We start from the raw sequence: 108,395 nt of genomic DNA, 5'->3' as shown, positions 1-108,395 counted from the left end.
GGATGCTTTCAGGGCGCGTTCAGTGAAACTCGCACCATTTTCGCAAGCAAGTTCAGTCAGTTTTGTTTGCGATTGCGTGCAGTTGTTCAGTTTTTTCTGCGCGGGTGCAATGCGTTTTGATGCGTTTTTCACGCGCATGATAAAAAACTAAGGTTTACAAACAACATCTCTTAGCAACCATCAGTGAAAAACGCATCGCACCCGCACTTGCTTCCGGATGCAATGCGTTTTTCACTGAAGCCCCATTCACTTCTATGGGGCCAGGGCTTCGTGAAAAACGCTGAATATAGAACATGCTGCATTTTTCAGCAGAACTGATGCGTGAAAAAAACCGCTCATGTACACAGACCCATTGAAATGAATGGGTCCGGATTCAGTGCGGGTGCTATGCGTTTACGTCACGCATTGCACCCACGTGGAAAACTCTCTCGTGTGAAAGGGGCCTAAAAGTAATAATGTGATATATAAGAAGGGAGGTACGCCTTAAAGGCCTCTTTCACACAGGTGTCTTGTGTGAGGGCCGGATAGGATGTGGGTGCGTTGCCGGAAAATGCACAATTTTTCCGGCGAGTGCAAAGCGTTTTAATGCATTTTGCACGTGCGTGAGAAAAATTGGCATGTTTGGTACCCAGTCCCGAACCTGGACTTCTTCACAGAAGTTCGGGTTTGGGATCGGTGTTGTGTAGATGGTTATAAGGGAAAATGATAGCATTCTGAATACAGAATGCTCAGTAAATTAGGGATGGAAGGGTTAAAAAAACAAAATAAAACTCACCTCATCCACTTGTTTGCGAAGCCCGGCTCGTCTTCTTTCTTCTTCTTTGAGAACCTGGGAGAAAAGGACCTTTGGTGACGTCACTGCGCTCATCACATGGTCCATCAAATGGTCCATCACCATGTGATGAGCGCAGTGACGTCACCAAAGGTCCTTTTCTTTCAGGTCTTGAAAGAAGAAGAAAGAAGAGAAGCCGGGCTTCACGAAACAAGTGGATGAGGTGAGTTTATTTTTATTTTATTTTTTATTTTTTAACCCCTCCAGCCCTAATTTACTTAGCATTCTCTATTAAGAATGCTATTATTTTCCCTTATAACCATGTTATAAGAGAAAATAATGAAGATGGGGTCCCCATCCCGATCGTCACCTAGCAACCGTGCCTGAAAATCACACCACATCCACATTTCTATGGGGCCTACGTTGCGTGAAAAACGCACAATATAGAGCTTGCCCAAGCATGCCACTCATATCCGTCATGTCTTGGCTACAGCAATGAGATGCCATATATTGCACCAGGACACGTCATGAGACCTCTGAAATTGTACACAGGCACGTCATCACTGCAGTCAGGAAAACAAAGCCCGGCGGGGGTTCAGGATGGCGAGTATAGTATAGCTTTTATTTTATTTTTATTTTAATTTTTTATTATTATTATTATTATTCCAATAGCATCCCCGTAAAAATGGACAACCCCTTTAATGTGAAGTGCACCAATCTCCAATACCTTACGGAGCTTTGGATATTTGCCCATACGAGGCTGTTGTAGCCGGACTGTTAGCTCTGCTGACTAATGTAAACCGTAACAAGCCGAGTCTGTTGTAAACAGCTGCCTGCATTCTGCAAGGCTTCTCCTGCAGGAGATTGCTGGTGTACTCCCATGACTAATAATAAGTGTTTCTGACAGTGGCGTACATAGAGAAGTAAGAATTGAAGAAATCCCAGCTGCTGTGTCTTTGTGAATAAGCCTCTTTTTATTTTCTCAAAGTAGAATGTCCTACAACCAGGACCGGTTTCGGCATACAAGCCTTTCTCAACAAATACATCCAAAACAGGAAAAATCAAGCTATATATAACATATAATACCGCCTATCTAGGGACGTCTCCACCCATTCTAATGTGTGGTATTCAATTAATGATCAATCAAACTAATTAAACAAGGTGAAACAAAGTAACATCTTGAAACAAAGTAACATATAACTAAAATTTATATTCTACCTTATTGCAGAATCTAAACATCCATATTTATTCATATTTCCATCATAAGGCAGAGGTCTAGAAAAAAATGCATAAAAGTGTATATCAATCATCTATAATAAATATATTAAATCTGTTCACAACAATCTTATAAATGTATAACCTCATAGTCTCTGTTTAGACCCCTTGGATGCAGCGTATCTAAGGTGTGTATCCAAAAGGCCTCTCTTCTAAGGAGTAGTCTTTTGATATCACCTCCTCTTCTAGGTCTCTTTATTTGTTCCAACACTTGAAACCGCAGTTGTGCAACTGTATGTTTAAATTTTTCAAAATGATATGGAACCGGTAACATGAGTTTTTTTGTCCTTATATCGGATTTATGCTTACTGATACGATCCCTCACTGCCTGCATTGTCTCGCCCACATACAAAAGGCCACAAGGACATTTAATTAAGTATATCACATTTGCTGAGTCACAGGTAAAAAAAACCTTTTACTCCAAAGCTTTTCCCAGTATGTGGATGATAAAATGAAGGGCCCTTAATTATATGTGAGCACTGTAGACAATGCAGGCAGGGGGAAGTACCCATCCGTGGCGTGGATATCCGTTGTTGTTTCAGTATAGCTTTAGTACTACCTAAATCTGCTTGTACTATTTTGTCACGATAACTAAAATTCTTTTTATTACAAATCAAAGGTTTTTTTTTTGAATTCCTCAACCTGCGGATACGATTTATTCAACAAATGCCAATGTTTCCTGACAATATTGTCAATGCCCACATTAAATGGATGGTGTTTATGTATCAAAGCTATTCTAGACATATTGGCCCGATCTTTTAGTGCCCTATCAGCCTGTATCCCTTCCCTAGCTTCATTAAGAACCGTCAGTGGATAACCACGTTCCAAAAATCTTTCTGTCATTTCTGCTATTCTTATGTTTTGCGTAATAGGGTCTGAAACTATTCGTTTTACCCTTTGATATTGCGATCTAGGAATCGCTTTTTTTAAGGACACAGGGTGGGCACTCTTAAAATGGAGAAGACTATTTCTATCAGTATCCTTGCGATAAATATCAGTGGACAAATGACCACCAGGGTCCTTAACGACCATAGTGTCTAGGAAACTCACCATATTGGTGTCACTAGTAACTGTAAAATGCAAACCATCAACAGCAGAATTGAGATGTTCCATGAAACTGGATAGGGTCTCACGCGGCCCCGCCCATATGCAAAAAATATCATCGACAAATCTTTTCCAAATGATAACATTTTTTTGAAATAATTCATTATTGTATACATTATTTTCTTCAAATGTCGACATAAATATATTTGCATAGGGCGGAGCCACGTTCGACCCCATCGCGGTGCCACGCCTCTGTAGGTAAAATGTATCCATAAATAAAAAATAATTTTCATACAGGACAAGATGTAATAAATCAAGAAAAAATTCTTGTTCTAATGTCGTATAATTGGTTCCATTCAATATAGTTGAAACAGCTTGTATACCCTCCTGATGACTAATGGAGGTATACAAACTGACAACATCAATGGTCACCAGGAGGCTATCAGGGGGAACTGGACCTATTTCAGCGATAATTTTAAGAAAATGTGATGTGTCCCATAAAAAGGATTTTGTAGATTTTACCAAAGGAGTTAAAACCTTTTCTAGGACAACCGCTGTGACTCAGCAAATGTGATATACTTAATTAAATGTCCTTGTGGCCTTTTGTATGTGGGCGAGACAATGCAGGCAGTGAGGGATCGTATCAGTAAGCATAAATCCGATATAAGGACAAAAAAACTCATGTTACCGGTTCCATATCATTTTGAAAAATTTAAACATACAGTTGCACAACTGCGGTTTCAAGTGTTGGAACAAATAAAGAGACCTAGAAGAGGAGGTGATATCAAAAGACTACTCCTTAGAAGAGAGGCCTTTTGGATACACACCTTAGATACGCTGCATCCAAGGGGTCTAAACAGAGACTATGAGGTTATACATTTATAAGATTGTTGTGAACAGATTTAATATATTTATTATAGATGATTGATATACACTTTTATGCATTTTTTTCTAGACCTCTGCCTTATGATGGAAATATGAATAAATATGGATGTTTAGATTCTGCAATAAGGTAGAATATAAATTTTAGTTATATGTTACTTTGTTTCAAGATGTTACTTTGTTTCACCTTGTTTAATTAGTTTGATTGATCATTAATTGAATACCACACATTAGAATGGGTGGAGACGTCCCTAGATAGGCGGTATTATATGTTATATATAGCTTGATTTTTCCTGTTTTGGATGTATTTGTTGAGAAAGGCTTGTATGCCGAAACCGGTCCTGGTTGTAGGACATTCTACTTTGAGAAAATAAAAAGAGGCTTATTCACAAAGACACAGCAGCTGGGATTTCTTCAATTCTGATATATTGGAGGTTGCTCCTCTCCCGTGCAGCGTGCAACACAAAGGTGAAGTGCTGACCCATTTTCTTTTTCTACATAGAGAAGTAAGGGCCCCATAGGACCAAACCAGGCCCCCCACACCGGACAGAAGGGTTTCCACCTGAACCTCTTTCAATGACCCTTGCCTCATTTGCTAAAAGTTGTTCCTTTGGAGCAGGCATGCTCAACCTGCGGCCCTCCAGCTGTTGTAAAACTACAACTCCCAGCATGCCCGAACAGTCTACAGCTATCAGCCTACAGCAGGGCATTGTGGGAGTTGTAGTTTTCCAACAGCTGGAGGGCCGCAGGTTGAGCATGCCTGCTGTAGGCTGTTCGGGCATGCTGAGAGTTGTAGTTTTGCAACAGCTGGAGGGCCGCAGGTTGAGCATGGCTGCTGTAGGCTGTTCGGGCATGCTGAGAGTTGTAGTTTTGCAACAGCTGGAGGGCCGCAGGTTGAGCATGGCTGCTTTAGAGGGTAGAGTCCTGACCAAGTTTTCACCCCACAGTAGAAGAGGAGATAATCCCAACTGGGCCCCCTCTCGCCCTGGGCCCTATAGCAGTCGCATGGTCTGCCGCTATGGTAGTTACGCCCCTGGTTTCTGATTATAACACTTCATTAGGGAATGGCTATTTAAAGACACTTGGTCCAGAATAAAAAAACTGATCATACAAGCTACTTGTACAGAGGCGGTTCCCATAGGTGGAAACGTTGGCAATCACTTAGTAATATAAAGTATGGAACAATATTGTTTTTTTCAAAACAGCATAATATATTCTATACATAATTATACCTAAAAGAATAAAAAAAAAAACACAAGACTAAGGCCCCTTTCACACGGGCGAGTTTTCCGCGCGGGTGCAGTGCGTGAGGTGAACGCATTGCACCCGCACTGAATCCGGACCCATTCATTTCTATGGGGCTGTGCACATGAGCGGTGATTTTCCAGCATCACTTGTGCGTTGCGTGAAAATCGCAGCAAGCTCTATTTTGTGCGTTTTTCACACAACGCAGGCCCCATAGAAGTGAAAGGGGTTGTGTGAAAATCGCAAGCATCCGCAAGCAAGTGCGGATGCGGTGCGATTTTCACGCACTTTTGCTAGGAGACGATCGGGATGGGGACCCGATCATTATTATTTTCCCTTATAACATGGTTATTAGGAAAAATAATAGCATTCTGAATACAGAATGCATAGTAAAATAGCGCTGGAGGGGTTAAAAAAAATATTAAAATAATTTAACTTTCCTTAATCCACTTGTTTGCGCAGCCGGCAAATGCATTGCAAGAACGGATGCGTCTGTCCGTTTGTCATACGGACAAACGGATCCATTACGATTTTTTATCACATTTTTACCAGCATTTTGAATGCCGGATCCGGTACTAATACATTCCTATGTAAATTGCATTCAGGCAAGTGTCCAGTTTTTTTGGCGGGAGATAAAACCATAGCATGCTGCGATTTTATCTTTGGCCTGATCAGTCAAAAAGACTGAACTGAAGACATCCTGATGCAAACTGAATGGATTGCTCTCCATTCAGAATGCATGTGGATAAAACTGATCAGTTCTTTTCCGGTATAGAACCCCTGTGATGGAACTCAATGCCGGAAAAGAAAAATCCTAGTGTGAAAGTACCCTTACACAATGCGGAGTTTCAGTGTGATGCAGCTTCAGCCTGTCTCTCCTGCCTCCTGCTTGTGATAGGTTTCTCCCAAGCAAGGAAGGGGTAGAAGGCAAGATGCATCTCATTGAAATACACTGGAGTTTCTGCACACAGATAGTATAGACATTGTAGGGACTATTATATCACTGCACTCCTGGTCCCTTAGATTAGGGACTCTTTGCATGGAGGCAGGGCCGTCTTTACCAAGGGGCAAAAGGGGAAGCTGCCCCAGGGCCAGTTGCTCCTGGGGGGCCCAAGGCAGCTGCCTCTTGAGCCCTGCTAGCCACTGCCCCGGGTGTCAGGCTGTCAGCTACACAGGGGGTGCTGCCATGCTTTGCCTGCCGGTGTTCTGCCAGATTTCTATAGCTTGTCGAAAGTCTATAGCGGAAGTGACGTGGTGCGAAGCATTCCTGCTGCCTCCACTGGAGTAGTTCGCACACCGCGCGTGCGCAGACTTAAGGTTATAGATTTCTTAAGGTGACAGTCATCTCCATTAATCTACATTAATTTGTAACCTCGCGGGCTCGCTTCGCTCGCCACGCATCGGGCTCGGCCTCGCTGCGCTCGGCATTTAGTAAAACTAACTCTATGCCGCCATTGATGGTAAAGAAAGAGATGGATAGTCTCTTTCTTTACCATCCATTTCCTTCTTTACTATCAATGGCGGCATAGAGTTAGTTTTACTAAATGCCGAGCGCAGCGAGGCCGAGCCCGATGCGTGGCGAGCGAAGCGCGCCCGCGAGGGTACAAATTCATGTAGATGCTGTATTTTACTGGAGGTGACTGTCACTTTAAGGTGATGATTCGGATGATTTGCGGAAGTGCGCTTGTGCGCTTGCGCAGCGCACCACGTCACTTCCGCTATAGACTTTCGGCAAGCTATAGAAATCTGGCAGAACAGCGACACTGAGTCCAGGCATCGTACTGTGTTAGAGCTGTGATCTAGGACCTTAGATGACATCATCACCATGTGACCAGTAACCTAGCAATATTACTGGTCACATGGCTATGAGGTCATCACAGGTCCTACCAGGAGTGTTTCAGAAGTTAACTGTGGAGCTTTTTTGTGTGAAGATTACATCAGAAAAAGTTGACAGGGGCTGTTATGTTAATATACTGTAAACTACTGTATAGTGGGGTGCTGTATACTGTGTGGGGGACTGTATACTGTGGGGGGCTGTATACTGTGTGTGGGGGGCTGTATACTGTGTGTGGGGGGCTGTATACTGTGTGTGGGGGGCTGTATACTGTGTGTGGGGGGCTGTATACTGTGTGTGGGGGGCTGTATACTGTGTGTGGGGCCTGTATACTGTGGGGGGGCCTGTATACTGTGGGGGGGCCTGTATACTGTGGGGGGCCTGTATACTGTGGGGGGCTGTATATTGTGGAGTGCTATACTGCTGTACTGTATACTGTGGTGGTCTGTATACTGTGGGTGCTGTATAGTGTGGAGTGCTATACTGCTGTACTGTATAGTGTGGGGGCTGTATCGTGTATAGTTTGGGGTGCTGTATACAGTGAGGTGCTATACTGTGAGGTGTTGTATACTGTGGTGTGCTGTATACTGTGGGCTGCTATACTGCTCTGCTATATACTGTGGGGTACTGTATACTATAGGGTGCTATACTGCATACTGTGGGGTGCTGGGGTGCACTGTAACACTAGGGTGAGCCGAGCCCTGGTCTCCTTCATGCAGAGCGGTGCCCACTTCAGCCTGAGCCCAGCTGCCCAGAGCTCTGATCCTGAGCCGCTGGAGTCTTCAGAACTGGAAGTATTTACAGTCATTCACTGGACTCTACCAGATGTGTGGATTTTTTGTGTGTGTGTTGTGGTGGAGGGCGTGATTGCCTGCTAAGGTGTGGGAAGGCGGGACCCAGGGGGCCCAAATAAATTTTTGCCCAGGGTCCAATCAATATTAAAGACGGCCCTGCATGGAGGGACATGGAGATAAACAAACAGGGTAGCCTAGGGTTGGGAGGGGCTCCACAGCCCCCAGGTAGGATTTGATCGCTGATTATAAGAAATCATTCACACGGGAGAGACTGGCATCTTGTCTACACAGGAGAGCAGGTTCTGGACCGGTAGTCAGCTTGTTATCACATGGTCCAGATGCCCATAATGAAATGGTTCGAAATGTATGGATGCAACTGGGATGACACAAATTCCACTGCTCGAACATTGCTGGTGATCATTATCCCCCCCCCCCCCACAAAAAAAACACAAAAAAACACAAAAAAATAAATAAAAATAAATTTAATACGGAAAAGAAATTCAATACACGTGTCCTGGCTTTTCATGAGCAGTCTTCATTACATGGGGCGGATGCTGATTATTGGGGGAAGTTTCACATCGAGAGCAAAAAAAACACAAATGAAACAACTCTCGAAGCCAGAACATCTGCAGTCACAAGTGGATGCAAAATACATAACTCACCTGGTGTTTGTGCGAACTCAAATGTGAAAAGGCTGAAATGAAGGGTTAACGTGGACATGTGTCTTCCGTTTTAGAGGAGGCAGCCAGTTTACGGCTGTGGTCTGCCAGTCTTCTGACGTCTAGGAGTTATTAGCACTCGTGACAACACTTCTTGTCCTGAATTCTATCACTTTTAGGGTCCATTCACACGTCCGCATGAATGAGTCCGCAATTTTACGGAACAGGTGCGGACCCATTCATTTCAAAGGGGCCGCAAAAGATGCGGACAGCATACCGTGTGCTGTCCGCATCCGTAGTTGTGTTCCGCAACCCGTGCAAAAAAGATAGAGTATGGCCTCATGCACACGACCATTCAGTTTTTTCACGGTCCGCAAATCGCGGACCCCCGCCCGTGTGCCTTCCGCAATTTGTGGAACGGAATGGGCGGCCAATTGTAGAAATGCCTATATTTGTCCGCAAAACGGACAAGAATAGGACATGCTATATTTTTTTTGCGGGGCCACGGAACGGAGCAACCGCATCTTTTGCGGCCCCATTGAAGTTAATAGGTCCGCATCCGAGCCGCAAAAACTGCGGCTCGGTTGCGGACCAAAACAACGGTCGTGTGCATGAGTCTTATGTCTGCAGCCACGGACAAGAATAGGCATTTCTATCACAGGGCTGGCCATGTGCGGTCCGCAAAATGCAGAATGCACATAGCCGGTGTCTGTGTTTTGCGAATCCGTAATTTGGTCAGGAGGTCTGAAGAGGCGAGGGTATCCTCGAACTGCGTGTGTGACCACAGGTTGTATGAGACGAGAACAAGGTGCACTGTCTACATAACTCGTGACGCAGTTCAAGTGAAACATTCCCCGTGTTGCCATATGTAAGATGTGTAGAGGTCAGCACAACGCGTCTGAGGTCGTCTCGCTGCTCTGTTATCGGCGGCGCGGCTCTTTACTTCCTCTGTCGCGCCCATTACTGCACTTGGAGCTGTTGTTTGTATGTGAAGTGTAATCTCTGTGCCGCCTGTTGCACTATGCGAGCTCTCAGAGGACTCTCCGGGGACGGCTCTGCAATACTTTACATAACTGTCGTCAGCACCTGCTAGTGAAATCGGACGCCAAATCCACGCAATGGCTTCTTCTTTTATGTTTAACCCTATGTGCAAAAAGGTCTACAGTATACAATACATATGTTTTCAAAAAGTTCATTCTGTAAGTCCCAGCCAGCCAGGCATTTCTCCTTCAGTGGCAATGTGGTATTAAAGAGCATCTGTCAGCAGTTTTGTTGCTATGACACCGGCTGACCTGTTACAGCTGAAGACATCTGTGTTGGTCCCATGTTCATATGTGCCTCATTGCTGAGAAATATGATGTTTTATTATATGCAAATGAGCCTCTAGGAGCAACGTTGCCGTTACAGCAGTTGCAGAGAGAGCAGAGCCTCTAGGAGTAATGGTAACGCCCCCGTTGCTCCTAGAGGCTCATTTGCATATATATTTGCTGAGCAGAGGAACCTACCACCATGATGCTCATATGCCCCTAACACATTTACCAAATTATTTCTTGGACCACAGGACAAGTATGGTTGATCAGCCTCAGATGGGATTCTCCACTATACTGGGTAACATTATATTTTGTACCCTGAGTAAGGGGTTGGTGCAGTGGCGGCACTATTATCTGACTGTGGATGCTGTGGGTTCATGCACACGATGGTATAATGGCTCCATACACACTCCTATTTCCCATGAAGCTATGTCTAGGTTTGCCATGTACCATTGGTTACCATAGGAGGTGTTCTTCCCTGGAACCACTGCTTCTAGGGGAGAATACCTCTGTAATACAGCACCATGTGGCGGCACATGTAGGGGTCTCCATACAACCTTGATGCACATGAACATTTTGACTACGATGGTACTTTCCAACATTGTGTTGAAATTTGAAGCATGCATCATTTCTCATATCTGGTGTACGTTTTTGTTACTTTAAAGGGGTTCTCCTGCCTCTGGGACCAATGAAGTGAATGGGATGGGCTGCAGTACCAGATCCATCCAAACAATGGAGGGGATCGGCTAACATATGCATCTGGGTCAGTACATAGCTGATGCAGTTGTGTCTACTCAACACACACCAAGCAGCCATACATTCCTGTACACGGTGAGGCCGGGGCATGTTACCTGCACAGAGGACGTAGGCAGCCCGACAGCGCCACTCTGCATGCAGATCCCACCAGCTGGCCACACCAGGTAGGGGCACTCCATTATCTTGCGGCACCTCTCAAGGGGTGGGACGTATTAGGCAGCGAGTGAACATAGATAAGTGTGAGGATCTGAGCGACTCTGACAAAGGGCCAAATTGTGATCTCTAGATGAGTGGGTCAGAGGTCCTGTGGGGTGTTCCCAGTACGCAGCAGTTAGTACCTACCAAAACTGGTCCAAGGAAGGACAACCAGTGAAGCGGTGCCAGGGACACGAGCACCTAAGGCTCACTGATCAGGGAGCGATGATTTGTCCACATGGTCTTTTCCCAGCTACTACTGCTGAAGAGGTTAAGGGGTATAGGAGATAACTACTAGAACGGGGACCCTATAACCCGTGGTGCCCCACGAAATGAATGGAGCGGCCAATTGGGTATGCACTCTGCTGCTCCATTCATGTCTATGAGAGTTCTGGAGATAGCGGAATACAGCACTTCCAAATATATGATTTAGGCCTCATACACACGACCGTATTTTGTGGTCCGCAAATTGCAGACCCCGTCTATGTTGCATCCGCATTTTTTGCAGACTCATTGACTTCAATAGGTCCGTGGTCTGCATTTTGCAACCAAGTATAAGACATAGGGGGTCATTTACTAAGCTGAAATAAGCCTAAATTAGGCATATTTCAGGCGCAGATGGTGGCGCGTTGCACCGCTATCTGTGACTTTGCTCCACTGACGCCAGTTCTAAACTTGTGGGCGCGGTGCAGGCGAGCGGCAGGCCCGTTTCATTCACCGTTTTCTACACCGTGTGTCCGCATTTTGCGGACGAATGACCTCTGTTTGTGTTCCGTATGTCTTACGTTTTTTACGGTCCGCAAAAAACGGAAGGAAAAAAAAAGAGAGAGAGAAAAAAAAATGAATTATTGAAGCCTTCAATAATACGGAAACGGATGCGCAAAAAACGGATGACATACGGAAACCATTCCGTATGTCATCCGCAATTTGCCGATTCATTGACTTGAATGGGGCTGCGGACCGATCTGTACGGACAATAGTAGTACAAGCTTCATATAGAAATGCGGAAACACGGATGCGGACAACATACTGAACGTTGTCCGCACATTTTATTCACCCATAGGAATGAATGGATACGCATCTAATACGCAAAATGCGGATCGGACGCGGATAAAATACGGTCGTGTGAATGTACCCTTAGAAGTGGAGCGGGATATGGCGAAGTTATGGAGAGGCCTTCTATGGGGCTTTAGTAGGACCGGCCGGCATCTAAAGCGCGGTCTTAATAAATGTGCCCCATATTCTTTTTGCGGATGCAGAAAGCAAATGGATAATACGTGTGCTTTCTGCATCTGTATGTCCGTTCCGCAAAAATAATATATTCACAAAATGCAGACCACAGACGCCACCAAAAAAAAAACGCAGACGGCAAATGGACTGCATCCATATTTTGAGGATCTGTGATTAGCGGACCGCAGAACGGATACGGCCGTGTGCATGAACCCTTATTGCGCAAGCAAAAGTAACAATAGGGTGAAGTGTGTATCGCTGGCATGTGGCATATATGGGGCGCTCGTGGCTACCAGATAAGGGGTCTCATAGAGAATTAGGATAAACGCTTGTAACCAACTCCAGTCCCGCTAATCGAGGAGCAGGCACATGGACCCTGTAGACATCAGTTCTGTCCTTGATGCTGCTGGGTGCACTGGAGGAGATCTGGGGCCCTCGCCAGGCATGCTGATACTGGCCAAGGTCAAGCACGATACTGCCAAATTTTGGCAATACAAACGCCTTTGTGTACATTTTCTTTAACCCCTTAATGCTAGATTGCGGAAGTTTTAACCCCATGCTATACGTGTTGTAAGGGATCGCTCTCTCTAAGGGGGTAGCAATCACAGACTTCCCCTCTGACAACAGGGTTCAGGTCCAAAAGGTGTTTTATTTTGGCACTTCAGCACCAACACACACATAAACACCTGCGCGTCTGGGCTCTACCTAATACACGCGTTATCTCTACCTCACCTATAGAGCGCCGTTCACACGGGATTAGAATCGACTTCCTCAGCCATATACGGTCCAACAGCCTCCAGGCTGTGACCACACCAGCACCCTTGGGGGGAGATGGTCCAGAAGTCTTCCCGACCCTTTTTCCGTAGGCGTCGCTGGGCCCCCTAAACTTCAGGCTTTACAAAGTCTCGTGGCCCCTCAGCCCTCCTGGCAGAGACCACACAGAGGCTTCCTCAGTAGGGATGAGCGAATTGACTTTGGATGAAACATCCGAAGTTGATTTGCATAAAACTTTGTTTTAACACTGTACGCAGTGAGCGCTCTGTACAGTATTAGAATGTATTGGTTCCGATGAGCCGAAGTTATTACTTCACGAATTCTCGGGAGACTTTGCATAATAACTTCATAAATTGATTTATACTGTAAAAAAACATTTCCCGAGCTCGGGTTCGGTTCCAAATTCGATTCGCTCATCCCTAATTATAATGTATTTTGTACAGCATGGTGTAGGGATTATACTGTATATTACACAGCATGGTGTAGGGATTATACTGTATATTACACAGCATGGTGCAGGGATTATACTGTATATTACACAGCATGGTGTAGGGATTATACTGTATATTACACAGCATGGTGTAGGGATTATACTGTATATTACACAGCATGGTGTAGGGATTATACTGTATATTACACAGCATGGTGTAGGGATTATACTGTATATTACACAGCATGGTGCAGGGATTATACTGTATATTACACAGCATGGTGCAGGGATTATACTGTATATTACACAGCATGGTGCAGGGATTATACTGTATATTACACAGCATGGTGTAGGGATTATACTGTATATTACACAACATGGTGCAGGGATTATACTGTATATTACACAGCATGGTGTAGGGATTATACTGTATATTACACAGTATGGTGCAGGGATTATACTGTATATTACACAGCATGGTGTAGGGATTATACTGTATATTACACAGCATGGTGTAGGGATTATACTGTATATTACACAGCATGGTGCAGGGATTATACTGTATATTACACAGCATGGTGCAGGGATTATACTGTATATTACACAGCATGGTGCAGGGAAATGTTATTGTATATTACACAGCATGGTGCAGGGATTATACTGTATATTACACAGTATGGTGTAGGGATTATACTGTATATTACACAGTATGGTGTAGGGATTATACTGTATATTACACAGCATGATGCAGGGATTATACTGTATATTACACAGCATGGTGCAGGGATTATACTGTATATTACACAGCATGGTGTAGGGATTATACTGTATATTACACAACATGGTGCAGGGATTATACTGTATATTACACAGCATGGTGTAGGGATTATACTGTATATTACACAGCATGGTGCAGGGGTTATACTGTATATTACACTGCATGGTGTAGGGATTATACTGTATATTACACAGCATGGTGTAAGGATTATACTGTATATTACACAGCATGGTGTAGGGATTATACTGTATATTACACAGCATGGTGTAGGGATTATACTGTATATTACACAGCATGGTGTAGGGATTATACTGTATATTACACAGCATGGTGCAGGGATTATACTGTATATTACACAGCATGGTGTAGGGATTATACTGTATATTACAAAGCATGGTGCAGGGATTATACTGTATATTACACAGCATGGTGCAGGAAAATGTTATTGTATATTACACAGCATGGTGTAGGGATTATACTGTATATTACACAGCATGGTGCATGGATTATACTGTATATTACACAGTATGGTGTAGAGATTATACTGTATATTACACAGCATGATGTAGGGATTATACTGTATATTACACAGCATGGTGCAGGGATTATATTGTATATTACACAGCATGGTGTAGGGATTATACTGTATATTACACAGCATGGTGCAGGGGTTATACTGTATATTACACAGCATGGTGTAGGGATTATACTGTATATTACACAACATGGTGTAGGGATTATAGTGTATATTACACAACATGGTGCAGGGATTATACTGTATATTACACAGCATGGTGTAGGGATTATACTCTATTGTACGGGATGGTGGAGGGGTTACACTGTATGCTCTTTAATGTGACAATTATCTTAGGTTTTCCTATCGCCCACCTAAGATGGCCGTTCCCGCTCAGCAGCTGCCAAGGTTTAGAGGGAACACTGCTCACGATAGGTCGTCAGTATCTGATCCACGGAGGTACAACTCCCAGCATCTCCGCTGATCAGCTGTTTGAAGAGGCTTCCAGCTGTTTGATGTATATCTAAGCTGGAATTCCCTTAACTTGATTTCTAGTACAGTTTTAGAGTTGCACTAAAGCTTTAAGAGTTTTTCCACATTCTTTCTGTGTAGAGCTGCCTCCTGATTTATGCAGTATAAAATACCTAAGCACTCTGCATTCCTTGCAGCTCTCTAGAGGTCAGAGCACTGTAAATAACCAAATCCAACATGGCCGCTCAACAGAGTATAGAGGCCCTCCGCCCAACTGCGCATGCGCCAGGAGCGCTACCCTCCGGAATTTTCCGCGTTGTTGTTTTTTCTTGCATCAGCTAGGCCCCGCCCACTGGCAAATCTCTCCGCGCTGGTTGGTACACGTGTGGCCACGGGACCTCAGAGCGGCCAATCCCCGCCAGCCACACACTGTTTTGGTTACTAGAGCGTGGCTATAAAAGGCGGGGAGCGTCCGCGTCGCGTCCACTGTCTGTCTGTCTCTCTGAGCTCGCGGTGTAAACTGCCTGTTCGGGACGTTGTGGCCGGAAGTGGCGTGTCCTTGATCCGGGATGGCGGACGGAGAAGTGACATTGTTAATCCGTAGTCCTAGCTTAACGCAGGAGGAGCGGGAGGTGAAAGCCCAGCGTAGCTTCACCGTCCGGGACCTGAAGTCGCTGCTGCGGCGGGAGTTGCCTGGACATCCGGTAAGAACTGGACTCAACCCAACGGGCTCGGCCTCTGCTTACATCATACTGCTGGGTCTATGGAGGGACTGTAAGTCCCAGCGTGCCCTGAGGACTGCCCCCTCTAAGTATGCTGCTGTTCCCCGGTGTCAGCCAGGCTGCCTGTGGTCTGGGGCCCCTGTGTCCCGCAGATCTCCACGGTAGGTGGCCTCCAGGAGCAGTATGAGCAGTGCTTTCAGTGACTGCACGCAGAGGAATGCCCGGACTGTACAGGGTAGCATTCCTCCGCATGAGAGCTGTAAACAAGAGCGTCCCTGTTGACTGACAGCAAGCGGAGATCTTGAAAGTTATAGGAGTTTAAAGTAACTATTTATTATGCATTTATTTCTATTTAATGGTTGTTGTTAAGCATTTTTGCTAGTAATTCCGAGCAGATAGATCCGCTCCCTTTTGGCTGCTTTAAGGCCATGTTCACATTTAGCCAATTTGTGATATTCTAGCCCTTTATATGTGAATGGGGTTTTTAAAGCCGGTTGATGTGCAAAAAGCTACAGGGTCCCCCCCCCCCCCCTTATGTAGGTGGCAGAGGGAGCGGTGTAAGTATACCGGGGGTGATGGTCATGCAGGTGGTGTGACCAAGACCAAGAGATCTAACTTTTAAGAGTTTTCTGGGAGTGATAACTTTTAAGGGAAGGCCCCTATTCTGCATTGCTTCCCGAAAGATTCCTAGTTGCCTGCTCGCCGTGTCACGTCACCCCTGAAGACTGTCACTGGCCGCAGCGGCTGGACCCTCCGGAGGGCAACAAGCTGGGGTGCGGGTGGAATGGGGGGCAGCGAGTAGGTATGTAGGACTCTAGGGGCGTCCCAGGAAACCCATTTCATCCCCTAGGTGGAGGCCCTTGTCGTCAGTGTCCTGGACTCTGCACTGAACACTTTCCCAACCACTTCCCTCTGCTTTGAGCGACAGCCGTCTGGTCCAGTCAGGAGACTGCTAGGCCTGTTGCACAAAGCAAAGGTGAGAACACGGGGACCTGCTACATGGCCCCTACGAGCACAGCGCTTGGGGGATTTAAGGGGTACTCCCATCTGGGACATTGATGGCATATTGCAAGGTGTGGGTCCCACTCTGGGACCTCCAAAGGGTAAGGAACAGCAGTGTATGGGCAGCCGCTCTCCGATCACCACTATGGGAGTTCCGAAAAAGCCATGCACTGGCTGGTATTTCTGGTAGTCCTATGTCGGTGAGTGGAGAGATGGCCGCACTGCACCGCTGCTCTCCTTTCACTTTGGGGGGGGGGGGCTCCCAATATTAAGCATATCCAAATTTGCATATTGCAGTCGAGTGAATAATGGCTGCAGCACTGATATTTATGGCCACGAAAATCCCAAGGATAAATCTTACTTTGGGGGCAGCCCCTGAGGCTGAGTGTCTGTTAGATCTCAGATTGCTGGTAGATCCTGTGATATGGATGGTTCAGCCCTGAGACCATGCGTCTGGTAGACCTCATAGACTTTCAGTTTATTGGTAGATCCTGCGATCTGAATGGTGTCAACCCTGATACCATGGGTCTGGTAGACCTCAGTTTATTGGTAGATCCTGTGATCTGGATGGTTCAGCCCTGAGACCATGCGTCTGGTAGACCTCATAGACTTTCAGTTTATTGGTAGATCCTGCGATCTGGATGGTGTCAACCCTGATACCATGGGTCTGGTAGACCTCAGTTTATTGGTAGATCCTGTGATCTGGATGGCGTCAGCCCTGAGACCATGGGTCTGATGGACCTCAGTTTATTGGTAGATCCTGTGATCTGGATGGTGTCAGCCCTGAGACCATGGGTCTGGTAGACCTCAGTTTATTGGTAGATCCTGTGATCTGGATGGCGTCATCTCTTGGAGAAGTTCAGTGCGGTTACAGAGCTTAGGATGATGCAATACTTTCCACTAACCTCATCTGCTGGAGCTCGGATGTAAGCCTGTGGGATGATCAGATCAAGACGTTTGCACGTTCAAAGGAGTGTTCTCTGCTGTAATGAAGAGAACCTTTAATGGCCTCCACTCAACGGTCTCCATTGGAGACTTTTGGCTCATCAAAATCCCTAAATTGTTAAAACAAAGGGATGGGATATTGTTTTCAAAATCATGTCCGGTGGTTGCCATTGGTCGGTGGGATTCCTGCCAAGGACCCCCTTGCAGATTCGTGGCATAGTGAGAATAATCACTGGTTAGAGGATCCTGGTTCTCCTGAATGGCTGGGGTCCTGGAGCTGGGTCAATCACCTTTCAGGCCTACCATGTAGATGTTTCATTATGGTTTATGGTGTGGAAAAAAAACTTTTTAAAAGCTGACCCGTCTCTTGATAAATTGATAACATCTGTTCTTTCTCTGCAGATGGAACAAGAACAGAGGCTGATCTACTCTGGAAAGCTGCTGCCGGACCACCTGAAACTGTACGAGGTCCTGTCCAAGGTAACATCTGCTGACCGGCCAGTGGTTTGCTCCATGGCCGTTTTTGGCTTTATTTGAGCAATGTTTGCTTTGTCAACTAGGTTACTGTATGCTTTTATTTTTTGCTCTGCAGGAATCCCGCCACGTATTGCATCTTGTTTGCTCTATTAGAAGTGCTCTGCACAATCAGGTATAGTTTGACTTCTTTCATATATTAACCCTGTTTTTTTACACAAGTTTTATAAAAAACCTTTTTTTTAAGGATCTTTCTGTTGCTAACTGTATACTTTAAAGGGTATCCGTCAGCAGTTTTGACCCTGCAAAACTGATAACAGCGCTAGGTAGGGGCTGGTGACAGCTGGTTAAACATCTTTTTAATTAAAGCTTTTATTAGCAGCAGCAGCGAGGTCAAAAGTCTTTAGGGTATTGCTAGAGCATATTTTGGTCTGAAGAATCTGAAGGAATTCTCAGTATGTGGTTTTGCGCATTGATTTCACCCTGAAATTCTTCACATTTTTTTTTAAATGTCTCATTGAATGTTTTGCTTCTACTGTGTATGCTGTGGAGTTATTGCACCAGTCATCCATGGCCTCTGCCTGGCGCAGTCAGCAGTTTTTGGTAGTGCTTGTGGGAGTGTTGCCTTCAGACCTTACTGTCCATGGCCTCTGCCTGGTGCAGTCAGCAGCTTTTGGTGGTACTTGTTGGGAGCAGTGCGTTAAGACCAACTGTTCATGCCCCTGCCTAGCGCCGTCAGAAGTTTTGCCCTGTGAGAACTGCTGACAGTGTCTATGGACGCACATGCTCATTGTTGACACAATGCCAATAGTTGGCTGCTCAGATATGCAGACACCCACCTTCTCAAACCATGAATCGGTCTCTCCCCCTTAAAAATGTATTTTAGTATGGTCACATTGGAATCCCCTTTATACAATGTCGGGGTTTGGTTTCAGATGACATTGGGGTGTAACAGGCTGGTTAGTCCTGATACCCAAAAATTACTTTTCCATGTGTTCCTAAAACCATATAAAGCAGCACTTTGTCCGCACAAAATTACGAAGGGTTACACCAGTTTATGTAAAATCCATAAGCCACGTTGAGTGCCGTGGCCACAAGGACAGTTCTCTAATTGACTGCGCAATTATTCCCAGGCTCAAGAAAGCAAACCACAGCCTGCAGCCGGAACAACCAGTGCACCGAACGTTGCCCCGCAGACAGATGGCGTCAGGCAGAGGAATCTCCCACAGAGTCCTCCGGCAGTGCACACTGACACGCCCAGGTACTCGGGTCACCCGTGACGCACGTTACTAGTCATCCAGCGAGCACTTTAACATATGACTGTACATTCTCTTACACAAGATTACATTGGTTCTATTTCTCTTACAGGTCTGACAGCGTGAATCCCGCCGTCTCCCCGTACTCCGTATACAGCCCTCAGCAGATCCTATGGCTGCAGCAGATGTATGCCAGGCAGTACTACATGCAATAGTAAGTTTGCGTATTCTTCAGCATTCTTGTTTGAAAGGCAGCCGTATGCTCCTATACAAATAGAACGTTCCCCTTACTTTGTTCATTAGCTATGCTGCTGCCGCCGCGACAGCCTCCAGTTCTCCATCCCAGAGAAGACAGGAGATACCAGTTATGCCACCCGCTGCTCCAGACCCTCTGCCTCATCCTTTCCCAGCTGCCAACCAGGCCCCCAATCCAGAAGCTCCTGCTCCAGTCAATCCAGTGGCCAACCAGAACCTGCGCATGAACGCTCAAGGAGGCCTGGTTGAGGAAGAAGATGACGTAAACAGAGACTGGCTGGACTGGGTGTACACAGCTGCCCGCTTCTCCATCTTCCTCAGTATCCTCTACTTCTACTCCAGCCTGAGCCGATTCATGATGGTCCTGGGTGCCATGATCCTCATGTACCTGTGAGTATCTTGTGTGGCTTATCTGCCAAAGCATTTATAGACGTTACAACTGAACATCAAAACCGGTACCGTTTTTTGGGGGAAGCTTGTGTGTTGCAAGTCGCCTTCCTTGTCACTCAGGTGGCATGCCCTGTGTTGGCACACTCATACTAAAGACGTGCTATGCTGTGAAGTGTGCTGCCAGCTATAGAAAACGATCTGTTCTCATTGAGTAGGGATGTGGTCATGGAGGTTCCTAAAGTGTCTGAAAGGCCATGGACTGCAGTACAAGTCCATCCTCGGCTCTGCGGACACTTGGAACCTCTTCATTCTATCTTGTGACTGGGTATGGGCATGAGGCAGGGATTTATAAAGGCTTCTATGCCAGTTTTCATGCATAGAAAAGTTGTAGGGTTTTTTTGCACAAAAAAGTTTAAGCCAGTGGGAGAGGGTGTTTTCTGGTACTTTGGGATTGATGGACCGTGCATGTCTGATATGTCAAAGACCCTGCACCCCTGCCAATCAGATGTTCTGCAGTAGATCCTGTGCTGGGACTACGCGGCTCTGTGTGGTGGCCGGAGCTGGTGACTGAAGTGCTGCTCCCATTCACTTCAGCTTCATCCGCTATACAATGGATGGAGCGGTGAAGCTGCTGATCGAATGGGGGGTCATCCTCTCCCACCAGTCAGAAATTTATGCCCGATCCAGAGTATAGGCCTTACCAGGGACTATTGGCAGGAGTTGACATTTTTATACATTGGGGTACATTTAGGCATGCCCCCCTAAAAAAGTTGATTACAAGCTATGGGTTTAAAATGTGCACCACATGTCAGTTCGGCACGTTCTTCCCCCTGCCACATGTGGATGTTGTCTACTTTGCTGCTATTATAATATGCTGCAGATTTCCAGCCCGCCAATCCTGCAGCATATCCCCAGAGTGAACATACCCATGGAGGAACGGAGTGGACAGGACAATTGCTGGCAGAGGCCGAACTGTTTTATACATAATCGACCAGTCTGTGCAAAAACAAGGTCCTGGAATCTCTGAAGTGTAATATTAGATATTGATTGAATTTCTTTTTTAGTCACACGGCAGGATGGTTTCCCTTCAGACAGAGACCCCCACAAGAAGTTGCAGCCCCTGCCCAACAACCTCTCCCAAATCAACAGGATCCAAACAACAACTTGCAGGTGAGCTTGGATCTACAGCATCTATCGTTAAAGGGGTTTTCCTGAGATTTTAATACTGATGACCTGTTCTCTGGATGATCACTATCTGGTCTGTGGCCGTCTGACACTGGGACCCCCGCTGATCAGCTGGTTGAGAAGGCAGTAGCGCCACAGCCTTCTCTCACCTTTTCCTCGGCCAGTGACGACTGGGGTGGTCAGAGGTCTGGTTTTAGGCCAGTCAGCTTTCTGATCCCCTGTCTGGCGCTGGGCCTGGACAGACGCAGGGAGGTCCTTTTTAACAGCTCATGCTCAGGTAGCAGCACTGTACTGTCTAAGTGTGAGCTGAGGGATAGTCGCCCTCCCTTCCTCCCTCCTGCAGCTAACACTAAGTTCGTGCTGAATTTCCTTTTTATTCAATATGTTGGCTGCGCGGCTGGGGGCATGACCTGAGTCAGGGCACGGCCTGGCAGATCCAGGGGCAGGGTTGTAATGTCCAGCTTTTGAGGTCATGGTCTGAGTGGTCACCCTAGTGACATGTTAATCAGTCATATGGCCCTAGGTGCAGTTCAGCTCCATTCAAGTAAATGGGGCTGAGATACCAATCATATCTGCTATACAATGTATGGCCTTGTGCTTGGTGAGCTGCGAGCAGGCAGCGTTACTGCGGGCATCAGTGCCTAATCAAAACTGGCAGGGGTCGTGTGTGTCAAAATCTTGGAAAACCCTTTTAAATGGATATTCTTATCTCGGACATTTATGCCTTAGAGTACTTTCACACTAGCGTTATTCTTTTCTGGCACGAGTTCCGTCCTAGGTGCCCAATACCGGATAATAACTGATCCGTTTTATCCTAATGCATTCTGAATGGAGAGCAATCTGTTCAGGATGTCTTCAGGTCAGTCTTTTTGCCTTTTCAGGACTGAGATAAAACTACAGTATTATCTCCGTCCAAAATTCCAGACCACTTGCCGGAATGTCGGATCCTGCATTCTTTTTCCCATTGAGATGCCTTAATGCTGGATCCGGCCCGAGTGTTCCAGCAAAACTGATCTGGCATTGCGGTCTGCGCATGCTCAGACCACAAAAAATGTGGGGAAAAAATGCCGGATCAGTTTTTCCAGATGACAGACGGATCCAGCATTTCAATGCATTTGTCATACGGATCAGGATCGCATAACTAAATAACAGTTCTAATATATGTGTAAACACGTTGTCATGTAAATGCGGCGGTGCGGTCACTGTACTTCGGCCCCACCGCTCACTCACTGCTTTATTGCTTAAACATTTTATAATAGCTTTAATTGACGTTCCGATCCTCAGCCCCATCTGTACTACCGTACTTACTAAATGTCCTGTAGCAGGCAAAGCAGCGCGGACGGAACTCAGTCACATGATGTGCCTGCGCCGCCTACTATATGAATGAAGTTACGCGAGTTACAGCCGGCCTCTGCCTGCTACAGGACATTTAGTAAGTACAGTAGTACAGATGGGGCTGGGGGTCAGAACGTCAATTAAAGATTTTATAAAATGTGTAAGCATTAAGGAAGTGAGCGAGCTGTGGGGCTGGAGTACAGTGACCGCACTGGCCCCACCGCATTTGCATCACACCAGTCCCTCCCCCTCCCACAGGTTTAGCTATGGTATATTAGGGCATCTGTGGATGCCACTATTATGGGGTGGGGGATATGTGGATGGCACTGTTATGGAGTGGGGGATCTGTGGGTGACACATATATAGCATAACAGTGCTATCGACAGATCCACCCCCCCCCCCCCCATAACTGCCATCCACAGATCCCCCCCCCCCCCATAACTGCCATCCACAGATCCCCCCCCCCCCATAACTGCCATCCACAGATCCCCCCCCCCCATAACTGCCATCCACAGATCCCCCCCCATAACTGCCATCCACAGATCCCCCCCCATAACTGCCATCCACAGATCCCCCCCCCCCATAACTGCCATCCACAGATCCCCCCCCCCATAACTGTGCCATCCACAGATCCCCCCCCCCATAACTGTGCCATCCACAGATCCCCCCCCATAACTGTGCCATCCACAGATCCCCCCCCCCATAACTGTGCCATCCACAGATCCCCCCCCCCCATAACTGTGCCATCCACAGATCCCCCCCCCATAACTGTGCCATCCACAGATCCCCCCCCATAACTGTGCCATCCACAGATCCCCCCCCATAACTGTGCCATCCACAGATCCCCCCCCATAACTGTGCCATCCACAGATCCCCCCCCATAACTGTGCCATCCACAGATCCCCCCCCATAACTGTGCCATCCACAGATCCCCCCCCCATAACTGTGCCATCCACAGATCCCCCCCCCCCCATAACTGTGCCATCCACAGATCCCCCCCCCATAACTGTGCCATCCACAGATCCCCCCCCCCCATAACTGTGCCATCCACAGATCCCCCCCCCCATAACTGTGCCATCCACAGATCCCCCCCCCCATAACTGTGCCATCCACAGATCCCCCCCCCATAACTGTGCCATCCACAGATCCCCCCCCATAACTGTGCCATCCACAGATCCCCCCCCCCATAACTGTGCCATCCACAGATCCCCCCCCCCATAACTGTGCCATCCACAGATCCCCCCCCCCCCATAACTGTGCCATCCACAGATCCCCCCCCCCCCCCCCCCATAACTGTGCCATCCACAGATCCCCCCCCCCATAACTGTGCCATCCACAGGTCCCCTTTTGGTTAACATTTTATATTTTCTTATTTTCCTCCTCAAAAACCTAGGTGCGTCTTATGTGCCGGTGTGTCTTATAGGGCGGAAAATACGGTACATGCCATACATTTGTGTGCAATAACCCCTTTTAATTGCTTTATTTTTACATCTGATATATGAAGACGTGACTATCATAGTCTTTCTCTGCAGGAGAACGATCCAGCCGCAGAAGATGTGGGCCATGAGCCTGCAGCCGATGCCGCTCTTCCGACGTACTCCTTTGTATCCACAGCCTTGCTGTTCTTCAAAACCTTTTTTGCCTCTTTGATCCCTGAAGGACCTGCAGCCATGGTTCAGTGATGGCAGAAACCTAAGGGGGACACTTGTGATACCGTTCTGGACTCTGAGCCGCACGCTTCTAGTCTTCAATCTTTGACATGGCCAAGCCTCGGCCTGACTGAGGAGCCGATGCTTTGTAGTGTTCGGAGGAAGACTACCTACCGTACGTGAAGGATTTCCTACTTAAAGCATACTGTTTTATTCCAGTCCAAAGAGGTGTATGCAGCTGCGCAGGTGAGCAGATCAGCCCCTCTGCTCATGTCATTTGATTCCTTGTGGAATGTCTGGACAATTTACACTAATTGTAGTGTTAACGTTTACATACAGTAACCAGTCTAGCATACTGGCCAGCCTCGCCACGAGATCTCTGCCGCGGAGCAGATTTTACGCTCGTCGGTATGCTACTTTGCATTTCAAAATCTTCCTTTTGTGCCCATATTTCTTGCACAAGCCTGCACTTTAGTGAAAAATTTCAATAAATTGAAATGCTTTGTATGGTGTGTTATTGGTCTGTTTATTGAGGCGACTGTCTTCTGTGGCCACATCACATTGAAAATGAAGAAATCCAGCTCTCCCCCGGTCGGACGGAGGCGCCGGGAGCGCACCTGGGAAGCAAGAAAAGGATGAGCCCGCATCCAGTTAGTTTAACTATTCATTAAATGAATCGGACTGGTAATGCCCTTATTGTATTCTGGTTACATAGTTATCTCCTATTAGATTGGTGGGGATTTTACCTCTGGGACCCCCACCAAAGTACAGGAACAGGGGCCCTGTACCCCGTGGATCCCCTGAAATAAGCAACAGGTCATGCATGCAGCTACTCCATTTACTCCCTTGTGATACTGTAGTTGTCCCTGGAGTCGGACCCTCGCTCATCTAATATCCCCCCCCCCCCATTCTGTTGATAGCGATTAACTTTATATAACCTGAATACCATTTTCATCATGGCATGATTAAGGGCGGTACTGGCCTTAAGTGTGTAAGATGTGGTGTCCCATGTTGGTCTGAGACTTCTTAAAGGGGTTGTCTGCTTTTGCTAGGTGACTAGAACAGAGCCATCCTATTGAAGTGAATGGGGGCGGCGGAGTTGTAATTACGGCTGCTCACTTCTGCAATGTCAAGAGCGAGCAGGTAAACGGTAAAGAACATCGCTTGTACGAGCTCCGCCTTCTCCAATCAGCTGGTCAGTGGGGTGCCAGGATTCAGACCCCCCGCAGATCTGATACTGGTGAACTAGCCCGAGGTAGGTCATCAATATAATAAGCGGATAACCCCTTTTTAAGAGGTTGTCCATCCATTAGTAAGTGATGGCCTATGAGGATAAGCCATCACTAGCTGATCAGTGTGGGTCTGATATCCCACCTAACAGCTGTTCGGTGTAGCCCTGTTGGCACTGGAACTACACAGCATTGTAATTCGAGTTGTTGCGATACCAAAATTTTGATTCTGTTTCGATACCATAAAAAAGTATTGCGATACTCTACCATTTGATACCATGCGAAAGAAATAAAACAAAAAAGCCACGTGCATTCCGCATTTTTAAAAATAGTGAGTAGCGCAGACTTTTTAAAAATATTTTAATGGCTTGGACTTCTCGGACGTAGCGATATTAATTTTATTTATTCATATATTTTATATGTAAAATTGGGAAAGGCGGCAGTGCTCCAGACTAAAAAAAATACCTAGTAGCCATTGTATCCTGAACTGAAATTTTTAGGAGCCAAATTAAATTTTTAGTCTCCAAATCTAAACCGAATAAAAATTTGGGTATCCTGATCGGCGTAGCGTTGTCACATCAGCATAGGGTTGTTTCGATACCAAAATTTTGATTTGCTTTCGTCACCATAAAGTATTGCGGCACTCAATACCACGCGGAAAAAAATAAAAAACAGTCCTATCCTATTTTTTGGGGTGACAAGGTGGCAGAATTACATGGTTTTTATTTATTTCTGTTACGGCACTCACCGCATAGGAGATTTTTTTAATAATTTAATAGTTTGGACTTTTTGGATGCAGCGCTATGTAATATGTTATTGTTTATATATTTTATGTAATATTGGGAAAGGGGGATTTAAACTTAATATTTTAGGGTACTTTCACACTAGCGGTTTTCTTTTCCGGCATAGAGTTCAGTCACAGGGGCTCAATACTGGAAAATAACTGATCAGTTATATCCCTATGCATTCTGAATGGAGAGTAATCCGTTCAGGAGGTCTTCAGTTCAGTCATTTTGACTGATCAGGCAAAAGATAAAACCGCCGCATGCTACGGTTTTATCACCGGCAAAAAAAACTGAAGACTTGCCTGAATACGGCATTCAAAATACCGTCTGTCCGCATGACAAGTGGCAAGACTGATTTGTTCTTGCAATGCATTTGTGAGATGGATCCGCATCCGGATGTGTCTCACAAATGCTTTGTCACATTCAGATCGGTGGATCCGGCGACTGAACTGCTTGCCGGATCACACTGCTGCAAGTGTGAAAGTAGCCTTAGGCCTCTTTCAGACAGGTGTTGCGTTTTGGCTCCAGATGCGTCCCGGGTGCATTGCGGCAAACCCGCACGGGTAGGTATGCAATTGCAGTCAGTTTTGACTGATTGTGTTCCGTTCAATTTTTATCACGTGGGTGCAATATAATTTGCACGCGCGTGATAAAAGCTGACTGTGATACCCAGACCCGAACTTCTTCACTGAAGTTCAGGTTTGGGTTCAAGGTTGTGTAGATGTAATTTTCCCTTAAACATGGAATTAAGGGAAAATAATAGCACTCTTAAAACAGACTGCATAGTACAATAGGGCTGGAGGGGTTAAAAAAAGTTACTCTCCTTAATCCACTCGTTCACGCAGACCGGCTTCTCTTCTGTCTTCATCTGTGAGGACAAGGACCTGTGGTGAAGTCACTGTGCTCATCACATGATCCATCACCATGGTAATGGACCATGTGATGAGCTCAGTGACATCACCACAGGTCCTGAATAAAGAACAGGAGACCGGGAGCTACATGATCAATTGGAGGTGAGTTACCGTATTTTTCGCTTTATAAGACTAACTTTTTTTTGGGGGATAAATTTCTGTGTGTCTTATAAAATGAATGCTAGTGAGTGCTTCCAATATGCATTAGGAGCAGGGACTGAAGCACCAAACGCAGGAGAGGTACAGAGGAGCAGATTTACTAATCCTATATGGTGTCAGATCAGACTGGCTCTTTAGACTTTCACCAGGTTAATCACAGCACCTCCGGCAGGATGATGAATGTGGTGCACAGGCCAACACTTTTCTGACTGCACCAACCATTGATTGTCCTACTTTCAGGCAGAATTTTTGCAAGTGTTGCAGTTTTTGGTGCAAAGTGCTGCACTTTGGGTCATGCTCCCTGTGGAGCTTGGTCCAGCAGATATGGGGCCGTGCATATCATGCTGTAACAAGAGGTGATGGTCGTGGATGAATGGCACAACAATGAGCCTCAGGATCGTGTCACAGTATCTCTGTGCATTCAAAATGCCATCAATAAAATGCACCTGTGTTCGTTGTCCATAACATACGCCTGCCCATACCATAACCCCACCGCCACCATGGGCCACTCCAGCCACAATGTTGATGTCCGCAAACAGCTCACCCACACACGCTGTCTGCCATGTGCCCTGAATAGTGAAAACCGGGACTCATCCGTGAACAGAACGCCTCTCCAACATGCCAGACGCCATCAAATGAGAGCATTTGCCCACTCAAGTCGGTTATGACTAACTGCAGTCCCCGATGAGGATGACGAGCATGCAGAGGAGCTTCCCGCAGATGGTTTCTGACTGAGTTTGTGCAGTAATTCATTGGTTAAGCAAACCGATTGTTGCTGCAGCTGTCCGGGTGGCTGGTCTCAGACTATCATGGAGGTGAACATGCTGGATATGGAGGTCCTGGGCCGGTGTGGTTACACGTGGTCTGTGGTTGTGAGGCCGGTTGGATGTACTGCCAAATTCTCTGAAACTCCTTTGGAGACGGCTTATGGTAGAGAAATGAACATTCATTGCACAGGCAACAGCTCTGGTAGACATTCCTGCAGTCAGCATGCCAATTGTACGCTCCCTCAAACGTTGCGACATCTGTGGCATTGTGCAGGGTGATCAAGCTGCACATTTCAGAGTAGCCTTTTATTGTGGGCAGTCTAAGGCACACCTGTGCAATATTCATGCTGTCTAATCCGCACCTTGATATGCCACACCTGTGAGGTGGGATGGATTATCTCGGCAAAGGAGAAGTGCTCACTAACACAGATTTGCGAACAATATTTGTGAGTAATGGGTCCTTTGTGTCTGTAGAAAATGTTTCAGATCTTTGAGTTCCGCTCATGCAAAATGGGAGCAAAACCGAAAGTGTCGCGTTTATATTTAAACAGCTTAGAATGTGTAGGAGGGAACTCTGCTTCCTCTCCCGACTGCAGCCATGATTCTTTGCGGGCTGCGCTGCTTGGATCTCAGCAGTGCAAGACTTAAGGGCTCCATGCAGACAATCAGAAATAGCAGAGTTCATGCTGCCTGCACTTCTGTATGTACGCTGTTATACTTGAATGGGTGACCTGCCCTTGAAACACGTTGTAATTCTGGCAAATAAAGATAATACATTTTATAACGTCTCTTGATGGTTGATCATGGGTGAAGTTGTCCGAGGACAGTGCCGCTGCATGAACTCTATTTTTCTGACTCTGCATCGCACCCTCTGACTGGTTATAGGTGAAAGATTATATGGGAAACGGGTTTTCACGTTTTTTATGTGAGTCTCCTAAAGTTATGTAGAGTGAGATAAAACAAAGTGTGAAGCTCCCGGCTATTTCCACAAAAGATTACTCAATACATAATCCTGAGCTCCCAGGAAGAGGAAGGGCAGAGCTTCCTTCCCGCTGTAACCATATATTCTTTTCCATGGTATTTCAGCCAAATAACTGTCATGTAAATCAGCTGATGTTCTGTCCACCATCCCATAATTGCCTAGTACAACAAGCCTGACTGGTTCTGCGAGTAAATGTGGGGTCACATTGTATGATCGTGCTGTCACATGGTAATTACGATTATCCGGTGTTTCATTACCTGCCCTTGTCTGACCGGACACGTGTAATGCATTTACCCAGAGGCTTGAAACGCGCATGCATTTTTCTTTATGCATTTTGTTCTTCAAGCCAAAGCCTTTAGTGGATTCAGCTTGGAGAACTATAAGGGAGAGTTCACATCACCATTATTTTTCCGTTCTTCTGATCTGTGCATGTAGTACATTTTTCTGTCTAAAAAACGTATCTCAGGCGGAGATGGCTCAAACGGTTGCCAAATGTGCGTAACTGATGCACAGGATCCGTTTGATTTTTATTTATTTTTTCTGTTGATCTGATGGATAAGAATGGAAAAATAATGGCGATGTGGACTCTCCCTAAGGGCTCATGTACACGTGTGTATTTTTAGTCCGCACCCATTTACTTCAATGGGGCCGCAAGAGATGCCGGCAACACTCCGTGTGCTTTCCGCATCCTCACGTCCGTTCCGTGCCATCCACAAAACTATAGAACATGTCCTATTATTTTCCGCATTACGGACACAGATAGGGTCTGGTCATTTCCCGGAATGCACATGGCCAGTATCCGTGTTTTGCAGACTTCAAAACAGCCAACGATCGTGTGCATGAGCCTTAAAGGGAACCTGTCACCGGGATTTTGGGTATAGAGCTGAGGACACGGGTTGCTAGATGGCCGCTAGCACATCCGCAATATCCAGTCCCCATAGCTCTGTGTGCTTTTATTGTGTAAAAAAAAACAATTTGATACATATGCAAATTAACCTGAGATGTGTCCTGTATGTGAGAAGAGTCAGGGACAGGACTCATCTCAGGTTAATTTGCATATGTATCAAATCGGTTTTTTTTTTACACAATAAAAGCACACAGAGCTATGGGGACGGGGTATTGCAGATGTGCTAGTGGCCATCTAGCAACCCGTGTCCTCAGCTCTATACCCAAAATCCCGGTGAGAGGTTCCCTTTAAGTCCTTTATCTTAGTTCATTGCTTTCTGCAGTCCAATAGAAATGAATGGCGAGCATTCATTGAAGGGGTAGGGGGGAGGTGTCACTGCAGTCCTCCATTTTCAGCAGTCTTAGGGCTAATTCACATGACCGTATCCGGTTTGGCAGACCGCAAAACATGGATACTGGCCTGTTTATTCTGCATTGTGCAGATTGGAATGTCCTTCTCCATGATAGAAATGCCTATTCTTGTCCACAAATACAGACACGATTAGGACATGTTCAATTTTTTTTGCGGGGCTGCGGAACGGACATACGGATGCGGACAACACACGGTGTGCTGCCCGCATCTTTTGTCGCTCTATTTAAGTAAATGGGTCCGCATCCGACCCGCAAAAAATGCAGATCGGAGCGGACATAAAAATATGTTTGTGTGCATGAGCCAACTGAATAGAGGGTGGCCAAGCATGTGCGGCTGCTCTGGTCACTGCAGGGGTCCTGTTCTGGAGATAGGTGTGGGTCCCAGAGGTGGAATCTGCACCTATCTGACATTGGTAGCTATATCGCTAGGATACTCCACCAATGTCTCAGAAGAGACAGTCCCTTTAAATATGTCCACATTATGGCTGTCTGAATGGGTCCTTATTTACTTGGACAAATGTAGGACTGGGTGCTGTTTTCTGTGAATGGTAACGGGTCACACAAGGCTTTTACTAAACCTTACAGCAGGGTGGATTTAGAAACATTTCCACTTTGACAGGGGTATGCGTGATCATGTTTACACTGCCTGGTCCTGTCAATCAAAGTGGAGAGGAGGTAGCAGTTGCAGAAAGAGCAGAGCCTCTAGGTGTAATGGTAACGCCCACGTTGCTCCTAGAGGGTCATTTGAATACAGTAAAACATATTTTTACTCCGTAATGCGGGCACATATGATCATGGGACCAACACAGGTGCCTTCAGCTGCCAAGCGCACATGTAACAGGTCATAGGTACAAAACTGCTGACAGATGTGTAACACCTCAGAGTTGTGTTACTACACGCCTCTACCCCGCTACTATCTTGTAAGAGCCTTTATATTGTCATCTGATATGATTTTGCGCATGTCTTCACAAATGATCATCTAAAACCATGTTAAACACAACTGTTCATGTAATTTGCCTGGTTACCAGTAGGTGTCAGCAACACGTTGGCAAGGTACTAGTCCCAGTTTAGTGTATCTAGGCTGGAATGGATTATTCCAGCTTAGCTCCCCCTCTGTGAGCGAAGTGGGCTGTTCCCACATCCTGCAGCATGGGTGGAGAAGGAAGTTAGGGGGAGTGTAGCCCAGCCCCTGCTAGGGTGTGTGTGCAAGGAGTTCCCCTGCATAGGGAAGACAGCAAGGATCAAGTCTCGGCTGAGACTTGGTTATATACCCAGTCTGAGCACCTTCAGCCTCAGCTGGATGAAGAAGAGGAAAACTAACTACAATCTCCAGAGTTCCAGGAAGAAAGCATACCCTGAGAAACCATCTGAGAGATAAGTCCAGAGACCTAGGAGAAGCCATTCCTCCTCAGCTAGTCTGTCCCCATAAAGCATAAATTACAGAAAAGTGCAGTAGATTAATTCCTACCACACTTGCAGAGTTACTAAGCAGACAACTTATCCTGCAAGCTCCAAATTTAAGGCAGAAGTATTTATTCCTGCTAATAGTAACATAGTAGTAACATAGTACATAAGGCCGAAAAAAGACATTTGTCCATCCAGTTCGGCCTGTTCTCCCGCAAGTTGATCCAGAGGAAGACCCCTCTCTAGTGGCTATAGCCTGTAATATTATTAAGCTCCAGAAATACGTCCAGGCCCCTCTTGAATTCCTTTATTGTACTCACCATCACCACCTCCTCAGGCAGAGAGTTCCATAGTCTCACTGCTCTTACCGTAAAGAATCCTTTTCTATGTTTGTGTACAAACCTTCTTTCCTCCAGACGCAGAGGATGTCCCCTCGTCACAGTCACAGTCCTGGGGATAAATAGCTGATGGGATAGATCTCTGTACTGACCCTTGATATATTTATACATATTAATTAGATCTCCCCTCAGTCGTCTTTTTTCTAAAGTGAATAACTCTAATTTTGATAATCTTTCAGGGTACTGTAGCTGCCCCATTCCAGTTATTACTTTAGTTGCCCTCCTCTGGACCTTCTCCAGCTCTGCTATGTCTGCCTTGTTTACAGGAGCCCAGAACTGTACACAGTACTCCATGTGTGGTCTGACTAGCGATTTGTAAAGTGGTAGGACTATGTTCTTATCACGGGAATCTATGCCCCTTCTGATGCAACCCATTATCTTGTTGGCCTTGGCAGCAGCTGCCTGACACTGGTTTTTGCAGCTTAGTTTGCTGTTTATTAAAATTCCTAGATCCTTTTCCATGTCAGTGTTACCGAGTGTTTTACCATTTAGTATGTACGGTTGACTTGCATTTTTCCTTCCCATGTGCATAACTTTACATTTATCATGTTAAACCTCATCTGCCACTTATCTGCCCAAGCCTCCAATCTATCCAGATCCCTCTGTAGTAGTATACTGTCCTCATCAGTGTAAATTACTTTACACAGTTTAGTGTCATCTGCGAAAATTGATACTTTACTATGCAAGCCTTCTACAAGATCATTAATAAATATATTGAAGAGAATAGGGCCCAATACTGACCCCTGAGGTACCCCACTAGTGACAGTGACCCAATCTGAGTGTGTACCGTTAATAACCACCCTCTGTTTTCTATCACTGAGCCAGTTACTTACCCACATACAGATGTTTTCTCCCAGTCCGAGCATTCTCATTTTATATACTAACCTTTTATGTGGTACAGTGTCAAATGCTTTGGAGAAGTCCAGATATACGACATCCATTGATTCGCCGCTGTCAAGTCTAGAACTTACCTCCTCATAGAAACTGATTAAATTAGTCTGACATGACCGATCCCTCACGAAGCCATGCTGATATGGCGTTATTTGCTTATTTCTGTTGAGATGCTCTAACATAGCATCTCTCAGAAAACCTTCAAACAGTTTACCCACAACAGATGTTAAACTTACCGGCCTATAGTTTCCAGGGTCTGTTTTTGGCCCCTTTTTGAATATTGGCACCACATATGCCATGCGCCAATCCTGTGGGACATTCCCTGTCAGTATAGAGTCTGCAAATATCAGAAATAAGGGTCTGGCTATGACATTACTTAATTCCTTTAGGATACGGGGGTGTATGTCATCCGGTCCTGGCGATTTGTCTATTTTAATCGTTTTAAGTCGCTGATGTACTTCTTCCTGGGTCAGACAGGACACTTTTAATGGGGAATTTATTTTTGCATTCTGCATGTCATCTGACAATTTATTTTCCTCAGTGAATACATTGGAGAAAAAAATATTTAACAGCTTTGCTTTCTTCTCATCGCTCTCTGCGACTCCCCCCTCATTACTCTTTAAAGGGCCGACACCTTCAGATTTATACTTTTTAACATTTATATAATTGAAGAACATTTTAGGGTTAGTTTTACTCTCTTTGGCAATTAATCTCTCGGTCTCTAGTTTGGCCGCTTTTATTTGTTTTTTACATGTTCTATTTTTTTCCTTATAGTTTTTCAGTGCTTCCGTGCTCCCCTCCTGTTTCAGTGAATGATATGCCTTCTTTTTGTCATTTATTGCTTTCGTTACAGTTCTATTTATCCACATTGGTTTCTTTTTATTCCTTAACCTTTTATTACCATACGGTATGTACCTCTCACAATGAGATTTTAGGATGTTTTTAAAGATATCCCATTTTGTGGCTGTATTTTTATTTTTGAGGACTTTGTCCCAGTTAGTTTGGCCTATGGCCTCTCTTAGTTGGCTAAATTTAGCTTTTTTGAAGTTTGGTATTTTTGTTCCTCCCTGTAGAAACGCTCTTTTGAATGATAATTGGAAGGTTATTACTTTGTGGTCACTATTTCCCAGGTGTCCCCCAACCTGCACGTCTGTTGTTCTGTCCGGCCTATTGGTTAATACTAAGTCCAGTATGGCCGTCCCTCTAGTCGGGTCCTGAACCAGTTGGGAGAGGTAATTGTCTTTGGTTATTGCCAAGAACCTGTTTCCTTTATGAGATATACAAGTTTCAGTTTCCCAGTCTATATCTGGGTAGTTGAAGTCCCCCATAATAACCACCTCATTATGATTTGCCGCCTCGTCTATCTCGTTTAGTAATAGATTTTCTGTGGACTCTGGTATATTAGGTGGTTTATAGTAAACTCCTATTAGTAATTTATTGTTGTTTTTAGCTCCATGTATCTCTACCCACAGTGACTCCACATGTTCATGTCCCTCATTTATATCTTCGCGGAGTGTGGGCTTTAGACAGGACTTTACATAGAGGCAGACCCCTCCTCCTCTCCGGTTTTGACGATCCTTTCTAAACAGGCTGTAACCCTGTACATTAACTGCCCAGTCATAGCTATCATCCAGCCATGTCTCAGTTATTCCCACTATGTCATAATTCTCCTCACACATCACTAATTCCAGTTCACCAGTTTTATTAGTCAGGCTTCTGGCATTAGTATACATACATTTGAGAGGTTTATGTATATTTTTTACCCTACACCTTTCCTTCTGAACTGTTCTAGTCCCTCCTTCCATTCCTCCCCCAGTCCCATTACTTTGCCCCCGGTCTCTATCTGCACTATCTTCCCGTCCTATAACGTAATTACCCTCCCCCCCAGTCCCTAGTTTAAACACTCCTCCAACCTTCTAGCCATCTTTCTCCCCAGCACAGCTGCCCCTTCCCCATTGAGGTGCAGCCCGTCCCTACGATAGAGCCTGTAGCCGATAGAGAAGTCGGCCCAGTTCTCCAGGAACCCAAACCCCTCCTTCCTACACCAGTTCTTGAGCCACTTGTTAATCTCCATAATCTCCCGCTGCCTTTCTTGTGTGGCTCGTGGTACAGGCAGTATTTCGGAAAATACTACCTTTGAGGTCCTTGCCCTCAGCTTTTGACCTAAATCCCTGAAATCATTTTTAAGGACTCTCCACCTACCTCTAACTTTGTCATTGGTTCCGATATGGACCATGACCGCTGGATCTTCTCCAGCCCCTCCCAGTAATCTGTCAACCCGATCCGCAATGTGTCGAACTCTAGCGCCAGGAAGACAGCACACTGTTCGGCGATCACGGTCTTTGTGACAGATTTCCCTATCTGTTCCCCTAATAATAGAGTCGCCCACTACCAGCACCTGTCTGGCCTGCCCTGCTCTCCTGGTTCCCTGCTTACTGGAGCTGACATTCCCCTGACTGGCAGAGGAAGTGTCCGGCTGCAGCAGTGCCGTCCCCGGACTGACATCCCCCTCATCTGCCAAACGTGCAAACTTGTTGGGGTGTGTCAGATCAGGGCTAGCCTCCCTGGCACTCTTCCCTCTACCCCGCTTTCTAACTGTTACCCAGCTAGCTACCTCACTTTCCTCAGCCTCCTCTCTGTCACCCTCCCCCTCATCTACCCCAAAGAGTGCTTGCTCGGTGAGAAGCAAACTCTTTTGCAAATTATCAATGCCTCTCAGTGTTGCAACTTGCCCGTTTAGAGACTCGATTTGCGATTCCAAACGGGTTATTTGCTCACATCTAGAACAAAGATATGCACCCTTGAACTCCTGTTCCAGGACTGCATACATCATGCAAGATGTGCACTGGACTGCGTTGTAAATTGTGCAACACATACTAAATGGGGATTACAACAGTAAAAAAGAAACAGTATATAAGATTCAGACCTAGATCCTGTCTGCTGTAGCCGAAGGGCTACGCTAAACCAAGCCAACAACACACAAGGAAATTATATCCAACCTTAGTTTCCAAACTCCTTTTCTTAAACTCCTTGTTTTTTTTAACTCCACTTAATAAGAAGCCCACTTAGTAGAGCAGGCCCCAGGAAGAGCAGGCTCTACAGAGTTTTAGTGGGTTAATTTATAGCACCTGGTTGCCCAGGGCACTCCCCTTAATTAAGCAGAGAAAAAAAATAAAAAATAAATAATAATCCTTGCCAAAACCTGCTGGGACCAAAGGACCAAAGCTGTATACTGCTTGGATACAAGTTATCTTCAGTAAAGAAACGTTTGAACTTCATCTAAAGGTCTGGACATCATTTGTTCTGCAAAATTCCTCTATTACTCCTACTATCACTACACTCAAATTTATTGCTAGTGAGCCAGGAAGCCAGGAGTCCAGCCGTAACCAGGGAGGAGACACCATGACACAATTGCAGGATTTTACTAAGTTATGACGTAAAGTCATGATTTTATTAAAGACACGGAGGCGAGTATTGCTTTAACCTTCTTTACTGAATCTACCATAGCAGCAAAGAGAAAAAGGGTATAACAAGTGGAAACCATGGTAACAACTCCTCCCCTTATCCCAGTATAACAGTCCTTGTCTGCCTGGGATCCTCCTCTTTCTTTGCGCCTCAACCAGCGCATATCAAAACCGGAATGCAACGAAAGAACCTCTGGAACCTGTCGGCTTGGACCGCAACATCCGGACATCCGACCGATCCAGAACTGTGTAACTCAAGTGCTTGAAGACGTTAGTCTCTCAACCTAAGAAAAAAGGATAAAAGAAAACATTCTATGACCATAATCCAGTGCATCAGAAAAAGTAGGATCTACATGTAGAGGATACTACTAATCTCAATAACGTAATCATAGAGCATCAGACATAAAATACTCACCCAGGCCCTAACAAGGGTGGGTCCAGGGAGGGCAATACTCGCCTCCGTGTCTTTAATAAAATCATGACTTTACGTCATAACTTAGTAAAATCCTGCAATTTTATAACAAGACACGGAGGCTCATATTGCTTGTTTAAAGCTGAGCCACTAAAGAATCAAAAGCGTGTGTTGCCGGTCTGAAGTAAAACTCGCGGAATGTGGAAGTCCTGGACCAATCCGCCAATCTCATAACATCTTCCAAGCGTGCCCCTGATGTAGTCATTGAAGTAGCAGCCGCACTGCGAACTGAATGCGCCGTGAAAACAGTCGTATCAATCCCGGAAAGGGAGAGAATCCACTTAACCCAGCGAGATAAGGTAACGCTGGTGACCGGAGCATACGGACTGCGAAAATAAATAAATAACTGAGGAAGAGAAGGCGACCGCAAGGGGCGGGTTCTATCTTCATATTCCTGCAAACAAACCACAGGACAAAGTTGTGGAGACGCCGGGAAACGGGGGTAAGAGACCGAATGAATATTGGTCTTAGTGCGTCGAGAAATATTGAAGTGAACCCCCTCCGGGGTGAAGGACCTAGCGTCCCAATCCAAAGCACGCACGTCCGACACTCTTTTACAAGAAATTAGACAGAATAAAGTGACCAATTTGGCCGATAATTGACGTAAGGACAATTGAGCATTAGATGGCCAGTTGATCAAAAAAGTTAGGACACCAGAAACATCCCAGGTTGACGAGAACCGCGGCCGAGGCGGTCGGGCCAATCGTGAACCTTTGAGCAAGCGACAGACCAGGGGATGTTGTCCCGCCGGACGGCCATCAAAACCGTTATGTCTGGAGGAAATTGCTGACCTAAAGACATTGATGGTACGGTAGGCCTTCCCCGCCTCAAATAGTGAAGTCAAAAAGGCTAAGACGGAATTTACAGGAGCCTCAACGGGATCCAAAGACCGGTCGACGCACCAGCGAGACCAAGAGCCCCAGGCAGCTCTATAAGCTCGTCTCGTACCGGGTGCCCAAGCGCAGTCCAATAGGAATCTAGTTGTTCCTGAAAGGCCAGTGCCTCCTCCGGGACTCCTGAGATCTTGCAGGCCAGAAGACGCAAGGATCCGTTCTGCAGGAGTGGATGAAATTCTCCTGCTGGCCCTAGAAGCAGGGACAACTGATTGGGAAGAAGGAGCGGAAAATCCACCAGAAGTTCCAGGATCTGGGGAAACCAGGACTGAGTCCTCCAAAAAGGCACAATCAGAATCAGGTTCGCCAACTGCTGGCGGACTTGAAGGAGTACCCTCGGGATGAGCGCAAAGGGAGGAAACGCGTACATCAGCGCGCCTCCCCAGTGTTGAAGCAGGGCGTCCTACCGCTTCCGCCAAAGGATCCGGCCTCCAGCTGAAAAACCTGGGCAGCTGTGTATTCAATCGGGAAAGCGAACAGGTCGACTGAAAAAGGACCCCAAAGAGAAGAAATAGCAGAGAAAACCGTCTCGTCTAATCTCCAGTCGCTGGAGTCCGAAATGTAGCGGGAGCTCCAATCCGCTAGGGTATTGTGAAGGCCCGGAAGGTACTCTGCCACCACAGAAATGTTCCTGTCGAGACAGAACTCCCAAAAGTCCTTCGCCAAATAGGTCAGAACAACTGACCGTGTTCCCCCCATGCAGTTGACGTACCTGACCGCAGAGATGTTGTCCATGCGGAGTCTGATGGCCGTACTGACAATCCCATTGGCAAAACTGCGAATGGCAAACGACCCTGCAAGAAGCTCCAGGGCGTTGATGTGAAGACGAGATTCTTCCCGTGACCATGGACCGCCCGTGGAAACGCCACTGCAATGTGCTCCCCATCCGTGCAGGCTCGCATCGGATTCTATGATGAGATCCGGTTGGGGACCCACAATAGCTCTGCCATTCCAGGACGACAGGTTGTGGATCCACCACCTCAGTTCGTCTTTCGTTTCTGCGTCCAACGTGACAAAGTCGGCGTAAGAGGCCCCTGTCCGCAGGTGAGCGATTTTGAGTCGCTGCAACGCCCGATAATGAAGGGGGGCTGGAAAGATGGCTTGGATCGAGGCGGCCAGAAGTCCGATTACCCTCGCCAAATGCCGCAACGACATCCGGGGCAGTTGAAGAACATGTCGCAGCTCTTTGCGAATGGCCTTGATTTTGGAGAGAGGGAGACTGAGGGATAACTCCAATGAATCCACTTGGAATCCCAGGAACTCCATTGACCTGGCAGGGGTCAGACAAGACTTTTCCTGGTTGATGATGAACCCTAAATTGGAAAGGAGGGACACCGCCAGGTGAATATGCTTCAACAGGAGAGATTGAGACTGGGCCATGATCAAGATATCGTCTAAGTAGACGATTAGGCGGACACCTCTGCCGCGGAGCCACGCCACCACTGGGCGCATGATTTTGGTAAAGCACCAGGGGGCGGAGGAGAGGCCAAACGGGAGGCAGGTGAAACGCCAAGTCTGACCGTTTCACAGAAAGCGAAGCAGGTCTCTTGAAGAGGGGGACACCGGGACTGTCAGGTATGCGTCTTTGAGATCTATCTTTGCCATCCAGTCGCCTGGAAGAAGCAGATCTCTCAACAGATGGATGCCCTCCATCTTGAAGTGCCGATACTGTACGAAAGCGTTTAAGGCTTTCAAATTGATCACGGGGCGCATCTGGCCCCCTTTCTTTTGCACCAGAAAAATACTGCTGACCACACCCCATCGAGTCACTGGTGCGCGCTCGATCGCGCCTTTCCGTAGTAAATCCGACAGCTCCCTCTGAAAGAGGGACCGAGCCGAATTGGACAGGGGTATTGAATGGGGCACCGGAATAGAACTCGGATCGGCAATCAGATCTATTGTGAACCCTTGTACAGTGGAAAGAACCCATTGGTCGGAGGTTATGCCTGGCCACACATGGGAAAAGAACCGGAGTCTGCCTCCGACACATTGGTCTAAAAAAGGTAGAGGACGAAGAATGGCACTTACCAAACGGTCGCCGGGAGTTCGGATTCCCTCTGAAACCGCGTGACCGGAAGGGGGCACCTCGCGATGGGAAAAAGGATGGCTGGTGTCTCTGATCCTGGAGGGATGCTCGGTAGGAAAAGGAGCCTCTGCCGGAACCCCGGGCATGAAAATTGCCCCTAGAACTGCCGGCCCTGTTGGAAAAACGCCCTTGGAAGACTCGACGCATTGACGTCTGGGCCTTATCAAGCGCCGTAAATGCTCCTACATACTTTCCCAACTCTTTAATAAAAGAGTCGCCGAAGAGCAATCCCTGGGCATCTTTGCCCGCTTCAGTCAAAGCCAGATTGGACAACTTTGGCTCGATTTTCATCAATATGGCCTTACGCCTTTCAATGGCCAGTGAGGCATTGACATTACCAGCCACACAAATGGCTCTCTGGGCCCAACCTCTCAGTTCTTCAGGGTCCACCTGGCTACCAGCCGCCTTAGCGGACTCAGCCATGTCAAAATTTTTGCTAAGGGACCCGTAATATCCAGCAACTTATCCTGGACTGCTTTTAAAGCAGAGTCCAGCCCTTTGCGGGGATTAAAACCCGTCTTCGCCAAGAATTGGACCATTTTCGGATCCACTGAGGGGGTTTCACACACTTTGTGTGGTATCAAAGGGCGAGGGCATTCGGCCCGTAATTTATTTCGCGATTCCTTGCTAAGAGGATTGCGTATGCGAGCTTCCAAGTATTGCGCCACATGTGTGGCGGGCATCCATTCCGCAGAGCGGGGATGGTGCAGCTCGTCGGGGTTAAACAATGGTACTCCAGACGGATCCTTTAAAAGATCCTCTGCTGACCCCTGAAGTTGTAAAGTGGGCTCCGGGCATACATTAAGTGCCGGGTCCACGGCGACGTCCGCAAAATCATCCTCCATATCAAAAATTAAATCATCCTCATTATCATGAGCCTCCTCCTCCGACTCTCTATCAGAGTCTGACACTGGCTCAGGTAGAGACCTGGCAGTCTTCCATGCCCGCGTTTTTTCTGCCTGGCGGGTGCAAGCTCTTTTACGCGAGCGAAGCGCGTTATCCTGGGATGGGGATGGCCCATCAATCTGAATTGTTCTGGAGGCAGTAGGTAATGGTTCTGGAGGTGGGACCGTGCTCTGAACAACGGTGCTAGGGCGAGCCATAAGGGCCTGAGAAATAGTCTGGGTTAATGCAGAGGACATTGAACCCATGGCGGCTATAATGGCATTAGAAATGGACTGTTGAAGTGCCATATCATGAGCATCCGGGTGAAGCACCTCGGACCTTCTATCCTGCGTAGGGGAAACCTGTCCTGCAGGGGGGGGGGTCATTAGGGGCCACAGAAGCAACAGAATTTTTTCGAACGGACATTGTAGCAGCGAATGGCAGGAGTTAGTCACCCCAGCCAGGAAGCAGCAGAAAGCACTAGAAGAGAAGAAAGGGACAGTAATGTAACACCATTCAAGAAAATAAGTAGAAGAATGAACAGGAAAAACGGTAGTACTCACAGGTCACTGATGGGCACAAGAACTGCACAGGGCACTGATAATCGCAAGAGATTGCAACGGGTACAGGTAGATACCGGGACACGTCCGACAAGCCGAGCGGTACTGTCCGGTGCGTGCAGTAAGTGGAACACACAGGGACACCGAAGTCTCGCGAGATCTCGGTGTCCGCAATAGGCTGAATAGCCTACGGCCGGCGCGCAGAGGGGAAAATGGCGCCCGAAATCTCGAATCGCGAGACTTCGAGCGGGAAGGCAAAGAAGACAGCCGGGACGCGCGCGAAATGGCGGCCGCAACCTGAGGTAACAGGGGGAAAACGAAAGTACCGCGAAAGAGTGTGGTACACGCCGGAAGGCAGCGGAGCCGCAAGGGCCCCCAAAGGGGGGAGAAATAACCTTAGGGAAGGCAAAAGGGGAATAAGACCTGTAAGGAAAAATACATATGACACGAAAAAACCAACCCACAGGTTAGCAGACCGCAATAAGACAACAAGAAGCCTTAAGACACCCTTAAAACCCCGAAGGGTTAACTCAATCCAGCTAAAACAGATGTACCAGACCCTGAGCAGAGCTACAGAGCTGGAGTGTACTTATCTGCCTGGTAGCAGCAAAGAAAGAGGAGGATCCCAGGCAGACAAGGACTGATATACTGGGATAAGGGGAGGAGTTGTTACCATGGTTTCCACTTGTTATACCCTTTTTCTCTTTGCTGCTATGGTAGATTCAGTAAAGAAGGTTAAAGCAATACTCGCCTCCGTGTCTTGTTATAAAATTATCACTAACCCTACAGAGACATTATAGGCCATTACCCCACTCTGGCATTCCTAATCTGGGACATGCATTATAACACCTTGGAAGGGCCCTGGGATAGTACCCCGCGCACGCTGCAATTGGCGTCACAACAGACTATTATTCACCTGACCCGGCCACTGCATTAAAGTGGCGTCAGCGTACCCGTTCCTGGTCACTCCAGGTGCTCTTTACTAGGGATGAGTGAATCGACTTCGGATGAAACAAGTGATATCTTGGAACTGAACCCAAGTTCGGGAAATGTTTTTTTTACAGTATAAATCAATTTCTGAAGTTATTATGCAAAGTCTTGAGAGATTTCGCGAAGTAATAACTTCGGCTCATCGGAGCCAATACATTCTAATACTGTATGGAGCGCTCGCTCCGTACAGTATTGAAACTAAGTTTTATGCAAATCAAGTCGATTCGCTCATCCCTACTCTTTACCATAAAACCTTGATTTAAACAATAGGTCATTTTTTGGATGACACATTCTCTTTAACTGGCCTGAAGCCTGTTGATGCGTATACGGACATGACGATGGTGGTGAGATCCCTCGTTGGTCAAGGGGGAACGTCTCTTCATGTAAACAGACCTTCAATAAATAACCCATGTTTTTGGCAGTGCAGACTTTTGACCGGGGGCGTATTTCCCTTCCATTTCTGGGAATACCTTTCAATGAACCCTCTTACTGAACCTAAATGCACTGTGGCTGCGACCCCGTAAACCACGCAGACGCGTAACATTTTTCTAGCTCGCTTTGTGTGGCCCATTTCCAGCAATTGTAACAACTGATAACCCCGGGGGCCCCTTTCCAAACACAAAGGAAATTGAGGATACCCAGAGCCCGCGCTGCTTCCTGTACTTTCTCACTTGTAGTTTATGTCACACAAGAAGCAGATCTCACTAGTGTTCTCTGAGCAGAACCCCATCACCATGTGGCCCGCCGTCCTCTTCTTCTCCGTCTACTTTCTGAGGATTTCATCAGCTTGTGACTTCGCACCGTCACCCCCCCAGGAGACCGGCATAGTCTGCAGGGTGACGAAGCCGGCAGCGCTAGTGTGTAAGTTATTGCTTCATCCCATTAGAAATGCATCAATATGGTAGACTCGGAAAGTGTGGACGACTGCTGCTATGTGCCAAAAGTTTTTCTGACACTTTCTGATTTTTTTCTTTCGGCCAGGGCATCAATATTAGGTAATATGAATAATAGAAAAAAAGCAAGATTGGTATTTTCTGTTTTATTAGGCTTCAGCTAGATGACTGCTTTTATCCTGAAGGTGTCCAGCATGTGTTCGTCGTTGCCTTAAAGGGGATGTCTCACTTTAGCAAATGGCATTTAGTCAAGTTAAAGTGTCATTCCCATCTCAGACATTGGAGTCATATCACTAGGATATATGATAGGTGCGGGTCCCTCCTTTGGAACCCGCACCTATAGTTAGAACAGAGCAAGCAAAGTCATGGAAGGCTTCCATTCATTCCTCAACTATTTTCGGAAGTCCCACTGAAATGAATGGGAAGCGCACTGCGCAAGCGCTGCCACCGCTCCATTCACTTCTATGGGGCTGATGGAAATAGCTGAGCCAGTACTTGGCTATTTTCGACAGTCCCATAGAAATGATAGGAGGGAGGCCACAAATGCACAGCGCGCCCTCCGGCACTTTGCTGGCTCCGTTCTAAGTATAGGTGCGGGTCCCAGAGGTCAGACTCACACCTATCAGTCATTGGGAGCATACCCTAGCAATATGATCCCAATGGCTGAGATGGGAATATCCATTTAACACAAGGCGCTTCCTAATGTATTGTGATTGTCCATATTGCCTCCTTTGCTGGCTGGATTCATTTTTCCATCACAATTTTACACGGCTCGTATCCAGGGGTTATGACCAACCTGTAATCCAGCAGCGGTGGCGATGCATGCACATTATAGAAAACGCGCCGGTCTCTCTGGCCGGGACCGTGGGAGTCCACATAGGCAGGCGCTATCCTATTGTGCGCAAGCACGGCCACCACTGCTGGATAGAAGGGTGCTCATACGAGCAGTGTATAATGTGATGGAAAAATGAATCCAGCCAGCAAAGGAGGCAATATAGACAAACACAATACATTAGTAAGTGCCTTGTATTAACTTCCTCTACATGATCAATGCCATTTTCTGAAGTGACAAAACTCCTTTAACATATCAATTGGCAAAAGTTAGAGTTTCTATGTTTCTTCACCCTCTGCAGATTTGATACAGAATTTTCTGGTGGTCTAAGGTTATGATTACACGGTTGATTTTGTCACTGTCAAAATCTGCCACGTATTCTCATTTTCAATACCGTGGACCCTTTCATGGTTTAGATCAGGAATGCTCAACCTGCGGCCCTCCAGCTGTTGCAAAACTACAACTCCCACCATGCCTGGACAGCCTACAGCTATTGGAGCATGCCTGGAGTTGTAGTTTTGCAACAGCTGGAGGGCCGCAGGTTGGGCATCCCTGGTTTAGATCTGTCAGTTGGAGTTAAGCCACAAATGGACACCCACCGTGACTTTGAGCGCCATCCATCTGGACACTGCACTAATATCCTTTCTTGTCGCGGCCTTAATCCGCCAGATGCACAAACGGCATTACAGCCTGCTATTGGTTTTCAGTGCACAGGCACCAGTGATGTGAACTCCATGCTGCGAATGGATCCCATTGACTTGAATGGGTCTGCTATCCGCAAAATATGGCAAAAGATGGGACATGTCCTATCTTTTGCAGAGGGGAGGCACGGATCGGAAGTGCCTCTATGGGCTTTAAGGTCTGTGCTTCTGTACCGGAAATGTCCTATCTTTTGCTGTATTTTGCGGATTTCAGACCCATTCAAGTCAATGGGTCCACACTGCAATACGGAATTCACACGGCCGGTGCCTGTGTATTGTGGACCGCCATTTGCGGTGCGCAGCACGGGCACGACGACCATACAGACATGTGAATGTACCCTAAGGGTTTGTTCTTGCAGATTTTTTTTTAACACTGATTCTGACGCAGCTTCTGCATCAGAATCCATATGAATAACACCTTCTATTGAGTTCAGTGGGAACACACCTCAGATTTTTTTCAGTGCGGAATCAGTGGCTGAAATTTTCATTGAACTGAACAGGAAGAAGAAAAAACATGTCATATGCGTTCTGTGTGATTTTGGCGTAGAACTGTGTGAAAAACGCACAGGGATTTTATAGTAAAAACATTAATGTGCGCAAAACCTCAAAAACCATGTGGAAAATACATTGATTTTGGAGGCAGATTAAGCAGTTAATTTTTCTGCCTCTACTTAAAGGGGTTGTCCTATCTTGCTGTTACCAAGGGACTAATTGCCGACCACCATGTGGCTGGGAAACAGGGGAGCGAGACGGTGCTCTGCTGTTTCAGTAGCACCCATTGCAATGCATGGGGGTTAGGCCAAGTTCACACTTCAGTTATTTGGTCAGTTTTTTCCAACAGTTAGGCCTCATGCACACGACAGTATTTTTTCACGGTCCGTAAAACGGGGTACCGTTTGGTGTCTGCCTGGCCGTGCAGAGCCAAACGGATCCGTCCTGACTTACAATGCAAGTCAATGGAGACGGATCCGTTTGACGTTGACACAATATGGTGCAATTGCAAACGGATCCGTCCCCCATTGACTTTCAATGTAAAGTCAGGAGTCCCTATCAGAGTTTTCTCCAATCCGATGGTATATTTTAACTTGAAGCGTCCCCATCACCATAGGAACGGCTATATGTTAGAATATTCCATCGGATTTGAGTTACATCGTGAAAACTCATATCCGACAGTATATTCTAACACAGTGGCGTTCCCATGGTGATGGGGACGCCTTAAGTTAGAATATACTAAGAACTGTGTACATGACTGCCCCCTGCTGCCTGGCAGCATCCGATCTCTTACAGGGGGCTGTGATCCGCACAATTAACCCCTCAGGTGCCGCGTATCATAGCCCCCTGTAAGAGATCAGGTGCTGCCAGGCAGGAGCAGACCCCCTCCCTCCCCAGTTTTAAATTCATTGGTGGCCAGTGCGGCCCCCCCTCCCTCCCCCTACTGTATTAATTTAATTGGTGGCCAGTGCGCCCCCCCCCCCTGGCCCCCTCCTGCCTTCCTCTACTGTATTAATTTCATTGGTGGCCAGTGCGGCCCCCCCCCCCATCATTGGTGGCAGCGGAGAGTTCAGATCGGAGTCCCAGTTTAATCGCTGGGGCTCCGATCGGTAACCATGGCAACCAGGACGCTACTGCAGTCCTGGCTGCCATGGTTACTTAGCAATATTAGAAGCATTATACTTACCTGCTGCGCTGTCTGTGACCGGCCGGGCGCTCCTCCTACTGGTAAGTGACAGGTCTGTGCGGCGCATTGCTTAAAGCACAAATCTGTCACTTACCAGTAGGAGGAGCGCCCAGCCGGTCACAGACAGCGCAGCAGCTAAGTATAATGCTTCTAATATTGCTAAGTAACCATGGCAGCCATAACTGCAGTAGCGTCCTGGTTTCCATGGTTACCGATCGGAGCCCCAGCGATTAAACTGGGACTCCGATCGGAACTCTCCGCTGCCACCAATGATGGGGGGGGGGGGGCACCAATGAAATTAATACAGTAGAGGGATGGAGGGGGGGGGCCAGGGGGGCCGCACTGGCCACCAATGAAATTAATACAGTAGAGGGAGGGAGGGGGGGCCCGCACTGGCCACCAATGAAATTAATACAGTAGAGGGAGGGGGGGGGGGCCACACTGGCCACCAATGAATTTAAAACTGGGGAGGGAGGGGGTCTGCCCTGAGGGGTTAATTGTGCGGATCACAGCCCCCTGTAAGAGATCGGGTGCTGCCAGGCAGCAGGGGGCAGTCATGTACACAGTTCATAGTATATTCTAACTTGAAGCGTCCCCATCACTATGGGAACGCCTCTGTGTTAGAATATACTGTCGGATCTGAGTTTTCACGAAGTTAAAACTCAGCTCTGAAAAATCTATTATGAAAGTAGCCTACGGACACGGATCACTGATGCAGATGACAATCTTGTGCATCCGTGTTTTTTTACAGACCCATTGACTTGAATGGGTCCGTGAACCGTTGTCCGTCAAAAAAATAGGACAGGTCCTATTTTTTTGACGGACAGGAAACACGGATCACGGACGCGCATGAACGACGGTGCATTTTCCTAGTTTTCGACGGACCTATTGAAAGTCAATGGGTCCGCAGAAAATCACGGAAAACGGAACAACAGAACAGTCGTGAAGCCTACTCAGAGATCAAGATTTGCATAAATTCAGTGTTTTTGTCCCGAACCTGGTTTTGGCTCAGAATAACTGATGGAAATAACTAAGTGTGAACGCAGCCTTAGAGAAACAGCGTAGCACAGCAAGCTATACTGTTTCCGAGCTACAGTGGGACCACCTGGTGGTTAGTAATGGCAAGACGAGATAATTTATTTTATGCACTTATATAGCGCTACTATATTCTGCAGCACTTTACAGACATTATCATCCAACTGTCCCCAATGGGGTTCACAATCTAAGGTCCCTATCAGTATGTCTTTGGAGTGTGGGAGGAAACCCACGCAAACTTCATGCAGATGTTGTCCTTGGGCAGATTTGAACCTAGGACCCCAGCACTGAGCCACCGTGCTGCCCACATCCTTTAAATACTGCATGAACATACCCTAGAAGGAGTCTGTCATCTGTTTTATGCTGCCCAAACAACGAGTCACTTACTTGAAGTCTGGTCAATGCAGCGCATGCGCTGGGGAGTCCTCATGTTCATGAGCTTCCAATCTCCTCACCCCCTTACTGCTGACTGCCAAAGGAAGAGAGCTGTCAGTCAGCGGCAGGGGGTGAGGAGAGCTGAGAGCTCATGAATATGAGCGGACTCCAGAGCGCCGATGTCACTGGTGCTGCTCAGTACTGACTGGGTCGATTTGGGTAAGTGCCCCAGCTGCCCAGAAACAAGGGTACAGCACTACAGAAATAATATATTTTATTGTTATACTGGAGGTCTGTAGCCCCCAATTTCTTCCTGCTCCCCGAGGACATAGGTGCTGGAGTAGTGCTGTTCCGTCCACGCCTATCTGCACCCCTTCTCACTACTCGGAGGGTGCAGTGCTTTCTCTGGCTCTTAAAGGGCCAGCGCATACCCAATCTAATCTGCCCCGGTCTATGGTTATCTGTACCAGACTATTTTCCTCTGTGGAAATGTGCCTGAGCAATAGTGTTTCTTAGCCTGCTAGTTCCCTGTGAAGGTGCGCTCTACTATGGTCCGATCTCCCACGCCCTGCCTTTTCCTATCAGATATGACCCTGACATGACCTCTGCCTGACTCTCATATTGATCCTGTCGTGACCTTTAGCCTGAATAGGGGATTGAACGTACTCCGCCTGCCTTGACCCCAGCTTGTTTCCTGACTATGATTTTGCCTGATCCCTCAGCATCTCTTGACCCCCATGGGTCAGCAGTCACTTGAACAGAGACTACCCCAGGAGCTAGTGGCCTGGTGGTTCCCCTGCAGTGAAGTCCAGATCCCTGTATGAGGGGTAAAGGTGAAGGGAGGCCACTTAGATAACGCTCCCTAAGAGTAGCCCCAAGTTAAATCTATTTAAGTGACACAGGGGACCCCTTTAAGTCAATAGAAAACAATGCTGAGGAGAGAAAGCATGGCGGCACATTGTAGAAACAGATTGGCAGGACACAAATGAGAATTGTTATGTGGGAATGTCATTATTGTCATTTTTCTAAGGTAGATATACAGATAATAGGCCTCATTTATATAAAACAGACCTTGTTGTCCATAGCAACCAATCACAGTGCAGGTTTCATTTTCACTCTGCAGTTTAGAAGCCGCGCTCTGATTGGCTGCTGTTGGCAGGTTACTATGACAACAGGGCTCACTTTCGGTTTACCTCATAGTAACGTGGTCGTAACATGTCTGTCACTGAAGTTTGTTATAATGGTGGACGATAATATGTCCAAACATTCCCTAGGCTGAAGTCACTTCTGTAATACAATTATCAGGTTACAGTATATTTGTTAGGCAGGTATATGGCAGGTTTATACTAAGCTACAGATAAACTAGTAAATGTCTACCTTACACTGCCTCATGGACCAGGCCTTCTGACAACCCTGTGCCATGATCCCCGCCGACAAACTGTCTGCCATTTCACTTGAAGAGTTTATCTGGCCTGGTCAACCACTGACCCTATGCCATACAGGGGAATGTGGGGGTCACGGTATGGGGTTTCCCTACTTACAGCCCCTTCTATAAGCCAGGACATAGAGCTGCTCTGCGGGGCACGTCCACGAAGAACCTGGTCAATCATGTATCTGAATGGCCGGTGTGTAATGCTACACTTCCTCTGCAGCAGATGTATGGCCGTTTTATTTAATACTGGATCATCTTCTCACGAGTTTGCATAGTGTTGTTTCTCTGTTATTCCTGGTTGAAATATATGTATATCTCTAGCTCTGTCTTTTGTGCTCTCTCTCTCTAGCACTCTACCTCTATCTCTCTCTCTCTAGTTCTCTCTATCTCTCACGTTCTCTCTCTCTAGTTCTCCAGCTCACTAGCTCTTTCTCTCTCTAGCTCTCTCTGTAGCTCATTAGCTCTCTCTAGTTCTCTCTATCTCTCACGTTCTCTCTCTCTAGTTCTTCAGCTCACTAGCTCTTTCTCTCTCCAGTTCTCTCTCTCTGTAGCTCATTAGCTCTCTCTTTGTAGCTCATACGCTATCTCTAGTTCTCTCTCTCTCTGTAGCTCTTTCTCTCTCTAGTTCTCTCTCTGTAGCTCATTAGCTCTCTCTAGTTCTCCCTCTAGTTCTCTCTCTCTCTATCTCTCATGTTCTCTCTCTCTAGTTCTCTCTCTCTATCTCTCACGTTCTCTCTCTCTAGTTCTCCAGCTCACTAGCTCTTTCTCTCTCCAGTTCTCTCTCTCTGTAGCTCATACGCTCTCTCTAGTTCTCTCTCTCTCTCTGTAGCTCATACGCTCTCTCTAGTTCTCTCTCTGTAGCTCATACGCTCTCTCCAGTTCTCTCTCTCTCTGTAGCTCATACGCTCTCTCTAGTTCTCTCTCTCTCTCTGTAGCTCATACGCTCTCTCTAGTTCTCTCTCTTTCTGGAGCTCATACGCTCTCTCTAGTTCTCTCTCTCTCTTTGTAGCTCATACGCTCTCTCTAGTTCTCTCTCTTTCTGGAGCTCATACGCTCTCTCTAGTTCTCTCTCTCTCTTTGTAGCTCATACGCTCTCTCTAGTTCTCTCTCTCTCTGTAGCTCATACGCTCTCTCTAGTTCTCTCTCTCTTTGTAGCTCATACGCTCTCTCCAGTTCTCTCTCTTTGTAGCTCATACGCTCTCTCTAGTTCTCTCTCTAGCTCTCCAGTTCTCTCTCTAGCTCTCTCTCACTCTAATCTATCATTTAAAGTACCTTTTTATCTAAGGGACGTTTCACATTGTGGCTGTAAGTTTACTGTACAGACCCCTAGGCCCCCATAACACCGTCAGAAAACACTTTTCGGCCTCCGTCCAGCCGGCTTTCTGTATTTTTCTATGTGTGATGAACGGCGCTCAGTGGCATCCATTAACCGCATGCGCTGGGACCCACTGGACACCGTGCTGGTTACAGTGTGAAAAGAGCCTTAGACCGGTTAAACTTTACTCTGTGGACTTGAATTTGTCTTCATCATAAATGGTTTTCCTTTTACATCATGTGCTTTCCAGTGAATGAGAAGACCTCCGAAGTCATCCAGGCGGCCTTCAGGCATGCATCTTTTCCTAACATCACCGGAGAAAAATCGGTCAGATTTCTGGGGACAGTGGCGTATGGTCTAACAAAGTGAGAGTCGCAGTATGGATAAATGTTATGTTGATGAAATATACAAACAGGATATAATACAAACTGACACTCTGTGACAAACCGCCAGCTGTGTGAGCAGCACTAGATTAGGATGGGTTCTCGGCCTCAGAATGTTTACATCCACTGATAGCAAGCAGAGATCTTGACAAATAAAGGAATTGTATGGGAGGTTAGAAGACTGTATAGCCCCTTTGGCTATCATGTGACACAGGGACCTGCTCAGAGATAATAGAGACTGAGAGCGGCCTTGTCCCATTGTAAGGTCTAACCAGTATACAGTGGGACAACCTAGACCTTGTCATCAACTGCGCCAACATGTGGTGCAAACTAGTCCATTTTTGTGCAATTGGTCACCTAGGGGGTCTTTTATTAAGACTGCCGTTTTAGACACCGGTCTTAATATCCCCTACAGCTGGCACCGGCCTCTCCATAACTTTCCACCGCCGGTTCTAAATGTAACATGGCTTCCTAGTTGTCTAACATTCAGACCATTTTCTACGGCCAAAAGAGGTCGTAGAAAATGGTAAATGAGATGGGCCTGTCGGCTATTCCCCACCCACTTTTGTAGACCCGGGAAAAGTCGCAGATTGCGGCGCAAAGGTTCTTCCGGCATGCCTATTCTGGTCTGCATTGCAGCCAGAATCGTCATTTCTATAAATAGTGAGAAATTACAGAATGCACATGCATCCATATTTTTGGTATCTGAAAAGTCCTGCATGCAGGACTTTTCTTTCTGTCTAAAATAACGGATCTCTGACGGAATTGGCTCAAAAGGATGCCAAATGTGCGAACTGAGCATAACGGATGCTTAAAAGACAGGATCCGTTTTTTCTTTATTTTGCCGTTCTTCTGACGGATCAGAAGGACGTTAAAATAAACGGTGATGTGAACCCAGCCTCAGCCCTGAACTTGTGAGATGAGATAACCCCTTCAGGGTACGTCTACACAACGACATTTGTCGTGGGACAATAAGTCACAGTAATGTCGCGCAAGATTCTGCGCCTGTGAATCGACAACTGCACAAAGATATATTCAAAATGGTATTTTGTGCGACTGTCGTGTCATTTCAAGAAATGTTGCGTGACATTACTGTGACACGTGTAGTTGTACCCGGGCTTGGACTGGCCGACAGAGGAACAGGTGGTACCCTGAGCAAGGTGGGCCCCTAGTTCCCCGACCCTCGGCACATGGCACATGGTACAGTAGACTGACTGCACTATATATAGGTGGGCAGCATATAGCACCGCAGCCAGCCAATGTTTATATGAAAAACTGGGTCCCTGAGATGACTTGTAGGTACAGAGGTGGTCGGCCAGTCAAAATCCTCTTTCATCAGGAACCTTCCTTCTCGAACTCTCTGCAGGGGCCTCCATAATCAATCGTCTTTAGTCTTTAGGGTCTTGCTGCTGTGTGAGCAGATAATATTTGCATGTAGCTGGTCAGTGGTGGTTCCCCAGAAGGAATTTTACTGTGGACCCATGGCACCTCAGTCCGACACTGGTTGTACCCTATTGTCGCACGACACATGCCATCGTGTAGACATACCCTTATGTGAGGGCATTACACACCGCAGTGAGAAAACTGCTTTCTACCCCGCAAACAGCCCTGTGTGCTATACTGACACCTAGTGGAAGATGAAGAGAACTGACAATTTTGAAACCAACCTGAATTACTCATGTTGCACACTGACATGCAGATCCTACAGGTATGGAGAATAACCTGCTGGGTGATTTGGTGTGTCCTGCTCATAGTGTCACAATTAATGTCCAATAACTGACTGATGTCACATAACGTCACACCAAAGGCTTAAAACATTGATAGTCACAGTGACATTATTCTGTACCCACTAAGTACCGTCTTATATTGCTGATTATGTTTACAGGGGTGAACATTCAAGTAAATCTTGCACTGTTAGCCCCCTCAATGTCAAGCTGGGGTTCATTGCATCCTCTGCAGCCTCTACCCATCCCTGACATTAGTTTGGAAAGGCCAGAAGTGGAGGTAAAGTGCTTCCAGAGGTGCAATATATAGATGTAGTAGAGCTGAATATGTTCTTTGACAGGTTCTGCTGTGTACTATGATGAGTTAGTATATGTACTCCTGTTGTAAAAATTGTATGGCGTATGGCTAAATGAGGAAGCTCTGCTACGCCTCCACCTGTATAATAGGTAGCTTCTCCTAGACCAGGCATCCTCAAACTGCGGCCCTCCAGCTGTTGCAAAACTACAACTCCCAGCATGCCTGAACAGCCTACAGGTATCAGCCTACAGCAGGGCATTTTGGGAGTTGTAGTTTTCCAACAGCTGGAGGGCCGCAGTTTGAGGATGCCTGTCCTTATCTAGTGTCAGTGCTAAGAAGGCTACCTAACGTGTATCTGCTTCAGTATCCAGATCAGTAATTTGACCATAGAACACAGTGAAGTGGAACTGAAGGAGGACGACGCTGTGGAAATCACCATTAAAAATGTCAGTGCGTCATTCAAAGGAACTCTAAACTACGAATATGGGACCTGGTTGTAAGTAGACGCATGGCCTTTGTATGACACTAATATAAACTACTTGGATTATAAGATATATATATATACATACCGTTGAAACCAGAAGTTTATATACATTATATAAAAATACACAAATTGTTTTTCTCAGTATCTGACATGAAATCAGAATAAACTTTTCCTGTTTTTGGTCAATTAGGATTACCATAATTAATATTATTTGCCAAATGCCAGATTAATGAGGTAGAGAGAGAGAATGTTTTAAGGCATTTTTATTACTTTCTGCAATGTCAAATGTTTACATACACTAAGATTACTATGCCTTTACCCTTTGGCTACCGGAGGTTTTTTCGTTTTTGGGTTTTCATTTTTCTTCCCTATTTTCCGTGAGCCATAACTTTTTTATTTTTCCGGTCACATAGCTGTATGAGGGCTTATTTTTTGCGGGACAAGTTGTACTTTCTAATGCCACCATTAGTTATGAGATAAAATGTTGTGGGAAGCGGTAAGAAAATTCCAAATGTGGTGGAATTGGAAAAAAAAACGCAATCCCTCCACCGTTTTACGGGTTTTGTTCCCACAGAGTTTTGTTTATGGCAAAACTTAGCAATGCCCTTCAGTCTCTGGGTCAGTACAATTACAATGATACCCCATATGTATAGGTTCTTTATGTCTAAATAGTGTAAAAATAAATGTAAACTTTGAGACATTTTTTTTTTTTTATATCACCATATTCTGACCCCCCCTAACTTTTTTTTTATACTTATGTCTACTGAGCTGTTTAGGGGCTCATTTTTTTGCGGAACAATCTGTACTTTTAATTGATACCATTTTGGAGTATGTGTGACTTATTGATCAAATTTATTACTTTTTCGGTAAGAGAAGCAATGAAAAAATGTCAAATAGGCCATTTTGACCCTTTTTTCTGTTACGCCATTCACCGTATTGGAATTTTTTCTCTCTACTTTAATAGTATGGGCATTTTCGGTCGCGGTGATACCCATGATGTTTATATTTATTGTTATTTAGGTATTTATTTTTTTATTATACGGAAAGGGGGGGTGATTTAAACTTTTACATATTTTTTTAACTTTTTTATTTTTTTGTGTGATTATTATGTGCCTCATATATGAGCTTATTAATTTTTTTTATTTAAAATTTTGGTTTATCAGGAATTTATTATTAGCTTATTTTGCTCACTTTTGCTCATTTCTTATCCTGGCCTGCCATCTGGTGGCCAAAATAAGAATTGCAGTTTGAATACTGTTAGCCTACTCAGCCTTACAGTATTCAGCGCAGCTACCTATGCCCAGATTGGACACACGGGGCATAGGTTTTTTGCGCATTTAGGTGCCGTGATCTTACTTGATCACGGCATCTAAAGCATTTAATTACCGCGATCGGCATTATTACCGGTCACGGTAATTATCCGCAGGTCTCTGCTGTATGAAACAGCAGAGATCTGCCGGCCATGACGCCCGCTGCACGTGCGAGCGGGCGTCATGTTTACACATCGCACCAGCGGCGTAAATGTACAGCGCTGGTAGCCTAAGGGTTAAACAATTCTAGACTGCCCATATGATGATGTCATGTTTTTGGAAGCTTCTGTTAGGTTTGTTGGCAATATCGGAGTTATTAGAGACACACCTGTGGAAGTATTTAAATGCACACCTGAAACACCCTGCTTCTTTGTGTCACATTATGGGAAAGTCTAAAGAAATCAGGAAGAGAATTGTGGACTTGCACAAGTCTGGCTCAATCTGGCGCAATTTCAAGATACCTGAAGGTGCCTCGTTCATCTGTGCAAACAATTATACACAAGTACAAACAAGATGGGGATGTCCGGCCATCATACCGCTCAGGAAGGAGACGGGTTCTGTGTCCCAGAGATGAACGTGCTTTGGTCTGACATGTGCCTATCAACCCAAGAACAAAAGCAAAAGACCCTGTGAAGATGATGGCGGAAGCTGGTAAGATTGTGTCAGTATCCACAGAGAAACGAGTACTGTATCAACATGGGCTGAAAGGCCGCTCTGCCAGAAAGAAGCCATTATTACTCCAAAAGAAACATAAAAAATCCAGATTAATGTTTGCAAATGCACACAGGAACAAAGACCTACATTTATGGAGACATGTCCTGTGGTCTGACGAAACTAAAATGGAACTTTTTGGCCATAATGACCATCGTTATGTTTGGAGGAAAAAAGGGAGAAGCTTGGAAGCCTAAGAACACCATCCCAACTGTGAAACACGGGGGCGGCAGCATCATGTTGTGGGGTGGTCCAGCTGCAGGAGGGACTGGTGCACTTCACAAAATACATAGCATCATGAGGAAAGAAGATTATGTGGACTGAAGCAACATCTCAAGACATCAGCCAGGAAGTTATACTCGGGCGGAAATGGGTCTTCCAAATGGACAATGCCCCGAAGCATACTGCCAAACTGGTTACAAAGTGGCTGAAGGATAACAAAGTCAGTGTTTTGGAGCGGCCATCGCAAAGCCCTGATCTCAGTCCTATTGAAAACTTTTGGGCAAAGCTGACAAGGCAGGTGCGAGCAAGGCCACCAACAAACATGGCTCAGTTATACCAGTCTTGTCAGGAGGAATGGGCCCAAATTCCAACCAACTATTGTGAGAAGCTTGTGGAAGGATATCAACAACGTGTGACCCAAGTCATACAGTTTAAGGGCAACGGTACCAAATATTAATGAAATGTATGTAAACTTTTGACTTTGCAGAAAGTAATAAAAAATGCCTTAAAACATTCTCTCTCTCTCTCTCATTATTCTGGAATTTGGCAAATAATAATAATTATGGTAATTCTAATTGACTAAATCAGAATAAACCTTTCCTCATTTTGATGTCAGATATTGAGAAAAACATGTATATATGTGTCTTTTTATATAGTGTATGTAAACTTCTGGTTTCAACTGTATACACACACATATATACACTATTTGTATGTTTTTTAGTGTATATTAATAATAGATGAGCATATTTCCGCTTATGAAATTCGTTTGCGATTCGTTTACTGGTAAAAGCAGACTTGCGTTATGGATTCCGTTACTACGGACCATAATGCAATTCTATGACGGAATGCCTTTAGAGGCATTCCGTTATTCATTCCGTCATAATAGAAGTCTATGGGCTGCAAAACGGATCCGTCCTGTTTCCATTATGCAGGGGAGTCCTCTCCTGCATAACGGAAACGGGACGTAAAACGCTCAGGTGTGAACCTAGCCTTACCCGAGAAGGCAAAACATTAAATTAATTGATGACCATATATTAGGCTACTTTCACATTTTCTACGTTTTTGCTGGATGCAACTGTCTGCATCTGTTCAGAACGAATCCATTTGTATTATCTCTAAAATGTAAAAAGACGGATTAGGCACTAAAACCAGTGTAAGTCAGTTTTTTTCATGTCTGAAAAAACGCATCTGACACCATTGACTTACATTGTGTTTCATGCCAGATCCGTATACTATGACGCACACAAAAACGCTGCTTGCAGTGACTTAGTTTCTGGCATGGGAACGCAACAAATCGGAACGGAATGTATTCTGGTGAACTCCGTTCCGGTTTGTTCAGTTTTGTCCCCATTGACAATGAATGTGGAAAAAACCAGACACGTTTTCCTCCAGTTTTGAGGTCCTCTGACGGATCTCAAAACCGGAAAGGAAAACGCAGATGTGAAAGTAGCCTAAAACATGGGCAACCTGGGCTTGCTAGTGCGAGACTCATTCATTGTTAACTCTTCAGCGCTCTTGCCTAGATAGGACCCCCATCTGTATTCCCCAATAGGGTATATGGAAAGGCGATGATGTCTTTGATGTACAATATGTTTCTATCTTTCATTTCTAGTGTTTCAGTCGAACAATCGATTGACTTTGAAATCTTTTCCTCCACTGATTTACAAGTGAACACCAAACTCAGTAAGTAAAGATTATGTAAATGTCCTGATTGGATCATAAGTATCTCCATAAAATTATAGAACTGAATGTAAAAAAATGTGTAAATGTTTTGTCTGACCAGTCACCTCCTCCGAGCACCAGCACAACTACTAGCTATGACAATACCAGTTCCAACCATTCTTGTTTGCAATTCATAGTTTCGTTAATTTACATTTAGTATAACTAGTGATCAGCAATTTAGGGGGTCATTTATCAAACTGGTGTAAAGTAGAACTGTCTTAGTTGCCCATAGCAACCAATCAGATTCCTCCTTTCATTTTCTAAAGGAGCTGTTTAAAATGAATGGAGAAATCTGATTGGTTGCTATGGGCAACTAAGCCAGTTCTACTTTACACCGGTTTGATAAATGACCCCCTTAGTCTTTTGGTTTATAAACAAAAAAACAACAGATTAGTTCGCCAGTATCCAGAGAGATGTCAGGATAGCCAGATATTGTCAGGGGAAAGAAGGATCACTATGTTGATTTTCAAAGCTCTTTCCTTTTGTTCACAGGGGAGATAAGCCGCTGCCAGAGGAGTATGGCAGTGGCTTACTCCTCTCTCCCATTGAGAATAATGCACATCATGAGTCAGCAGCTTGTGGCACTTCAGCTGTTCTGAAACTACCACTCTCAGCATGCACATTTACCCTTTTGTACATGCATGCTCAGCTGAGCCTAGCATGCATGCGTTTGGGAGAGTTGGGAAGAATAGTTGTCAGCCAAATGAGAGTTTGGCTGACAGCTATTTAAAGTGGTTTTCCAGGAGTTAAATATTGATGATCCATCGGGCTGTGGTGCTCAGGAGAGCCTCGTCACTTAGTTCAGTCTCAAGGCCTTTCTGCAGTTCAGGCCCATTCAAGTGAATAGGGTTGAGATGAACACCAAGCACAGCCTCTATACAGTGTATAGACCTATGCTCGGCATACTATGAAGAGGCTGTAGCTCTTGTCTGAGTCAAACAGCAGTACAAGTCCTGGGAGTTGGACCCCTGCCAGGCAGATATTGATAGCCCAGTGATGGCTTACCTCCGGCACTCCAGCTTTGGTAAAACTACGACTCCCAGCATGCTCCATTCATTTCTGTGGAGATATGAGAACAGCCAAGCAAGAGTGCATCTTGGGAGATGTAGTTTTACAACAGCTGGAGTGCCGGAGGTTAGCCATCACAGTGATAGCCTCTCCTGAGGATAATTCATCAATATTTAAAGGTGTTGGCTCTGAACCCAGACATATCCATAATTTCATATAAATAAGTTCATGCTCCGATGCTCTCCTTTGCCCTGCGCAGGATCGCGCAGGGCAAGGGCTCTTTTATTTACTATAACACACTGATGGGCAGAAGCTTCCGCCCAGCAGTGTGTTCGGTGACGTCACCGTCTCTGATGGGCGGGCTTTAACGCTGACCTAGCCATTTTACAGGCTAGGGCAGCGCTAAAGCCCGCCCATCAGTGCCAGTGACATCACTGGGCTCACTGCTGGGTGGAAGCCTCCGCCTGGAAGCCCAAAGGAGTGCCCGGTACGTCACCGGAACTCCACAAAATGCCTTTGCCCTGCATGATTCAGCGCAGGGCAAAGGAGAGGGGCTGCCTGGGTGAAATTCTGGGTATGTCCGGGTTCAGCTCTGAACCCGGACAACCCCTTTAAAGGCTATGGACACATGTGGGGAATTTTATTTATTATTGCATTGTACTCATTTTGAGTTAAAAATAATTTATTTTAAATATGTCTTTATTAAAAATGTGGAGCCTCTTTCTCTGTACAGTCTTGAGATTCTCTAGTAGCAGGCTCTGTGTTTTTACTGTGTTCCGTCAAGCAACTCAGCTGATGGCTCCTTATCTCTGACCTAAACACTCATTATAGCTCATTTCTTATCTTACTGATAATAATGTGACTTAAATAAGTGTTTTTAAGCTATTAGTAATTTAGAGATGAGGTTTATTAAACGTTGCCTTACATCTCACAACTTGTATTTTACAGCTTGTGGGAAAAACCGCGTCGCTGCTGATACATCCGACTGTTACCTAACTTTTCATAAGCTGCTCTTACATCTTCACGGGAACAAAGAGTAAGAGATTCAGATGTTATCAGGCTTCTACAGACAAGATTACAACAAAAGTGTTGTGGTTTTCTTACAATTTTTTTTAGATTTTAGAATATTTTTATTGTTTTATTTTGCAGACCCGGTTGGTTTAAGCAGCTGTTCACGGATTTAATTTCATTCACCTTAAAACTTGTGCTTAAAAGTCAGGTAAGGACTGCTGGTTTTGTTTGCACCATTTTCATGTACAGTATATGATTTTTATTTCTTTCATCTCTGTGCAGCTTCTTTTTTTTTTTTCCTGCTCTTTACTGGCTGATATATTTAACCAATACTGAAACACTGTAGCAAACTGTCAGGGCAGGAGATACGTTTATTGCTGCTGCTACTTAGATACCAATGTCTTCACGCCTTAGCTATTATCAAAAATGTTTCCCTCCAATGAAAAAAAAAGGATATAAACAGTTTTCATCTAATAAAAACTGGCTGCCAAAAATTCACCATAAACCTGCAGCAATTTGCAGTAAATACATACCGGTATGTAGTTTTCCTGTGATCTTGACAAAACATGGGGGAAAAAAACACAGTATGACCGCAGTGTTTGAACACAGCCAATATAAAACCATCCCAGGAATTCGCTTTTATTTCTGAGAGAAGCTGACTTACATTCCTCTGCACACAAAAGGCCCCTTTACAGGCAATTATCTGGAACGGTCCGTTCCGTCACGATAATTGCCTGCTCGTCAGGCATTAAAAGTCTGCATTAACATGCAGCTGTCACAAGAGGTAGGGAGGGATAAGTGCAGCCCTGAGCTCCGCCCACACCACTATCCCTACCTACTTGCACGATCCGTCCTAACCGACGGTGCACAACTGGACGGCAGTCCCTAGCTTAAGTACGTGCAGGGGCTTACAGGAAGGGAACAAAGTGGAGAAAACAAGAGACAAAGACAGAATCGTAAACTTGCAGGCTGGGTATAAACCAAACAAGCAATAACACACCGTAGACAAAAACAGGACAAAATGGAACCGAGGTCAAGTACCAGGGGGTCATGTCGTTACACAGGGATAATGCAGAATCGAGGTCAAAATACAAACTGAGGTCAGAAGCCAGGAGATCACGTCAGTACAGATGGATAACACGATATCAGTAGTCAAACACAAGCCGAGGTCAAGTTCCACAAACACACATGCAGGAAAACGCTGGTGAGTATAAAGACCAATCACAGGCAACTTGTGGCCAGCAAGTTGCCTGTTAAATAGGCCAGACTGAATGGTCCTGTGACGTGGCCAGCGTCACATGACCCTGCTTCAGCCCCAGCCACTACTCTGAGCGCCGACTCATTACCGTCGGCACTCATTCCTGCCCCTGCTCGTTGCCTAGGGGATGGAGGCCGCAGGCCGCGCTGAGGAAGCGGGCGCTGCCGGGTCTTCCCCCCTCCCTTGTTACCGGGGAGACGAGAATGCCGGCCACGTCCGACACAGACTCCTCCTCCCTCTCTCAGCGGGGTGCCGGCTGTGTTGCTGTCACGAGCCGCATGCCGTTGCCAGCGGCCAGGTTTGGTTGTTTACCACAGATGAGGGCTGTTAGTTGGTAGCCTCACGTGCGGTTGCCGCTGGCAACGTGGTGTTGTTGGCAGTGTAGCAGCCTGAGCTTGTTGCTAGGCGGCTCACTGTCAATGCATGCGGTTGCCTCGGGCAACGTGTGTTTATATGTGTGCACAGTCCCTGTTTGGTGTGCACAGGCTTTGCGTTGTATGCACTTCCCCTTTAAGTTGATGTTTTCCCAGCCTGGAGCCTCCGTCCATCTCGGCTGCGGCAGGTAAGTGTTGATAGCATTGTTATGTTGCTGGGGGACTTACCTGCCGTACTGCTTCACCCATAGCCTTGCATCCTGTCTGCTACTGGGCCTCTGGAGACGCCTTTCATCCGTGTCGTGGATGCACAGGTAGTCTCTGTCCTGTCATCAGGCCTAGGGCGTAGCATGGATAGCAGTGTCCTAGGTTGAGCCCCCTTACCTTCTGAGGCGGCTCATGCGCTAGGAGTCTAGGGAGAGCCTCCACTATATGGGTAAAAGGGATCGCTACTGTGATCACTTGTTCCTATAGAGAATCATCATTTCTGGTCAGCATATCTTTGTTCACACAGCATGATCTGCTGCCCAAAAACAATGATTTTGGTGTCTGCATCACTGATGTTTTCACCTGATGAACGAGTGTTTACTTGTCCAACTGGTGATCGGTGGCGACTTTACACAGGTCGATAATTGGGAACGAATGTTCTTAGTAACATTCCTTCCAGATAATTGCCACGGCTATTGTGTGCCTTAATAAAGCACGAGGGTTGTCTAGTTGTACCCCTTTGGGTATGTCTATGTCGGACATGCACAGAATGCTGAAGATTTTGTGCAACAGATTTGTGAGAGGAAAATTCGCCTCTTACAGATTTTACCAGATCTCACCCACACATTGCAGAAAAAAAAATTAAAGAAGCTGACCTCCCATTTTGGATTAAATCTGCAGCATGTCCATTTTGTAACATCGTAATATAGTATATAAGGCTGAAAAAAGCCCTCCGTCCATCGAGTTCGGCCTGTTATCCTGCAAGTTGATCCAGATGAATACAAAAAACCCCTGTGAGGTAGATAACTCCCTGGATCAAAGACCCCTCTCTAGTAGCTATAGCCTGTAATATTATTACACTCCAGAAATACATCCAGGCCCCTCTTGAACTTTTTTTTATTGTACTCACCATCACCACCTCCTCAGGCAGAGAGTTCCATAGTCTCACTGCTCTTACCGTAAAGAATCCTCTTCTATGCTTGTGTACAAACCTTCTTTCCTCCAGACGCAGAGGATGTCCCCTCGTCACAGTCCTGGGGATAAATAGATGACGGGATAGATCTCTGTACTGACCCCTGATATATTTAGACATAGTTATTAGATCTCCCTTCAGTCATCTTTTTTTCTAAAGTGAATAACCCTAATTTTGCTCATCTTTCTGGGTACTGTAGTCCATCCATTCCAGTTATGTTGCAGCTTTTCACCATGGATTTCACCTTTTGCCATGCATCTAGTGAAATCTGCGGCAAATCCACATGTAACTCATGCAGATTATGCCACAAATGTATGTGCCATGTGGACGTACACACACTTGTTTGTGACTTTTTTCTTGCACATACATTTTTGACAAGCATTTTTTCTTTGAGCACTTAAAAATGCAAAAAAACAGAACAAACACACAAATGGAACATTAAAAAAATCCCACAAAAATACACTTTGTTGTTTGTACCGAATTTCATCATTTCCTATTGATTTGCAGAAAAATCTGATCACAGAGTTTTTTTTTCCAAACAAGTAGCAGTTTTTCCTATGTATGAAACTGCCCCTAAGCTTTATTACATGAAGCCTGAAAACCCCTTTACATGGGTTGTCAATTATAAATGGGTCGGGTTGATTAGAAGGCAGAAACTATACCCCTGCTACTTCACTTTTGCAGCTCTGAATAGGAAGTGGCATAAATTAATCTCTATGAATGTAGCTCAGAGTACAGTACAACAGGGACCCTACAGGGAAATTTCCTGGTTGGCTGATGCCCGGGGTGGGGGTCACCCAACCTTCCTCATGGCCGCCAGCTGGGTGCATAATGATCAGATGCTCTCAGCATTAATTAATGTTAGGAGCATCAGGTACTTATGCACTTGGCTGGCGTCCGCAGGTGCACGTCTAAATGCGGGGACGGCAGTATTTTATACTGCACTGTGGTATTTGGTTCTGCTGGGGCGGTATTTTGTGCTGCACTATGGTATTGCAGGCCCTGCTTACTTCTGTTGTCCCTGCTTACATGTGTTGGCCTCTCTTACTTCTGTTGTCTGCCTTCTGTCAATTAGGACCCACCTACAACATGGAGACACTTTTAGTTTTTTAGCAGGGCCACTTTAAAGGGTTTATCCAAAGTCTAAAATATCCCCCCCCCCCCCCCCCCAAATGCCTAGGCCTCTCATATACATTATACTTACCTGCTCCCGGACACCTGCGTCACTCCGGATCCCTGCACCGCCACCGCTGCATCTCCCTGTCGCGTGGATCAAAATATCTGGGGACGGGGTAGAGCTGATAGGGAGATGCAGCAGTGGACATGCAGGGATGCGGGTGCCGGGAGCAGGTAAGTATAATGTATAGGAGGGGCCTGAGCATTGGAGGGAATATTTTAGACTTTGGATAACCCCTTCAAGTTCCCAGTCCGCCCCTTCAGTACAATGTACTGTATTTAGCCAAAGTTGTGAGTTTCAGCATACAAACCTGTAAAGTCATCTAGAGACAGGTAAGAAAAACCATGCATCTTCTAGCGGTGAATGAGTTGACTTATATATTTTACATATTTTTGTTCTACAGATTTGTAAAGAAATCAATTACGTTGCAAACCTACTTGCGGATTTCATCCAAGACAGAGCAGGTATATCTCATGAGACATCATTAGTTATGTTCTGTCTTTTCTTGTGTGGTAATGATTTAGGGTATATTCACACTGGTATGATCTGGCAAAAATCAGTGCAAAAAATTAAATATGACCTCACAGTGTGAATATACATTAAGGGGGTCATTTCCTATCAGATATACGCCAGTTGTCTGGCGTATAGCTGTCGCTGATTGCAGTGCATAGGTTATTTGCGTCACAATCTGCGACTTTTCCCCACTCACACTAGGTCTAAAAAAAGGGGGTAGGGGTTGGGTGGGGAAGGGTTCTAGGCAAGGAAGCTGTCTTACATATAGCACCAGCGCAGGGTTTATTAAGACCGGCGTTTTAGACCCCCTAAATGTTTTGCATAATGTTGGTTGTGGTGCTGGCTGGCTTTGGTTTGGGTAACAATCCAGAAGATAAAGAACTTGGTCCATGGTGCCTGACAGGGCTGATAGACCTCACTGCCACATAAGAAGACACCAATAAGAAGAACATGGTAGGTGGGGTGCCATTTTGCATTGGTGCCAGAAATGTGGCCTCTGACTTGTCCAGTAGGGCTACGAAGAACTGTAATAATGATTGCAGAGTCACATCTCAAACTTTCTTCTAGAAAACTTTCTGAGTTATGGAGATATTGGAATGAATATTGATATCACATCATTTCCCGTCATAAAAGGGAACTACATGGAGTCCTATCACAAGGTCAGTGATAATAAAAGGTCTAGGAGGTTAGATGGGTTTTCCCACAAATCAAATGTATCACTTGTACACAAGATACTAGAACAGGGGTCCCGAGTCCCCTGTCCCCTCCTCAGAGCACAACTACAGTGAGGAGAAGTTTAAAGTCTACGTGATAATACCGCGCTCTTTTTTTATTCTGTTAGAGATGTCAACAGGTCGAAATAAATGACTTCGCTAAGTCAAATGAGAAGAGGAATTAGATTATGTAAGAGATGGTGAAGGAAAAAAAGGTTATGTATCTCAGGACTTAAAGGGAATCTGTCACATGGTGTTTGAGTGGCGGGCAGTATGTTATAGAGTGGGACGAGTTGAGAAGATTGATATATAGTTTTATGGAAAAAGATTCAGTAGAACTTGTAATTTATACATTTATATCCCTGCACATTCTGGGCTTTGCAGTCCAGGAGGCGGTCCTATCAGTGATTGACAGCCTTCAGTCTATGACTGTGTATACAGAGCTGTCAATCACTGATAGGACCGCCTCCTTGACTTCAAAGCCCAGAATGAGCAGGAACAAAAATGAATATAATACAAGTTATAAAAAATCTTATTCCACAAAACTATATATCAATCTGCTCAGCTCCTCCTGCTCTATAACATGGCGCCTGCAGCTTACATTGCATTTTCATGGTGACAGGTTCCCTTTTATGGGGCACATTTAATTAGTGGTGAGGAAACTGGGCATAAAAAAACCTGTTACTTGCATTAATCAATACATTTGACCCCGGTATTTTAATGTCAGTACAGATCCAGTTCAATAGTTTTAGCCTTCTTATAGGTTCATTATTTAGAGGATTTTAACAGGCTAGCATAGGGATTATATTTTGTAATGAAAAATTCATGTGAACACCCTATGGACACCTCTTGATAAAATTTCTTGATAATAAAATTATACAACTGTCAGGCCATCTCTTGGGTTCTGAATATGGCAACAGACACATGTAGATACTGTGGTTACAGCTAAGCCAGTACTTGACCTCCCATACTTTCCTACAGTCGTCTCATGACACTATGTATAATAGATAAGGTGCTGTAAGAATGTTTTATACAGAGATTTCAGAATATGTATGTCATGGCTATGTTCAGTGCCCACTGCCATCGTGTGCCGCATCACTCACCTAGCATCTGCACAGGGCCAGCCACCAGACTCTTGTGTCCCATGGGTGCTAGGTCTCTTTCTTTGTGTGTATTAGTGTCTAATCATTTAAAGGGTTTCTACCTCTTCGTTTTCACATAATTAGCTTTTCAGACACTAGTGATCCGCTAGTGTCTGCTCTACCAAACAATCCTAATATAATAGATTTTTGGGCAGTCGTTTCGCTAAAAAACGAACTTATATGGATATGCTAATGAGCCTCTAGGTGCTATGCGGGCGTCTTTTCAACACCTAGAGGCTCCGTCTACCTTCACAAAATGCCGCCCAGCGCGAGAATTCGTCCGCTGACTCAGAGGTAGGCTCGCATTCCAGAGGAGATGGGCGGGCTGGAGGGACGCGCTGGGCGGCATTTTGTGAAGGTAGACCGAGCCTCTAGGTGCTGAAGAGACGCCCGCATAGCACCTAGAGGCTCATTAGCATATCAATAAAAGTTAGTTTTTTATGGAAACGGCTGCACAAAAAGCTATTATAATAGCATTGTTTGGTAGAGCAGACACTAGCGGATCGCTAGTGTCTGAAAGCTAATTATGTGAAAACGAAATGGTAGAAACCCTTTAACCTCTTCCTGCAGCACTACAACAAATAATTCCCCTTTTTTCCTGTGTCCAGCTGTTTGACTAATGAGCTCATCATCCCTCCTATATTTGCTGGGCCGTTTGATGCATCCCTTACCAGAGCAATAGATTATATTTTGTTTCGCTTGCAAGGCCCTGCAAAAGAGCTATGATCAGTTTGTCTGTCTGTATACCAACTTCTGCCTGTTTACTGGATCCTGACTCTCTTCTACCAGACCTGACCCGTGCCTGTTCACTGCACTGACCCTGACCCGCCTCCTCTGACCTCTAGAGTGTTTCTTGGATTCATACATACTCTGCCTGCACTGACCTCTGCCTGCTTTCTGACTATGTGTATTACCTGATCCCTCAGTGCTTGGCACCGGTGTCTCTAACTCCAGTGGGTCATCAGCCAACTACATAGAGGCTACTCCAAGAGGTGGCGGCCTGCTGGCTCACCTGCAGTGAAGACCAGATCCCTTTATAAGAGTTAGGGCTTATGGACATGAACATATTTTCTTTCCGTGTCTGCTCCGTATTTTTTTGCAGACCGTATGCAGAGCCATTCGTTTCAATGGGTCCGCAAAAAAAAAACCTGAAGTTACTCTGTGTGCATTCCGTTTCCGTATGTCTGTATTTCCGTTCTGCAAAAAAATAGAACATGTCCTATTATTGTTTGCATTACGGACAAGGATAGTACGGTTTTATTAGGGGCCAGCTGTTCCGTTCTGCAAAATATAGAATGCACAAGGACATTGTTTGCGGATCCGTTTTTTGTGGACCGCAAAATACATACGGTCGTGTGCATGAGCCCTTAAGGAGTAAAAACCAGGGGACTACCGGGATAATGCCCTCAGGGCTAGCCCAAGTCTGTTTGGTTGGCACAGTGGATCCAAGCTCATCACCTATAACAATGTACTTGGGTATGGGTTTATTTGTGTCTAAAATGTTTACTTCTGGGCTTGTCCTTATACATGACCCAAAAGATTGGCTGAAAGCATATGTGTTATCAAGGATGCGGCCACACGGTCCGTCTACCTGATTCAGTTTTGGAAGCCAAAATCAGTAGTGGATCATAAAAGAAGAGAAAGCATAAAGGACAGATAAGACTTCTCTTTTTTAAATGTATTCCTTTTTTTGCTTCCAAAACTGCATCAGGAAACCTGACCGTGTACCTGTACCCTGAGGGTGCTGCCAAACATTCAGTTTTTTTAATACAGTTTTTGAAGCCCAAACCAGAAGTGGAGAAGTAGTATCTGTCCCTAATCTCCTATCTCCTTTTAGGATGCAAAAACTGCTTAAAAAAAGCCTAAACGTGCGTCAGCACCCTCAGGGTATTAACTTTGAGTTGTGATTGGAAAATCCTGGAAAACCCCTGTAATTAGTGTTTTTTCCTGTTTGTGGTTAAAGCAGCAATTACAGCTCCTGCTGGGTTTTTATTTAGCTCTCAGAGACTTATATAAGGGTAACCTTGTCCTTCAAATACAAGAAAGAAGGAGATTAACCCATACATGACTAGGTAGATTTGTCTTTCAGGAGTCTGGGAAAGCTGGACAACAACCCATGTGGGAGCTATAATGCCTGAAAAGCCTGAATACATTTTTGACAGTTCAATGATCTAAGAAATACTTTTTAAGAAATGTAGTTTTTGGGACATTGTACTTGGCCACAGTTCTGGTAATAGAAATGTTTATTGAGAATAATATTTGGGAATTATGATATTTCTTGTGTGCCTTCCTGTCTTCCTCAGGGTCTTCTGGCCTATAAAAACTTGACCGTTTCCTACAATGCCTCCACATTTTCCCCTTCACTTCTCACAGACAACAGGATGCTGTACTTCTGGTTTTCAGAGCAGGTCCTGGACTCTCTAGTTTTGGCATATTTCCTTGATCAGTATTTGGTCCTGACTCTTACCAGAGTCGAGCTACAGGTAAATCTAGAGAGCATTCGTGCCTTATAATCATCTGTCTAGTAATGCAGTGATTTACAGTGCTGCCCAGAATTATTTATACCCCTGGCAAATTTTGACTTAAAGTGACTTTTATTCAACCAGCAAGTAATTTTTAGAAGGGAAATGACATAGGTGTCTCCCAAAAGATAATAAGACAATGTACAAGAGGCATTATTGTGTAAAAAAAACAATTTCTCAGCTTTTATTTACATTTGAGCAAAGAATACAAGATGTTCCGCACTGTGGAAAATCTCAGAGGATGTGGTCGGAAGCCAAAAGTGACACCTGTGCTGGCCAGGAGGATAGTTAGAGAGGTGAAAAAGAATCCAAGGATCACGACCAAGGCCATCCTGGTAAATCTGGGCTCTGCTGGTGGCAATGTCTCACGGCAGACAATCCAACGGACACTGCACAATGCAGACCAAGGAGGACGCCACTTCTCCAGATAAGGCACACAAAAGCTCGCTTGGCCTTTGCAAAAGCACATCTGGACAAAGAAGAAGACTTCTGGCCTTCTGTGTTATGGTCAGATGAAACAAAAATTGAATTGTTTGGTCACAATGATGTTTCCTTCATTTGGCGTAAAAAAGGAGAAGCCTTCAACCGAAAGAACACCACCCCCACTGTCAAACATGGTGGTGGGAACCTAATGCTTTGGGGGTGTTTTTCAGCCAATGGACCAGGGAACCTAATCACAGTAAACGGCACCATGAAAAAAGAGCAATACATGAGGATTCTCAACGACATCAGGCAGTCTGCAGAGAAACTTGGCCTTGGGCATCAGTGGACATTTCAACATGACAATGACCCAAAACACAGCAAAAGTGGTGAAGAAATGGTTAGCAGACAACATTAACGTTTTGGAGAGGCCCAGCCAGAGTCCAGACTTGAATCCAATTGAGAATCTGTGGAGGAAGCTAATGATCAGGGTGATGGCAAGAAGACCCTCCAACCTGAAAGATTTGAAGCTCATCGCTAAAGATGAATGGGCAAAAATACCTGTGGAGACATGCAAAAAGCTGGTTTGCAATTATAAGAAGTGTTTGATTGCTATAATAGCCAATAAAGGCTTTTCTATTGATTATTGAGAAGGGTATGAATAATTTTGGACTGGACACTTTTTGCTCAAATGTAAATAAAAGCTGAAAAATGATTTTTTTTCCACATTAATGCCTCTTGTACATCGTCTTATTATCTTTTGGGAGACACCTATGTCATTTCCCGTCAAAAAATTACTTGCTGGTTGAATAAAAGTAACTTTAAGTCAAAATTTGACAGGGGTATGAATAATTATGGGCAGCACTGTAGGTGTAGTTGATATATCATACTACATATTCAGATTTGTCACTCAAGAGTATGGGAAAGTTGACTGACAAATCCTGTAGGTGTTGTATTGGCAGCCATATTGCTTGCCACCATTTTTTCATAAATGGTCCTCAAAACTGAATAGGAGGCCATGTTTGCAAAAAGCCTTCATAGAAACTGTAGTCTGCAATTTGTTTAGCCCCAGAAAGTAGTGATCAATATTGCTCTACAGAGGTTAGCAAATGAATGCCTGGTCCAAGTCTTGCAGTTTTCCAGGCATTACTATGTGTTGGGAAACTTAATTTTGTCAGGTTTGAGAATTTTAGGAGAATTGATTTTCTCATTGTGTTTTATGCATGCGAATATAATGAATTGGCGAATTAGATGAAACTCCTTCTCCGACCACAGACACTCATGACATATAGAAGATATGTCATAAATGACTGATAGGTGGAGGTTCCCATTTAACAAATCAAAGTAAACGGTGATAGCCACGAAAGGGAGAAACTATAGCAGTTACAGGAATAGCCTAGCACTGTTTTCAGAAAGTAGACAACCCCTCTAAACTAAATCATAAAACACATTCAAACTGTTTCTGCAGTCCCGTGGTAAATGAAGTGAAAACATTAAATTTTTCTCTTTTGTATTAAGGATATCTTTAAGAAGGATTATGATGAGTCCCACCATGAATTCCTACACGAGGTAACTCAGAGTTTGTACAAACATTACAATGGGTATTTATGAAATTTCCTAGTATATATCATGTCACGGTCATAATTCACAAAAGCTGTATGCTGTATACTACAGCATGAGAGGCAACACAAGCTGATATGAGCTTTTAACAAAATTTAGACCTGAATAAAAAAATGGAGCTGAAGGGGGCAACCCTGGGCAGATTGCAAGACCCACTGAGCTTAGTGAGACCCATGGCATTATACGTAAACATGACCTATGCTTGTCTGGCCAAGGAAGGGGTAGATGTGGGCAACGCTGTGACTCAGCAGCATGGAACATTTGGATGCCTGTTGTTTACAAGGGATAATTGTAAGATCAACCAAGTTTTATATATGATCCAAAAGGTTTGGACAACTAATCCAGATCCAGAACTATGAAGATTATAATAGGAAGGCTATGAGAATAATATCTGATGAAACAAACGCAATGCATTTGGAAAGTCTTCAGACCCTTTCACTTTTTTCGCGTTTTCTTATTCTGCAGCCTTGTGCTAAAATAAAAACAAATTAAAGTTTTTCCCCATCATTCTTTTACTGAGGAGAGGCTCCTTTCTGGTCACTCTGCCAATAAGTCCAGATTAGTGGAGTGCTACAGTGACAGTTGACCTTCTGGAAATTTATCCCATCTGCAAAAAGGATCTTTGGATCTCAGCCAGAGTGACCATTGGTTCTTGGTCACCTCTCTTACTACAATTACTTCTGTTACTACAATCAAGTCTATCATCAGCACATGGGAACAGTGATGGGTACATTGGTTGCACCTTTACACACAAATCTGCTCTTGGGGTGTTTCGAAGAAGCCTTCATTACATCAGAACATATCCATAGAGGCGGCCATATACATTAGTGTATGTCGGCAGAACCCCCGAGAACAGCCCCTTTTGGCCATTCTTCTGTACTCGTCCATATATTTATTTATTGCAAGTCCACACTGCATGCCCAGTAAACTTGGACTGGGGGCTAATGCATCCTAATATCTACTTCATTGCATGTGAAAGACTGTTTAGCCATTGTCATATTGTCACTGGCGGAATGAAATCCAAAAAGGTAGTTGGTACATCACTAAATAACTTGCTAGAAAGAAGGTCTATGACCCGCACCTCACTGTCACAAAACGAACTGTTACATAAAAGGGGTCCACATACTTTTTTTTTTGCATAAGGGCACATTTCAGTCTATGAGGGAAGGCTCTCAGGATCACTTGCTCTGGTGGGCTCAAGGAACTATTTCTGTCTGATGCACATTGTACCCAACTAGATCATAGTGTTTGGCAGAGAAATGGCCAAAACTGGATGCTCACAGGTTTTTACCTGAACCATGAGCTCCTTCATCCCAACCCTCACAGAAATATGGAATGACTTACTGTTATTTCTGCTCATGTGCGCACAGTGAGTTATTCTAAATGCACTTTCCAGCGGAGCATGGCAACTGGTGCCCAGCACCTACAGTAAGTGTAAAACCAGCCTGCAGGAAGGGTAGCGTGCTGGAAGATACCCTGGACCACATAGGTGAGGACTCGGGGGTAAGGTTGATGACTCCACTGGGCAAAAAACTCACTGGCCATAAAATCTTTTTACTGATATGCATTTTCCTTGTTTTACCTCATCACCATTATTAATGTGCTTGCTTTATTTTCTAGATCCTCCAAGAACGTCCAGCAAACCATATCGCTGCAAAAGTGTGGAGTCTCACAGCCCCGAGAATCAAAATTACGCCAAAGGGGACTATTGTTACCGCTTCTGTTGCTGTCCAAATTAACACCCCTTCCTCAGCAAATTTATACTTTGAAACGGTGAGTATGAGCACTAAACCGCATAACATCAGTCACAAGTAACTTATAGAACACAGTTCCTTGCACCAAGGCAAATCAATGCTACATTGAAAGGTCAACCACTTTATATAAGGCAGAGTCTACAATACTAGTCTGCAGCACAAGGTACGTGTAGACTTTTTGTGCCATCTGAGCTACCGGCTTGTCAAGAGGATATATAGCCCACTGGATCATTGACACCTAGATAAAAGATGTGTTATGCCACATTAATGTCACAAGTATATATGGTAGTACCAGCCCCCCCCCCCCCCCCCCCCCTCAGCCAGTCAGCTGTGCTGGCACGTTCTGCATCAAACCATGCACAAAAGCCTCTAAAACTTGCTGTTTCAGAAATATATTGGATTTTTGATACATCTCATGGATGAAAGAAAATTCCCTACAGAAGCAATTGCATTGCCCTGGGATCAGTGAACACTGTCACCCTCAGCCACTTTGCATTGTACTATATGATGATGATGGGCTACAGGGCTTCGATGCAACCTTACATTTGAAATTAAAGACCAATTGAGATCCAAGGAGCTCAACAAATTACACTGATTTATTTCCCTATAGCTTTAAAATAGAAAATATTACATTTGTGTCTTCTTTCCAAGACGTATTATTGCTGTGGAATGAAATATGACGTGTTACCTGCCAATAAAGTCAATGGATCAATGTTTCTTCTTATTGCAGGACATTGTTACTGCTGTCCAGACCTCATATGCAGACAAAAAACTGATGTTGCACCCAACTGATCCTTTGTGAGTTGAATTTCAACCCATCCAACCAGTATACCTGCATATAACCAGTAAACATCCATACAATCTTGTATATATCCTTACTAATCTAGAAATGCTTAGTATTTGATGCTAATGGAATAGTGCCCAATAGTCACAGCCAGGGGTGAACTAATTGTCTGAGCTCCCGAGCAATAAGGGTCATGGGCCCCTTATCATCTTCAGTACAATTTTTTTATTCATTTGTTCAAATACTTTAATTCATTACAAATTTCTTATGTGCATTTTAATTCACAGTAAATTGTCACATTAGCGTTCAGCCTTTCCATTCTCCTGCTCCATTATAGGAGCAGAAGAATGGAAAGGACGAATTCGGCACATAACTGAGCCGAACTGAGCCTATGGACCCCATATATTTTCCGCTCTGAGGAATATTTTTGAAGCGGAGACAAAAGTCGTGAATGCAGGGCTTTTGTCTCTGCTTCAAAAATCTTCCTCTGAGCAAAAACCTAAGAGAGCCCATTATAGTCTATGAGGTCCATAGCCTCAGTTCGGCTCAGTAATCTGCTGAATCCGTCCTTTCCGCTCTTCTGCTCGGTCCTTTCAGTTCTTCTGCAGGAGAACGGAAAGGCTGAACACTAATGTGAACTCAGCCTTCCAAAAATTATGCCGTGCAGGCCATCACTAGGGGACTGCCACTAAGGAGAGTTTTGTGGAAATTATACAGAACTCAATGGAGGCTGTATAAACCTATATGCTTAATGCAGTGCGGTCCCTCAGTGAAAGGTTTGAGATATATAAGAAAATATAGCCCTGACCCCCTATGAAGATACATGGTCCAATTCCTAATCCAGTTCCTAATACTCTGGGTCCCTAGGTAAGCCTATTGTCTGAATGGTCAGTTCCACCCTGGTTACAGATTACTTTTCTCTGATAAACACAATACAGCAGCACTTACTAATGCTATACTCACCATATAAATAAATATGAGGTACTAAGCAAATATATTTTGATCACAATTATTTGTGCCCATCCGCCACAGCAAGGTAAACTCTTTTAGATGGGACCCTAGTCTGTGACTCCTCTCCTTTTGCCAATAGGCCACAAATGAATGGACTTTGACATAAAGGGAGGGATTTATTACACCCTGCACTCAAGAATTCTTTTTGGAAAGTGGATGGGATAGAGGGCGTAACTACCTATGTTAATTAGTCTCACGCCAGATTTATCTCCGTGGGGGATTTATTAGGCTAATTTCAGACGAGCGTGTCCTCTGTGTGGAAGCGCGATTTCCCGTTATGGACACTGCTCCTTTCACAGGACTGCACGGCATTATAATGATTTATAATGCTGTGTGTCTTTGTCTGACCTTGTATCTACTGAATTATACTGACATAATACATGTAGCCACGCCCACTTTCCCATCTCCTTTGCTTGCCTGAAATGAAGCCTTAAGACTGGCGTTCCCATACGCCAGCCTTGATCCCCTGTGTGCCAGACTAAGATGCATCTAACTTATTAAGAGGCAGATGCCTCCTAATAAATTAGACACATTTCTGGCACATCTTGTGCCACAAAACTTGAGCTATAACTTGTGCAAGTTTCAGGCGTAAGTTATATTAAATCTGGTGGGCAGGTCTGCTAACCCCAACCCTTTTCTCTTATGGTGAGAGCCTCAAAAAGTGGCAAATTATAGAGCAAACTTGGAGTGCGTCATAATATTCGACTTTTTATCGCCACTTAAGACACTATAAATGTCCCTGTGTATTTTCACTGCGTTAGGTTTAAAGATGTTTCACATTTAACAAACAATGCGCAATGTTTGATAGTCTCAAAGCACGCCAACGCAGACTTTTAATATTACCTTCCTAATAAATTCACTACAAAGTATTTTCATAATTTACTCATTATGATAACTGGTGGTTTAATACAAACTCTAACAGCACTTTTCTCTTTCTCTTGTATCAGAGTTCATATTAAAAATGTCAGAAGTTCCCTGTCGGTTTCTTGGGTGAGTATATTAGGAACTACTAAGTTATAACTTTAACATGGTTTACCCATCTCAACTAATGCACACAATAAGTGGTGATATACATGATGAAGCAATGCAAAAAAATCCTTTAGATAGTAAAAAACATTATTATTATTATATTAAATGGAAACTCTATTTAGAGAAAACTATGAATCTAAAGGGGTTTTCCCATCTCAGACAATGGGGGCATATCACTACACCGAGAACAGAGCCCCGAAAGCTCCTGTCCATACTCCCTGCTTATGTGGCCCCATTCATAAAATTCACAGAACTGAGTTTTAAGCGCACAGGGAATGGTTCACTTTAGGGAGGAAAAAGTATAATAAAAATACAAAATAATTAATAAAGTATATTAGAAAAAGTTTTATTAGGGCATTAGGGACATCTTATTAAAATTTGACACAAAGGTTTAGTTACTCTTTAATGGAAAACAGGAAAAAATCTTTGTGAGGTGAAATTGAAAGTTTTTTTGGGTTTTGATATTACAGTTTTGGGTGTTTTGTTATTGTGCTCACTATGTGCTAAAAATGACATAACGTCCTTATTCTGCAGGTCAGTACAATTACAGCAATATCAAATTTCTTTAGTCTTTATTGTGTTTAACTTTTTTATTAAAAAAAATTACAACCTTTCAGACATAATTTGAATCAGCATTTTCTGACACCTATAACTTTTAAAATTTCCACCTACAGAGCTGTATGAGGGCTTATTTTCTGCAAGGCGAACTATACTTTTTATTGGTACCATTTTGGGGTATTATGACTTTTTGATTACTTACAACTTTTTGATTTTATTCTTTTTTTGTGGGAGACAAGGTGACTAGCAAAAAAAAGAAAAATAGCAAATGGTGAATTTTTTTCTTTCTGTTATGACGTTCACAATGCAGGAAAAATATTTTGAAAGTTTGGATATTTTCGGATGAAACAATGCATGATTTTCAGATACATCAATGTTATGTTTATTGTTATTGTTTATTTTATATTCTGTTTTATTTATTTATTTTTTACTTTTCTTCACTTGTTACACTTTAATTACTATTGCAGTATATGGGATTTTCACAGACTGTGCCTCAGGCACGGCTCTTCAGGCAGTTATGCCTGGAAACCTTCACAAGGACCCAGACTGTCATAGTAACCAATCTGAGCCCTGTAATTTTGCTGCAAAGCCTCAATCGGAGTAAAGATGGTGCCCCCCACTGACATTGGTCTTCCTGCTCCGTGCAGAGCTTCCTTGCAGAAATAAACGTGGAGAACCCAGACATATAAAGTCTATGCACAGTCTGGAAACAGGTTAGAGAGCCTTCACACAGGCCCATGGAAACTACATGGGGGACGAACGATTGATGCTCATTTTTTGGCCGATCTTATGAGCGTACATCCGCTTGATCCATTTATCTGCACAGTTTCCTAACCCACAGCTGGCTTTGACGCCAGTGGATCTCCACATGGCTTTTTACACCCATCAGTATCTGAATGTAGTTTATTCTGCAGTTCTGGTCCCAGCTGCTAGATTTATTTTACTTTTAGTACCGTATGGATCAGCCTGTAACCTAGACACTATGTAATGTATATTTTATCTACAGGATAAAGAACAGATGAGTCAATTTCTCCAAACTGTGGTGCCTGAATTTGGAATTCCAGCTATAGTGAAGCGTAAGTCTGGAGTAACAGTAATTGCATGACATATACTGTATAGAACAGGAATGCCCAACCTGCGGCTCTCCAGCTGTCGCAAAACTACAACTACCAGCATGGCCGGACAGCCTACAGCTATCAGCCTCTAGCAGGGCATGGTGGGAGTTGTAGTTTTGCAACAGCTGGAGGGCAGCAGGTTGAGCATCCCTGGTATAGAGCAAGATTTTTTTTTTTTGGCATACCAACTGAATATATGGTAAATGCCTTATAGGCGGAGACTGAATGAGTAAAAAATCTATAGTGTTTACAGTAGCAGCAAAGTTGATGAGAATGTCACAAATCTCATTCAAATTTTCCGCAACAAAACCCACCCATAACTTTACATATGGAGCAGATTTAAGGTGCAGATTTTACTATGCAAAGGTTGAAATTTGCAGCAAAACCACTGCATTTCTACAAGGATTTCTGCAACGAAATCTGCACCGTTTATGGATTTTACCTGAGCGAAATTCTGAAAGATCGGCCGTAGAATTTTCTTAACCTTAGGCCATGTTCACGCAGCAGATCTTCCACGTGGATTTTGGCATATTTTCATAGAGTGTTTTTTTTTTTCCCTGTGCACTAACTGAAAATCTGCATCATAGACAGAAAATCAACAAATTCATTATTGGTGCGGATTTTGCTTGGAAATTCCCTTAGAAATCAATGGGAGGATTAAAAAATAATCAAAATCTGCATCGAAACAATTTTGAACAAAAAAAAAGTGCAAAAAGTGCATTGAATTTTGATGAGGATTCCATGGCAAAATGTTCAGCTTGCTAATACCGCCGTGTGAACATACCTGTACTGTTGGATGATAGCGGCAGTGAGAGAAATGTTTAGGGAGCAGTTATCTATTGGATATACAGTGATCCCTCAAGATACAATGGCCCCAGGATGCAATATTGTCAACATGCAATGGTCTTTCCTGGACCACCGTAAGTTGAAACCAGACTCAACATACAATGTCTCAGACTCATATCCGACCATCACATGGCCATGTCACTGGTAAAACACCTGTACTGGTGTCTAGTAGCTCCTCTGTGGTCCTAAATATTCTGTACTGCCCCCTGTCTGTGCCAGGATGAGCTGCGGCTTTGGACACCAGTTGAGCAGCCCTCCATTTTATTTTTCTGGTACAGCTATGTACTATGCAAGACCCTGAAGAAGCTCCTGCCCTTACCTAGAAAGTCATTTACAGCTTCCAGCATCTATTCCTGTCTGTTATATGTAAGGACTTGCTTTATATATCTTGGTTATGTGCTTATTTTTCTTTAAAAAAAAATTTTGGGCTCTGGAACGGATTACTGTTTTTTCATAGAGTTATGGACTCAACTTACAATGGTTTCAACTTAGGTCTTGTCCACATTTCCGTGTCAGATTGATGTCCGTGGAAAAAAAAAGCGTCCGTGTTACATCTGTGAAGGATCTGTGGTTGGTTTGTGTGTCCGTTTTTTCCTTCCGTGTGTCATTTGTAATCCACGGATGTTGCTCAGCTGAAAATTAATTTCCAGAGCATCTCCTATCAGTCTTCAGTGAAAAACAGATGCAACGCAGATACTATGCGTGTTCTGCCTACGATTTTCATGGACCCATAGACTTCAATGGGCGCGTTTGTTCTGCATCACAGATCAAAGTAGTGCACGTCTCCGTGATTTATTTATTTTTTACTGGCCCATAGTCAGTAAAAAAAAATACTGATGTGTAAACAGACACATTCAAATCAATGGTTACGTGTGCTGGCAGCGTACGTCAGTAAAAAACGGAAATGTGAACGAGTTTACAATGGTTCTCTCATAACCAATTAATATTGTAACTTGAGGGACGGTACATGTCTTCAATATAGTTATTACAAGTGATGACATTAAAGAGGACCTGTCACCTGTCCTGACATGTCTGTTTTAATAGCTTCATGCCTTCCCCATGTAATAACGTTTCTGGAGCATCTATTCGTGTGGCTTTATGTTGTGCCATTCCTTTATTACTTCTACTAGAAGTTATGAATGATCTGCTAGCAGTCTGCAGTAAGGGTACAGGGGGGAGGTAACCATTTGGGGGGGGGGGGTCCTTGCTAAGACTCACTCTATCCAATCAGTGCTGCCATTGTCAGACTGTGCAGGTACACACCCCCCAACTGGGTAACACCCCTCTACTTACTGAACACCCCTTACTGCAGACTGCTAGCAATTCATATATAACTTCAAGTAGGAATGGCACAACATACAGCCATAAGAAAAGATGCTCCAGAATTGGTATTACATGGGGAATGTATGAAGCTATTAAAACAGACATGTCAGGAGAGGTGAAAGTCACCATTTCATTACAGAACAAGGTATATTATTGATTATTTTCATCTTTATTATTTCCTGTTTTCAGTGATATACCATTTTATTACAAGAGTATTTTTGCAGGTTTGGAGCCAGCGTTGACCTCTCTGATGGACAGTAAAGGACTATATTTATTTGAAATTATAAATCCTGAAATAATCCCACATGAGGTAAGTGCAATATAACAATCTGTTTCACATGATACAAAAAAGTATTAAAGGGCTTGTTCAAGATTGAAAGGAAAGCCACTCTTGTCCATTGGGTGTGTCTGGTATTGCAGCTTCACTTAACCACCTCCGGACCGCCTAACGCAGATGTGCGTTCCGGAGGTGGCGGCCCTGCGCAGAGTCACGCATATACGCGTCATCTCGCGAGGGCCGGGATTTCCTGTGAACGCGCGCACACAGGCGCGCGCGCTCACAGGAACGGAAGGTAAGCGAGTGGATCTCCAGCCTGCCAGCAGCGATCGCTCGCTGGCAGGCTGGAGATCTGATTTTTTTAACCCCTAACAGGTATATTAGACGCTGTTTTAATAACAGCGTCTAATATACCTGCTACCTGGTCCTCTGGTGGTCTCTTTTGTTAGGATCGACCACCAGAGGACTCAGGTAGCTCAGTACAGTCGCACCAAACACCACACTACACTACACCCCCCCCGTCACTTATTAACCCCTTATAAACCCCTGATCACCCATGATCACCCCATATAAACTCCCTGATCACCCCCCTGTCATTGATCACCCCCCTGTCATTGATCACCCCCCTGTCAGGCTCCGTTCAGACGTCCGTATGATTTTTACGGATCCACGGATACATGGATCGGATCCGCAAAACGCATACGGACGTCTGAATGGAGCCTTACAGGGGGGTGATCAATGACAAGTGGGTGATCACGCATATAGACTTCCTGATCACTTCCCTGTCATTGATCACCCCTCTGTCATTGATCACCCCCCTGTAAGGCTCCATTCAGACATCCGCATGATTTTTACGGATCCACTGATACATGGATCGGATCCGCAAAACGCATATGGACGTCTGAATGGAGCCTTACAGGGGGGTGATCAATGACAAGTGGGTGATCACGCATATAGACTTCCTGATCACTTCCCTGTCATTGATCACCCCTCTGTCATTGATCACCCCCCTGTAAGGCTCCATTCAGACATCCGCATGATTTTTACGGATCCACTGATACATGGATCGGATCCGCAAAACACATGCGGACCTCTGAATGGAGCCTTACAGGGGGGTGATCAATGACAAGGGGGTGATCACGCATATAGACTTCCTGATCACTTCCCTGTCATTGATCACCCCTCTGTCATTGATCACCCCCCTGTAAGGCTCCATTCAGATGTCCGTATGATTTTTACGGATCCACGGATACATGAATCGGATCCGCAAAACGCATACGGACGTCTGAATGGAGCCTTACAGGGGGGTGATCAATGACAAGTGGGTGATCACGCATATAGACTTCCTGATCACTTCCCTGTCATTGATCACCCCTCTGTCATTGATCACCCCCCTGTAAGGCTCCATTCAGACATCCGCATGATTTTTACGGATCCACTGATACATGGATCGGATCCGCAAAACACATACGGACGTCTGAATGGAGCCTTACAGGGGGGTGATCAATGACAGGCGGGTGATCACCCATATAGATTCCCTGATCACCCCCTGCATTGATCACCCCTCTGTCATTGATCACCCCCCTGTAAGGCTCCATTCAGACGTCCGCATGATTTTTACGGATCCACTGATACATGGATCGGATCCGCAAAACACATGCGGACGTCTGAATGGAGCCTTACAGGGGGGTGATCAATGACAGGGGGTTGATCACCCCATATAGACTCCCTGATCACCCCCCTGTCATTGATCACCCCCCTGTAAGGCTCCATTCAGACGTCCGCATGTGTTTTGCGGATCCGATCCATGTATCCGTGGATCCGTAAAAAATCATACGGACGTCTGAATGGAGCCTTACAGGGGGGTGATCAGGGAGTCTATATGGGTGATCACCCCTCTGTCATTGATCACCCCCCCCTGTAAGGCTCCATTCAGACGTCCGCATGTGTTTTGCGGATCCGATCCATGTATCCGTGGATCCGTAAAAAATCATACGGACGTCTGAATGGAGCCTTACAGGGGGGTGATCAGGGAGTCTATATGGGTGATCACCCTTCTGTCATTGATCACCCCCCCCCCCTGTAAGGCTCCATTCAGACGTCCGCATGTGTTTTGCGGATCCGATCCATGTATCCATGGATCCGTAAAAATCATACGGACGTCTGAATGGAGCCTTACAGGGGGGTGATCAGGGAGTCTATATGGGTGATCACCCCCCTGTCATTGATCACCCCCCTGTCATTGATCACCCCCCTGGTAAGGCTCCATTCAGACATTTTTTTGGCCCAAGTTAGCGGAAATTTTTTTTTTGTTTTTGTTTTTTCTTACAAAGTCTCATATTCCACTAACTTGTGTCAAAAAATAAAATCTCACATGAACTCACCATACCCCTCACGGAATCCAAATGCGTAAACATTTTTAGACATTTATATTCCAGACTTCTTCTCACGCTTTAGGGCCCCTAAAAAGCCAGGGCAGTATAAATACCCCACATGTGACCCCATTTCGGAAAGAAGACACCCCAAGGTATTCGCTGAGGGGCATATTGAGTCCATGAAAGATTGAAATTTTTGTCCTAAGTTAGCGGAAAGTGAGACTTTGTGAGAAAAAAACAAAAAAAATCAATTTCCGCTAACTTATGCAAAAAAAAAAATAATTTCTATGAACTCGCCATGCCCCTCATTGAATACCTTGGGGTGTCTTCTTTCCAAAGTGGGGTCACATGTGGGGTATTTATACTGCCCTGGCTTTTTAGGGGCCCGAAAGTGTGAGAAGAAGTCTGGGATCCAAATGTCTAAAAATGCCCTCCTAAAAGGAATTTGGGCCCCTTTGCGCATCTAGGCTGCAAAAAAGTGTCACATATCTGGTATCGCTGTACTCAGGAGAAGTTGGGGAATGTGTTTTGGGGTGTCATTTTACATATACCCATGCTGGGTGAGAAAAATATCTTGGTCAAATGCCAACTTTGTATAAAAAAATGGGCAAAGTTGTCTTTTGCCAAGATATTTCTCTCACCCAGCATGGGTATATGTAAAATGACTCCCCAAAACACATTCCCCAACTTCTCCTGAGTACGGCGATACCAGATGTGTGACACTTTTTTGATGCCAAGGTGGGCAAAGGGGCACATATTCCAAAGTGCACCTTTCGGATTTCACCGGTCATTTTTTACACATTTTGATTGCAAGGTTCTTCTCACACATTAGGGCCCCTAAATTGCCAGGGCAGTATAACTACACCACAAGTGACCCCATTTTGGAAAGAAGACACCCCAAGGTATTCTGTGAGGGGCACGGCGAGTTCCTAGAATTTTTTATTTTTTGTCGCAAGTTAGTGGAATATGAGACTTTGTAAGAAAAAAAAAAAAAGAAAAAATTATCATCATTTTCCGCTAACTTGTGACAAAAAATAAAAAGTTCTATGAACTCACTATGCCCATCAGCGAATACCTTAGGGTGTCTACTTTCCGAAATGGGGTCATTTGTGGGGTTTTTCTACTGTCTGGGCATTGTAGATCCTCAGGAATCATGACAGGTGCTCAGAAAATCAGAGCCGTTTCAAAAAGCGGAAATTCACATTTTTGTACCATAGTGTGTAAACGCTATAACTTTTACCCAAACCATTTTTTTTTTGCCCAAACATTTTTTTTTTATCAAAGACATGTAGAACAATAAATTTGGTGAAAAATTTATATATGGATGTCGTTTTTTTTGCTAAATTTTACAGCTGAAAGTGAAAAATGTCATTTTTTTGCAAAAAAATCGTTACATTTTGATTAATAACAAAAAAATTAAAAATGTCAGCAGCAATAAAATACCACCAAATGAAAGCTCTATTAGTGAGAAGAAAAGGAGGTAAAATTCATTTGGGTGGTAAGTTGCATGACCGAGCGATAAACGGTGAAAGGAGTGTAGTGCCGAAGTGTAAAAAGTGCTCTGGTCATGAAGGGGGTTTCAGCTAGCGGGGCTGAAGTGGTTAAAGGGGTTGTGCCAAGATATAAACGTGCGCCCTATCCCAGAGGGTAGGGAATAAGGATCTGACCAAACGCTGGGATTCCTACGATCCATAGAACAGGTGTCCTGTCCTTAATACTCTAGATCAGTGATGGCGAACCTATGGCACGGGTGCCAGAGGCGGCACTCAGAGGCCTCTATGTGGGCACCCACGCCCTGGAAAAACGTCTATGGCATAGCAATATGCTTTAGACTTTTCCAGCCATTCATCATCCCCAGGACACACTATGAACAGCACAGGCAGCGCATTAAATGTAGGCTATTTATCTATTATAGATAAATGATAAAGGACACGAAAGATATATTATATTGGTATTTAGGTTAAATTGACGTGTCGGCACTTTGCGATAAATAAGTGGGTATTTGGTTGCAGTTTTGGCACTCGGTCTCTAAAAGGTTCACCATCACTGCTCTAGATGATGGCTGTCAGAGATAGACAAGCATTGTAATCCCTACTGATCAGATACTTCCTGTGGATAGGGGATACATTTATTTTGGGACAACCTCTTTAACCCCTTCCAGTCGCAGCCAATTTTTATGTTGGTGGAATAGGGAAAAACGCAATTCCACTACTGTTTTTAGGGTTTCCCTTTGATGGTGTTCAGCATGCAGTAAAAAAAATGACAAATTTATTCTGTGGCTCCGTACAATCATGGCAATACAAACTTTTTGTAAATTTAGTTTTTCTTAACTATTTAAAAAAAATAAAAGAAGAACTTTTTTTTTACAAAAAAAATTGATTTGTGTTGACATATTCTGACACCCATAACTTTTTAATTTTTTTGCCAGATAGAACTATTTTCAGGTTCAGCATATCACTATGAGGCTACTTTCACACTAGCGTTCGGGCGGATCCGTTCTGAACGGATCCGCTCATAATAATGCAGACGGAGGCTCCGTTCAGAACGGATCCGTCTGCATTATATTAGCAAAAAAAAGCTAAGTGTGAAAATAGCCTGGGACGGATCCGTCCAGACTTTCAATGTAAAGTCAATGGGGGACGGATCCGCTTGAAGATTGAGCCACATTGTGGCATCTTCAAACGGATCCGTCCCCATTGACTTACATTGAAAGTCTGGACGGATCCGCACGGATCCGCACGCCTCCGAACGGCCAGGCGGACACCCGAACGCTGCAAGCAGCGTTCAGCTGTCCGCCTGTCCGTGCGGAGGCGAGCGGAGCGGAGGCTGAACGCCGCCAGACTGATGCAGTCTGAGCGGATCCGCCTCCATTCAGACTGCATCAGGGCTGGACGGCTGCGTTCGGGTCCGCTCGTGAGCTCCTTCAAACGGAGCTCACGAACGGAAACCCGAACGCTAGTGTGAAAGTAGCCTGATTCTTATATATATATATTTATATATATATATAATCCAAAAAAACGTACAGCACATGCGTTTATATATTTTTATTCTTATTTTTACTTTTTCTTTGAGTCCTCTTAAGGGGCTTGAACCATTGACTGTACTATCGTTTGTACTCTACACAGTTATACTCCTCCCTCTGTCTAAACACTGAGATGCTGCAGTCGTTATTGACTGAAGCATCTGAGAAGTTACATGACCTAGTTCTGAATATAACACAACTACCACCCGCTGCTCTGCTCTTGAGCCTGCTCCTCCCATTGTCATCATGACATACATGAGGCTAAATTCTAATATCAGACAGGGCCCATGGACAAGAATGCTGCTGTTTATGGGAATAAAAACAGACACTTTTTTGAATACATGTATGGGCTTGGTCACCCAGAGTCAGAAATGCTTTTTGTGAGTGGTCTGCACCTTGGCTTATACCTGGGGACTTCATCCCTCTTTGACATGCATGTGGCTTAATAGGGCATGTGGAAAAGGGTTGTCTTCATAAGTGTGACCTATATTGTGCCATGAATGCATCACGTTGGTTAACTATCATATGAATTCTAAGTTAGGGCAATGTAACTATTTTAAACAAGATTTATCAGAAAGTTTTATTTCTTCTGTCTCTTAAGGGTTATTTAATAGTGCAGCTGGATTTTGGATTTCCTCATCATTTGCTGGTGGATTTCCTGAAAAGGACCCTGTAGAAGATGAATCAAAGACCAATGTAACCGTAGCATCACAATATTTGAGCTGTGCTCCTTCAGTGCTACAAAATGATTTAAAGGCCATCCAATAATAAAAATCAGCCAGTAACATTACAAGTAACATTATTTGCCTATTTGCTTGTGTTATCACTACTCATGCATTTACCTGGTCTTACAGGGTTGTGTACTTGGCTATCTCCATAGAAGTGAATGGAGCGGCGTCACACTTCCGACCAGCCACTCGGTCCATTTCAGGGTGGCTCCACACGGTGCTATAACTAAAAATGACAGCAAATTTTTTAACAAACCCCCCCCCCCCCCAGAAGCTTCTTTACAACCTCCTCCTCCCGTGCTACCCCCACTCCTGTGGCTAGTCAAGATAACTCTCTCAGACTAGGCCCAGTGGCTGCTCTGTTTCTTACAGTTTCACTGTATATATCATCATTGTATAATACTGTTGAGGGGGCCCTGACAATAAAATCTTTTAGTCCTCATCCTGGGTGGGTCCCTTCTGAGTTTGGGCCCTATAGCTACACTCCTTGCTCCACAGGGTACGGGGACCCCCGTTCTCGTTATCAGTGGGGGTCCCAGCGGTAGGGCCCCCCTCCGATCTAGTTAAATCAGATCGGTTAGGGGCTAACTTTTTCTAACCAGAATACTCCTTTAACAGCCAGCCAAAAGGGCCTAATCTCCGGGCAGTCCTGCCACAAATGTATAAAGGACCCAGAACCGTCTCCACATCTCCAGCAATCTTTCAGTGGGACAATGCCTTTCTCGGCTAGGAATTGGGGGGTTCGTTACTGGTAATTACTTTATATGAGTTTTCCTGTATGCAGATATAGGGAGAGAAGGCATGGGAGTTGGATAGGATATGATATCTAATTATTTCTCCCAGGCTAGAAGGAATCCAGGTTTTGCTACAGTGTTCAAAGAGCAAACCTTGATATTATTTTGAGAGGGTAGGTAAAGATAAGAAGTTTTCCAACCAGATCTCTGCGGTTTGTAATGAATTTAGGTTTTAATTTTGAAACAGTGCCTGCAAAGTCCCATTTCTAAAAAGAAGCTGGAGAAGGCAGTCTTAAATAGGAATAGAGAGGTTAAGTCTGGGGAAGTGGAGTCACCAAGGACTGAAGCTATGGTGATAAAGGTGCCCAGTGGAGGAGTATTGATTGGTTTATTTTCTAAGATGGTTGGTGCGAGACTAAGTGGGGTTAGAGTAGATATGGAATCTGATGGTTTGTGCATGCTAAGAAGATGATAATAATAGGTCTTTATTGTCCGTCTTAGTGAGGCTATTAGTCAATCTGGCCAAACAACGAAAAGTTCTCCTCATCCAGGAGAAATCCTGGAGGTCTAGTATGATTCCAAAAAATTTTAGAAGAGGGTTTTCAACTTGCAGAGTATTTAAGATTTTTGGAAGAATATAGATCATCAGTAGGTTTTTCCTTCCTAGCCAAGAAATATATGGTATTTTAAAATTACTCAAGCAATTTTTTTTAAAATCTGGAATAAAAGGGGTCAAAATTTAGAGTGAAAGTTTTATTCTCAAGTATTTTAAGCAGGAACTATCATTAAATTGAAAGAATTCATAGAGTTTTTGCTTTAATTCTCAGAAATGATGGTTCCACATTCTGTTAGGTAAATTCTGGATCTTAATCACAGCGTAACATAGCAAGTGACCTGAAATGGATGCAGGACCGATCCCGGACGATGTCATCAATGGTAGATGTTTTTTAGTAATGAATATATAATCTCAAGGAAAAACTAGGTCTGGTCACACCCCGGAGCCAAGACTCGCCCAGTTTGGGGGAGATGGTGAACAAGCCTCTAACTAGCGAGTCTGTTGCCTTACTCTAAGAAATGTAAGAACACACTGCAAGAAGGGAACCAATAGCGATGCGGCCTTACAAGAATTGCACCCATCGGTAAGGTGGGCCAGAGGTTTCGTCAGTGCAGTAGATAGGTGTGAACCCTATAAATATCTATACCCCAAAGCAGACAGTGTGGACGCTCGGGAGCTTCTTTTTACAGGCTGGCTAAGTAACTAAGTAATGGGCTATAACATAATGAAAAAAAGGAGGGGAGGACTAGATAGATGGAAATGGAGAAGAACGAAGGAGATCACCCAAGTGACTTGAAAGGAAAGTCCCATCCTGCAGGAACAAAGCGACATTGCTAGAATCGTTAGGAGTCAACTGTTATCTTCTGCGGCGTGGTGTTTCTTGCTGAGGGCAGACTTGGTCTTAGATGCAAGTTAACAAAACATTCATCTGGGGCAAGGCAGGGAAATTTTCAGTCAGCAGAACTGGGAGCCATTAAGATATGGCCATAGGGACAATGTCCAGCTTCTCCCACGCTTTTTGCAAGTTCTCTAGTGTGTGGATGGTAATTATTCGGCCATATTTTCTTGTAGCCAGTCCAAAGGGGAATAGCCACCAAACTGGTAATTTCTTGGCACAAAATGCTTCAGTGAGAGGTCTCAGCAGACGTCGCTTTGCCAGTTTACTAGCTGCAAGATCCTGGAACAGAGAGATTTTAGTCCTCTTAAATGCAAGAGCCAGAGTATCTCTGGAAGCTGGTACTACAGCAGCAGTGTACACAAAGCTCAAGACATCACATATGACATCTCCCGGAGGATCACTTTGGGTCTCAAAGTCCTGTGTATGCGTTCTATTACAATCATGTTAGCGCATTCGTCTCCAAGCAAGGAGGCAAATATTTGATGGGCCATGGCAGGAAGAGCGTCATTAAACACACTCTCCTCATACGAATGTTTCATTGTTGAGATGCTGCTGGTGAGACATGGAGATATTTTGCACTGTGATTGATAACTTAACTGTTCCAGGGTCTGCACACCTGGCCTATGCGTTTTATGTCTGCTTTTTTATCAGCAAGTTCCATCAGTGGATAGAGACTTAGCAAACAATTGTTTCAGAAAGGAGCCATAGATGGTGTTAGAGAAGCCATCACCAAAGTTGGTATCCAAACAGGTTCCCATGGTGTAACCTGAGTCTTTCAGGTGCGGCTTGTAGAGTGTTTCTAGGCTTTGATTTAGACACGCTACCGGAAGGTGAGGCCAATTACATTTTTAGAAATTTGTCCATTTCAGCTTGATTTCTTTTTGGGTATAGCATCAGTTCAACAGTTCAGGGTTATTTTGGTCATCACAGGAAGGAGATATTCCATTTTAAGATACTTCTGCTGAGGTCCCTGATCAAAGGAGGCATGGTCAACCTGGTTACTGATATTACTATCCACGCAGCCTACAGTAGGAGCTTGCAGCCTAAAGGAGAACAGCGGTCCCAGGCAATCCATGTTCAGTGCCCCATGTACAGAACACCCTGGTCTCAGCTAGAGGCAGGAAGAAGCTGGGTGACCACTGACCTCAGGCAAGTGTATTACCATGCCTTGCAGCAGATGGAGGGCTGCAGTCTGAATTGCAGCTAACGGGGGTCGAGGTCAGGTAGGTCGCAATTAAGAAATGGGCTGGTTCCCGGGCCCATAAGCACCACGACGTTTAGCCTGATGAGGGCTAGGCACCACACTAAGGGGAAAGTGACTTTAATCCTCTGTTTGCTCCAGATGGCGGTGGATTGTATCAGGGTATACGGAGCTTTGGAGCCCTGTGTTCTGCCCACTTGGGTGCTACCCATGCCTCCTGGCAGAACCCTTTTTAAATACACTCAAACTCTAACACTAGATGTGGAAAAAACAGCCATTTCGCAAGTAAAAAATATTTATTGGGAGGGAATTAGATGCTGCCTTCAGCAAATTAGTAAATTTGAGGTTTCCTAATCATCCTTGGTAGCCCTCAAGGGATTTAAGGAGCATCTGTCAGCCAGAGCAACCCTATTGCACCACCAGACATCATACCTGAGTAAAATGGTACCTCATTTTTGTTCCTCCATTGTGCCATTACATATTAATATGTAAATTAGGTACAGGCCCAAGTCACTTGGAGCACAAGAACTCCTCCTCTTTACACTCAGAGATACTCCCCCCCCCCATCCCCTTGATTGACAGGGCCAGGCAACTTACCAGGTCCTGTAATCTCAAACATGTTCTGTATTCCACACTATTGGCGCATGCGCAGTGCATCTGTCTGTGCTTCCCCAGAGGTGCAGATAACTACTCCACTGCCAATGATGTCTTCCTTCACCCAAACAAAGCCTCTGGGGGAAGATTATGTCATCGGTGTATGCGCACTGCTGGGAAAGCAGAGGCTGATGCACTGTGCATGTGCCGATAGTTTGGACTATGGCACAGGAGCAAGGTTACAGGGCCAGGCAAGATGCCTGACAAGATCAAATAAAGGGGATAGAGATAGTGGCTCTAGCTGCAGAGTGGAGGAGCCCTGGTTCTCTGAGGGGCTTGGACTTGCCCCTTAATGACCCAAAGACCTAACTTACATATTAATAAAGTTATTTTTCCCAGAAATAGCTCAACAGAAGAACACAAATGAGGTATCAGTTTACTCAGCAGGACCAACTCTACCACATGTTATGCCTGGTTTAATAGGGCTGATCCTGCTGACAATACTCTTTAAGTAGCTAGAGATAGTGGGTAATCAGTAGCTGCAAGGCTCAGTACTTCAGTACCAAAGGCCGAACGACCCGCCAACAAAGAGTCCAGCCTACGATGCTTGACTAAGATATCTCCAGAGGACCAGGAAGCTGCTCTGCAAATGATGTAAAGTGGAACTTCTGCACACTAGGTCTGCCACTTCTGCCCACTAGATCCACCACCTTTCATCAATAGGTCTGCCACTTCTGCCCACTAGATCCACCACCTTTCATCAATAGGTCCGCCTCTTCTACCCTCTTGGTTCTCTGCCTCTGCCCACTAGATCTGAGGCTTTTGCCCACTAGGTCCTCCTCTTCTGCCCACTAGGTCTGCTGCTTCTGCCCACTTGGTCTGCCCACTAGATCCACCTCTTCTGCCCACTAGGTCTACCACCTCTGCCTACTAGATCGGCCACTTCTGCCCACTAGATCTGTTGCTTCTGCCCACTAGGTCCGCCTCTTCTTCCCACTGGGTTTTCGCCTCTTCTGTTCACTGGTTCCGCCTCTTCTGCCCACTAGGTCTGCCACTATGTCCACTAGGTCCGCCTCTTTTGCCCACTAGGTCTGCCACTTCTGCCCACTAGGTCTGCAGCTTCTGCCCGCTTTGTCTGCCACTTCTGCCCACATTGTCATTCATGTACCTTATTAGTCATGCTTTTTAAATAAAGAAAAACCTGCCAGAAATCCCTTCTTCTGTAAGGTACTATTCACAGGTAGAGCAGCATTTTTGATACCAATATGTGCACATGGGCAAGACAATGCCATCTGTCCCTGGCACCTCTCTGTGGCTCTCTCACATATCCTATTACCGCCCCTTTGACATGCAGCCTGGAATTAAAGGCGTAATCACACAGGGGAATTGGTTGCACCGACAACATCAGCGCTGTCATCTACTGCTGTGTAGTGAGCCTGTCTATTAGATGTTCTGTGCTCTTCCAAGGGTCCAGAGCAGAACAGATGCATCTTTATAACCAGCCCAAGAAATGATAAGGATCACCCTAGGAACATATGCTTGGATGCATAAAAGGTGAGACATTTAACGCATGTTCCCCGTTGTGTGCTTCTCATTTATCTCCATGTACTGGTCATATAGATTTATAAAAGCTCATTTTTAATTTCTAATGCAGCAGTTTACAAGTCAAGTAGCTGTCTGGGACTTAGTTCTTACTTTAGTAATGTGTAATATAAGCTTAAAGGGAACCTGTCACCATGAAAATGCAGTGCAATCTGCAGGCAGCGTGTTATGGAGCAGGAGGAGCTGAGCAGATTGATATATAGTATTATGAGAAATTATTCAGCAAAACTTGTAATTTATTAATTAAATTCTCATGCTTAGGGGACCAGTAAGTGGTCCTACTTAGTGACTGACGGCATTCCCTATAGGACTGTGCATAAAGAGATAGCTCCATATATATCAGCGGTGGACTGGCCTTAGACCCTACAGAGAAATGTCCTGGTGGGCCGTCCAAGCTCTCCTTACTGCTGCTGTCCGAAGCTATACTAAACATGGGGTGGGTGGGGGGGAAGCTGTAATGTAACTTGTATGGAATGCAGATAAAAGATGCTCTAGCCCACAGAAAACAGAACGCTACTAGATAAATACTGATACCATATCTGCCTAAATAAATATAAAGGATCCAACAAGAATAGGTCTTGAGCCCCTTTCACACGAGTGAGATTTCCGCGCGGGTGCAATGCGTGACATTGTATGTAAAAAAAAATTTACGAACCAGTTTTGCGTTGCGTGAAAAACGCAGCATGTTCTATATTCTGCGTTTTTCACGCAGCCCTGGCCCCATAGAAGTGAAAGGGGCTTCAGTGAAAAACTCATTGCATCTGTAAGCAAGTGTGGATGCAATGCGTTTTTCACTGATGGTTTGCACTCGCGTGGAAAAAACTGAACAACTGAACGCGATCGCATACAAAACTGACTGAACTTGCTTGTGAAATCGCGCATTTTTCACTGAACACATCCGCAACGCATCCGGACCTAATCTGTCACGCTCGTGTGAAAGAGGCCTTACCAATACATGTAGATGCAAAAATCTGGTTGGATGCTTCACATTAGTTCCAAGAGGGGGAGAGAAGATCGGGTGCTGTTGAAAGGCGAATCACATATGGTATTACTTTCCCTATTATGCCCTACAACAACCGGGAAGGGACCTTATACCACCCTTCCTATAAATTACAGAGCACCTGAATGGATAAGGGAAACCTGGTCAGGAACCTGACCCTCAAATGGCCATATCCCAAAAACTATCTCTACACTAGAGATGAGCAAATTTTCAATTCGGCTGCTTTGCCGAATTTTACAAAAAAATTTGCTTTATTATTATTTATTATTAAAGCGCCATTCATTCCATAGCGCTGTACATGAGAAGAGGTATACATACAGTACATAATACAGACAATTGCACTTATCATAAACAAGACGAGTTACAAACTGGTACAGAAGGAGAGAGGGCCCTGCCCATGAGGGCTTACAATCTACATCAGGCATCCTCAAACTGCTGCTCTCCAGCTGTTGTAAAACTACAACTCCTACAATGCCCTGCTGCAGACTGATACCTGTAGACTGTTCGGGCATGCTGGGAGTTGTAGTTTTGCAACAGCTGGAGGGCTGCAGTTTGAGGATGCCTGATCTACATGGTATGGGAGAAGGACACAGTAGGTGAGGGTGAAGTTGGTCATGACAGTATAGAGGCAGCAGGGTCACGGGTTGTAGGCTTGTCTGAAGGGGTGGGTTTTCAGGTTTCTTTTGAAGGATTCCACTGTAGGTGAGAGTCTGATATGTTGGGGTAGCGAGTTCTAGAGTGTGGGGGATGCACGGGAGAAATCTTGGAGGCGATTATGGGAAGAGGTGATAAGAGGAGAGGAGAGAAGGAGGTCTTGTGAGGATCGGAGAGTGTGTGTGGGGATGTATCGGGAAAGTAGCTCAGAGATGTAGAGAGGGGACAGCTTATGGTCGGCCTTGTATGTATTTGTTAGTACTTTGAAGTGAATTCGCTGGGCAATGGGGAGCAAGTGAAGGGATTGGCAGAGGGGAGAGGCAGAGGAGTAATAGGGTGAGAGGTGAATTAGTCGAGCAGTAGAGTTGAGGATAGATTGGAGGGGTGCGAGAGTTCTTGATGGAAGGCCACAGAGGAGAATGTTGCAGTAGTCTAGGCGGGAGATAATGAGGGCATGTACAAGCATTTTCACAGATTCAAAGTTAAGGAAAGTGCGGATGCGGGAGATGTTTTTGAGTTGGAGGCGGCAGGTGGTGGAAAGGGCTTGGATGTGCGGTTGGAAGGAAAGGGCAGAATCCAAAGTCACTCCAAGGCAGCGGACTTGGTTGACCGGGGATAGTGTGCAGCCATTGATCGTGATAGATAGGTCTGTTGGGGGGGTTGAGCAAGATGAGGGAAAGATGAATTCTGCTTTATCCATGTTAAGTTTTAGAAAGCGAAAGGCAAAGAAGGATGATATAGAAGATAGACATTGTGGGATTCTTGATAGTAAGGTGGTGAGGTCTGGACCAGAGAGGTAGATTTGTGTGTCGTCAGCATAAGAGTGATACTGAAAGCCATGGGACTCTATGAGCTGTCCCAGGCCAAAAGTGTAGATAAAGATGAGCAGGGGTCCTAGGACAGAGCCTTGCGGGACACCAACAGAGAGGGAATGAGACGAAGAGGTGGTGCGGGAGTGGGAGACACAAAATGTCCGTTCTGTGAGGTATGATGTGATCTAAGAGAGGGCCAGGTCAGTGATGCCAAGAGATGAGAGAGTTTGCAACAGAAGGGGGAGTGGTCAACAGTGTCGAAGGCAGAGGACAGGTCAAGGAGAAGGAGGACACAGTATTGTTTCTTGGTTTTGGCTGTTAGTAGGTCATTGGTGACTTTGGTAAGGGCAGTGTCAGTCGAGTGGTGAGGTCGGAAGCTAGATTGTAGGCGGTCAAAGAGGGAGCAGGGGGAGAGGTGAGAGGACAGTTCTGAATGGACATGTTGTTCAAGTAGCTTTGAGGCATACGGAAGAAGTGATATGGGGCGATAACTGGACAAAGCAGATGGGTCAAGTGAAGGCTTTTTGAGGATGGGTGTAATGGTAGCATGTTTAAAAGCAGAGGGGAAGACACCAGAGGTTAGTGGTAGGTTGAAGAGATGAGTTAGGGCTGGGATAAACACTGTGGTGAGGTTAGGGATGAGGTGGGATGGGATTCGGTCAAGTGCACAGGTGGACAGATGAGATCTGGAAAGTAGATTACTTCGTCACAAAGCACATTTTTTTCTAAGTAGCGGGTGCAATACAGGGAGCTGCGATAGCGCCTCTCCCCATTATTGTACCCCTCAGATGTCGCGTTCATACATGATTGCGGCATCTGAGAGTAAAAACAGTGTAAAATTAACATTAAAAAAAATAATAAATCAAACTTACCGCCTCAATTCGCTCGCGACAGGCCGGCCGCCGCCATCTTGCTTGAAGATCTGGCGCGAAATCTCGCGCAGAACGAGATGACATCATCACGCCAGCCAGCATGATAACGTCATATGTCAGCACGCACAAGATTTCGGCCGAGATCTTCAATAAAGATTGCGGCTGGCAGCCCGTCGCGAGCAAATGAAGGAGGTAAGTATGATTTTATTTTTTTATTTTTTTACACTATTTCAGGTTAAATCGATTTGCTAACACAAAGCACGAGGAAATTCGGCTTATCTCTACTCTACACCATTCCCAACATGGCATGTTTCATCCTGCTGGTTGGGAATCTTCAGGGGATAACCAGTGCCTTATACAGACTTGGGGCTCATTCACACGACTGTAACGTCGCTGTGCCGGTGTTACATGGACACTGGCCATGTGAATCCCATATTGCGGCGAGGATCTATTGACTTGATTGCACATTTTTTGTGGATTGGATGCAGACCCATTCTTTTTAACGGGGCAGAATAAGATGCGGACAGCACCTGGCATATCTGTTCCATGGCCCCACAAAGATAAAAAAGAACGTGCTATTCTTGTCCGTTTTGCAGACAAGAATGGGCATTTCTAACAGAGACTGGGAAATACGGAGCGGGAAAATGCGGGATGCACACGGCCAGGGCCTGGATCCAGTCATGTTCATGAGGTCTTAGACTAAATATTTATTTTCCTAGATAATGTCTGCAGCAAGAGAAGAGGGATCCTGAGACTGCTTCTGTTATAAATCAGGCAGTGGTTGCAAGATGCAATGTGGCGAGAATCTTATGACCTCTAAGGGTATGTTCACATTTGCAGCATGCCTGATCTGGTACAAATTTTGTCCGGCTGAAATCCAGGATTTATGGCCGGATCACCACCGGTACCCATTATAGTCTATGATATCTGGTGGTAAAACATAGAATTCAGTGGAATTCGGCAGGCTGCTCTCTGCCGGCACAGCCTGCTGGATCCACTGCTGCAAATGTGAACGTATAGTAAGACTTGCAGGTAATTATTAATATTCATGAATAGGCATATTGCTGTACGTGTGTTTATCTCATGTACTCAAGTTTGCATTTGAATTCTTGTTGCCATGTGATGTGCAGAGATACAAGGGTCCCTAGAGAGATCCCTGCCCATCTCTGCTGCTTAGGAAACAAGATGCACTTCTCACATACTTCAGAAGTGGATCGGGATATGAGAACATGTGCACCTACTGATAAACTTATATCATTGGCCAGTATAAAGCGAAATCATGGGTAAATAACATGTCCTATGTCACATTGACTGGCTTGTTTGACTCATGTTTGGACTATTACTGGGCGTCTATGAAGTCAGATTTTTGGGTGAACTTTAGGACCAGAGGTGGATTAAATGCATCATAGGCTCGGATCTGTTTTCCCAACTTGGGCCCCCTCCCTCCATTTTCGCCTGACTATCCCGCCTTTATATACACAGACATGTATATACAGAGACATGTACAGTCGTGGCCAAAAGTTTTGAGAATTACATAAATATTGGAAATTGGAAAAGTTGCTGCTTAAGTTTTTATAATAGCAATTTGCATATACTCCAGAATGTTATGAAGAGTGATCAGATGAATTGCATAGTCCTTCTTTGCCATGAAAATTAACTTAATCCCCAAAAACACTTTCCACTGCATTTCATTGCTGTCATTAAAGGTCCTGCTGAGATCATTTCAGTAATTGTCTTGTTAACTCAGGTGAGAATGTTGATGAGCACAAGGCTGGAGATCATTATGTCAGGCTGATTGGGTTAAAATGGTAGACTTGACCTGTTAAAAGGAGGGTTATGCTTGAAATCATTGTTCTTCCATTGTTAACCATGGTGACCTGCAAAGAAACGCGTGCAGCCATCATTGCGTTGCATAAAAATGGCTTCACAGGCAAGGATATTGTGGCTACTAAGATTGCACCTCAATCAACAATTTATAGGATCATCAAGAACTTCAAGGAAAGAGGTTCAATTCTTGTTAAGAAGGCTTCAGGGCGTCCAAGAATGTCCAGCAAGCGCCAGGATCGTCTCCTAAAGAGGATTCAGCTGCGGGATCGGAGTGCCACAGTGCAGAGCTTGCTCAGGAATGGCAGCAGGCAGGTGTGAGTGCATCTGCACACACAGTGAGGCAAAGACTTTTGGAAGATGGCCTGGTGTCAAGAAGGGCAGCAAAGAAGCCACTTCTCTCCAAAAAAAACATCAGGGACAGATTGATCTTCTGCAGAAAATATGGTGAATGGACTGCTGAGGACTGGGGCAAAGTCATATTCTCCGATGAAGCCTCTTTCCAATTGTTTGGGGCATCAGGAAAAAGGCTTGTCTGGAGAAGAAAAGGTGAGCGCTACCATCAGTCCTGTGTCATGCCAACAGTAAAGCATCCTGAGCCCATTCATGTGTGGGGTTGCTTCTCATCCAAGGGAGTGGGCTCACTCACAATTTTGCCCAAAAACACAGCCATGAATAAAGAATGGTACCAAAACACCCTCCAACAGCAACTTCTTCCAACAATCCAACAACAGTTTGGTGAAGAACAATGCATTTTCCAGCACGATGGAGCACCGTGCTATAAGGCAAAAGTGATAACTATGTGGCTCGAGGACCAAAACGTTGTCATTTTGGGTCCATGGCCTGGAAACTCCCCAGATCTTAATCCCATTGAGAACTTGTGGTCAATCGTCAAAAGGCGGGTGGACAAACAAAAACCCACTAATTCTGACAAACTTCAAGAAGTGATTATGAAAGAATGGGTTGCTATCAGTCAGGAATTGGCCCAGAAGTTGATTGAGAGCATGCCCAGTCGAATTGCAGAGGTCCTGAAAAAGAAGAGCCAACACTGCAAATATTGACTCTTTGCACTAAATGTCATGTAATTGTTGATAAAAGCCTTTGAAATGTATGAAGTGCGTGTAATTATATTTCACTACATCACAGAAACAACTGAAACAAAGATCTAAAAGCAGTTTAGCAGCAAACTTTGTGAAAACTAATATTTGTGTCATTCTCAAAACTTTTGGCCACGACTGTATATACACGGATATCTATATGACGGGGACTCGATGGCAGGGAAGGCAGCCCGATGCCTTCCTTAGACATCGTAGCTGCCTTCTGGGAGAGCCTGTGAGATCCAGCGCCCTGGATCTCACTGGCAAGCAGGCTGTAAGTGTATTACACTGGTAATATACTTACAACCAATGCATCACAATACAGAAGTATTGTGATGCATTGTAAAGGGAATCAGACCCCCAAAAGTTGAATCCCCAAAGTGGGACAAAAAAATATAGTGAAAAAAAATGGAAAAATAAAGTTAAAATATTAGCGTACTTTTCCCAAAATAAAGTAAAAATAAAATTGTAAAAAAAATAGGGAAAAAAAGAAAAGTAGACATATTAGGTATTGCTGCGTCCATATCGACCGGCTGTATAATAATATCACATGACCTAACCCCTCAGGAGCACACCATCGAAAAAATAAAATCTGTGCTAAAAAAAACATTTTTTTGTCACCTTACATTACTAAAAGTGATCAAGCGATCAAAAAGGCATATACCAATCTAACCATCAGTTCATCCCACAAAAAATGAGCCCCTACCTAAGACAATCGCCCAAAAAATAAAAAAAACTATAGCACTAGAGATGCTTTTATTGTGTTAAATGTAAAAAAAATAATAATTTGGTATTGCCGCGTTCGTAACATCCTGCTCTATAAAAATACCACATGACCTAACCCCTCGGGTGAACACCGTAAAAAAAATAAAAATAAAAACGTGTCACCTCACATCACAAAAAGTGTAATACCAAGCAATCAAAAAGTCATACGCACCCCAAAATAGTACCAATCAAAATATCATCTCATCCCGCAAAAAATTAGATCCTACCTAAGATAATCGCCCAAAAAATAAAAAAAAATAGGGTTCTCAGAATATGGAGACACTGAAACTATATTTTTTTTATTCAAAAATGCTGTTATTGTGTAAAACATAAATAAAAATAAAAGTATACATTATGTATCGCCGCATCCGTAACAACCTGTTCTATAAAAATAGCACATGATCTAACCTGTCAGATGAACACTGTAAATAACAAAAAATTAGAAGGTGCCAAAACTGCTACTTTTTGTTACCTTGCCTCACAAAAAGTGTAATATAGAGCAACCAAAAATCATATGTACCTTGAAATAGTACCAACAAAACTGCCACCTTATCCTGTAGTTTCTAAAATGTGGGCACTTTTTTGGAGTTTCTACTCTAGGGGTGCATCGGGGGGGGGGGGGGGGTAGGGGGTCTTCAAATGTGACATGGCAGCTTAAAATTATCCCAGTGAAATCTGCCTTCCAAAAACCATATGGCATTCCTTTCCTTCTGCGCCCTGCCGTGTGCCCGTACAGCTGCTTTACGACCACATATAAACTACAGAATCAGGGCAATAAATATTGAGTTTTGTTTGGCTGTTAACCCTTGCTTTGTTAGTGTAAACAAATTGATTAAAATGGAAAATCTGCCAAAAAAGTGAAATTCAGAAATTTCATCTCCATTTTCCATTAATTCTTGTGGAACACCTAAAGGGTTACCAAAGTTTGTAAAATCAGTTTTGAATACCTTGAGGGGTGTAGTTTCTAAAATGGGGTCATTGTTGGGTGGTTTTTATTATGTAAGCCTCACAAAGTGACTTCAGACCTTAACTCGCCCTCAAAAAGTGGGTTTTCGAAATTTTCTGACAAAGTTCAAGATTTGCTTCTAAACTTCTAAGCCTTCTAACATCCCCCCCAAAAAAATGGCGTTCACAAAATGATCCAAACATAAAATGTACATTTGGGGAATGTAAAGTAGTAACTATTTTTGGAGTTATTACTATCTATTATGAAAGTATAGAAATTAAAATTTGGAAATTTGCTAATTTTTCCAACGTTTTGGAATATTTGGTATTTTTTATAAATAAAAATGACATTTTTTGACTCAATTTTACCACTGTCATGAAGTACAATATCTGACGAGAAAACAATCTCAGAATGGCCTGGATAAGTAAAAGCATTTTAAAGTTATTACCACATAAAGTGACACGTCAGATTTGCTAAAAATGGCCTGGGCAGCTGGTAGCTGTGGAAAATTACCAGCTTCTCGTTATTAGCTAGAAAGTCCTAAAAGTCATGAACCCCGCAGGAGACTGGGGTGGCCGCCCCCAAACAACCATATTGTTATCCACCATTTTTGAGGACCATGCTTTTTCATGTTAACCTCTTTCATTTTGTGGTAAATCTCATTCTCGTCTTATTTTATGCCTACAACTTGAGTCAATATACCTCCTGCAGGTGATAAATCAAATTTCAGCTCCTCTGTTAATGAACAGAGATATGATAAAAGCTGGCTGGTAAAATTCAGCCATGGCTATTTGCTGAATATGAGTAATAAGACCCTTTAACAGGAGGCATTTGAATGAGCATTTGGTCCTGATAATTGCCTCTGTAAACATGTCCAGTGATCAAAAGACAAATGGTCAAACGCTCAGTTGTCCTTATATTACCTACGTGGACATAAAAATAATCTGAAACGCGCACCAATGGATTCATTATTTTACTGATTATCTGCCCATGTAAATGGGCCTTACAGCAATAGGTAATAAAAGTTTTTCTCAGAACTTGACATATCTAAGGTTACTTTCACACCAGTATTAGGAAACATCCAACATAGCCGGATAGTGCTGCCTGCATGCAGCACCCCATTCACTATAAGGGAACTGGCGGAAATCTGGCTACTCCCCGGCATATATGCATGAGTTTTGTCGGGCAAAAAACATGGTTTGCAGCAACTTTTGCCCAGCTGCATCCCGGGATGTATTCCGGGGAGCGACCAGATCTCCATCAGTTCCCATTATAGTCATTGGGGTCTGGCACCTAGTCAGCACTTTCCAGTTATACCAGATCCAGAGAACTCTGGCAAGATCTTCTGTGCCGTTACAGCCTGCCAGAAGTCTCTAATGCTGGTGTGAAACTAGCCTAAAGCAAGAAAGCTTAACCCCCTTCAATTACCATGACGTACCAGAACCGCTCCATACGTGGCGGGTGCCGGCTGTATAATACAACAGTCACCCAGCCGCAATGACAGGGAACAGCAATCGCGCCAAACCCAGTCACTTAACCCCTCAGATGGCGCAATCAACACCGATCATGGCATCTGTGAGGTAAGGCAGAAGGAGCAGCTCCCTCTGTCTTCCATTGGAGCCCCCGCAGCCTGGACGCTTCTGAAGCTTTCCAGGTCTGCCATGGTAAGCTTCCTGCTGAACTGTGCATGAGGCACAGCTCAGCAGGTAAGGTCTCTGAATCCCATTTACTCTAATAAATTCTAGGGTGAATAGGACAAGGGATCAAAAGATCCCAGCCTTGTTGAGTCCAAAAATGTCTGAACTAAAATATTTTTTAAAAATGCCTTTGTGGTGAACACCGTAATGAAAAAAAAATAATGAAAACCAAACTATTCGCAATTTTTAGTCACATACCCCACCAAAAAAAAATTATTGAATAATAGTGATCAAAAAGTTGTTCGTACCAAAAAAATTGTACCAATAAAAATTACAGTTCGTCTTGCAAAAACAAGTCCTCATATAGCTCTGTGGACGGAAATATAAAAAAGTTATGGCTGTCAGAAAATGGTGATGCAAAGAAAAGTTTTTTTTTTTTTTAAAAGTTTTTATTATTTTAAAAGTGGTAAAAAAAAAAAACCCTATACAAGTTTGGTATTGGCATACTTGTATTGAGCTGCAGAATAAGGATGACATTTTTAGCGCACAGTGAACACCATGATGTCAAAACCACTAGTACCTTTGTGGAATTATGTTTTTTTTTTCCAATTTAACCCCGCAATTTTTTTTCCCCTGTTTTCCAATGACAGACATGGTAAATTAAATGGTCCCCTAAAAAAATACAACCTATCCCGCAAAAAATAAGCCCTCATATGGCTATATGAACAAAAACATTTTAAAAGTTATGGTTACTGGAACAAGGGAAGGAAAAAAATAAAATGCAAAACAAAAAACTAGTATCACTGGTCTGGGTAGGGATAAGCTCTGTTTACCTGAACGGAGCTTAGCCACGCCCAGGCCAGTGATACTATTCGTGACGTCACTGGGCCTGCGGTAAACAGTGAGAAGGCCGTGGCGCTGCTGGACATTGATGGCATGTCCTAGCGATATGCCACCAATGTCTCAGATGAGACAACCTCTTTAGTTTACGAACACATCAAAGTCTACCTGACATTTTATCCAGAGGATAGAATTTTTTTATCATTGCATTTTACTCAATTTGGGCTAAAAATCATTTTTTTTTCTCAATTGGTCTTTATTAAAAATTTTCAACAGTTTTCCCTCTACAGACTTAAGTTTAACTGCATCTGTTGGCCACAGATTTTTGCTTCACATTGAATCTGTCAGGAAGCTGCTCTGATGGCTTGATCTAAAGTCCTTATATGTAATTTCCTGACAGCTCAAAAATACTCATTATAGCTAAATTCCTATCAATTTGATAAGAATGTAGCTTAAAGGCTATGGGCACCTTTGGGGGCATTTTTTTAAAATTATTGTATTCATTTTATTTCAAGCTAAAAATCTTTTTTTTATTTGTCTTTATTAAAAACTGTTCAGCCTTTTTCCCAGTATAACAGTGTAATCTGTGCATTTATAGAGCAGAAGGGTTCGGTGTTTGCACTGAATCCTCTCATTTGATTACTCATGTGAAACCCTTTGTTTGTGATATTCTAAAGCTTATAAACACTTAGTTAATCCATCAGAAGTAAGGCAGCTATCCTGTAAGTCAATGTTTGACCTTTTAAACAGGCCTTGAGACATGGATAATAAATAAGCCAGCATCTCATCTGCAGACAGCTGTTTCAGGGTTATTGCCCCTCATCAGTGCAGAGCACAGATTGGCTTAACTGGGTGAGAGGCCTAGTTCAGGATTTGGGGGATACTATATCTTCTTATGGATACCCTCTTCTGAGAATTCCAGAGAAGCACTTCCTCACCTATAAGACTCCTCACGCCATTTCGATGCTCTCCATAAGGAGATATATTATCCCCAAATCCTGACCTAGGCCTCTCACCCGGTTAAGCCAGTACTCTCTGCTCTGCACTGATGAGGGGCAATCACCCTGAAACAGCTGTCTGCAGATGAAATGCTGGCTTATTATCCAAGTCATGTCTCAAGGCCTGTTTAAAAAGTTTGACCATTGACTTATAGGATAGCTACCTTACATCCAGTTGCAGTAGAGGCAGAGCTTGCTAAGAATTGAGCTGTAATAAGTATTTATGAGCTGTCAAAAGTTCAAAGAACAGGGTTGCACACAAAGCAGGCAGGTCTGCTGGATGATGGAACTCTAGGTAAATAGAAACTGACAGTCTGCAGATACACTAATAATGATCTTTATCTATATAGCACCAACATAGCCCAGTGAGCGTGCTTGGCTATTTTTGACGATCCCACAGAAATTAATGGGGAGCGCACCGTGCAAGTGTAGCCACTGCTCCATTTACTTCTATGGGAATGCTGTTGATAGCCAAGCCATAGAAGTGAGCACTAAACTCACTTTGGCTGTCCCAGAGGTGGGACTCGCTCCTATCTGACATTGATGGCATGTCCTAGCGATATGCCACCAATGTCTCAGATGAGACAACCTCTTTAGTTTACGAACACATCAAAGTCTACCTGTCATTTTAAGGTGTTAGCAAAAATAAATCTTGGTTCACATATGGCTTTCTATTTTTAGTGGATGCCATAATGGATCTAAAAGATGTCCAACAGATGCACTGATTTATAATGGGGTCAGTAGGGTTCAGTAGAGGTTTTGCTTTGATTGGAAGAATAGCGCTGCATGTGACAAAAACTCCTACGCAAAACCCCAGGAGTGGAGATGTCCACTTGGATATGGTTCGCTCATCACTGTGGACAACTTTTCCAGACAAACAGAAGACAAAAAGACACGCGCACTTTGTCTACTTTTACATATTGGAATTCATGCAGAGCAGAAGCAGCTAATAGAGGCTCCGGCTCTCACACTGCAAAGCCACAAAATAAAGCCAATTACACTATTCAAAATAATACAAAAACACAGGGAATGAGAGGCGACGGGAACCATCTACATAAGAACTTCAGGACGTTTGGACGGAATAATTGTCGAAAAACAGTGAGGACCCAAGGAAAGTGAGGAGGAAAGGGTGCGAAGCGCAGCAGCGGCGGGCAGCTCAGCGCTTTCAAGGAGAAGCCGCCACCAACTATCGGTGTGCAATTACACAGGCTGCACCTCTTACTTGGAGCCTACACGGCGATACTGGGTTACCAGAAAGCAGGAGAAGAGACAGTTCCCCGGACGCCGAGATATCGCAGATCTAGGCAGTGCCACCAAATCAACAGAGGGCAACAACCTTTGTGGAAGACGCTGACAGGGGAGGATGAATCTTCCTTACCTCCACAAAGATCAAACCTTAAACAAGCGGCAGTGAGGAAACAGTCTGACCTCCGGAGTGAGTACAAACCCTACAAACGCAGAATTGACTCTGTGCTATAATGTATATAGGCCATATGAGACAAGGCTACTTAATGTTGTAAATATATATATTTTATATGAGTGTCCTGGGTCAAAGCTTTTGAAGCCTGCAGGCATATATCAAAACACAACTGTCCGAAAATACAGCACTTAAAGAAACAGTACGTGCTGTTATATCAAACCATATAATCAACAGCTGCTCACTAAGGGTCAATCCAATATCCCTATACTTAAGCAAGCTTTCACAATTCGATTCACATCATAATTTACGCAAACTGATATGAATCAACAGAAACCCAATCATCCTTATCTAACAAGATGTTTGGGCAACAGTGAGCTCACACAAACGCCCAAGAAAGAATTGAGACAAAACCCAGGAACTGACTGCAGTGATTTTTCTGAATCCGTCAGCATGTATAGCATACAAAAAAAAACAAGATTAAATGGGCCAAAAATAAAGGGATTAAAAACACAAATAACAGATTTTCAATACTAGAAGAAACAAGATAAAATTGAAAGCGAGATACAATCTGATAACTCCTCGGATACATCAAGCCCAGTCAAGCAAAAGGCAAAAAGAGATAACACTATTAATCATACCACCGGTGGAGACCAAACTCCCACACTAGATATAGGGAAAAGCCTACTGGAACAAGAACTAAACTCCATCCCAGCTACAGGCAAAACAGCATCTGAAATGTTCATTAAAGAAACAATGCTTCTCCTGCACAAGTCCTTTGCCAAAAAAATAATAACGCCTTTAACTGCAACTAATGTGAAAATAGAAAAAATAGACTCTCGAGTATCACACATTGAGAATAAGATTGAGAAACTGTAAGTCACATAACGAAATTGCAGATGCTACTAATACACATTCTGATGAAGTAGAAAGACTACAGATCTTGAAGACCGCAACAGAAGAAATCATTTAAAATTCCGTGGAATACCTGAAAATGTTGCACCATCTGATCTTATTACCTTTCTCTAAAAATTTATGGCGACTGTGATCCCAGAATGCCCTTCCCAAGACTTGGGAATAGACTGGGCACATCGTTTGCCAAAATCTAGAGGCATAGATCCAGCTCTTCCCCGCGATACCATTGTGAGGATACATTTCTTCAGAGTTAAAGGACACCTCATCCAAGAATTCAGGAAGGTAAAATCCCTACCAGAGGAATTTAAAGATATTCAAATATTCACAGACCTCTCCCAGTTTACCATGCAAAACAGGAGGAAATTCCAGATTATCACCAGCGTCCTACGCCCTCACAATATTCCCTATAGATGGGGATTCCCTGTCACGATATTATTCCCAGATGGTGGAATCACAAGAGTAGTCTCCACAATTGAGCAAGGATTGGACCTGCTTCATAAATGGGAAATTCCAGTGAAAGATACCGTTCATTCAACAGGAGGAAACCAAAAAAGAGAGAGAGCCCGTCGAAATACTCCTCACTAAACAAGAACTCTCACTAATTAGATAACTATGTGTACTTTCAACTACAGTATTGCAGTTTGAGCTAGTAGGCTTTTATTTTCCAAGCACTAATTGTCCTTTTTTTTTCTCCCTTCCTACAATCCCCACATTGTGTAGCATTGAGCTAACCCAAATTCACCTATCCATTCTCTCTCAGCTATATCCCCTAACCCCTTAAGTGTTTGTTACTTGACTTCAGTTCCTTTATTTTGTATTCTATTGTCTCCAGAGATCTTGACCAGTCCTTGATACTAACGCATAATCTTATTATCTCTTTTTGTATGCCTAGCTAAAGGGAATTTTATCCACATAGATATTGTAAAGTCAACACTTGATCTTCAATACTGTGCCCATTTGGTGAGGTTATTTCCAACAAGGTAAGAACCTGCCGCACACACTTATTTGGGTGGTTCAGTTTGCCGTGGCACCTAGATTGATTTTCCAAAGCAACTGGAATGACTCTTTCTTTGCTGAGCTTCAATGTCAGGGGCCTAAACAGTCCGCATAAACGTTCGTTCCTTAGGCAAGACATTTCCAGATTTAAACCAGACATTTCCCTCATACAAGAAACACACTTTAACTCCTATTCAAAGGATTCTCCAAAACCTTTTATGCAAATACAGATGCCAAAAGAGCTGGGGTAGCAATCATCATAAAAGACACACTAACCTTTCAATTAATCGAACAACATCAAAGTCCAACCGGTAGATTCCTGATACTCATCTGTAAAATAAATAACATCCTATATACACTGGTAAATACATACGCACCAAACACTGGACAAATTAGATTCTTAAACAAACTAATAAAAAAAATTAACTCAGTTAATTAGGGTACCTTGATAATAGGTGGAGATTTAAACTCAATCCACGACTCCGCTCTAGACTCCACCGGCCGGAAAAACAAAAACAGAACCATTTTGAGCAAATGGCTTCATGATAACGCCTTATACGATGTATGGCGCTGTTGTAACGCTTTAGAAAGAGATTTTACTCACTACTCTCAAAGACATAACTCCTATGCCAGAATACACGTTTCTCATGAAGTCTAGTTCTATAAGTGAAATATTATTCTGTAAAATAAATAACATTTCTTGGTCAGACCATGCACCAGTGCTCGAAATAAAAAATGTAGCCTTTCCACATAACATGCCATCCTGGAAAAATAACGTCTTTATTCTATCCAATCCGGAATCACAAAGAATAATAAAAAATAACTTAGAAGAATTCTTTCAATTTAATGCCTCTTCGGTAGACAACCCTATCACCGTGTGGAGGTCCCATAAGGCCTTTTCCAGGGGTATCATCCTACAACAAACAGCTAGATTTAATAGACTACATAAAAAAGACCTTACAGATACTCTCAAAAAACTAGAAACCCTTGAAAACCAACACTAAATTGAAAACTTATACAACACATAACAATCCCTTACAGACAACAGACTTAAACTACACGAACTAATGCTTACAAATTACATTAAAACTTCCAAAAAGATAGGAGCTAAATATTACAGCGACATTAATAAAATGTATGTCTAACAAAGCTAAAGGAATGAGAGTACGACATAGAATAGGCCACTTAATAGACGATATATCGAAAGAAAAAAATATTAAACCCAATCGACATAGCTAACACAATAGCGGAATACTACAAAAAAAATTGTATAATCTAAAAGACGACCCTTCAATCCCTCAATCTTCTCATCAGCAATACTCCCAATATCTAGCGGAAAGCCAATTATCTAAAATTAACTCAGACCTTCAATCTTCCTTAGAAACACCATTTTCGGAAAAAGAAACTGAATATGCCATAAAATCACTACAGTTGGGAAACTTTTTGCTGAAATATTAATACCCCATTTAACAAACACTTTTAATAAAGCAAAACAAGATAGTAAATTTCCCTCAGAAATGTTATCGGCTAATATTGTTACACTTCCTAAACCAGGAAAAGAGCCCCCAAGCCCAGGTAACTTCAGACCAATCTCACTGTTGAATGTTGACATTAAGCTATACGCAAAAATTTGGCCACTAGACTACAAGAGGCGATTCCTGCCCTGATCCACCCAGACCAGGTCGGATTCACTAAAGGTAGACAGCCATCAGATGGAACAAGAAGGGTCATAGATTTGGTCCATTGGGCTAAGTACAAGAAGATGCCTTCTCTGCTTTTATCTTTGGATGCAGAGAAGGCATTTGATAGAATTCCCTGGGATTACGTGAAAACCGCCCTCTCATACTATGGAATCCCGGAAGACCTAATCAGAGCTATCTTCTCCTTATATTCTGGACCTTCTGCTAGGGTCCAATGTAATGGCATTTTTTCCAACACTTTCCAGATCACCAATGGAACTAGGCAGGGATGCCCACTATCCCCCTTGTTGTTCATCTTGGCTATAGAGCCTTTGGCTGCCCATATAAGGAATAATCAGAAAAGTAAAGGCATCAATACCCCAATAGGCACTCACAAAATAAGCTTATTTGCTGACGATATTCTAATGACAAATCTCCAACCCATTGGACTCCATACCAGAGGTCCAGAAGGAATTAGACAGATTCGGCCACATATCCTACCACAAGGTTAATCAAAGTAAGTCCCACATTTTAGGTATAAATATAGACAAATTGACCAAACTTAACTTACAGAAAAACCTTAACTATATCTGGAATCCTAATTCCATAACCTATTTAGGGGTAGAAATTGCCTCGGACAAACTTACTATGATTAGGAAAAACTTCCCAAAACTATTAGATAAATTACAAAAAAGAGATTGATGTTCTAGCAGCACAAAAATGGAGTTGGTTTGGCCAATTAGCTTTATATAAGATGCTTCTCCTTCCAAAAATATTATATCACTTTAGAGCACTACCGATTCATATCCCTCTTAACATATTGAAAAAATTTCAATTTTTAAGCCTCAAAATTTATTTGGAGACAATCGAAACCTAGAGTCTCCTTACAAATTCCCACAAAAAACTAAACGGAAGCATAGCACTTCCAAACATCATTGCTTACTATAAGGCTAGTCTCTTAAAACAATCTTTGAACTGGATACAGAATAGTTCCTCACAAAAACCATGGACCCAAATTGAGTCTGCCACTTTACAAATAACTGATGGGTCACAACTAATTTTGAATTCAGCAAAATATACAGATATGCCTAGATCGTGTATGACCACAGTAAGC

At 44.3% G+C, this 108,395-nt stretch overlaps 2 protein-coding genes across 2 annotated transcripts; both read left to right on the top strand.

Annotated features, from left to right (window-relative positions):
• Positions 1-15,443: 15,443 nt before the first annotated feature.
• Positions 15,444-24,683, top strand: HERPUD1 (homocysteine inducible ER protein with ubiquitin like domain 1). Its single transcript, XM_044270504.1, has 8 exons — positions 15,444-15,667; positions 18,035-18,112; positions 18,225-18,281; positions 19,240-19,367; positions 19,475-19,576; positions 19,666-20,007; positions 21,072-21,177; positions 24,060-24,683. The coding sequence occupies exons 1-8, from the start codon at positions 15,533-15,535 to the stop codon at positions 24,207-24,209; spliced, it is 1,098 nt and encodes a 365-aa protein (XP_044126439.1). The 5' UTR covers positions 15,444-15,532; the 3' UTR covers positions 24,210-24,683.
• An 18,256-nt stretch (positions 24,684-42,939) lies between these two features.
• Positions 42,940-85,313, top strand: LOC122920542 (cholesteryl ester transfer protein). Its single transcript, XM_044270127.1, has 16 exons — positions 42,940-43,230; positions 50,881-50,995; positions 53,400-53,531; positions 57,375-57,445; positions 59,441-59,528; positions 59,642-59,711; positions 63,896-63,956; positions 64,573-64,664; positions 68,164-68,343; positions 70,321-70,371; positions 72,043-72,195; positions 72,907-72,974; positions 74,919-74,961; positions 76,565-76,634; positions 79,067-79,152; positions 85,118-85,313. Exons 1-16 carry the CDS (start codon positions 43,050-43,052, stop codon positions 85,190-85,192), a joined length of 1,536 nt encoding a protein of 511 aa, XP_044126062.1. The 5' UTR covers positions 42,940-43,049; the 3' UTR covers positions 85,193-85,313.
• The last annotated feature ends 23,082 nt before the right edge of the window (positions 85,314-108,395 follow it).

Source organism: Bufo gargarizans, chromosome 10, assembly GCF_014858855.1.
Source record: "Bufo gargarizans isolate SCDJY-AF-19 chromosome 10, ASM1485885v1, whole genome shotgun sequence".
Classification (NCBI taxonomy): domain Eukaryota; kingdom Metazoa; phylum Chordata; class Amphibia; order Anura; family Bufonidae; genus Bufo; species Bufo gargarizans.
The sequence above is the reverse complement of the archived record's forward strand: the minus strand, read 5'-3'. Positions and strand labels throughout refer to the sequence as shown.

Coding starts and splice junctions, on each gene's coding strand:
- HERPUD1 (XM_044270504.1), top strand. CDS start 15,533: ATGGCGGACGGAGAAGTGACATTGTTAATCCGTAGTCCTAGCTTAACG. Junction 18,113..18,224: donor TGTACGAGGTCCTGTCCAAG/GTAACATCTGCT, acceptor TTTGCTCTGCAG/GAATCCCGCCACGTATTGCA. Junction 19,577..19,665: donor AGGCAGTACTACATGCAATA/GTAAGTTTGCGT, acceptor TTTGTTCATTAG/CTATGCTGCTGCCGCCGCGA.
- LOC122920542 (XM_044270127.1), top strand. CDS start 43,050: ATGTCACACAAGAAGCAGATCTCACTAGTGTTCTCTGAGCAGAACCCC. Junction 43,231..50,880: donor GAAGCCGGCAGCGCTAGTGT/GTAAGTTATTGC, acceptor TGTGCTTTCCAG/TGAATGAGAAGACCTCCGAA. Junction 59,712..63,895: donor AACTTGTGCTTAAAAGTCAG/GTAAGGACTGCT, acceptor TTTGTTCTACAG/ATTTGTAAAGAAATCAATTA.